This window comes from Eptesicus fuscus, chromosome 2 (genome assembly GCF_027574615.1).
Source record: "Eptesicus fuscus isolate TK198812 chromosome 2, DD_ASM_mEF_20220401, whole genome shotgun sequence".
Lineage (NCBI taxonomy): Eukaryota > Metazoa > Chordata > Mammalia > Chiroptera > Vespertilionidae > Eptesicus > Eptesicus fuscus.
The window spans coordinates 115,527,160-115,652,130 of NC_072474.1; the positions used below are offsets into that span (position 1 = coordinate 115,527,160).

At 65.7% G+C, this 124,971-nt stretch overlaps 3 protein-coding genes across 4 annotated transcripts; 2 read left to right on the forward strand and 1 right to left on the reverse strand.

Annotated features, from left to right (window-relative positions):
* Positions 1-17,749: 17,749 nt before the first annotated feature.
* On the forward strand, positions 17,750-43,262 carry HTRA3 (HtrA serine peptidase 3). The gene is made up of 9 exons (XM_008150955.3): positions 17,750-18,334; positions 28,598-28,697; positions 31,141-31,363; positions 32,027-32,221; positions 32,878-32,910; positions 34,029-34,143; positions 39,384-39,432; positions 41,219-41,314; positions 42,382-43,262. Exons 1-9 carry the CDS (start codon positions 17,950-17,952, stop codon positions 42,545-42,547), a joined length of 1,362 nt encoding a protein of 453 aa, XP_008149177.2. The 5' UTR covers positions 17,750-17,949; the 3' UTR covers positions 42,548-43,262.
* Positions 43,263-58,387: 15,125 nt separating this feature from the next.
* ACOX3 (acyl-CoA oxidase 3, pristanoyl) lies at positions 58,388-85,084 on the reverse strand. 2 transcript variants are annotated; one of them, XM_054708372.1, is made up of 18 exons: positions 84,975-85,084; positions 83,128-83,285; positions 82,455-82,685; positions 81,152-81,226; positions 79,917-80,006; positions 79,025-79,168; positions 76,833-76,921; positions 73,556-73,652; positions 72,645-72,827; positions 71,631-71,753; positions 71,117-71,237; positions 68,979-69,101; positions 67,763-67,876; positions 65,405-65,520; positions 64,594-64,768; positions 63,641-63,708; positions 61,564-61,650; positions 58,388-59,153 (listed from the first exon to the last, which is right to left on the reverse strand). In XM_054708372.1, exons 2-18 carry the CDS (start codon positions 83,269-83,271, stop codon positions 59,037-59,039), a joined length of 2,097 nt encoding a protein of 698 aa, XP_054564347.1. In that variant the 5' UTR covers positions 83,272-83,285; positions 84,975-85,084; the 3' UTR covers positions 58,388-59,036. The 2 variants fall into 2 exon arrangements, with proteins under 2 accessions (XP_054564347.1, XP_054564351.1); XM_054708376.1 differs by lacking the exon at positions 81,152-81,226.
* Positions 85,085-86,294: 1,210 nt separating this feature from the next.
* Positions 86,295-105,801, forward strand: TRMT44 (tRNA methyltransferase 44 homolog). Its single transcript, XM_054708386.1, is given in 13 exon segments — positions 86,295-86,931; positions 88,912-89,026; positions 89,828-90,047; positions 92,024-92,092; positions 92,744-92,851; positions 94,737-94,808; positions 96,020-96,126; positions 97,619-97,802; positions 99,402-99,497; positions 99,499-99,799; positions 101,674-101,790; positions 103,418-103,646; positions 105,722-105,801. Coding segments are annotated over 13 exon segments (2,271 nt in total). The 5' UTR covers positions 86,295-86,318; the 3' UTR covers positions 105,762-105,801.
* The last annotated feature ends 19,170 nt before the right edge of the window (positions 105,802-124,971 follow it).

Here is a 124,971-nt window from a genome sequence, read left to right on the forward strand (position 1 = left end):
GCTTTCCAGAACCCCGGCCAGGGTGAGGGCAGGGGCCCAGCAGAGCTGTGGACACACCTTCTAGGCTTGACCTCGATCTGCCCTCTCTGGGGCTGGCTGAACGCGGGGAGGAGGCCGCACAGTAACTGGAATCATGAAGCCCTGGGAAGCGCCCGTCACAACTGCCCAGACTCGGAGGCCGCCGGCCGCCAGCCAGCGCCCAGGCCGCCGCTGGGAGCACCCGTGTGGGACCCAGGCCATCGGCAAACAGCGGCCTCGGGCCATCAGGGCCTCGGGATCCGGGCCTCCCTGTCCTCCCACACTTTCATCCCCCGCCCACGGCGGGCACTGGCCCCCCGGGACCCCGTGGCTCTCGGCAGCAGACCTGGAGGTCCAGAGGGAGGCTCGGTCGTGCACCCGCTGGGCTCAGATTCAAGCCCCACCTCCAGGCTGTGGGGTTTGTGGGAAGAGTTTATTTCTGAGCCCTGGTTGGTGACGACACGAGCGGACAGACCCCGTATCGGGGTGAAGCGAGGGTCTGAGCAGCCGGCCAGCTCGGCTCCGGGCGGCCCTCGGCCTGTTTCCCATTAACGAAGCCGTTACTCTAGGACGAGCGCCAGCGCCACGGGCTGCCGACACCGAACCAAAGCGCCAGTCACTGGCCAAGCCACTTCACCACTGAGACCCTCGGTCTCTTCTTCACCTGTAACCAGAGGCAAACCACTCCCCCAGGCTCTGAGGATGAGGGAGACCGTGTGCCGGGCGCCGAGTGGGTGCGCAGAGCTGGGCCGCCGGCCTCTGCTGTGGCCGAGGCGAGGAGCAGGCCGGGAGGGGGGCCCCAGGCTCACAGCCTGGTCCCGCTTCTCCCTCCCGAGCCCAGGGCCACGGGCAGCAGCCCCGAGGCCCTTCTCCCAGCAGAGTGGGCACGAGATGGGCATGTGCCGGGCACAGGGTAGGCCTTCAGCCCTCTGCACCGGCGGGCACGCAGCCCGGAGCCCCGTGGCCCGGTTTTAGAAGGAGGCGCCGTGTCTCAGCGGGGTCCGTCCAGTCTCCTCCCCACACCCCTCCCTGTGCGCTGGCTGTGCGCAAACTCCATTAACGCTGCAGGGCTGGGCCGGCAGCTCCTGGAGGAGCCCTGGGGCTGGGAGGGAAGCACACTCGCTGCTGGGGTCCCTGGAGGCTCTCCCACCCACCGCCCCACAGAAGGGAAGCGCCCGCCCGCCCCCGTCACAGCCCCGCCTCCGGGCTGCCAGGTGCTGGGGGCCCACTCAGCCTGGCTGTCTCCCCACTCCGCTCTGGCTCCCCCGAGGAGCCAAGGCTGAGCCAGTCCTGGTTGGCCTCAGATTTGGGTAAGGAAACCGTAGCTCAGAGAGGGATTGCGACTATCCCAAGGCTGCACAGCACCTGTCATGGTGGCCCTCAGCCCCTCACCTCCAATGATGGTGTGAGTGCGGGAGGGGTGCCCGGGGAAGTGAGCGCTCTCCCGGGCAGACTTCTCGGACATGGGAGGTGAGAGACCCTCAGGAAGGAGTGAGCTCCCCATCTGCAGAGGGGTCCAAGCAGCCCACAGAGGGCCTCCGCGTGAACAGGTGTGCTTAGGCGACCCCGAGAGTGTGCTGGGCACTGGGGAGCCCCTCGGACTCCCTGCACCACCTGTGGTCCCAGCTGCATGGGGCAGCTGGGGAGCTGGCGCTGTGCTTTCCTGGCCTGGGGGGGGGGGGGGGGGGGCGGCTGCCGGCCACGGGCTGTGCAGGGGGGAACCCTGCCTACCACGGGGGGTGGGGGGGTCTGTGCAAGTCCAGGCTGGGCCACTGACGGGGTGACCTGAGCACCTGCAGGAGGCGCCCCTCCTGTGCCAGTGGCCTGCCCCCCCCCCCCGGGCGCCTCGGTTTTCTCATCTGTAAAAGGGGGCGATGGTCCTCGCAGACTGAAGATGCCCCCCTGGCACCCGCCGGGTCACTACACTCACCCAGGCGGAAGGCAGAGCTCTAACAGGCCCTTTAGCCCTGGCTGGTGGCTCAGTGGTCAGAGCGTTGGCCCTGTCCGCCCGCTGCTGAGCTCACCCGACCCTCACGGCCCAGCCGGAACCCAAGCCAGGATTTCACAAGCCCTGGCTCGGGCCGGCCCGCAGCGTCCTGGGGAGGAGGAACGCGGGGCCGGGGCGTCTCTGGGAAACAGGGGCGCCCCTCCCAGAAGACGGATGGGCTCACCGGCAGGGCAGGGAAGCCCTCTGGGGACCTGTGAGCGGGAGTGGGGGGCCATGAGGCTGGGCGCAGGGCGGGGTTTCCAGAGAAAGGGAGGGGGGGAGGGAGACGCGAGGCTCAGGCTCAGGAGCAGGCCCCGCCCGGGTGCGGGAGGCAGAGGTGGCAGTTGCCTCACCCGGACGGACGGGACATTCCTCTACGTCACCCCACCTGCCCCGGGGGCAGTCCTATGGCAGCCCCCTCTTCCCCCCCCGGAGCTGGCCCCGCCAGGGCTGGCGGGAGGCCCAGGAGCGGTGGTGACCCCCACAGCAGACACCCTATTCCCGGCCGGGCGGGGCCGCAGCGAGGGTGAGGTTGGCCGGCCTGACCTAGTCCCGCACAGCACGCCTGCTCCCCGGGACACACCGGGACACACTGGGACACACCGGGGCCGCCTAGGACAGGCGCCAAGGACGGGGGCCTCACCCCTCACCTCTCCAGGCTCTCTGTGCAGACCCACAGGCTGGGAGGAGGCCCGGGGCTGGGGCCCGCTGCTCACCTGGCTGCCTCATGGGCCCTCCCCCTTCGCCCCAGCTCCAGCCAGCACCTGGGCAGGGCACCCCGCCCCAGCCAGCTCGGGGACGCGGGAAAAGCTCCCCCCCACACCCCCCCTCCCACCCCCCACCCACCCCCGCGTTCTCCCGCCTGTATGAGGAATACTCTTGGCTTGAGGACAGCGCCTCAGCCTAAGGGTTTCCCACCCTATTGCCAGGGGCCTGAGAAGAGGTCAGCGTAAGGTCAAGCCTGCCAGCCTGATCACCCCCTAACCACTCCCCTGCCAGCCTGATTGACGCCTAACTGCTCCCCTGCCGGTCCGATTGCCCCCAACTGCCCTTCCCTGCCAGCCACCTTGTGGTGCCATCTTGTGACCACATGTGGTGGCCATCTTGTGACCACATGGGTTGGCCATCTTGTGTGAGAGAGTGATGGTCAATTTGCATATTACCTCTTTATTAGATCGGTTAAGAAGTTGCAAAGATAGTGCAGGGGGTCATGTGCATGCTTCACCCGGTTCCCCACAACCACGTCGTATGTAACAACTGCACACATGCCGTGCAAGAGGCCCCGTGTCGCTTATCCTGCGTGTAGATTCATGTGGCCACCAGTGCCATCAACACCCCGACTGCCCCCGAACCCAGCCTCTCCGGGTCACAGCCACCCCGGCGTCCATACTGCAGCCCCCGCCCCTCCCCGCCCCCAGCCTGTTCTGTCTGCGATGCAGGGGTCCCGAGTGGCTCTAGCAGAGGGTGGTACAGTCCGTGACATGGGAGAGCGACTTCGTAGTCAGGATGGTGCCTCGGAGACCCACGCAGGGGGCGGTATCAGGCACAGGGCCTCCGTGGACAGTTCTCTCCCTCAGGGGGCGCCAGGGCTGTCCTGTGCGCATGCTTGGGGCGGGGCTGCCAAATTGTCCAGAGTGGCCGTACCCATCACATGTCCCGGCACCATTTGGACCAATGCACAGGCCGAGAAGGAAATCCCCAAATGACCCTCATCTTTGGTGCAAATCAAGCCCAGTTCCTGGCCCTAATGTGTGTGATTCTGTATCTTCCCCAGGTTATGAGTAGACATGTATGTTTATGTATGTTTTGCAATAAGAAAATCACATTCTGCAAAAGTTATTTGATAAAATGAGAAAATTCTTATGAAATCATGTTTTTTAAAATGAAGATACTGCAGGATCTATCAGTCTAGTCTTAACTACATAATACACACACTCACACATCACACACTCACTCACACACACACAGACACACACACACATACACACATTCACTCACACTCACTCACACACACTCACACACTCACTCACACATACACACTCACATTCACATACTCTCACACACTCTCACGCTTTCAGACACACACCAATTACACTCACACTCACACACTCACATTCACTCACACGTAGACACTGCCATTCACATACTCTCACACACTCTCACACTTTCAGACTCACACTCACACACTCACACTCTCTCACACTTTCAGACACACACCAATTACACTCACACTCACACACTCACATTCACTCACACGTAGACACTGCCATTCACATACTCTCACACACTACACTCTCTCACACTTTCAGACACACACCAATTACACTCACACGGCGGGACTCAGACCGGAGGACAGAGCCCAGACGTCAGCGCGGCCCGCCCTGCCTGGGATGGGGCGGTCACTTCCTGTGGCTGCTGCAGAGATGACCACACACTTGGTGACTTCAAACAACAGAAATGTGTGCGCTCAGAGTCCCAGACGCCAGAGGCGGAGCTCAAGGCCGCAGGCCGCCCCTCGCAGGCTCCCGGGAGGGTCCCCTGCCTCTCCGCTCCCGGGGTCCTGCCACGCTGGGCTGGTGGCCGCCTCGCCCAGCCCCTGCCTCCGCCCTCACGTGAGCTCCTCCCCGTCCTCTGTGTGTCCTGAGGGGCCGGGACGGTCTCACGGCATCAGGACGGACCATCTCACTGCGTGACCAGGATGGCCCATCTCACTGCGTGACCGGGATGGCCCATCTCACCGCGTGACCAGGATGGACCATCTCACTGCGTGACCAGGATGGACCATCTCACTGGGTGACCAGGATGGACCATCTCACTGCGTGACCAGGATGGACCATCTCACTGGGTGACCAGGATGGCCCATCTCACCGGGTGACCAGGATGGACCATCTCACTGCGTGACCAGGATGGCCCATCTCACTGCGTGACCAGGATGGCCCATCTCACTGGGTGACCAGGATGGCCCATCTCACCGGGTGACCAGGATGGACCATCTCACTGGGTGACCAGGATGGCCCATCTCACCGGGTGACCAGGATGGACCATCTCACCGGGTGACCAGGATGGACCATCTCACCGGGTGACCAGGATGGACCATCTCACTGGGTGACCAGGATGGCCCATCTCACTGCGTGACCAGGATGGCCCATCTCACTGCGTGACCAGGATGGACCATCTCACTGCGTGACCAGGATGGACCATCTCACTGCGTGACCAGGATGGCCCATCTCACTGCGTGACCAGGATGGCCCATCTCACTGGGTGACCAGGATGGACCATCTCACTGGGTGACCAGGATGGACCATCTCACTGGGTGACCAGGATGGACCATCTCACTGGGTGACCAGGATGGCCCATCTCACTGCGTGACCAGGATGGACCATCTCACTGCGTGACCAGGATGGCCCATCTCACTGCGTGACCAGGATGGCCCATCTCACTGCGTGACCAGGATGGACCATCTCACTGGGTGACCAGGATGGCCCATCTCACTGCGTGACCAGGATGGACCATCTCACTGGGTGACCAGGATGGCCCATCTCACTGGGTGACCAGGATGGCCCATCTCACTGCGTGACCAGGATGGCCCATCTCACAGGGTGACCAGGATGGACCATCTCACTGGGTGACCAGGATGGACCATCTCACTGGGTGACCAGGATGGACCATCTCACTGCGTGACCAGGATGGACCATCTCACTGCGTGACCAGGATGGACCATCTCACTGCGTGACCCGGGTCCTGACGGGCTCGCCTCACGGCGCCTCTCCCGGGAGGCACATGCGCAGGCCTCTGGGCGTGAGGGTGTGGACAGGCCTTTTTCGGGGCCACCATGTAACCTACTATGGGGGGGCTTCTTTAAACATGTCTTTTAAGCTGACTTTAGAGAGGGAGAAAGGGAGAGGGAGAGAGAGAAACATCTATCGGTTGCCTCCCGCACACACCCTGCCTGGGGGTCAAACCCACAACACCCCCACCCCATGCACAGGACAATGCAACCAGCTGAGCCACACCGGCCAGAGTGGGGAGACTTTAAATATATATATATATTGATTTCAGAGAGGAAGGGAGAGGGGGAGAGAGATAGAAACATCAGTGATGAGAGAGAATCATTGATTGTCTGCCTCCTGCACGCCCCCCACTGGGGATTGAGCCCACAACCCGGGCCTGTGCCCCGACCGGGAATCGAACGCTGACCTCCTGGTTCCTAGGTCGATGCTCAACCACTGAGCCACCTGGCCGGGCATGGAGAGACTGTTTAAAACAAGGGTCCTCAAACTTTTTAAACAGGGGGCCAGCTCACTGTCCCTCAGACCGTTGGAGGGCCGGACTATAGTTTAAAAAAAAACTATGAACAAATTCCTATGCACACTGCACATATCTTATTTTGAAGTAAAAAAACAAAACGGCAAAAACACCCGCACGTGGCCCGCGGGCCGTAGTGTGAGGACGCCGGGTTTAAAGGTTGCCTGCATACCCTTTGCTGCTTTCTCCCTGCTATTGGTGATTGACGGTCCGTAATGATAGTCATGCTAATAATGAACAAGGTGTATAAAATAGTTCTTTCCCCAGCGTGACAGCCAGACACAGGCGGGGTGCGACAGCTTCACGGGGGTGACAGCGGTCCCTGGCCCCGGCCTGGGCAGCCGTGTCGCGTGTCAGGGCGACGTGGCCACACAGGCGTGTCCTGCGCCGGCCGGGCCCGTGGCTCGGGGAGGGCGGGGCGGGGCAGGCGATGCCTGACCTTGGGGAGCAGTGGACAGACGGCATGAGCGCTGTTAACTGAGCCCCTGCGGGGGCCCGCGCCCCTGCCCTGTGGTCACTCGGGTCCCCGGGTGAGGTAGGCGTCACCCCACTTGGAAGGCGAGGGCAGCGCTGGGCAGGCGGCCGCGGGACACGTGATGCCGGCCTTGCTGAGCGCCGACGGGGGCCTGCTCCTCGCCTGTCCGGCTGCATGCAGTGGAGCTCAATCAGTGCGCTGGGACCCGTCTCCTCCGGGCAGGGCTCGTGTCCGATGTGCGCCCGTGTGACCAGTGTCCACCCCGTGGGGGCGAGCCGTCAGGGCTGGTGACTGAAGGCAGGCGGGAGGGGGGTCTGTGCTGCCCACTGGTCTGCGGTTTGGGCACCTCATGCCTGCCCTGCCTCAGTTTCCCCAGCTGTGCAAGAGAAGCGGAGGGTCTCCCTGCTCCTCGGGGTGAACAGGAAAGGAAGTGGTCGCCCCAGGCCCGCGCCTGCCCCCCCCACCCCACTTCCTCCCGGAGAGAATCCCAGGCCGCAAGCCGGGGAATGGCTCGGGGACCAGGGCGTCCGGGGTGAGGCGGTGACAGCAGTCAGAGACAGACACACGCCAGGCAGCGCGACACCCCCACACATCACACAAATGCACACGTGTGCACATACCACATGCAATGCACACATGTACGCACACTGCACACACACGCACATCCATGAGAGCACACACGCACATGGCTCTGAAATCGCTATGGAAAGTTACCCCTCGAACGTGTTCTGGACGGGAGGGCGGTCCCTCTGAGTCGCCCCGCACCGCAGCCGGGCAGGCTGGGGAATGCCTCCAGGGGCTGGTAGAGGGGTGAGGGGTGAGCAGTCTTTCTAAGCATCAAACTGGCACCACCCGGCCCCCGGGGGTCACCTCTTTTCCGCTGACGGAGGCGCGGTGGCCCTTTCACGTGCAGGTGGCATCCTCTGCCACGCCCGGCACATGGCTCCCTCCGGCGCCCCCGTGTGGCTGCAAAGGCGCCGGGGTCGGTGTCGCCAGAGCCCTGCGGACGCCCCCACAGCAGCGAAAAGCCGAAAAGCTGTCGGTGGAAATCAGTCCCTCCTTCTTTCCTTCCTCCCTCCCTCCCTCCTTCCTTCCTCCCTCCCTCCCTTCCTCCCTTCCTTCTTCCTCCCTCCCTCCTTCCTTCCTTCCTCCCCCCTCCCTCCCCCCTCCCTCCCCCCTCCCTCCCTCCCTCCCTCCCTCCTTCCCTCCCTCCTTCCTTCTCTCCTTCCTTCCTTCCTTCCTTCCCTCCCTCCCTCCCTCCCTCCCTCCCTCCCTCCCTTCCTTCCTTCCTTCCTCCCTCCCTCCCTCTGGGTGGATCCCCGGGGGCCTCGGAGCAGCCAGCCGGGTCAGTCCCTGTCTGTAGCCTCCAGCCCCCCTCTGCGGCCCAGCACGGGGCGCTCCTGGCCCCCGTGGGAAGGGGGTCTGGAAACCGCCCTTGGTTTTGTACAAGTGACCGCACAACTCTCCCCCCAAGGTCCTGTGTGGCCACCGGACCACCCTGTGTGTGTGAGTGACTGTCCCCTGGCCGTCCCCAGGACCAGCAGGCAGGGCAGCGGCCAGGAGGGGAGCCCGGGCGCCGGGAAGTACGGGACAGGGAGCTGGGGAGCCCCGGGAAATAAGGGGGGAGGCCTGGGCGGCACCCTGGGCGGCCGCGAGCCCGGTCCACACACACACACACACACACACACACACACACACACACACACACACAGGCAGGAGCCTGGGGGCCACGGGGAGGAGTGGGGGTGCCGGAGGGCATGCCTCGGGGGTGAGGTCACCGGGTGGCTGCGGCCAGAGCAGCAGGGAAGTGCTGTGTCTGCACAAAGCCGCCTGGAAAGCCGGGTGATGGGGGGCGGGGGTGGGGGGTGTCCTGGCGCAGGGAGCCGCGGCGGCCGCGGGCCGAAGCTTCTGTCTGTCATGCAGGGAAATTACAGGGGCCGGGCCGCGGCTGGACGGGAACCCGGGCTCATTCATTCCCGCTCCGCTCTGTCATCCGGGCGGTCTCCTCCCCACATCACCGGGAGCATTGAGGGTCAGAGGTCATCAGTCTGCAGCTCAGAGTGCCACCAAAGGGCCGAGCCGGATGTGGGCACCACGGGACAAAGCCCTGGCCTCACCCTCCGCCACACAGTGGCCGAGCCACCCTTGAAGGCCAGAGCCCACTCCCCACCTTCAGGCTTGGCATCAAAGGCAAGTGGCTCCCCAGGCCGGCGCCGTGGCCCAGGTCACCCTCCAGCCACGCTGGCCCGGCGCGCCAGGCCTCCCCACCCCCGCTGTGGCCGGGCAGCCCCGAGGCCTGGGGATGGTCCTCGGCCATACCCTACGCTCCCTCCCAGAGCGCCAGGCTTGGCACGCCCAGGCCTCCTCTTCCCTGGCAGGTGCCACCCAGGGTGCCCGGTGGCCTCCCCAGTCCCAGGTGTCCAGTGTGGCCAGGCTCAGGGCTCCGGGCACAGGCAGTGCCTGGGGAGGGAAACGCACAGCTCGGAGTGAGTCAGAGCCAAGTTCAAATCTCAGCTGCGTGGTCCTGGGAGGGTCCCTTCGCCTCCCCTCGTCTCAGGTCCTCACGGGTCGAATGGGGACCTTGTCGTGTGGGCATGAAGGAGACAGTGCCCAGCACACAGTAGGCGCTCTATAAACGGCAGGTCATAACCCCTACCACTCCCAGCTGACTGCTGGTGAATCTGTTTATTGTCAGGGGCTGGCTGGCGTGGCCCAGGGAACCACAGGAAACCCAAATCAAGCTGATTCAGCGTTACCGAGGATTTGCTGGGTCCACCGACCGAGAGCTGAGAAATAACAGCTTCAGGAATAGCAGGATCCAGGCTCCAGACCAGCTGCTCTCTCTCCTCTCGGTGCCACTCAGGTGCCTCCAGATCCCTCAGGTCATCGGAGGGCTCCCAGCCACAGCTTCTCCTGTCCCCACATCCAGGGAAGGGGTCCCTCTGGGCAGAAGGAAACAGCTCCAGGAAAGATCTCATGTGGAACGGGCTCTCGTTAGTTAAAGGACTCACCCCTAAACCAATCACTGGGGGAAGGGGCGGGATAGGCAGATGGGCTTGGCCAATCAGGTTTCAGCCCCACCTGAGTTTCGTGATCCAGGAGAGGAAACCGGCCCGCTGGCTGGGGGAGTGGGGAGCAGTCCTGGAAAGGCCTGGGGCTCTGCCTCAGGGTGGGCGCTGGGGGTGTGCCCTGGTCCAGGCTGAGCGGAGAAACGCGGGTGAGAGCTCCCAGCAGACAGATGTTCAAGGAACGGAGCCGGAAGGCCTCCCCGGTGAGTGTGGGAGAGCGCCCATCCCTGAAGGCGTGCAGCATCTGAAGACACTCGGGGGGGCCATAGCCTTTCATGGGCTCCTTCTGGCTGGAACATCTCATCTTCGTGACCACATGACCCCCACCTTCGGTATTCCCACCCCACGCCACCCCACCAACCAGGGCCCGCTGTGTGACCTTGGGCAAGTCACTTCCCCTCTCTGAGCCTCAGCATTCTTCCCTGTAACGTGGGGACGGTAGGCTCTCCTCCACAGGAGCGTGGGGTCACACCGCAGCTGGGCACAGGCCCGGGGGTCACATCGCAGCTGGACACAGGCCCGGGGGTCACACCGCAGCTGGGCACAGGCCCGGGGGTCACACCGCAGCTGGGCACAGGCCTGGGGTCACACCGCACTTGGCACAGGCCCAGGGGTCACACCGCAGCTGGGCACAGGCCCAGGGGTCACACCACAGCTGGGCACAGGCCCGGGGGTCACACCGGGGTCACACCGCACTTGGGCACAGGCCCGGGGGTCACACCGCAGCTGGGCACAGGCCCGGGGTGGGGTCACACCGCACTTGGGCACAGGCCCGGGGGTCACAGGCCCGGGGTGCCCAGGGGGGTCACACCGCAGCTGGGCACAGGCCCGGGGGTCACACTGCAGCTGGGCACAGGCCCGGGGTGCAGCTGGGCACAGGCCCAGGGGTCACACCACAGCTGGGCACAGGCCCGGGGGTCACACCGCACTTGGGCACAGGCCCGGGGGTCACACCGCAGCTGGGCACAGGCCCGGGGGTCACACCGCAGCTGGGCTCAGGCCCAGGGGTCACACCAGGGGTGCCCAGGGAACTGCAGGTGTTGGGCGGTGGAGGGGGTGGGCCTAGCCCAGTGGTCGGCAAACTCCTTAGTCAGCAGAGCCAAATATCAACAGCACAACGATTGAAATTTCTTTGGAGAGCCACATTTTTTAAACTTAAACTTCTTCTAACGCCACTTCTTCAAAATAGACTCGTCCAGGCCGTGGTATTTTGTGGAAGAGCCACACTCAAGGGGCCAAAGAGCCGCATGTGGCTTGTGAGCCGCAGTTTGCCGACCACGGGCCTAGGGTGTCCCATTAACGGAGTTACAGCTTCGGGGGGAGCCCGGGAGGGCCAGAGGCGGCCTGCTCGCCCTCAGTCCTGAAGGGCTTCCTCCTGGCTGGCCTTCAGCCCAGCAGGCCCCTGGGGCCTGGGACACAGCTCAGGCCTCGCCCTGCAGACCCCGCCCATCACTCCTGCCAAGCCCGCCCGTTCCCAGCAGCCTGGGTGGCCAGACCGACTGTGGAGAGGACGGAGCGGGGCCTCAGGCTGCAAGACTGGTGACTCCCAGAGGGCGGATGGAGGCCAGAGGGCAGATGGAGGCCGGAGGGCGGATGGAGGCCGGAGGGCGGATGGAGGCCGGGCAGCTCCGGGAAGCAGGACTGCGGCCCAGTCAGCGGGTGGGCGGGGCTGTTTCGGGCGGGAGAGGAGAGGGCGCCTCCTCCCAGAGAGGAGAGCGGCTGGTCCAGGAGACGGTTCGGTCCAGCTCCTGGGCGGGGTGGGGGGGGCGGAGATGATTTCCAAGAAGGGCTTGGGCTGCCGTCACTCAGAGCTAAGTTCTGCTGGGCCTCTCTGCCTGGCTTTCCTCTCTGGGCAACAACTATGGATAGTGCCGCCTCCTCCGAGGGTGTGGTCACAATTAGCCTCGTATGGTGTTTGCCCGATACACACTAGACTCGATCAATGTGACCTACGGTTATCCCTCAGCCCGCCTCCCCTTCCGGGCCTCAGTTTCCCCTTCTGTAAAATGGGCATGGAGCAGAAGGATGGTGCTGGAGAAAGAGCATGAACTCTGGGGTCGGATAAGCTGTTCTCCAATCCTGGGTCCGCTCCCCATCAGCTCAGGGGCCTGGGAGCATCGCTTAACCGCCCCCCCCCCCCCAGTCCAGCGTCTGTGCCCTGAGGGGGCAGAGCCCCAGCCCTGGGTGCTGTCACCACATCCTAAGGAAATGCCAGGGCGCCAGGGCGGGGCCCAGCGGGGTGCCTCCCCTCCTCCAGGCGCTGAGCCCCGCAGCGCGGTCCCCGCCCCTCAGAGCTCTCCTCTCTGCGCACTCAGCCCTCACCCCCAAACTTGTTTTCTGTGGCTTCCAACAACACACCTACGGCCTCGGGGTTTCCCGGGCCAAGGCCAGCCCTGTCAGCGGGCCTGGGCCGGGGCTCAGGTGTTCGGCTTTGGCAGAATTCGCTGCCTCTGGCCCTAACTGGTTTGGCTCAGTGGACAGAGCATCGGCCTGTGGACTGAAGGGTCCCGGGTTCGATTCCGGTCAAGGGCATGTACCTTGGTCTTGGTTGCGGGCACATCCCCAGTAGGGGGTGTGCAGGAGGCAGCTGATCGATGCTTCTCTCTCATCCATGTTTCTAACTCTCTATCCCTCTCCCTTCCTCTCTGTAAAATAATCAATAAAATATATATTTTTAAAAAAAAGAATTCACTTCCTCTGGGTTGTAGGACTGAGGTCCCGCTTTCCCGCCAGCTGGGCGAGGGGGGGGGGGGGGCGCCCAGCTCCCAGCAGTCGCCCCCAGGGCCCGCGCACTTCCAAGCTCTCTACACTGAGCCAAGCCTTCAGGGAGGGCCAGCCCTGTGCTGTGGCCCGGCTGCCGCTCCACCTCCCTGTGCACCTCGCCTGCAAAATGGGGGTCTGATAGCACCCACTTCCCGGGGGTCCCGAGAGCTGCTGCTGCATTTGCCTCGCCTCTCCTGCAGCCCGGGCCAGGGCCAGGCGGGGTCCGTGTGGTGAGGGCCGAGGGGAGGCTGCAGACAGTGTCCCACGTCACCCCTCCCCACCCAACCCCGAGCAGGGCCCACCCTCTGAGTCACCCCCTCTTGTCCGATGATGCTTCTTCTCGCAGACCAAGGTGTGGCTGGGGATGGTCGTCCAGGTCCCAGAGTGAGGTAAGCTACGGCCTCATCCGGCACGAGCCGCGGGCCTACACAAGGGCCGGTCGAAGGGCAGAGCCTGCCCAGAGTTGGGGGAGCATGACCTGAGGACCGGGGTGCAGCCCTGCTGGCCAGCTCCACGCAGAGGTGGGGTCGCCTCTTCTAGAACCTTCTCGTCCTGCGGTGCTGTGTGCCACGAGCCCGTCCCTGTGGGAGGCTGATGGAGCTCTCTGACTGTGCGGATGTGTTTTGGGGGGACGGGTGTGCTGGCGCGGGGAGGGCATGCTCACAAGTGAGAGAGGCCGCTCCTCACCCACTTCAGTGTCACGGGCCCCGGATGCGCTTCCAGGTCATTCCGCCTGGACACTGCGCTCTCCGGTCACCGCTGGCCCGCGGAGCCCCTGCAGCGTCCCTGGGCTGTCTCCTCATCCCCCCAGAGGCGGGTCCCAGGGGAGCCCCTGCGACTCGGGAGGAGGGTGCTGTCAGGACCTTCCACGGCATCTCCCTCTGGCTCCCCGGGGACCCCCCCCCCCTCCACAGGGAGACTGGGCTGCTGCTTCCCCGGCCACGGGAGCCTCGGCGCTGACGGGCGGCGTCTCCGGACAAGAAGGTGACTTCCCCTCACCTCGGCTCCCGTCACGTTCCTACCACTGGACTCCCCTCCTCCTCCGTTGCATCTTGTTTGTAAGGAGCCTGCCAGGTGGCCCGGGGACCAGAATGGCGGGTGTAAACAAGGCAGCGACCCCGCGACCCCGCGTAGACCTGGAACGGCCTCCGAGCCTCTGCGGGAGAACGCACTGTGGGGACAGGACGCACCAGCAGGACCCGCCTTCCCTGGGCGCGCGCCAGGCTCCAAGGACCCCTCACCCGCGGGAAGCGGGGCTCTGGGCCAGACGCAGATCCCAGGGAAAGGGGGTCCCTGGCAGGAGGGGGAGCCCCTGAGGGTGTCCTGGTTTGCTGACCAGAGGCAGGAAGGAGCGGGAGCAGCAGGGGGCGCTGCTCCCTCTGTGTCCCCACAGCTGCCGATTCTGGAACCGATTCCCTTTGAGCGCACGGAGCGCCCTGGGCCTCCGCCAGCCCCGCTCTGCGGCCTCGGGCCCAGCCTCCGTGTCCGTGTCCGGAGAACAAAGGCGACTCCAGGGGACGGCAGGGAAGGTGGCTCTGTGTGTCCTTCCTCTCGGCCTCCGCTTCCCCGTCTGCACAAGCAATAAGTACCCCCTTTGCAAGGCGGCGGGAGAGGCCAGATCACTGACCGTGGGGCAGTGCGGTCTGGAGGGAAGCGCTTGGCCTTGACTGGCAGGAAGACCGGGTCTGAGTCCCCGCCTGCCGCGTGCAGGCTTCACCTTCCAGAGCCTTCTTCTGAGGGTCATACCCCGCACCCAGGGGCCGTGGATACGGAGTCAAGGAACACTGAGCACGGAGCAGCCTCGGGCCCGGGAAGCAGCGTGCTGCCATCCGAAACCGCAGAGGGCGTGCAAGCTTGCTCTCAGCAACGGCCGGCCTGGCCTCTCTGAGACTCGGTTTCCCTACCTGGGCGAGATAGGTTTAGAAGAAATGGAGCTCCTGACCCTTCCCAGGTCTCCTCTCTTCTGTGCAATGGGAGGGGGGGGGAGGGGAGGCCTGAGCGACAGGTGTCTTGCCACACCCTGTACTTCCCAAGGGGCCACTCTGGGCCACGAGTCCCCCGGGACGTCCTGGATTTGCGGGCCACTCGCTCTGCTCTAAGGCCCGGGCCTCCCCTCCGGGTCTGCACGCTGTCCTCTCCCCGATGGACGCCCAGCCCCGGGTCAGCACGCTGTCCTCTCCCCGATGGACGCCCAGCCCCGGGTCAGCACGCCTGGCCTCTCCCCGATGGACGCCCAGCCCCGGGTCAGCACGCCTGGCCTCTCCCCGATGGACGCCCAGCCCCGGGTCAGCACGCCCGTCCTCTCCCCGATGGACGCCCAGCCCCGGGTCTGCACGCTGTCCTCTCCCCGATGGACCCCCAGCCCCGGGTCTGCACGCTGTCCTCTCCCCAATGGACGCCCAGCCCCGGGTCAGCACGCTGTCCTCTCCCCGATGGACCCCCAGCCCCGGGTCAGCACGCTGTCCTCTCCCCGATGGACCCCCAGCCCCGGGTCTGCACGCTGTCCTCTCCCCGATGGACGCCCAGCCCCGGGTCTGCACGCTGTCCTCTCCCCGATGGACGCCCAGCCCCGGGTCTGCACGCTGTCCTCTCCCCGATGGACGCCCAGCCCCGGGTCTGCACGCTGTCCTCTCCCCGATGGACGCCCAGCCCCGGGTCTGCACGCTGTCCTCTCCCCGATGGACCCCCAGCCCCGGGTCAGCACGCTGTCCTCTCCCCGATGGATGCCCAGCCCCGGGTCAGCACGCCCGTCCTCTCCCCGATGGACGCCCAGCCCCGGGTCAGCACGCCCGGCCTCTCCCCGATGGACGCCCAGCCCCGGGTCTGCACGCTGTCCTCTCCCCGATGGACCTCCAGCCCCGGGTCAGCACGCCCGTCCTCTCCCTGATGGACCCCCAGCCCCGGGTCAGCACGCTGTCCTCTCCCCGATGGACGCCCAGCCCCGGGTCTGCACACTGTCCTCTCCCCGATGGACCTCCAGCCCCGGGTCTGCACGCCCGTCCTCTCCCCGATGGACGCCCAGCCCCGGGTCTGCACACTGTCCTCTCCCTGATGGACCCCCAGCCCCGGGTCTGCACACTGTCCTCTCCCCGATGGACCCCCAGCCCCGGGTCTGCACACTGTCCTCTCCCCGATGGACCCCCAGCCCCGGGTCTGCACGCTGTCCTCTCCCTGATGGACCCCCAGCCCCGGGTCTGCACACTGTCCTCTCCCCGATGGACCCCCAGCCCCGGGTCTGCACGCCCGTCCTCTCCCCGATGGACCCCCAGCCCCGGGTCAGCACGCCCGTCCTCTCCCTGATGGACCCCCAGCCCCGGGTCTGCACGCCCGGCCTCTCCCCGATGGACCCCCAGCCCCGGGTCTGCACACTGTCCTCTCCCCGATGGACCCCCAGCCCCGGGTCAGCACGCCCGTCCTCTCCCTGATGGACCCCCAGCCCCGGGTCTGCACGCTGTCCTCTCCCCGATGGACGCCCAGCCCCGGGTCTGCACACTGTCCTCTCCCCGATGGACCTCCAGCCCCGGGTCAGCACGCCCGTCCTCTCCCCGATGGACGCCCAGCCCCGGGTCTGCACACTGTCCTCTCCCCGATGGACGCCCAGCCCCGGGTCAGCACGCTGTCCTCTCCCCGATGGACGCCCAGCCCCGGGTCAGCACGCCCGTCCTCTCCCCGATGGACCCCCAGCCCCGGGTCTGCACACTGTCCTCTCCCCGATGGACGCCCAGCCCCGGTCTGCACGCTGTCCTCTCCCCGATGGACCCCCAGCCCCGGGTCTGCACGCTGTCCTCTCCCCGATGGACCCCCAGCCCCGGGTCAGCACGCCCGTCCTCTCCCCGATGGACCCCCAGCCCCGGGTCTGCACGCCCGGCCTCTCCCCGATGGACCCCCAGCCCCGGGTCTGCACGCTGTCCTCTCCCCGATGGACGCCCAGCCCCGGGTCTGCACGCTGTCCTCTCCCCGATGGACGCCCAGCCCCGGGTCTGCACGCTGTCCTCTCGCTGATGAATGAGTGCTCGCTCTGATTTGTTTTTGCGTCTGGAGCCTGTGAGCAGGTGGGGAGCAGGTGGTGGCCGGCTCTGGTTTGTCCTCCGCCAGCTCCCAGTCCCCTCACCGTATCCAAACCCCACTCACCTTCAAAGGGGGTTCTGCCCTCTCCTCTGACCCCGCAACCTCACCACAGTGGCTTCACTGCCTGTCCCCGGCTCGGAGCCCCTGGGGCGGGGACGGGGCCTGAAGCGCCCTCAGAGACCGCGGTTCATAAGGAGAAGGAACAGCTTCCAGTTCCTGCAGACGGTGTGCAAACATCGCACCCCACCGTCTGCTCTGCGGGGTTCCCCCAACACTCCTATGAGGTGCATGGAGACGGAAACCGAGGCAGAGCTTGGACCCTGGCGGACCTAGCCCAGGCCTGGGAGAGGCCACCCTCCAGGCTCTAACGACCTAGGCATGGCCAGCCGGGCGGCTCCGTGGTTGAGTGTCATCCTATGAACCAGGAGGTCACAGTCCGATTCCCAGTCAGGCACACGCCTGGTTTGTGGGCGCCATCCCCAGTAGGGGCGTGCAGGAGGCAGCCCGGCAATAATTCTCTCTCACCATGGATGTTCCTCTCGCTCCCTCTCCCTTCCTCTCTGAAATCCGTAAAAATATATTAAAAAGGAAAAAAGTCCCCGGCGTGAGGGTTTGTCCCTGATGGAGGTGGGGGCGGGGGCAGGGGGCAAGGAGGGACATCCATCCAACCACTCAACCACTGCTGCGCCCGGGGAGGTTGGGGGGAGGGGCAGGAGGAGAAGGGGGAGGGGCAGGAGACAGGCTGGGGAGGAGGGGGGCAGCTCAGGTCGCTAGGACCCTGGACAGGGACTGCAGGGGCGCCTGAGACCTGCTCCCTGGTGGCTCCGCCTCCCCATGGCTCCCCCCCCCCCCCCCCACCCCCGGGTCACCAGCTTGTCCATCGCGGGGTTCCCAGACCAGGCCCAGTCCCGCCGCCGCTGGGTGGGTCCAGGCCGGGAAGGCTGGGCGGGGGGCCAGATGGGGCGGGGCTGGCGGGAGGCCGGGCCGCCCCTTCCCGCGGGGGCGGGGCCGGGCTTCCCTTTAAATGCGCCGGGCCCTCCGCCCGGAGACCGCGAGCCCAGAGGAGCGAAGGGAGCGGCGCCTCTGCTGTCCTCGAGCCGCGGTCATGCCCCTGCGGTCCCGGCACCCGCCCGCCTGAGCCCCCGGCGCCTGTGGCCGCGCGCCCGTCCCTGGCTCCTCCGCAGGCGCCCGGCCTCCGGCCCCGGCGCGGCCCCCGTGTCCCCGCGGGTCCCCGGCCGGTCCCCCGCGCCGCCGGCCCCTTCGCCATGCCGGCGCTGGCGCTGCTCCTGGCCGCGCTGGCCGCGCTGGCGCAGGCCCGGGAGCCCCCGGCGGCGCCCTGCCCCGCGCGCTGCGACGTGTCGCGGTGCCCGAGCCCCCGCTGCCCCGGCGGCTACGTGCCCGACCTCTGCAACTGCTGCCTGGTGTGCGCCGCCGGCGAGGGCGAGCCGTGCGGCCGCCCCCTCGACGCGCCGTGCGGGGAGAGCCTGGAGTGCGCGCGCGGCGCGTGTCGCTGCCGCTGGGCGCACGCCGTGTGCGGCACCGACGGGCACACCTACGCCAACGTGTGCGCGCTGCAGGCGGCCAGCCGGCGGGCGCTGCAGCTCTCCGGGTCGCCCGTGCGCCAGCTGCAGAAGGGCGCCTGCCCCTTGGGTAAGTGCGCGGGCCGGGGAGGGCCGGTGGGGAAACTGAGGCCCAGAGGGGCTTCTCCTGGGGAAACTGAGGCTCAGCGCCAGGGCGGAGCCTCAAGGTCCGCCACCCCTGGGCACAGCTGGAAGGTGGCCATCAGCTAGCCAGCCCTCTGGTGGGGAAACTGAGGCCCAGAGGGGTAACCGCAGTCCCCAAGGTCCATTTCCGTGGCGGCGCACCCTGCTGTGTGTGATGGGGCGGGGGGAGTGTGAAAAGGCTCTCTCCTGGCCTCAAGCCCCCAGGCGGGGTGCCCGGAGCAACATTCAGTGTTTCCTTCCTGTTAGCTGCACTCAACACGCATGTCTGAGCTGTGGGGTCTGGGCCGTGGGGCTCCCCAGGGAGAGGCTGCCCTGGGACTTCTCAGTCCCCTGGAGCCCTGGAGCCCTGAAGCCTGACCTGGGGCTGGCCCTGGACTGCTGCTGCTGCTTTTATTTTATTTTTTTTAAATTCTCACCCAAGGATATTTTCCCATTGATTTTCGAAGAGAGGGAAAGACGGAAACATCGATGTGAGAGAAACACATCGATTGCTTGCCACATGCCCGCGCCCCAACCAGGGCCGGGCCAGGCAGCAGCCTGCAACCGGGGTCCGTGCCCTCGGCCGGAACCCAACCCGGTTCCCTCCGGTCCACAGGCCGACGCTCTCTCCACTGAGCCACACGGGTTGCCCCTCGGCATGGAAGAAAATGCTAGAAAACCCCACTGTCCCCGCTGGGGAAGGCAGGCTCCGGCGCTGGGTCATCGGGGCTTCACAGACCCTGCGTTGGGACCCAAGGTCATGGATCAGGCCCGTGTGGCCGCTGCCGGGGTGCTGGGAGCCTTCAGGGTTGGGGGACTTCTCATTGAGGGCGCCCTCCAGGCAGCCAGAGGGAGAGGCTGTCCGGGCGAGGGGTCCTGTGAACCAGCTCAGGGAGGCCGGCTGTGTGCGAGGAGGCCACAGAGCTCTGAGCCGCTGGTGCGTGGGGGATGTATGCGTACATGTGTGCACGTGTGCTGTGTGTGCCCATGGTGTGACCCAGGCTGGCAGGGATGGACGACCCGTGGCCACAGCATCGCGCGGGACTTCACCCTGTAGACGGGCTCTCGGGGCTGGTGTTCTGAGGGTTAGTGTCCGAGGCCCGGAAGTCTGGGAGCGGGAACACGTGCCTCTGTCAGAGGCTCTGAGAAAGCCTGCAGTAAGAGCGTGCACACACGCGTGCACATACACACACACACACATGTGCACACGCACAGGAATGACAACGCCCAGCGTTTCCCAGGAGAATTGCAACAGAGCCCTCTCCTTCCCGGGTGGGACATCCAGGCGCTCCGGGCACTCCGGGGTTCCGGGGAGCCCAGTCTGGGAAGCATCAGCTGGCCCTTACTGATGACTGGGGAGAGTCACTGTGGGGCCCTGAGGGAGGTGAGGGTGATGCGTCAGACTTGGGCTTAGACGGTGCCAGGTCAGGGCGAGCGCGTGGTGCCTGGGTGTCTGGAGATGCTGTCATTTAAGGGGTGACCGCTGACCCTCAGGGGCGTCTGCTCTGGGGCTGGGTACTGGCGGGCCCCCCGCAGGCTGCACTGCTGGGTCTGAGAGGTGGGGGACTCCGGGTGGGGTCTGCCCATGCAGCTTGGTTGTGTGCGTGGGGGCCCCCCGCCGCCCCCCTCCCCCGCCCCCGAGTGGACACTATTAGCTAAGACTCCAGGGCCGGCAGGCAGGCGGGAGCAGGCGGCCGGGCATTGTGAAAGTCTCACTCTTGACGGCTGGGTCTACCTGTGCGAAGTCCCTTCCCTGTGTGCGGCCGCCCGGGGCGGTGACGGGGCACCTCCATGAGGCACACCCCGGCTGTGCCCGGGAGAAACGGAGAGCGCGGGAAGACGCACGGCGCGTGGAGAGGGGACCGGCCCGGTGACCACGGACAGGCAGGGGCCTCCCGGGTGCCTGTCACTCAGTACCGGCCTCCGACCAGCTCCGGGGCCGCAGCTGCCTCGTCTGCAGCGAGGGTGAGGCAGCCCGTGGGGGGTTCCCGCGTCAGCGGGCCGCTGGTTATTTCACGCGTAGTGCTGCCCTCACAGCTGCTGCGCCCGCCCGCTGTTCCTCTGTAGTCGGGTGCCTCGTGCCGAGCCGTGGAGGTGAGTGGGCACCCCGATAAAGGGTGGGGAGGCCGAGAGGGACCGCAGCAACGCAGAGGCAGGCGGCGCGGCTGGGGCCGGAGGAGAGGGAGGCCAGGCCTCGCTGCGGGAGGGCGGCTCGCAGGTCTGGGGGCCGACAAGGTTCCCGCAGGGTCGCGCTCGCACCGCCGGGCCTGTGAGTGCTCGCCGCGGCGGGCCTCCGCCGGCGCTGTCTCATTAGCTCTGCGTCTGGCCCTGCCTGCACCACAGACGTGCCCAGGGAGGCAGGGCCAGGGCCAGCGCCTCGGCTGAGGTCAGTCGGCCAGGAAGTGCCCGAGCCAGGCCTGGCCTCTAGGCTGCCGGGCTTTGAAAGCCACAGGCTCCGGGGTCCCAGGCTTTCATCTGCGGGGGGTAGGGGGGGGGGCAGCGGGGTCCCCGAGGCCTGGAGTCAGGGTCAGGCCTGGGTCTGGGGCAGTGTCCCCTCTGCCCTCCGAGGGCCCAGCCAGAATGGGCAAGGCTGTGCCCGCCCCGAGCTTTTACACACAGAAGCCCTGCCAGGCTCTCCGAGGCCCGGATCCCGACGGCCTCTTCTGAGCTGAGCCCTGAGCCCGGCTGGCCGTGTCCTGGCCGCGAGGGCCCCCTGGGGAGTTTAGGTCAGAGCCTGTCACCTTTGACCCTCCGCTTCTCATTACTCAGCTCGCACCCACAGATGCGTCTTTAGCTCGACCTGGACGTGTCCCCCAGCTGGCATGGCTCCCACTCGCCCTGGCAACGCTGGCCTCCGCTGTCATCCTCACTCCCTCCTCCCGCTGAGGTGCACATGACCTTGATAAGTGTGCCCTGCCCATCCTCGGCGGGGTGCGCTCAACAGCTCCCTAACACTTACCCTGACCCACGGGTGCCCGTGCCGTCTGGCCCTCCCACCCCGAACGCCTTCTCATCCTCTGCTCCAGCCAGACGGCTCTTCCCGCCCCAGGCCCCTTGCACATGCGGGACCCGCTGCCCCAAATCCTGTTCCCTCCCCGTTGTGTGGCCTGGACAGCCCACCAGCCCTGAGCTGCCTTCCCTGACCACCTTGCCTCGGTAGCCCCCTTCCTTAGCCTCAGGAGCGCACCCTGGGGTCCCCCCTAGACCCTCACGCCGCCTTTAGACACCAGGCTCAGCCTCACAGGGCGGGGGCGTGGTCTGTTTCTTCCCTGGCGGGCGGGGCCCAGAGCCTGGCGCACAGTAGGTGCTTGAGTCACCACGTGGTGGGTGAGTCTCCTACGACCCTCCCTGTCCTTGCGTGCCCCCCGGGGCGGCGCTCACCACCTCTCTGGGAGGCAGTGCGGCTACTGGTGTGCGCACAGACCTCTCTAACGGGACCGTGAACTCAGGTGAGGGGTCCGCAGGGTCTGCCCAGAGCGGAGGCCTCCCATCCCCCCAGAGCCCAGCGAGGCTCGCGGCCTCTGCCCAGCTGCAGTCAGCAGCCTCTGAGCGCAGGAATTCAGAGTCCGGAGCCCCGGGCGGCGTACAACGTGGCATCTAATAATCAGCTTTTATGGTGCAACCCGAGCAGGCTCCTGCTCTGGCTCCCAGCGGAGTTCACGGAAGAGCTTTGTTGTCATTTGATTTTTAATCCTCTTAGCAAATCAGGCAAGATGAGGGCGCCCTCCCCCCCGCCATGACGCCTCCCCGCGCCCCCTCCCACGGACAGCAGAGCCGAGCTGCAGCGTCTGGCCCTTGCTGGGCGGCCGGCGCCAAGGCCATGGGAGCCAGGAGTGCAGCCAGCGGGGAGCGTGAGGCCCGGGGCTGGCAGCTGACTCCAGCCAGAGCTTGGCCTAAAGCACCCTCACCCTCCGCCTCCCTTTGGCACCACATGCCAGCCTGGAGGGCAGCTGGGGCCCCAAGGCACCCTCGGGCTCGGCCTCCGCACAAGGAGGCTCGGCTCTCCCCTTCCTCCTGAAAGCCCGCCGTCCATGGCTCCCACCGCCCTCGGAACCAAGCCGACTTCCGAGCGGCTGCAGGCGTGGTGCGGCCTGGCCTCCGCCTCCTGCCCACGGCACCACCACGGGCAGGGCCCCCGGGAATCCCCGGTCCCGTCTGTGCGGGTCAGGTGAGGACATGCAGACCCCAGCGAGGGGCAGATCAGGGAGGGCTTCTGGAGGAGGTGGCACCCACCCGGCGTGGAGGGGTGGGCACCAAGGGCCCGTGCAGAGGAGCATGGCAGGCAGTGCTGAGCGTAGGTGGATGCAGATGGAGCAGCCACAGGGCGGCCCATCTTTTGGGCGGGGTGGGGGCCGAGGACGGTTTATGGGTAACAGGCGTGTACAGGGGGCACAGGGACCCAGCCAGTGTCCTGGGTGCGGGAGCTGATGAGGCCCGGTGATAGCGGGGCGGGGGGGAGAGAGGGGAGGCCCCGGAGGCCGTAGGATGTCAGGGCTGATGGGAGTTGGAGGTTGGGGGCAGTGCCAGGGCAGGGGGATGGGGGACCCTGGGAGGAGCTGATTGGAGAGGCAAGATGATGAGTTCTGGTGAGGTTCTGGGGGGGCCCCGGCCCGGAGGGTGTCCGTGGGGGCTGGGCTCCGTGACGACAGCATGGCCAGCGTGTGGCTCTGTCTGTGGTCAGTGGCCACGCACTGTGTGTGTCATCCGGAGGGTATGGCTCATCCCCTCGCCAGCCTGGGGGACTCTCCGTGACCCGTGCCGCCCCGCCAGCCCCACCCCATCCACCCCGCCCAAAGCCAGGTCCCTGTCCTTGCCCCCAAGTTCATGTGTGAGGGGCCTGGAGGAGCCCCCAGCCCCTTGGGGATGAACAGAGCTGCCCGCCACGGCCACGCCGAGCATCACGTGGGTGAGCAGGAGCCGAGTGTGCCCAGCTCGACCCTGGAGCGAGCACCAGGCGCAGGGCAGGGGGGGCGGGTGGGGGAGCAGGGCCCACCTGCCCTCTGTATGCTTAGCGCCCGTGGCTCGCCGTGGGCAGGGCCAGCGCGGGACCCAGTGCTGTTCCCCGCGCCAGCTGCGCAGGGATGGGTCCCAGCTCCGCCACTTCCCAAGGCGAGACCCTGCCCGTCTCCTAAGCTCTCTCACCTCGGTTTTCCCATCTGTGAAATGGGGAGAGTGGTGGTCTCTGTACCTGGCCGGTTGGACAGGGAGTGAGATCAGCGTGAAGAGTGCTTTGTGTGGTGTGAAGGCTAATCGGCGTCCGTGGGACAAACCTACATGTTGGCAGATGGCGGTTCTGGCGGACACGGGTCTGTGAGCGGGAGGAGAGGCGGTCAGGCATGGAAGGAGCCAGGCGTGTCTGCGGGGCCGGGGCTGCCGTGTGCTCGAGGGTGTTCCACGGGCCTCACCCGGGGAGCAGGCAGGGAGGGCTTCCTGCGGGAGGAGGCTCGGGCGGACCCTCCTGGGCTTCGGTGGCTCGGGGACCTGTGGTGTCCGGGCGTCCTCCCTGGTCTGCAGGGCTGGCGGGCGGACGAACCTGGGTCAGGCTCAGACAGGCTGGTGGCAGGGCCGCCGCCTCCGCGGGGTTGGCTGCAGCCCCAGAGGAATTCAGAGCCGCAGGAGCCAGGCTGGCCCCACGCCCAGGACAGCGGGGTGAGCGCCCTGGGGCCGGGCAGGCAGTCACATTGGCCGAGGACTGGCACGGACGGGGCAGAGCCTGGGGCAGAGGGCAGGGGCCTGGCTGTGGGCCTGGGGGCCTCCCGTCTCCTGACCTCGCTGAGCCTTTTCCTCGCCTGAAGAGGAGCTGAGGACTCCCGCCTGGCAGAAACGCCGCCGTGAGAAGTCACTGCCGTGGTCAGGGCCCCAGCCCAGCGTGGTGGGCGTGGCCCGGGCGGGGTGGGGGGGACAGGAACTTGGGGCCCCCCTCTGGAGCTGCAGCTGCATGGGATCTGAGCCACTGTCCTTGGCGGGGAGAAGGCTCCTGGGGACGGGATGTTTGCAGGAGAAAGAAAAACACAGGACTGTCTGGGAACTCACCGGCCCGGGGGGCAGCTCCTGGGGCTTCAGAGCTGCCTTTCCAGGGGGCGGGGCCTGGGAGTGGGTGCTGGGGCCATGGAGGGGCCTGGGCCGCTCGCCTGTCCCTGGAGAACCCCTGTGCACCCCTGCTCCGTCACCGTCACTCGTTCTCTTGCTGCTCGCTGCTCACGGCTGTGGGTCGGGGCGCCCAGGCCGCGGGGCACAGACCCAGAGGAGAGAGAGGGTCCCTGAGCTGCTGAGTGAGGGCAGGCTCCCCGGAGGAGGTGTGTGGTCCTGGGCCTGGAGGGCTGAGGGGAGGGCAGAGGCAGGGGACACGTGGGAGCATGAGTGCCCAGGGACGCAGAGGCGGACAGCGCCGAGGGGCGGGAGGCACGGCTGCCACTCCGAATGGGGCCTGGACACGGGTGCAGGGGGCGCTGCAGCAGGTGCCGTCCGCTCCACGGGCCGTGGTCAGTTCTGCGGACAGGGGACAGCCCGGGCCTCCTGGTCGGCCCCTGCGGCCCCTGCGGCCCCGGACACAGCTGGCCACGGGGTGACGGGAGCCTCTGGTCGTCAGGAACAGGGCAGGGACCTCGACTGGCCCCTCGTGCTGGGGGCCAGCGTGCACTGCCAGGCGGCTGGGGTCCTCACCAGGGATGGTCCGGAGCCGGGCAGTGCACAGCCTGGGCCGCAGGGGGAGGTGGGCCTGCGGGCTGCCGGGCCTCCGTCTCCCCTTCTGCCCCGTGGCCATCCTGACGCCCGTGCAGCCCCGAGCCCCCGGGAGCGGCCGGGCAGGGACAGGCAGGTGGAGTCCGAGCCGCGCTCGCTCCCTCCCGGCTGCCCTTCCTCCCCCGGGAGGCACCTCAGGACACGGCCTGATGGCTTCTCTGGGTCAAGTTCCTCCAGACTGCACCGCCCAGGCCTGCGGATTCGTTTGTTTTTGAGGGAAGAAACGCTAACGCTGGGTCTGCTGGGCGGGCTGTTGACTGCAGAACGCTGGCTCGGCTCCGGGTGGGGGCGGGTTGTCCAGACCCCCAAATAAACAAGCAGTCTGCTCCCAGCCGGCCGCGCGCCCAGGGTTTTCATGTGGAAAGGGGCGGTGGGATCCCGGCCCTCCCTTCCCACTGATTCACGGGGTGACTCATCCCTGGGGGAGGGGGACCGGGAACCAGGCCCCGCCCCCCCAGCACTCCCCCACCATCGGCTTAAAGGGACAGGGCCTGGCAGAGCCCCTGCCACCAACCAGCTGACCGGGGAGCCCCGAGGAGGTCCTGGGCTCTGGGAGGGCTCAGGCGCCGAGGTCCCCACCCCCTCCAGCCGTCTCCACCTCCAGCCTCGGTTTCCCCAGATGGGCCGTGGGCCGTGCTGCTGCGCTCCCAGGCTGGTCCTGCAAGGCCTGCGTAGTGGGCTGACCGTGGTTCTGGTGGTGTTTGCAGCCCTACTGTGTGCCGGGTCAGAGGGGGTCAAGAGGAACATCCTTGTCCTCCCCTGCCCCTCCCTTCCCTCCCCTCTCCTTCCGTCCCGTCTTTCTGAAGTGTTTCCAGAGGCTTCCTTGGGCCCTGCCTGCGCTGGTTACTCGCTGGCCGTGGGGAGCACCAGGCTTGTCTCTGTCCAGAAGGAGCTTGTTGGTGACTCCCTGGAGCTCCTGGAGCCCCTCAGGGCCCGCCCGCCGGGGACAGGGTGCCCCAGGGCCCGCCCTGCCCGCCCGCCGGGGACAGGGTGTCACAGGGCCCGGCCCTGCCCGCCCGCCGGGGACAGGGTGTCACAGGGCCCGGCCCTGCCCGCCCGCCGGGGACAGGGTGCCCCAGGGCCCGGCCCTGCCCACCCGCCGGGGACAGGGTGCCCCAGGGCCCGCCCTGCCCGCCCGCCGGGGACAGGGTGCCACAGGGCCCGCCCTGCCCGCCCGCCGGGGACAGGGTGCCACAGGGCCCGGCCCTGCCCACCCGCCGGGGACAGGGTGCCCCAGGGCCCGCCCTGCCCGCCCGCCGGGGACAGGGTGCCACAGGGCCCGCCCTGCCCGCCCGCCGGGGACAGGGTGCCCCAGGGCCCGGCCCTGCCCACCCGCCGGGGACAGGGTGCCACAGGGCCCGCCCTGCCCGCCCGCCGGGGACAGGGTGCCACAGGGCCCGCCCTGCCCGCCCGCCGGGGACAGGGTGCCACAGGGCCCGGCCCTGCCCGCCCGCCGGGGACAGGGTGCCACAGGGCCCGGCCCGTTCTGTTTGCGCCCCAGCCCAGCCCCGGCCTCCACCAGGCCCTCCTCCCGCCTCCCCACCTGTGCAGAGACATCTGCATGTTTGCCCGGGTGGGTCACTGGGAAAGTCCATGAAAGACACGCTCCCTCGTGCCCACCTCCCCCGGATATCCACGCGCACGGCTGTGCTGTGCGGCCGCGGCCGCCTCCTCCGGGCCCTGCAGGGGGCAGTCTGTACGGCGTCGCCGTGGATGCACTGAGCGGCCTGTGAGGTGCTCTCTGCGGGGACCACGTGGGAAGAACGAGGCCGCGGCCGCCTGGTTCTCAGGGCACTGGGTCAGGACCTCAGCCGCCGGTACGGTACGGCGGGCGGACTCCCTGGACCCGAGGGACCTGGCGGGGGGTGGGGGGGGGACAGCCGTGCCTGAGGGGCTTCCAGCCGGGCATTGGAGCCGCTGAGCCCCAGGATCAGGCCACGTGACCGTGTGCCGCTGTTTGAGGAGACATTCATCGCCTTGTGCTGGTCACGTGGGGCCTGGCCTCTAGGCAGGGGCTCCCGGGCACCGTGGCCCCCGGCTGCCCGCCGTGGGGTCGGGGGGAGCCGGCAGTGGCTGGCAATGCGCCCGCCTCCTAGCCAGGCTCCAGCCACCGGACAGGCGGACTTGGGCTCAGGCCGACCGCAGCGGGCCGGACCCTCTGTGGCCAGTGCCCGCGGCGGCTGGAGGCAGACCTCGAGGGATGGGGTGGACATCGAGGGATGGGGGTGGGCCCTCCTCGCCACCCCGGGCCCCAGGACTGAGGCCAGCTCTCCTCCGGTCCAGGCTCTGCGTCCCAGATCAGACTTACGGGCAGTGGGGCCTCGGGGGCAGTGGGGCCTCGGGGACAGGGTGGGGCAGGCAGGGGACCCTGAGGAAGGGAGACTGGGTCCCCCCTCACTAGATGTGCGCCGTCCTCTCACGGAGCCCCAGTGTCCCCACTTGGAAAACGGGGGGCCGTCCCTGAGTCGGGATGTGGGGAGGGGCCGCGTTTCCCGCAGACGTAACGGCAGCACTGCAGGCCGTGCCTGCTCCCCGCTGCGCCCACATTGCCCCTCGCTGTCCTCTGCCTCCTGGTGCCCCGGCGCTCCCAGAGGTCATCAGGGCTGATGCCACGCTGGGCTCTGCGGGCCGGGCCCACTTTGCTCACCATCAGGGTGGCAGGGCGTGTGGCATGCCCCTTCCCCCCCCCCCCCCCCCCCAGGGAGGTAGGAGCGTCCCTCAGCCTAAGTCCCGGTCCCACAGGTGGGGGAGGGGTCTTCAATCTCATCTCCAGACCAGGAGTCAAGGCCCAGAGAGGGTAAGTGATTTGCCTGAAGCCACACAGCGGAACGTGGCGCCGCCTGGCCAAGCCGGGTGTGTGGAGCGCAAGGCCCAGTGCTCCTTCCGGGCCAGGACCACCCACCGAGAGCAGCGCTGGGCCGCTCGGGTTCCAGAGGGCGCCGGTCCTGGCAGAGCTGGGGCCGCGGCACATGCCTGAGCCGGGGGCGAGGGCCTGGGCCTGTGCCTCCAGAGTGGGCCCAGCAGGCAGCAGCCCCGCTCTGCTGACGGTGAAGGAATCTGAGCCGGGAGGGTCAGAGGAGTGTGAGCCTCCTGGCAAGTCCGGCTGCGGTGCGGCCAAGCGGACTGCAGATGGAGGCCCGGAGGGGCCCGGACGACCCACAGTGTGGTGGCCGGGGACAGCTCTGGGGGGACGACCCTCACCCAGTCAGGCTCTGCCGACGGGACAGCGCCAGCAAAGAGAGGGACGGTGTCCTTCTGCCAGGGCGTTGCTGTATATGGCAGAGCAGTGGCACCTCACGGCTGTGCAGCCCAGAGCAAGTGTCCTAACCTCTCTGAGCCTCCTGGCTGGCCTGCAGCACCTAGGGAGGCGATGTGAGGAAGCTCAGCATGAACACTTCCTGGGGTGAGCGAGTCCCCTCCCCGTGTGCGTGGGACTCACTAACGCACCGTGTTCTCCCTGCCAGTGCAGGTCTCCACCAGCTGACCAGCCCGCGGTACAAGTTCAACTTCATCGCCGACGTGGTGGAGCAGATCGCCCCGGCCGTGGTCCACATCGAGCTCTTCCTGAGGTGTGTGACCGCCCCCCCCCCCCCACACCCCTCCATCCGGGTCCCGAGCGAGGCTCCTGGGGGCAGTAGCAGCCTGAGTGGCTTGGGGTCAGGCGGCCCTCACCCCGACTCCCGGCTGCCGTGCGCCCTTCAGAGGGACGTCCCCTGGGACTCTGGTCCCCTCTCCCAGGGGAGCGGGCAGCACCCTCACCCCTCGCAGAGCTGCAGGCGCCAGGCCGGGCACAGTGCGCGGGGCTGCGGGTGCGGGTTTATCTCAGAGGAGCCGGTAGTAAAGCCTGGAGAGTGGGTCACCGCACCCCGGCCCGGCACAGGGACCGGCTGCAGGGCGCCAGGCTCGCCCAGGGGGAGGCCTGGTCCCTGGACTCACTGCCCGTCTCGGGCCAGCGGGCAAAGGCGGGAGCCCAGTGCCGTGGGAAGAGCGGTGCGGGCCCTCCTGTGGCTGCGCTTGCCCGCTCCTCTCGGCCAGCCCGGCGGCCCTGCCCCGATGAGCCCAGGCCCCTGCGGACTCCCCGAGAGCCTGCCCCAGGCCACCCTCCCTGCCTGCACCCAGGGCCCTTCCGCGCTCGCCCACGCGTCTTCCCACGACCCAGAGGTAGGCAGTCCCGCCCCGTTTCCTGCTGTGGGAGCAGAGCCCGGACACCCCGGGCTCCGAGCTGCTGTGCCCAGGCCGCTGTGACTCCGGTTCCGGCCCTCGGCAGCACTCTGACCCCTCGCTGCCCTCGCCCTGGGCCCCGGCCCCGAGACGCGTCATTGAGGAAATGACCGCTGGGCGCGCTCAGTGGCACTGGCGCCAGGTGCCCAGCCCTGCAGGGGGCTCGGGCGGGGGCCCAGGCGCTGAGCCAGCGCGGGGCTGACTGCACCCAGCCCGCAGGCGGCGAGGTCTCCTCCTCAGCCTCAGAGGCCGTTGGCCAGGGAGTGGACGGGGGAGGCCCAGGCGGACGAGATCCCAGACGCAGATGAGATGACCGCCCAGCAGGGGGCCCTGCCCTGTGACCTTGCCCGGGCGAGGAGGCCCTGGGCTGCCGCGAGCCCCTGCCACACCGCCGCCGAGTCCTGCCCGCACAGGGCACTGGGGCGGGGTGCACACGGCTGTGTCACTGAGAGCTGGGACCCAGGGCGCCGGCTCTGCCCTTGGCCTGCCTGACCCAGGCCAGCGTCCACGTGCCTGGGCCTCAGTTTCCCCGCCTGTGGACGGGAGACCTCCCCCCTTGTAGGGCACCTCCCAGGAGCATTCAGTGCCTCCGTCTCTGGCTCCGAGGGGTGTGTGGCAGCACAGCTTGGTCCTGGGTCCCGTCCACCCAGACACTCCCTCCCCTGAGAGGTCCCCACCGGCTTTACCGGGCGCGTTTCTCACTCGTTTCTGCCCCGCCTCCTCCTGGACCGAGGACCTCCCCCATGCTGCTCCAGCGGGGGCAGAGGGGGCCGCCTGGAGAGGCCTGAGCTTCGCCCCCATGTGGCCCCCCTCCCGTCCTGGGTGGGGCTGTGACCCCCACTCAGAGGGCTCTGGGGAGGCCGGGCACTGTCACCCACCCATGAACACTGACCTCAGACCCCACGCCAGCTGCACTGCCCGTTCCACCCCACACTACGGGGCTCTCACTGCGGCTAGGTATCGCCTTGGTCTCTGAGCCCCCCACCGCCCCTCCACGTCCCCCCCCACCGCCCCTCCACGTCCCCCCACACCGCCCCTCCACGTCCCCCCCACCGCCCCTCCACGTCCCCCCCCACCGCCCCTCCACGTCCCCCCCCACCGCCCCTCCACGTCCCCCCACACCGCCCCTCCACGTCCCCCCGGTCCCTGGAAGGTGGCGAGGCTGTGGAAAGCAGAGTGGAGCCTGCCGCCGCCTGTGGGGCTTCTGGGCAGCTGGCCGGGGGCGGGGGGCGGGGCCAGAGGCGGCGGGAGCAGGTCCCCACCTCAGTGCGCACCCTGCTCTGCGGTCAGAGGTCAGGCACCTGGCACTCCCGGGGTCCCCGCCGTGACCGTCCCAGCGGCTGGCACGTTGGTGCTCCTTCGCTCGGCCCCTAGCAGCCCTGCCTGAGGGGCCACCCGCCTCCAGGCGCTGCAGGCCCCAGGCCCACCGCTGGGCAGAACAGTGGTTACCCCGACTCCTGGCTGGGGGACCGGGGCTCAGAGCGGTTCAGCCACCCGCCCTCCGGCAGGGAGTGGGGCCTGGGCTGGAGGCTAGGATCCTGGTCTGTCCGGCGCACGCCTGTGGTCTAACACTAGGCCTCGTGTCTCACCCCGAACTGCAAGCCGGGGATGAGGGCCCCTCCTGTGGCTGTCACGTGGGTGAGACCGAGGCCCCTCCAAGGCCACGGCTAGTCAGTGGCAGCGCCAGGGTTTGCACGTGGGCGTGGGGGACCCCAAACTCAAGTTCTCTCCCCCCACGCTGGCTGGGCCGTCACCGGGGCCGAGCCCTGACCCCGCGTGTCTGCCCCGCAGACACCCGCTGTTCGGCCGCAACGTGCCCCTGTCCAGCGGCTCCGGCTTCCTCGTGTCCGAGGCCGGCCTGATCGTCACCAACGCGCACGTGGCGTCCAGCACCAACGCCGTGTCCGGCCGCCAGCAGCTCAAGGTGCAGCTGCAGAGCGGCGACACCTACGAGGCCACCATCCAAGACATCGACAAGAAGTCGGACATCGCCACCATCAAGATCCACCCCAAGGTGCGTGGGCGCGGGGCGGCGGCGGGGGTGTGGGGGGACCTACCCGCCTCCAGAGCAGGGAGACTCGGCAGCTGGCCTTCCCACGGACAGTCGGGGGGACGAGGCCCAAGGGACCAGCGGTTTGTCCCTTCACGGGTCAGATCAGACGAGAGCGAGGCCGCCTCCTGCTGGCCCGGAACTGGGCTGCCCAGCCACCGCCTCCCAGGCCCCTCCCAGGCCCCTCCCAGGCCCAGGGCACCTGTCCCGCCGGGCGCTGCAGGGATGCGGCTGTGGTGGGCGGGATGGGGGGCTTGGCTCCTCCGAAGCCCGAGGACTCCAGGACTGGGGTCGCAGGTCCTCGGCCGGGCCCGGGGCTCCCGCAGGTCTCCCCATCGTGGGCCTCAGTTTGTGGGGGGGGGGGCACTTTCGGGGGGTGGCGTCCATAGGCCCTAACAGATTTTCAGAGGGACCTGTGACCAACCAATGGGCTCGATGGCCTCTGTGCGTCCCCCTCACGTTGAGCCCCTGGGAGACCCGCGGTCCCGGGGGGCTGAGCCCCTGCTCCGTGGGCGCCCGCCTGGCCTTAGCCTGGCCTTGGTCTTCTCGCGGCTGCTGGGGGCCTGGCGGTGGTCCCGAGCAGGCGTGCACCGCTGAGCCTCCCCCGTGTCGTCCCCTCGCCCCCAGAAAAAGCTCCCGGCGCTGCAGCTGGGCCGCTCGGCAGACCTGCGCCCCGGCGAGTTCGTGGTGGCCATCGGCAGCCCCTTCGCCCTGCAGAACACGGTGACCACGGGCATCGTGAGCACGGCCCAGCGCGACGGCAAGGAGCTGGGCCTGCGGGACTCGGACATGGACTACGTCCAGACGGACGCCATCATCAACGTGAGCCCTCAGCGGCCTCCGCGGGCTCGCCCCCCCCCCGCCCCCGAGAGCCCACCCGCCCCTCACGTCCACTGGCCGGAAAGTCCCGGGGTGCAGGCCTGCCCCGGGGCCCGTGGCCATGCCCCGCCTGGGGACGCCCCTTCGGGACGGAGAGGCACAGCCACGCCCCTGAGTTACCTTTGCCCAAACTTCACTCCCGGTCAGCATGCCTTCATTCTTAGGGGCGTAAGGGTGGCACCTTTGCCCCGCGCCCAGCGCCGCCCCCTGGGTCTGCCGTGGTTCGGGCCACCTGCTGGAAACGTTAGTTTCTGTCGCGGCTCCTCGAGGTCCCAGGATGAGAACGCGTGTCCCGTCCCGTGGCCGCCCCGTGCTGCCCAGCCCCCGGGTGGCGGGGACACGGGAGCGAGCGTGGAGTGAGCCTGGGGGTTCGTGCGGAGAGCACTGCCCGGGCCAGCCCCGGTCCTCGGACGGCCGTCCGCTTGGCCTCTGTGGGCCTCAGCCTTCTTGTCTGTGAAATGGGGACGCGGGGAGGCCTCTCCAGCTGCGGGGGATAAACTGGCTCCGTCTGTGCTGTCCGTGTGAGAGCTGGACAGCAGAGCCTCGGGCGCTGGGTAGGGGCTCAGGGCTCGGCTAACGTTGCGTCTCCTCCCCTGCAGTACGGGAACTCCGGGGGACCCCTGGTGAACCTGGTGAGTGTCCCCCAGGGCGGGCCTCTGGGTCTCTGGGGCTCCGCTCACAGGAGGGGGCACGTCTCGAGACAGGGATGGAACGCAGCTGGGCGGGAGGCCGGGAGGGCGTGACCCGGAGCCCCTGCTGCCCCTCGCCCCTCGCCCCCAGGAATGCGGGTCCCCATCGGAGGAGGAAGGGTGGCCCGAGAGCAGCCCGGGCAGGGTGCCATCCGGGACCCGGGGCAGGACACAGGCCGGGGCGTCATCCAGTGCACCTCCCTGTCCTCGAGTTTCCGTGCAGGATGAGGGGGTCCTCATTCCCTCTCCCTCCTCCCGGCCCCCTCCCCCAGGTCTGTCCTGGGCCCCACAGTCAGGCTCATTCCCACCCCGGGTGAGGCTTCAGGATGAACCAGGACGCTCAGTCCATGGCTCCTGGGCCCTGGGCATTGTCGGGTGTCTCCCCCCGGGGGGCCCCCACTGGGGGCGGTTCACACATGGTCACACCCAAGTGCACGTGAGGGGCAGGGAGCGAGCTCTGGAGGGACGCCGGGCAGGGCGGGCTTCCCGGAGGAGGCAGCCCTGACCTGGCGGTGGGGGCTGAGGTCGGGGTGGATGGGGACATGCAGGAGAAAGGAATTCAGGGAGCGGCACAGCCCAGGCGGGGTGGGGTCCCAGCCTGTGGGGGTCAGGACGGGGTCAGGGTGGGAGGCTGGCTCCAAAGGGAGGGAGGAGGGAGTGGGGGTGCTACAGAGCTTCCCTGGCCCCCCCTGCTCCCTCCTGTTTCCAGAGGAAGGGGCCGAGGAGGACCCGGTCCCACAGTCCTCGTCACAGCCGTCTTTCGGCTCCAGCCCCTCAGGACCCTGCCTGGGGGTGTTCGGGGTCAGTGGACACGGCTTCTAAGGGGCACCAGCACGCTCCAGCGAGGGGGGAGGGCAGACATGGAGGACACGGTGGGAGGGTCGAGGGTCCCTGACCGGATGTGAGCCAAGGGCACCCTCCAGGACAGCTTCTGGGCCAGGGACTCCTCCGGCGGGTGGACGGCCAGGGTGGCCGTGGGGCCCGGACACGGTGCTTTGCCGTTGAGGGCAGCAGCTTCTTGGGCCCCCAGAGTGATCGCCCTCTGACCTCCCCACACCCAGGACGGTGAGGTCATCGGCATCAACACGCTCAAGGTCGCAGCTGGCATCTCCTTCGCCATCCCCTCGGACCGCATCGCGCGCTTCCTCACCGAGTTCCAGGACAAGCACGTCAAAGGTAGAGAGCACCCCAGGGCTGGCGAGGCCAGGACGCTGCGCCAGGGCTCGGCCCCACCGCCTCCAGGGGGCCAGCTGTCCTTCCGTGCGGGGTGCCCCTGCTCACTCCCGACCGCCCCCGAGGTCCTGAGCCTCAGCCTCTCTCAGACCTTCCTCCCCCTCCTCACTCCATGGCCATGTGCACTCCCCACCCCTCCAGACCAGCTGGAGAGCTCTGACCTCACCTCCCACCTCCAACGACTTGGGCTCCCCAGACGCCCTGTGTCTGAGCTGCTCCGTAACTGTCAGAACCTGATCCTTCCTTCCTTCCGTCCATCCATCCATCCATCCATTCCTTCCATCCATCCTTCCTTCCTTCCTTCCATCCACCCATCCACCCACCCATCCATCCATCCATCCATCCCATATCCATCCATCCATCCATCCACCCACCTATCCATCCATCCATCCATCCTATCCATCCATCCATCCATCCATCCATTCATCCCATCCATCCATCCATTCATCTATCCACCCACCCACCCCCACCATCACCCCATCCATCCATCCATCCATTCATCCACCCATCCACCCATCCATCCATCAATCCATCCATCCATCCATCCATCCATCCATCCTACCATCCACCCATCCATCCACCTATCCATCCACCCATCTATCCATCCATCCATTCATCCATCCATCCATCCATCCATCCATCCATCCATCCATCCATCCATCCATCCATCCATCCATCCTCCACCCATCCATCCATCCATCCATCCATCCTCTCCATCCATCCATCCATCCATCCATCTATCCATCCATCCATCTACCCATCCATCCGTCCATCCATCCATCCATCCATCCATCCTTCCATCCATCCATCCATCCATCCATTCATCCATCCATTCATCCATCCATTCACCCATCCATCCACTCTTCCTACCATCTATCTGCCCGTCCCTAAGTACTTCCTCTTTCTGCCCTTGGCCATGCAGACTGTCGGGTAGGGTAAGCTGTACTCCAGGAGAGTGGAGCCCAGGCCCCTGATGCTTGGAAGTCGCCCTCCTCCCAACCTCCATCTCCTCACCCCCATCCACATGAATGCCCAGCCCACCTGCCACTCAGTGGCCACGGGCATCCACCTGGGAGGCCTCGATAGGCACAGGGGACTCTCCCAGGGAGGGCATGCTGATCGCCTCCCTAAAGTCAGAGGGCACAGCCAGGGTCCCGAGGAGGGTCATCCGTCTGCTCTCAGACCTTTCCTGGTGGCCTCACCTTCCACCTTCCTTTCAGCCCAAGTACACGTCTCCCTCCCGCCACTTGGTCCCTATGCCCACTCCTGGCCAGCCTGGCCCACGCCGGTCCCAGCCCCGGTCCGCACACCTTCACGCTGCCTCCCTGTCTCCTCCCAGCACTCCCCAGCAGCTCACTGCGAGCACGGGGCTTCCGCGTGCTGCCCCTCCTCCACCACTTGGCCAGCCCCGCACCCAGAGCCGGTTCAGCCCAGGCCAGTGCCCTGCGGACTGGTCACGTGAGGAACTGCTGGCGAGGCCTCCTTTGGCTCTTCGGTGTCCTTTGGGTGGAGAGAGCCCGGAGGCAGGGCCGAGCCAGGAGCTGGAGGCTTCTACTGGTGACAGGGACCGACTAACCGCTCGAGCCCCTTTCCCCTGGGCTGCTCGGAAGCTCGGACCAGGACCCTCGTAGCCTCGGCTCTTCCTCTGCTGGTGGGCCTTTCCTGTGCGTTGTCTCCCGATCCAGCGGAGCCGTTGGCCTGGGCCACCTCCCTGGAAGCTGCACGTCGCAGAGGGAGCTGGGAGGCGACTTTCATTGAAAAAGGGGGGACAGCATCCTCTCTCCCCTTGCCTCTCCTCTCCTCTCTCAGACAAGAACCCCCAGGGTCCAGGGTTCACGCCTTTGGTACACAGGGCCTGTCCCTGTCAGCACGGACCTCCACCCAGACCCTAGAGACACCCCCCCCCCCCCGCCGGAGCCCAGCGCTGTCACCACCCAGGGCGCGAGGACGATCGAGAGCCCAGTGCATCTTAGCTGAGTGACCGGGCCTATCATTTAAAGTTCTCTGGTGTTGACTTCTGCTTTTTAAAAAAAAATATATATTTATATATATAAAAATATAAAATGGCTCAGTGGTTGAGCATCCACCTATGAACCAGGAGGTCACGGTTCGATTCTTGGTCAGGGCATGTGCAGGGTTGTGGGCTCGATCCCCAGTGTAGGGCGTGCAGGAGGCAGCCGATCCAGGATTCTCTCTCATCACTGATGTTTCTCTCTCTCTCTTCGTCTCTGAAACCAATAAAAATATACTTTAAAAAATAAGTCAAATTACCCAAACCCAGTTAATCCAAAGGTCTTTAAAACAAACCATCTCTTCAGTGAATCAAGGAGCCGTTAGTTAAGGTCCCTCCTGTTCCCGTCCAGGGTTGGGGTATAGAGTCTTGGGGGGCTTTCAGGGTTGGAGGGGCCGCCATGCTGGTTTGGGGGCTGTAGTGTTGCCTGGGGCTGGGGCCCCAGGAGGGTCTGGGGGTTCAGCCAGCTTAGGACTATAGTGCACCCCATGGGGGTGTTTGAGTTAAAGGAACTTGGCAGTTAGGGGTGTCTGCCCCTCCATGAACTGTGGTCACCTCTGGCCTGCGAGCTGAGCGCTGCAGGGAGGCAAGGGGGGCACCGGGCAGGAGGGATCTGGGGGCACATCCCGGGTCCCGAGGTCACAGGTGTCAGAGTCCCGGACCCTCCAGGCAGAGGTGGGCAGAGGGGGCGGGAGGGCTGGGGAGGCCCTCGCTCTGCAGCCCCGGGCCCGTGCTTGGGGCCGCTCGCCCTCCCGCTGTCCCTTCCTCGCGGTGTCAGAGGCTCGTGTCCTCGGACCCGGAGCGCAGTCTTGCTCCTTCCTAGCCCTGCACCTGTTACAGCTCAGATTTCTCGTCTGCAAACGGTGTAGGTTCAGGGGCCACAACAGCCGTGTCTGAGGGCCGGCCCGGTGCCGCAGGGCCCCGCCCCCCCCACCCCCAGTCTTCACCCTGAGCTTTAGGTCTAGACGGGGAGGGGCCACAGGGCGCAGATGTAGTATCCCCCCAGCAGCTCCGGAGGGGAGGCCGGGGCGGGAGGGAGGGCGCAGGTGAGCGTACCGGGCAGGTGGCCGCTGCACTGGCGGGTTCTGCCGAGGCCTCACGTGTGGGGGGGGGGGGCCTCAGAGGCTGCCCAGCGCCCTCCTGCCGCCTGGCACTGCTCCCCGGGAGCTCGGGCGCACAGTTTCTTCCCGGTTGGAAGCATGACCCGGGGAGAGCGGAGGGACCGTGGCCAGGCCCGGGGCGGGAGCGGGTGGCGGGCGGAGGCCTCTTCCGGGCCTCCCCCCTCTCCTCTGAGGACCTCACCCAGCGTCGTGGCCGTAAATGCCATCTGGACAGTGACTCCCCCCGCCTCACATTTAAGTCTCCAGCCGGGCATCTCCCCGCGCTCCAGCCGGAGGTGCCGCTGCCTGTGGACGGCTCCCCACTATGCCCCCCCCCCCCCCGCTTTCCAGTTACAGCTCCTCCTCCTCATCTCTCACCCCCCCCCCCCCCCGCCCAGAGCCCAGCCCTGTGGGCCTCACCAGGGGTCTGTCCGCCTGCCCCGCCCCCCCACCTCCTCTCCAGCCCCCAGGCTCACCTGTGACGCCTGCTCTCTGCTCCAAGCCCTCCCCCCGCAGCCCACCCCAGCCCAGCTCCTTTCACATCAAGGAGACGGCCCTGTCCCTGGGGGACACCCTCGGGCGCCCCCTCTCTGGGGGACATCAAAGCCCCCCTGACCTCACCTCCCACAGGGGCCGTCCGTAGTCTTCTCTGGCGAAATGCCTGCTTACAGATTTGTCCATGCACAGCCCTGGCTGGTGTGGCCCAGGGGATAGAGCGTCAGCCCCTGGACTGAAGGGTCCCGGGTTCGATTCCAGTCAAGGGCAGGTACCGTGGTTGCAGGCTCCATCCCTGGCCCTGGTTGGGCTTGTGCAGGAGGCAGCCAATCGGTGTTTCTCTCACATCGATGTTTCTCTCTGTGTGTCTCTTCTCCCTTCCACTCTCTCTAGAAATCAATAGAAAAATATCCTCGGGGAAGGATTAACAACAACAAAAAATGTATATATTCGTCCATTTACAGAACTCTTACGGAGTTCCGAGAGCGCGCCCACGTTCTGGGTCGGAGCCCTTGACCAGACACGCGTGTAAACGTGCTCTCGGCCCCGCGGCTCCTCTCCTCCCGTGTGTGTAAGGAGAAGTTTCCTGAACTCCGGTCCAGTCTCCTCCCGCGTTCCTTCCCGGGGCGCCTGGGGCTGCCTCTAGGAGCCCTCTGCTCACTGGCGGTCAGAGAGCTGTTCTGCATCTGCTCCAGCAGCTCACTCTCCGGGGCGGGAACTTTCGGACGAGGGTGAATTTTGACTTCATTTTAAAAACTGCCACGTGCGGAGCCACGGTCTTTGCTTTGCTTTGGGCGGTCAGTTGCTCCAGCCCACCTGACGGGGCGATTGTGTCCTCCCCCGGGCTGCCTTCCAGCTTCGTCCACAACGATGAGACACTCACACTCTGTCCCGGGCGTCCGTCGGTCCCTGCGCCAGCACCGCGCTGTCCTGGGGCTGTCACTTCCCGCCGAGTCCTCGGTGTCCTTCAGAGCCGCTCTGGCTCTGGGACCCTGTGATTCCCGTCTGGGTGTGAGGGTCGGCTCGTCCGTCCCAGCCCCAAACCCTGCTGGAGGTCTGACGGGTTCGTTGACTCTCTGGTCGGTGTGGGGAGAGCTGTCATTGTGACACTGCATCGCCCGCCCCATGACACAGACCGGCCCCCCTCCGATCCGTCTTCCGTGGCTTCTCTGGCCGTGGCCTCCCAGCTGTGGCCTCCCGCCGTGGTCTCCTAGCTGTGGCCTCCCGTCGTGGCCTCCCGCCGTGGTTTCCCCGCCGTGGTCTCTAGTTCACGTGCGGGCCTTACACAGCGTTCGTCAGCTTGAGTCCTAGATGCTTCCCGTGTTTGAGGCCCTCACCGATGGTATATTCTTTCACATTCCAATTTCTGATTGTGACCAGAACCCACAGATAAAACTGATGTCTGTGTGTGGACCGTAAGAGACCCGGCAGCCTTGCTGATTCGCTGATGTGGGTGGGTGGTGCCTGAGGTGCGGGGGCGCGAGGCCCCCAGACTGGGCCCGGCTGCTCCCGCGGGGGCTTCTGCCCGCCCCCTCCGCCCTCCTCACAAGGTTCTAACCGAGCCCCGTCCGTTTCAGACTGGAAGAAGCGCTTCATCGGCATCCGGATGAGGACCATCACTCCCAGGTGGGTGTCTCGGCGACGCTCCTCCCTGCGTCCCTCCGGCGCTGGGCGGTGCTCAGGCCAGGCCCTCTGCCTGCCGTGCCTTCTCCCTCGGGACTTCCTCGGGTGCCCCGCCTCCAGGAAGCCCCCGGGATTTCGGTTCCCGTGGCCGCCGGAGCAGATTCCCAGGCACCTGGCTAAAAACGGCAGGAAGTTCGTTTTCTCTCAGTTCCCGAAGCCGCATTCCACAACCAAGGTGTTGGCAGGTCCTGCTCCCTCCCGGCTCTCGTGGCTCTCGGCGTCCTTGGGTCGTGGCCGCGTCCCTTCGACCCCCGCCTCTGACGCCCCGTGGCTTCTCTCCCTGCGCGTCTGTGTCCAACACCCCCTTCCTTCCCCCACAACAACACCCGCTTTGGTTCGGCCCCCCGGCAAGAAGCCCTCCTCTGGAGGCCCTCAGCCATCGCGTCCACCGCAGTCCCCGGCAGATGGGGGGGTGCCCGTGGCCTCAGGGAGACACGCGCTCCCCCCACAGGCTGGAGGCGTGGGGCAGGTGCCTCCTCGCAGATGAGGGCGGGGCTTCCCTCCCAATGGCCTTGGTCCAGGGTGTTGGAATAGCCCATTTGTGCCCCCCCAAACCATGAGCTCCTTGGGACCGAGGGCTGTGTCCGCTCATCCCTCTGCTCCGCCCCAGGACCGGGTCTGCAGCCCAGCGGGTGCCTGGGGATCCCCAGTGAGTGAGAGGAAGGAGGGAGTGGGGCGAGGGGGAGACGGGAAGGAAGGGAGCCAGGGAGGGAGGAAGAGGGTTGGAGAAGAAAGGTCACCAAGGCGGGAGCTCTGGGAAGAGTGAAGGCCTGCTGCCGCCTGCACCCTCCCCCACAGCCCCTCTGCCCCCTGCCCCCTCCCCCACAGCCCCTCTGCCCCCTGCACCCTCTCCCACAGCCCCTCTGCCCCCTCCCCCACAGCCCGCAGGACTACGCTTCCTGCTTCCGCAGCTGTGCGTCCAGGGCCTAAATCCAAGGGCAATTCGTAGTCCAGGGCCTAAATCCGAGGGCAATTTGTAATGGAGACCAGTTTACCTCTGATGTGTGTTCCTCTCCTCTCATGCCCATCCATATCACACCACTCGTCTGTCTCTCCATGCCATGACCACATTCACCCTCCTCCCATCTGCCCTGCACGCTCCTCCCTCCTGCCTTCTGTTCACCTATCCTGCCATCTTTTTTTTTTTTAATAGATTTTTACTGATCTCAGAGAGGAAGGGAGAGGGAGAGAGAGAAACATCAATGATGGGAGAGAATCATTGACCGCTGCCTCCTGCACGCCCCCTCCTGGGGATCGAGCCCACAACCCAGGCATGCGCCCTGACTGGGAATCAAACCGTGACCTCCTGGTTCATAGGTCGATGCTCAACCCCTGAGCCACGCCAGCCGGGCTATCCGTCCATCTTTCATCCATCTATCCGTCCATCACACCACCTGCCTAGTCTTCTGTCTGTCTATTCCACCATTCACCCATTGTCCTTCCTTCCTTCCTTCCTTCCTTCCATCCATCCATCCATCCATCCTACCTCTCCTTCCTTTCTCTCCTCCCCCCCCCCCCTTCTATCCACCACCCTCCTCGCTCCACACCTCTAATCGCCCTCCTCCACTGGAGTCTCTTGAGGAGCCCGTGTGGAGTGGGGACACAGACAGAGCCAGTGGCCGTGCGGAGAGGCGGTGGCAGAGTGGGCGGTGTGGGGCCAGCGGAGTCCTGTCCGGCGGGTCGTGGGGGGCGACTCCGAGGGAGCCTGGCAGCGGGTCTGTCTTTGCAGTTTGGTGGAGGAGCTAAAGGCCAACAACCCCGACTTCCCGGAGGTCAGCAGCGGGATCTACGTGCAGGAGGTGGTTCCGAACTCCCCGTCTCAGAGGTAGGCTCCCCGGGAAAGTGGGGGGGCTGGCCGGGGGCAGCCAGATCTCCTGGGGGCCGTGGGCCCAGGCTGGCCCTGCTTCACCGGCCGGAGCTCCCTCGGAAGACACGATGGGGAAGGGCCGGTGGGGAGGGGGGTTGTCTGGCCTGGCCTGTGAGCCAGGGCAGGTGGAGAGGGCGCTTCCCTCAGCGCGCTGGCCATGCCCGTCCAGGGCCTGAGCGTCCCCTGGCCTCGGGGGACGGAGCGCCTCCCCGGGCCTGACTCTCATGCGCCGGCTGGCCCAGGTTTTCTGTCTTCCCATCTGCAAGGTGGGCGTGCTCCCGCCTCCTCTCCCGCCCCAGAGGCGCTGTCACATCCGGTACTAGAGGAAGGGTGACTGTTGCGACACCCTGAGCTGAGGCAGCTGCACCCTGGGCAGGCCCCGCCTCCCCGGGCGGAGGGCTCCGCGGGCACGTGGGCGGGCGGAGCGGCTGCTGGCCCCCAGCTGTCACCGGGAGCTGGAGACAGTCCACCCCGGCTCCGGGGCTGCTCGGGGGCTGCGTCACGAGCTGGGCGGTCCCTCCTCACGGCAGCCCGGGAGGTGCAGCAGACGGCGCCTGCCCGTTTCTCAGGTGGGGACACTGAGGCTTAGCGAAGTGGCCCCTGCACGGTCACACAGTCGGCACGTGTAGGTCTTGGCACTACAGGCCAGACGTCCGACCACGCCCCGCCCTGCCGCCCGCCCTCCGGTGGCAAAGGTCGCAGAGTCGGGGGCAGCAGGCAGGCCAGCCCGGCCAGCTCGGCCTCCAGGCCAGCGTCTCAGGAACGGTGACAGCGTCGGGCCCGCTCCCGGGACTCGCCCCTGCAGAGCGCGCTTCCCTGCAGGACGCGGATGGAGACCGAGGCGCGGCGGGCAGAGGCCTGGCCCGGGCCCGGGCCTCGGGGAGGAACAGACGTGTGCGTCCTGGGGTGTGAGCCTGGCGGCCGGCACGCACCTTCCCGGCGGAAACGGCTGCGCGGTCAGCGTCCCGTGCCCGGGCCGGCCCCGGGGAGGCACACTGACCACGCGCCTGTCTCTTCTGCGGCAGAGGGGGCATCCAGGATGGCGACCTCATCGTCAAGGTCAACGGGCGGCCCCTGGCGGACTCGAGCGAGCTGCAGGAGGCCGTGCTGACCGAGTCGCCGCTGCTGCTGGAGGTGCGGCGGGGCAACGACGACCTCCTCTTCAGCATCGCCCCCGAGGTGGTCCTGTGAGGCCGCCCCGCGGGGCAGGACGAAGGACCGGCCGGTCCTCAGCACAGCCGGCGCCACTCCGGCCGCCCAGCGACAGAGCCACGGGCCGGGCCGGGCCGGGCCGGGGCCCGAACCCCAGCCTCAGGGGGGCTCCTCCTGCTCCCGGTGCCACAGGGCGGCCGCTGCCCCTCGGACGAGCGCTCCCGAGGCCACCGTCCCCGTCCTCGGCGTGTGATCCGATGCTGGGCAGACGAGACGCCTTTAGCCCCCAGAGCCCCACCCCCCACCGCCCTGCCTGTGCACCTCGTACCTCTGTCTGAGCTGCCCCTCCCCCCACCACCCTCACCCACGCTCACCTCAGGGCTCAGCTCCCAAGCCCCCCGGCCCCCACGTCGAGTGACCAGGACTGCCTGCCCCGCCAGCCTGGCGCCCTTCAGGACGAGCCTGGCCCGGAGCGGGCCCCGCAGGACGTCCCTGGCTGCCCCGTGGGCCCTGTGGCTGGCGTGAGGCCCCCTCCCCTGGCGGGAGAGAGGCTGGCAGGGGGAGCCGGAACCTCGGGGGGGGGGGTGCTGCAGGAGGTGCCGCTGAGCTGTCCTGTGGTGCCACGGACCCCGATCCCCCGGAGCGGCAGGAGGCACGGCCCGTCAGCGGGGGCGCCGTCCGGGTGCCTGTGAGCTTTGCTGTCCAGTCGCCCGTCGCTTGCCTGTGTCTCTCTACTGTATGGAATTAAAGTTTACACGCACATGCCCTCTCCGTCTCTGCACCTCGGCCAGGTGCCCGGGGGCCGCGCCGCCTGAGAAGAAGGAGCCTGGGTGTGTGTGGGGGGCGGGGGGGGGTCCGGGCAAGGCGGGGTGGCCTGGCCCCGGGGGAGAGAGCGAGCTGGGGGCAGGGCGTGAACTGGCTGGGCTGGGCCTTGGAGAGGGGTCTGCAGTCCAAGAGCAAGATGGGGCCTCGGCTCCCGGCTCCCGGTTCCCTGCGGGCGAGCCGAGCCCCGGGGCTTCATATGGGCCAGCAGCCTCCTACGCGACCAGCCTCGTCCGACCGCTCACCCTCCCCAGGCCCGGCCCCACAGACCTTCCCCCTGGGCTGGGCTCAGCGTGTGGACTCGGGGTGGGTTGAGGGTGGGGGGCGGTAATTCAGTCCAGAGCTCCCAGGCGGGAGGAGGAAGAAGCCAGCGGGGGTGCGGCGGGGAGTGACGCCCAGACCTCGGAGGAGCTGAGAGCCGCTGAGAAGCACGCCGGCCGCGCTCCTGCTCTGGCTGCCCTGGTCCCCGGGGCTGAGAGCTCGGGCCGAGGGGAGAGGGACGCAGGCTCTGAGCCCAGAACCGCAGGGGACCTGGGGGTGGTGGGGCCGGCAGGGGGATCTTGGGGAGGAGGGTGGAGGTGTTGGGGAGCCCAGCGCCCGCCCAGTGAACACCAGTGGCCTCGTGCCTTTCCAGCGCCCAGGCGGCCCCCCGGCTCCCGACGAGGGGGGCTGCCGTGGTGGACATGGGCTCCGTGGGGTTCAAGGCCTGTCCCCCACCAGCCGCCAGCCCTGCCTGCATGGGGAGCGTGTCTCCAGCTGCTCCTCAGCTGTGCGCGGTGAAAAACAACTTTTCCAGAGCCGCCAGCTGCCACCATTGTGCAACCCTCCTGGCTTTTAACAGGACTCCTCCCCGCCCCCCCCCCCCCCCCAATGCCTGGGCTCACAGCCACCCGGCCTGCCTGTCCCAGAAGCTGACTAGGCAGCACCTGCAGGGAGAGGCACCCCTCTCAGCCTCGGGGCCCCTCCCTGGGCACCCGGAACCCCACAAGGACGGGCCCCGGACGGAGCGTCCCGGTCCCCATGTCCTAAAGCCCCATGGACAGAGGCGGAGACCGAGTCCAGAGAGGAGGACGGGTCACAAGTGAGCGAGGGGCCGGCCTCCAGGGGGCAGGGCGGGGCCGGGCAGACAGCTGTGGCCGCAGCTGCGCAGCACAAACATCCGCTGGGGTGGGCGTGGGGCCAGGACCTGCAGGGCCCCCGTCCTGGGAGCTCAGGCCGAGGGTCAGCGTCACCGTCCGGAGCCCGCCCAGCCCCCAGGATGAGTGCGTCCAGAGCAGAGTGGCGGAAGGTGGACATTCTGGGTGGGTCAGAGTTCAGGGAAGCTGGGCGCCTGGTCCCACCACCCTGGCCTTGAGCAGTGGGGGCCGGGGTGGGGCCACCTGCCAGCAGCTGCCTCAGCTGCGTGTCCACAGTGTCCTGCCCACAGGGACTCCCCCCCACACCCTGCGCGCAGCAGGGCGCTCAGACGAGCACCCCCACTCACAGCCCCCACGGCTGCCCTGCTCGGGTCCCGGTCGCCAGGCCCTCGGGGACCCACTGCTGCTCTCATTTCTCTCCTCCCTCCCCCTCCCAGCCCCCACCTTTGTGCAAGCCGCTCCCCCCACCTGGACCCTCTCCCAGGCTGCCCTGACCACACCCACTGACCACACCCTCTGTGGCGGGACTGAAAAGGGGCCCCACAGGGTCCATGTCGTAACCCCCAGGACCTAGGGCATTCGTTCCCCCACATGATCGAGGGGACCTGGCAGCCGTGGTCAGTGAAGGGTCCCCAGGTGGGCGGTCACCTGGATTCTCCGCATAATCCCCCGCTCCCCCCCCCCCGGGTGCAGCCCCAGGGTCTTCGTCAGCGGGAGGCAGGAGGTCGGGGAGGAGATGTGGCGGCGAAGGAACGGGCCGGGCGATGTGAGCAGCGGGCGGAGGGACTTCCAGAGGCGGAGAGGCCGCCGTCTCCCGAAGCTAGTTAACCACTTACATTGAGATACACAATCCAGCCCCGGCCCGTGTGGCTCAGTGGATAGAGCATCGGCCCACGGACTCTGGGCTCGACCCTGGTCAAGGACACGTACCTCGGTTGCAGGCGGGAGGCAACCAATCGACGTGTCTCTCTCTCTGTCTCCCCCTCCCTTCCACTCGCTCTAAAAGTCAGTGGAAAACTATCCTCAGGTGAGGATTAACAACAAAACAGATCGCCATCCGACGGGCACTGGCTTTGCGCAGGGCATGCGGATAGCTGATTGTCCCCTAAGCATTTATTCCAAAGGCAATTCTTCCCTCCTTTGTCAGAAACCAAGCTCCCGCCACCGGCATGTCTGTTCCCGATCCTTTCTGTCCTGTCTCTCCCTCTCCCTCTCCCTCTCCCTCTCCGTCTCTGCCCCAGTCCCACGCAGTCTTCACGGCTCAGCTTTGGGGAGCTTTGCTGCTCAGCACACGGGACCGTCCCCGGCACATGCTCCCCCCCCCCCCCGGGGTTCGCCTCTTCTCGACTCTGCGGTCCTGTGAAGGGCCATCGCGCTCCACCTCCTGTGAACGGGGCCGGTCGGCGCGGACGCTACAGCTGGGGGTTGAGAGAGGTGACCTACTTAGGATGTGCAGGCCACCAGCACCTGAACATGGGTATCCCCCACTTTTCTCAATTGCCATTCATTCCCCCAATAGTGTTGCCTAGTGTTTTGTGTGGATAGCTTATATGTGATCTTGTAAATAGTGTCCTTCACGTATTTTTTATTTTCTAACTATTGCTGGTGTTATTTCTTCCACATTTTTAAAGATTTCTCTAGACTGGTCTTCGACCTGGCAACCTAAAATTCCCTGGTGATCTAACAATGGGTCTGCGGATTCTTCTGGATTTTCTACATAATCAACCCCATCATTTTGAAAGGCATTGGGGGTCAGAGGAGTTTCAGCTGAAGGGAGTTAAAGACTTCCCCTTGTCTAAGGACCCCGTGCTATTTATTAACACAATTTGTCCTCAGGCAAGGTGGAGACATACACTTCAAAGGGTAGGGTTTACAGAAGCATTGTCAGTTTGGGGAATAGCCTACAGCTGGTCAGGTGTCTGGCCAACAGGAGGCAATGAATAGATAATGAATTTTGTTTCTCCCTGTCCAACCCGCATCCCTTCCTTTTGCTTTTTCTTGCCTTATTGCACTGGCGAGCACCTCTCAGCCGATGGCCTGTAGAATTAACAACAGCAGCCATCTTCGTCTTGGTCCTGAGCTCAGGAGGAAAGCTTTCAACTTCTCTTAAACAAAACATTTGCTGTCGGTTCTTGTCATTACCCTTCGTTAAGAACGTTCCCTTTTATTCTCAGTTTGCTAGGCATTTTTATTACACGTGATTACTGAGCTTTTTAAAAACACGTGTTTATTGGTTTTTAGAGAGAAAGAGAAACATTGACGTGAGAGAGACACATTGAAAGGTTGCCTCCTGTCCGTACCCCAGGACGGAACCTGCAGCCTCGGTAAGTGTCCTGACCCGGGTTCGAACCCGAGACCTTCCGGTGCACGAGCTCCACCCAGCAGAGCCACCCAGCCAGGGCGGAGTGTTGAATTTTAACAGAAGCCGTTTCTGCTTCTACTAAAAGGATTGAATGATTTCCTCCTTTGTTCTCTTCATGTGGTAAAACCCCTTGATATGAAAGTATTTTACCAACCGTGCATTACTGGACAAAGCCTCATTTTGTGCTGAGGTATCATCCTCTTTAAGTATTTTCGTTACTATTTTGCTTGGGACGTCGGTGTGCGTAAATGCAACAGGCCTGTAATTTCCCCTTTTCCTAATGTTTGCTCTGGCGTTGGCTCCCGGGTTATCCTGACCACATTTGTGACTCCGGCAGTGTTTACGCCTTTTCTGTTCTCCCGGAGAGTTTGTGCAAGACTGCCGTTATTTCTCTCATAACTGGGAAGGGGGAGGGGCGGGGGGAGGGGGAGAGGGACGGCGCTTGCCTGCCGGTCTGTCTGCATGCCCGCCCCCTGCAGCTGGGCCCAGTACGAAGTTGCCTTTTGACGAGATTTAGTGCTCCCCGCTCCTGGCACTTTCGCTGTATTTGGGTAGGAAGCTTCGATACATTGGGCCGAGCCAGGGCCGCCGAGGCCCGACCTGCTCCGTCCGCGGGAAGTCGCCGCCTCCGCCCCCGGTCCGTGGCACCCGCCGCTGGAGGCGTTTCTATTTTGGTGTCTCAGAGTGGGCCCGCTCTTGGATGGGGTCCAAGTTGGCCATTATCTTGACAACGTGTTTGCGTTTAGAGCTGAATTGGCTCTAAAAATAGTTCTGGGAGAGGTGGCTGCTGAGGCCGGTTTCTGCGTGGCCAGCGGCAGGTCTGGGGGCCCGGGATGGGCCGTTGAGGTGAGGGAGCACGTGCGAGACCGGCCTGTGGGGCTCCGAGGCCCACCCTGACCGCGCTCCCCTGACTCCCCAGGGCCAAATGCTCCCGCTCTGGGGAGTCTCCGAGACCTCTGGGCTGGGGGGCCTCCTAGCTCCTCCCGCTGTCAGATTACCTGCCTGTCTCCCAGGGGCCTGTGAGCTTGTCTCCTGCCGGGGTTCTTATCCCAGCCTTACAAAGGGTTCAGCATTCTGGAGAAAGGGGCTGATGCGTAGATGATTAAAGAGGAGTCCGGAGACGAAAGATCATTTTGAAAGGCATTGGGGGTCAGAGGAGTTTCAGCTGAAGGGAGTTAAAGACTACTTCTTGTCTAAGGACCCCGTGCTATTTATTAACACAAATTGTCCTAAGGCAAGGTGGAGACATACACTTCAAAGGGTAGAGTTTACAGAAGCATTGTCAGTTTGGGGAATAGCCTACAGCTGGTCAGGTGTCTGGCCAACAGGAGGCAATAAAATGCCCTGAGCTGTCTGGCAGCAGACAATCCTATTCAGGTTTGGGGGAAGTGCCGTTTAGCCGTTTCCAACAGGTAAACTACATATGTGGCTCACCCTTGTTGAGCTGCCCAACCTTTTGATGGAACTCTTGTAATTATTACATGTTGGAATTGGTTCCTGGCAGTCTCCCCAGGGACCTGTGAGCTCCCGGGACAGGGCTGGGAGGCTCAGCCATCTTTGCCTGCCGAGCGTTGGCCTATGTGCTGTGAAAACTCTGAGCTGGAGCCACCTGAGGTCTCAGCTTGCCTCTGCCACCCCAGCTGTGTGACCTCAGGCAAGTCGCCCTCCCTCCTGGGCCCTCATTGTCTGCACCTGGGAAGCAGAGCCGCAATCCCTCCTCACAGGGTGTTTGTGAGCCTCAGAATTGCCAGGCACTCCCCCCTCTGACACCCCCTCCCCACCCCTCCACCCCGCTTTTCTTGCTGCACTTGGACTATTGTGTCCACATGAGCAGCCCCTTCACCTGGGCATGGGACTCAATGCTGGGAGAAATAATGATGCATACACCAGAGGTCTCGTTAGGGTTGAATGGAATAATTCAGGTAAATGAGTGAGGATCCCCCAAATATTAGTAAACAAGAATCATGATCACCACCATCATCACTATCATCATCACCATCACCACCACCATCACCATCATCACCATCACCACCATCATCATCACCACCACCACCATCACCACCATCATCATCATCACCACCATCACCATCACCACCATCACCACCACCACCATCACCACCACCACCATCACCACCATCATCATCATCACCACCATCATCATCACCACCACCACCGTCATCACCACCATCATCATCATCACCACCATCACCACCACCACCATTACCACCACCATCACCATCACCACCATCATCACCATCACCACCATCACCATCACCACCATCACCACCACCATCACCATTATCACCACCACCACCACCATTACCACCATCATCACCACCACCATCACCACCATCACCACCACCATTACCACCATCATCACCATCAACATTGCCATCACCAACAGGCTCCGTGGGGCCCTCTCTCGGGGTGAGCTGGTCTCTCCAAGCCCCTCACTTGCTGGGGGTGCTGCACCCTCCCCTGCCCCCAGGGATGAGGACACCGTCCGGGCCAGCCGTCTCCTAAACTTCCTGCCTCCAGGCCCCGGTCGTGCTCACCAGAGTGAGCCACAGCGACGCAGTGCTGACCACGCACCAGCTGGGAGGCATCGCTCCGAGCACGTGGCGTCCAGGCTGTGCTGTCCTCTGATGACCCTTAACTGAGTTTGTGTCCCGCTTATGCAGATGAGGAGGTGTGTTCAGAGGGGTTAAGGTTGTGCCCAGGCCACACAGCCCACGGTGGCAGAGCTGAAATGTGGGCCTGGGCCTATCCGATTCCACAGCCACGCTGTGAGCCCAGGCACCCTGCCTGCAAAGTCCAATTTCCAAATCACTCCCACCGCTGCCCCACCCTCCCAGCCTGTGGGGATGTGGGTGGCTGTTGCCGGGCGGGGCCAGGTGAGGACACGGGACACTGAGGTGCAGCATTCTACAGGCGTCTGCCATCTGTTCGCAGGGCCGTGCAAGTGCAGGGCGGGCGTCCCTAAACGCCACGCCCGGTGCTGCTCTCTCCTCCCCTGGTCCCGCCCCGGGCTCGGCCTTGACCTTGGACTCTGGACCTCAGAAGATGGCAGACTCTGGGGTCGCCTCTCACCTCCTCCCCCACAGCTGGCAGGTCAGGCAGGTGAGGCCATTTCTGTGCCCGGCCCGGGTCTGTGCCTGTGTGATGGGGCCGAGCTGAGGTGGGCAGCGCCCTGCGGGAGCCAGGTGGGGGCCCCCAGGTGGCCTGCCCCGCCCCTTCCCACTGAGGACCGCAGCCCCAACCTGGGCAGCGGGAGACACAACCCCACTGGCCTCCCGCCCACGGGACCGAGGGACGCACTCCGGGTCCTGCCAGCAGACGGCGAGGGCCGTGGAAAGAGGCGGTCACGGGACGGGAGGTGCCGCTTGTTTACGGTGAAACACCCGAAGTCGGCGCTGCTGCGCGAAGGTCACACGCGGAAGGTCACACCCGGGGCGGTGACGGGCAGCCCTGGGCAGGGGGCAGCCCCACAGGCCCGGCCTGGGCGCAGGGAGGCCGCGGTCGTCGGGGGCGCGTCTGCAGAAGCTCTGGCGACAGGGATGTGGCGCTGGTCCCATGTGGCCACTGGGCGCTGCTCAGGCCTGGCCCCATGGCTCCAGGGAGCCTTCCAACTGGGGGCCCAGCCGTGCAGGGGAGACGCCTCCTGGAAACTTCGTGAAGGAGGTGGAGGGGGCAGAAGCCTGCCCCAACCCCCCCCCCCCAGGCTCCTCTGCACCGGGCCCAAGGAAGGGCGCCCCAAGGGCAGGACCTAACGGGAGCCGGGGCGGTGAGCCGGAGCGGTGAGCCAGGGCGGTGAGCCGGGGCGGGCAAGTGGATGAGCAGGCCTCTCCCCAGCGCCTGGCCGGTCCCCAGTGACCTAGACACCTCCGCCCATCAGCCACCTGCCCGTCCACTCACGGCCGCCCCCTCAACCTCCTCTGGGGCCCCGGGCTTTGGGGACAGGCTTTCCTCCCGGCAGGCCTTCCGGTCTCCAGTCTCCACTGCCCAGCCCGGCCTCCCCCAGCCCGGCCTCCCCACCCCCTTTCTGGAAGCGCAGCTTCCCTGGCCCGACCCTGGCGAGCTGGCGGGCTCGGTGCGCGGTGGTGGTCCCCAGGGGCTGGAGGAATGACGTTGCAACTGGAAGGGGCCGGGGCGGGGAGGCGACAAGCCCTAATGAGAACCAGAGGGAGCCGGCCGCCCTCCCTTCCTGGCGGGTCCCCACCTCCCAGAATGCCGAGCATCCGGCCCACCCATGCCCGCCCCGTGGCAGTTCTTCGGTGACCGTGAGGACCTACTGTGTGCTACCACGTCCTCATCCAACCTTATCTCGTTATTGATTTAATTCTCAAAATAGCCCTCTCCTCCTTTTACAGACGAGGAGACGGAGACCGGGGCCCAGGTTCCACACGAGAAGGCAGCCTCGCGATCTGAACCTTCCAACCCGTGTGGGATGGGGGACGGTCCCTCCCACGCAGACAGGAGGGCCGCCTGCAGCATCGGGGTCTCTGAGGCCTCCTGTGCCCCCACTGTGCCCCGAGCTGGGAGGAGGTGTGTGGAGACCTGGGAGGGGGCTGGTGCGGGGCACCTGGGCCAGGTGTGTGCTGGGACAGCCCCTTGCTCCGGGGTGGGCGGGAGGGTGCAGGCCCGTGCAGGGATGCAGCTCTGGAAGCGCCACCTGCTGTGGGCCCACTGTGTGCCAGGCACTGAGTCTGCACACATGGTGTTCTCACAGCACAGACCCAGCGGGCGCAAGGCTCCCAGCAAGAGCGGCCGCGTGGTCCCCACCCCCCTCCCCTCCCAGGGCCCCAGCGGCTCCGCTCAGAGGGGTCGGAGCGGAAAGCAGGCTCTTAGGCTGGTTATTCTGGGGCTCTGCCGGCCAGCTCGACGCGGACAAGACACCGAGTCTGGCATCGGATTAGAAATAAGCACATTTTTAAAAACAGGGCAGAGCGCTGATGACTGTGGGGAAAGATAAGGCAGGAAGAGCGGCCGCAGTGTCCGACTTGGCTCTGCTGCGTCCCATTAAGGGGTCACATGACTTAAGCCACACCCTCTCTGCGTGGTGAGGGGGGGTCGCTGGGAGGAGGGGTGGGGGGTGGGCAGCGCTGACAGTGCATAGCTCTTCTCCAGGAGGGAAGTCCGTGGGCGCTGACCACGTTGGAAAGCAAGACGCAGCAACACAAACATGCTATTTTGGAATACAGACATAAATACCAAAAACTCAGCTTCAAACAGACACAGGGAAAGAGGAAGTGGCTGCCCGGGGGAGGAGCGGTCGGAGTGGTGGGTGGAGGGCAGGGCGGCTGGTTTGCTTGAGGAGCCGGAGAATCATCAACTCCTTACACGGCGTGCACACACGACGCCATCCAAGAGACCACGTGTGCGTGTGTGTGTGTGTGTGTGTGTGCGTGTGTGTGCGTGGCCACCTTCCAGTCCACAGATGGGGGCACACTTGGCTGAGTGCCCTGAGATGGGGGGGTCCCAGCTGCAGAGGCTGGGGGGGGGGGCAGGACAGGGACATCTACACCTGGGTCTCACCTCCCCCAGGTCCTAACGGGGAGGCTGAGGGGGGCTGAGGGGGGCTGTGCGCAGCAGCCACCACCCCTGTCCCCGCCCGCCCTCTCTCCCCCCCCCCCCGCCACGCGGTCCTGGCCCTGTCCCGCCCCCGCCACCACTTGCAAAGCCAGCACTGATTTCTTCCCACTTGAAACACACGGACGCGAGAGCCAAGACTCATTTGTATTGTGAGAAAAATACGTTGTTCTGGCCCCCTGGCCCGTGTGGGAACAACGCCCTGATGTGGGGGCGGGCGAACTGGCTGGAGGCCCGGCTGCCGGGCTGTGAGCTCATCCTCCAGCCGCTGGCGGGCCGGCGGCTCTGACACAGCTGCGAGCACTCGCCTCCTCCCGGAGCCCAGCCCAGCGCAGGGTTTGGTTGGCTGATCCCCGAGTCTGCGCCAGCGCCTGTGGGGTGTCCCCGCAGTGGCGCGGGGCGAGGGCCGCGAGGGGCCGCCCGCTGGGTGCTGTGCCGGCATCGGACAGGCCCCGGCCCGGTCTGTCCGCAGCTGGCTCGGATGGCTCCCACCGCCCTCCACGCCAGCCCGGCCGCTGCCTGGGTCTCCACCCTCGAAGCTGCACTGTCCCACCTGCTCCCGTGGACAGCTGTCCACCGGCTGGGCCGTCCTCCTTCCTCCCCAGTGCCGCGTGCAATCCCCCAGCAGATCCAGAACCTTCTTACCACCTGGGATGCTCAGAACCACCGGCAGCTGCTGGGTCCGTGCGGGAGCCTCGCCCATCTCCCTGCCCAGCCTGACCTGGGCTCAGCTGTGCCCCAGCCTCACCTGCCCCAGCCTCCCCTGTCCAGCCTCCCCTTCTCAGCCTCCCCTGCCCAGCCTCCCCTGCCCCAGCCTCACCTTCTCAGCCTCCCCTGCCCAGCCTCCCCTGCCCAGCCTCCCCTGCCCCAGCCTCACCTTCTCAGCCTCCCCTGCCCACAGCACACGCCTCTGTCCTACCCACGGCTCCTCCTGTTCATCTCCTGGCCTGTCGGGGTGTCGGTGCCATGGCAGCACCCTGTCCGGGACGGCGCCAGGGCCGGGCCGGGCTGCCTGAGGGACCGCGGGGTCGGACCATCCGAGGGCTGTGCTGGGAAAGGGGCGAGGCCGGCCAGGGGGCCTGCGGAGGGAAGCAGGGAGGAGATGCTGCCCCGGGGCCAGGAGGGCTCCCTGGAAGGTGCGGCTTGGTCAGGTCGGCCTGGCTGAGCACCTGCGGGGTGCAGTACGGTGACCCCATCGGGGCTGTGTGGACGCCCCCCTCTCCCTGCTGACCGGGCGCAGCTTTAAAGCGGCACAGCAGAGGGCGGGGCCCTGGGCGCTCATCCTGTGCCCCAGGCCCCAGCCCATCGAGGCCTTCACCCGGCAGCTGCCGGCTGGACACCTGTCCCGTGCGTGCGCGGCTCCAGACCCAGAGGAGGCCGCCCAGCCTCGGCCCAGCCACGTCCGCCAGCGAGCAGTCCCCGGGACAGAAAGGCCGCCTGATCCCGGGGACGGGCGGGAGGCGGAGGGAGGGGGGTCAGGCACAGCCCCCGAAGGGGAGCCACTGGGAGGACAGGGCGGGGAACGGTGTTGGAGGCAAGGGAACAGCCTGTGCAGAGGCCCCGTGTCCTGAGGCCTAAGGATTCTGCTGGTCGCGTGGGGAGGGCGGCCCGCGAGGCTGGGGTCCGGCAGCGGCCTGGCAGGCGGGCCCTGAAATCCGCTCCGGGTTTTGGTTTTTCTTTTTAAGGAAAAACAGCTGCAAAGCCGAGAGAGAATAAAGGTTTTCAAGAAACTTCTGTTACTACAGGCGACCTTCAAACTCCGCGCCCGGTCCCCGCGGCCCTCCCGCGGGGCTGGCCGCAGGGATCCCGCACAGGCCGGGCTGAGCTGCTGTCCGGGGTCAGTACAGGTGACAGCTCAGGCCGCACGCCCTGGACCTCGTGTTCCCAGGACACGCTCCCTCCCTGCGGGCCGAGGGCCTCGCACGGCTCCCTCAGTGTGTCTCCCTCGGTGTCCCACTCGCACTCGGGAGCCCAGCTCTCCGGGCCGGCCCCGTGCCCCCGGCGCCCAGCACTGTCCTCTGTGCCGTGACCCTGCGCAGCGGCGACAGCACCAGCAGCAGGTCACCACGCACTGAGCCTCCGACCTGAGCCGGGCCCACTGTCTCCTAGAGTCTTCCCTGAGCAACATGGGTGATGTGTCCCATTTTACAGACGAGGAAACTGAGGCACCACACGTGGCAGCCCTTGCCTGGGCCGGGCGCTCTGACGTCAGCGTGTGAGTTCCTGCCTCTCCCAGAGACCTGGGTCCAGCTGGAAAGGGGGAGGCAGGGGGGTTTGGGGGAGGGTGCCGGCTGGGAGCCAAGGGGGGACCACAGGCTGGGCTGACGTCAGTGTGGCCTGGGAGGGCTGGGATGAAATGGCAGCCCCCCATTTTGCACCCCACCCCAGTGCAGGACGGCAGGGCTTCATGTGGTCCCTCCCTCAGAGTGAGGGGGGCCCTTGGGGGTCTGGGGGGGCAGCAGGAGGTCCAGTCTGAGGTGGCCAAGGGCACGGCCAGGGTGGCTGGTGCCAGGCAGGGGAGGGAGACACGGGGAGGGAGACACGGGGAGGGAGACATGGGGAGGGAGACAAGGGGAGACACGGGGAGGGAGACACGGGGAGACATGGGGAGGGAGACACGGGGAGGGAGACACGGGGAGGGAGACACGGGGAGGGAGACACGGGGACACACGGGGAGGGAGACACGGGGAGACATGGGGAGGGAGACACGGGGAGACACGGGGAGGGAGACACGGGGAGGGAGACACGGGGAGGGAGTCACGGGGAGACACGGGAAGGAGACACGGGGACACATGGGGAGGGAGACACGGGGAGGGAGACACGGGGAGGGAGACACGGGGAGACATGGGGAGGGAGACACGGGGAGGGAGACACGGGGAGGGCGACACGGGGAGGGAGACACGGGAGGGAGACACGGGAGGGAGACACGGGGAGACCCACAGAGAAGGGCCCTGAATGCCGTCCGAGGAGGGGGAGCACCGTGAGGCTGCACCTGGGCGGGGTGGTGGGTGCCCGCTCGGAGGGGCAGGAGAGGCTCCTGGGAGGGCAGCGCAGCCTGGGCAGGACCAGGCTCCAGGGTCGAGGTGTCTCCTGGGTGTCTGGCGGGGGCCCCCCGGCTGTGCCCTTCCCTGAGGTTCTGGGGGACCCGACAGCTGACCGGGCGGTGAGACGGGAACCAGAACCTGGACTCGGAGCTGCACCAGGCCCTGCGGTTTCCCGGCTTCTCATCCCTGCCATCCCGGTCTCAGAACAGGTGTCCACGCAGCGGGCAGGTGGGCAGCAGGCAGGCGGGGGCCTTCCAGGCAGCTGGTCACCCGTAAACCTTCCCAGAACCCCCGCCCCTGGATGCCTGCTTGCACCAGGGCCCTCGCCTCCCCACTTCCCGGTCTGCAGCCCGAGTCACAGCGATGCTGATGGGGTGCCAGCTATGTGGACGGTGCCCACCCCAGGGTGCCCCACCCGACCCCAGGGTGCCCCACCCCACCCCAGGGTGCCCACCCGCTGCGACTGCTCTGCTCAGAAAGCTGTGACACCGTCCAGCCAGGGGGACAGAGCCTTTGTGGGGACAGGAGGGGGGCAGGCACGGCGTCCGGACCGCGTTCGCTAGGCGTCACCCCGCAGCCCGCCCCCGGCGCCACGGTATCCCCGCCGTGGGACTCTCCACCCCTGCCCCCAGACCCGGGCGCTGTGCGGAGCAGCCGGTGAGGTCGCGGCCCCTGCCGTTTCTCAGCCTGACAGAGGCAGGCCCGGCCTCCCGCGTGCGGCAGCGGGCAGGGCTGCTCTGAGGGCGTCCCGGCCCCAGGGGAGCATCTTGGGACGCGAGGCCTCTGGCGGACTGACCCTCTCCTCTGGCGGGTTCCCCGCCCCCACCGGGTGGGTCCCTGCAGGTGCGGCCCGCGCTGTGTCCGGCGCTGGGCAGCCTGAGCCAGGTCTGTCTGTGAGCTGGCCCAGCACCAGTGTCGTCCTGGAAAATGGGGTGACCCAGCCTCTGGCATCAGGGATACGTTTCAAAGAGCCGGTCGGCTGCAAACGGCCAGAGGCAGCGCGCCCTTGGAGGTCGGGGCCTGAACGTGCAGCCCTGACCTCTCGGAGCTGCTTCCCTGCTCGGCCAGGCCCGGCCGGCGGGAGGAGGGAGCCAGGGACGCCGGCTGCGTGGCGCCCCCTGGACGCCGACCCCGGGCCAGCCTCGCGCTCACACCCTCCCCCTCCCTTTGAGCGTCCCACATCGGCCGCCCTGGGCCTCATCTCCCCTTAGTCCCTCCGTCTAGCCCCGCGGCGGTGGGACCGGGAGGCGAAACCTGCCCTCGCGGGAACAGTGTGCCCGAGCCACGTCCTGCCTCCGTCTCCTTATCTGAACGGGGTGGGATCACCGGCCCCTGGCTGGGCTCCGAGGTCACACAGGAGTGACTCCTTGTGCGTGAGCTGGCTGGGCTGCCACCCCCAGACGGGGCTTAACCATGAACGTCATCGCCCCCCCCCCCGCTGCCCCGTCCCAGAGGCTGGAGGTCCAGGACCGGGTGTGGGCAGGGTGGGCCTCCTGAGGCCTCTCCTTGACGTGTGGACGGCCGTCTGCTCCCTGTGTCCCCACAGGGCGGGCCCGTGCGTGTCTGTCCTAATCTCTCCGTGAGGCACCCGCCAGCGGGGTCAGGGCCACCCGTGGCCGCATTTCAGCCACATCCCCTCTAAGACCCCGCCTCCAAGGACAGCCGCACCCTGAGGTGCTGGGCTCAGGCTGGAACACGGGAACGTGGGGAGACGGCCCCCAGCACAGCCCAGCGCCCCTGGCTGGATTTGCGCTCAGAAGCGCCCCGTCCAACTCTGCGGCTCCGGAACAGCGTCCGCGGCTCCCATCTTTCTGGAGGCAGGACAGAGGATGCTAATGCACAAAACAGCCCCCAAAACACGAAGGTTTGTTTGAAACCAAGGAAACCGGCCGGCCAGGGGCACGCTCCGTCCAGGCAGATGGCTCCCAGGAGACACTAACACTGACGCTAGCGACCTGCGCTGCCTGCCGGCCCGAGGACACGCTGGGCCCGGAGTGTCGGGGTCCGTGCGCGGCTTCAGGTCAGCCTGGGTCCGGCCCAGCTTCCTGGCCGTCTTGTCTGGCCCACGGCAGCCATTTAGCCTCCCAGGGTCCGATTCCTCGTGGATAAAGCAGGCCTGACAACACAGCTCCCCTCACACAGCGGTCTGAGGGTCCGGCCTTGGAGGAGAGGAGGTTCCAGCGTCAGGAAGTGCTCATTACAGTAGCCACTCAGCCTGGCCGGGCAGTCCACTGGTTAGAGCGCCATCCCCACGCCAAGGCTGTGGGTTCGATCTCAGGTCAGGGCACACACAGGAATCAACCAAAGAGTGCATAAGTGGGACAACCCATCGATCTCTCTCCCTCCCTCCGTCTCCCCCGCCCCTGTTCCCCCGACTCTCTCTCCCTCTTTCTCCCTCAAATCAGCAGGTCGGTGTGTGCACACCCCTTTTCTAGGCGTGAAAACTGAGGCTTGAGAAGCCAAGTTACCCACCACGTGACTGCCGGAGCTGGAAGTCTGGTCTTCACAAACAGACGGTTAAAGTGAAAATGGAACAGGTTCTCGCCCACACCTGCCCGGGCTCGGGGCATCCGGGCCATTCTGTCTGCACCCCGTGGGCAGGGGCACCTGTGCCTGCCGGCTCCCCGGTGACAGGTCGGGAGGGCACTGGGGCTGCTGCTGATGACACCCCTGCCCTCCCGGGCTCATCGGAGGCCAAGGAGCACGACCCACCGGCCAAAGGAAACGCAGACCGGCGAGAGCGAGCACAGCCGCCAGCCCGCCACCCGGCCTCGCACACACGAGTGCGCGGCGGGGAGTGCTCCCCGCCTCCTCCATCGGCCTCACTGATCGGGACGGGCACGCACAGACCGGGGCTGCACCGAGGGCACGGGCACACATACATGCACAAGCACACGTATACACACGCACACATGTGAAAGGGTTTGCTGAGCAAAGCTCCACGGGGCCAAGTGGCCCGGGATCGTCCGGCTGGAGGAACGACCGAGGAGCCGCGCACAGCCCGGAGGCCGGGCTGGAACACCAGACACGCCGTGACCAGGAACTGTTTTCTTTGGGATCATGGCCTTGGGGGACACTGTCAGCTCCGCACCAGGAAGCAGCGAACCCATCTCCTTCCCTAGGAATCGGGAACAGTGCCGAGCCGGTGGTCCGCAGCTCAACAGTCCTCACCGCTTGGTCCCGTGGGGAGGCAACGCTGGAGCATCAGAGCGCAGCGCCCGGCTGGCGAGGCGGCGGGCAGGCCCCAGATGGCGCGGCCCCGCCGCCCGGAAAGCCCGGGGGAGCGGCGCCTCGCGTCCATGTAGGGAGACGGAGCGCGCCCGGTTCTCGTTGTCAAAAGTCCACGGCCCATCCGGGAGACGCGATCACACAGGCTGTTTGTTCACACAGCAAATGACCCCTGACCCCGGGGCTGCCCCTCCCCGTGAGACTCCGAGGGCCCAGCGGGGAGGGGCCAGGCCCTGTCGGTCAGGACCCCAGCCAGGCGGGTGAAGGGGTGCAGAGGCTTCGCGCTGGGCTCCATCGAGGGCGGCGTCTCCAGTGGCTGCACCGGCGGCGCCGGGCGTGCGCGGCGGCTACAGCTTGGAGCTCAGGCTCCCCGGGGCCGGCTTGTTGGAAAACTCCGGCCACCACGACGGCCGCTCCAGCACGCGGCGCTGCTGGAGGACGGCGCCCCAGAGGTTTCTGTAGAGCTGAGAGGAACACGCCCCCAGTAAAGCCTCCTCCGGTGCAGGGCAGCCCCCAAGGCGGCGCTTGGTCAGACCCCGCTACGCTCTCCTGTCGCTCTCCATGAACCTCGGGAGCTTATATGTAACTGACATACACCCTCTCCCGGAGCGGAGAGCAATGGGGAAACGCAACGCTAAGACACAGCACCCTAGCAGGAACTGCACCGGCCCTGTGCTTTGGTGGGGCTGAAGCGGGGGGCGGTCTGCGCTCCTGGTTCGCGCTGAGTCCGTCCCTGGCACCACGGGCGGCCGCTGGCGCGTGGAGGTGCAGCCGAGCGACAGAATGACGGCCGTGGGGCTGGCCTCGCCACGTGGTCCCAGCCCCCTGGGCGGGCAGGCCTGGCACTCACTGTCCCTCCGCCTGCCCAGCCGTCTCCTCCAGGACTTTCCAAACAAACAGCTCCCAGCAGAGTGGCCTCGTGGGAGAGAGCAGCCGGCAGCGCGGAGGGGGCCGCGGGAGCCACACGGGCTGAGGGCAGAGTCTTCCCGGCTCCAGCTCCGCGAGCGCCCAGGGCCGGAGCCGGGCAGACGAGCCCCCACTCCCTGAGCGGACAGGGGAGGGCCTGCTCTGTGTCTGACTGGCGTGGACCCACGTTACCTAAGAGCCCCTCCCGCACCTGCTGAATGCACAAAGCGATTCTCCAGCAGCGCCTGCTCGCTCCCAGGACCCAGACGCAGGCTTTTCCTGCGGTCACACGCCCCGGGGTCCCGCCTGCAGTGGGGAGCCTGGGCTCCGGGGAGGGAGCGTCTCAGATCGTCCCCCATGGCCGCGCTTGCTGGCTCGAAATGGGCTTCTTACCAGCAGCGCCTGGTTAAGGCGTCCGTCCCTGAAGCCGGAGGAATGAGCGTGGAGGGAACTGCCCTGCCTGCTGGCTGTGGGTCCGGGGGCCCAGCGTGGGGACTCCTTCCATCGCCCGCCCTGGACGGTGCCCTGCACAGCGGCCACGGCTCCGGGGCTCAGGTGCCCTGGACCCTCTCTCCGGCAGACACTCCTGTGCCCTCGGGGGTCCCCAGAAGGCGTCATTGCCGGGCACTCCCTGCCAGGCCACTGCTGCCTCTTCCTCAAATGCCCCCACCTGGCTGCCTGCTAAGTCCCCATCCCCCAGGCCAGCCCCTCTCCCCTGGGCCGCACAGCGCTGCCTCTGCAGCCTGGCCACCCCAGGGGGCCGGGGGGCTCTCCGGTCTCCTCCCCGGACAGCACTCCTCGCCCAGACCCTGGCTCTGCCCCTCTGGCTGGGCGGCCGCCTGCCTGGCTGGGTGTGGGTCTCCCCCCAGGGCAGCAATTCCACAGGGACTTCTCTGCCCGCCACCCCCAGGTGGTGGGCCACACGGAGGTCAGGGTGCCGGCCCCCGGACAAGGCTGTTTCGGTGCGTGCAGTGACCGTGAGAGCGCCCGCTCAGTGTCTCTGAGGACAGGGGGCGGCTCCTGACCCCTCACGACCCCTGGGAGCCTGAGCGGCAGCAGGTCTCAGCAGAGAGGACGGGCGTGGCCGGGTGGGGGCAAGTCCTGCTCCACGCTGACACCTGTGGGACCTCAGGCAGGTGCCCAGGCCACCCAGGGACAACGCCGTGGCGAGTGCGGCCTGGGAGGCGCTGAGCAGAGGAAAGTCACGTGGGGACACGTGGGGGTCAGAAAAGAGCACTTTGAGGGTCACACCGTAGGACAGAGTGGGTGGAGCCCGGGGCACTTCCCCAGAGGCCAGAGAAGAGCTCGCTGAGAGGCAGCAATTTGCTTTGTCCTGAATGGAGGGCAGTGCTCCAGGCAGCGGGGACAGCAGGTGCAAAGGTCCTGGGGTGGGATAGCCGGCAGGCCAGGCGAGCAGAGAGGCCCGCCAGCCGGAGGCCGGACGGCAGAGGAGCACGGCGCAGGGTGACCTTGGAGGACCAGCACGGCCGGGCTGCGGGGGGCGCGGGAGGGGAGCTGGGGGAGACTTCAGGGACAGGGGGCGCTGGGGGAGGGCTCAGTCAGACATGTGCTTTGTAAGAAATCATTGGGGCGGGGCCAGGGAGGAGATTAGGGAGCCACGCAGAGGCCACCGGGGAAGCAGGCTGCAGAGGTGAGGGGCCCGGCTGCTGGGGGAGCCGGCCCTGAGATGGGGGCGGAGCCAGGCCTGGAGGGGGCCATGGGCCAGTGTGAGGGAGGGAGGTATGCAGGGCCCGGACCACATCACAGCCCACGAGGGCACGTCCGCCCCATTTCTCAGAGGAAGGCTCTGGGGGTGAGACACCCCGACTCCTCCCGCACCGCTGCGAGTGTGACAACCTCCCGCAGGCGCCAGGAGACCCCGGGCAGGTGGTCACCGAGGCCCTGCAGTGACTGGCCGGCCCCCAGCGGCCCCGGACACACGGCGCCCCACGGCACAGGCGGCCTTACCTCGCCGTCGGCTCTGCCAATCGGGGAGTCCAGGACAAAGTCGGGAGGCGCGATCACGTCCACCAGGGCGACCGCGTCGTCCTTCAGCTGTCGGAAAACACAGGCACACGCTTGGCACGGCCCCCCGTCTCCATGGCGACGGAGGAACAGAGCCCGGGAGTTTGTTGCTCGACCACTAGCAACGGTAACCCTAGCGCGAGGCCGAATCCCGGGGGCCTCCTCGCCGCCGGCGGACGGCCAGCCTCTGAGTGCTTCCCCAGGCACGCTCCACCACGACTCAGCCTTGCGTGTCTTGTCACCGGGAGGGCCTGTCGTACAGGTGATGGCCGGAGCGCCTCTGGCCCCCGAACCCCGGGGCAGCGGCGGTTCAGGGCCGGGAGAGGCATTTCCGTGCACCTGTGGGCGCACTCGCAGGCCCACAGCGGCTGTGACCCCGTTCGGTCCGACACGTTAGTCTTCAGGATGGAATTCACAGAAGACGCCCAAGAATTTTCTTGAAATGCAAAAACACATTTTCCCCTTATAACCCCTGTGAGACGCCACAGCTGTGCTGAACAGCAGCTGGCGGGCACCCCGACTGTCTAGAGCCGTGGTCGGCAAACTGCGGCTCGCGAGCCACATGCGGCTCTTTGGCCCCTTAAGTGTGGCTCTTCCACAAAATACCACGGCCTGGGCGAGTCTATTTTGAAGAAGTGGCCTTAGAAGAAGTTTAAGTTTAAAAAGTCTGGCTCTCAAAAGAAATTTCAATCGTTGTGCTGTTGATGTTTGGCTCTGTTGACCAATGAGTTTGCCGACCACTGGCCTAGAGAAAGCAAGCAGCACACAGCCCAGGGCAGTCCCCACGGCGGACGCCAGCGCCCAGCACACACTCGCTGTCCCACGGCCCGCACACCCCACCTGCGGGTCACAGATGAAGCTGGACCCCGGGGGCGGGTGGGGAGGAGGCAGGGGCTGCGTTGTGATACCTGCAACCCACAGGCCTTCGCCACAGAGGGAGCGGCGGGGAGCCCCAGGGCACAACGGCGTGACGTGACAAACAGCAGCTCAAACATCAACCACAGGGGCGAGGCCTCGCGTCACTGTCTCCCTGTGGGAGGGCGCGGGGCGGGGGGCTGCCCCCCGCCTAGAGCAGGGAGCCGCAGGTGCTACGGAACCCACCCCGTCAGGCTCGGACCCGCCAGATGTCCGCGGGGGCTGGTCAACCCTGACCGCGCTGCCGGGAGAACGGGCCTGGCCCAGCCGCCGCGGGGCGTCCGACGACCCCACGTGGAGCCGGGACTCTGCGCCGGGCTGCTGCGTGGCCCTGTGTGGCGGCCACAGCCCGTGGTGGGGCGCTCTCGCTTTAAATGGATTGCAGGAAAGAAGATAAACGCAGACACTGGCCGCACTGCCACACCCCCCGCCGTCAGCGGTGACCGGGCGGGACTGAGGCTCCCGAGCACGCTGTCCCCGTGGGAACTCACTGGACAGAGCGCCACAGGACGCGGAGGGATCGGCACCTGAGTTCATGCCCTGAAATGAGCTCGGGCTGGAGGCTGTGCCTTGACGTGCCCGGGGAAGAAGTCACGACTCGTAAAAAGGGCTGAACGCCCCGATTCTGAGGCAGTCCCACAAAACCCTCTCCCTGGGGTTCGGAGGGAGCAGTTTCCGTAACTGCCCTGCTCGGCTGACGGCTGCGTGCCCGAGGTGGGAGCGCAGGAGCGAGGTGGGAGCTGAGAGCGTGGGTGCAGGGGGCGAGCGGGAGCACCCGTTACAGGTGACACGGGTGCAGGGGGACATGCAGGGGCACCCGTGACAGGTGACACGGGTGCAGGGGGCAGAGGGAGCACCCGTTACAGGTGACACGGGTGCAGGGGGCGGAGGGGCACCCGTGACAGGTGACACGGGTGCAGGGGGACACGCAGGGGCACCCGTGACAGGTGACACGGGTGCAGGGGGCGGAGGGGCACCCGTTACAGGTGACACGGGTGCAGGGGGGCGGAGGGGCACCCGTTACAGGTGACACGGGTGCAGGGGGCAGAGGGGCACCCGTTACAGGTGACACGGGTGCAGGGGGGCGGAGGGGCCTCCCACTCACCTGGGAACACAGCTCCAGGATGGCGTCCTCCAGCATCTTCCCGGCTCGCTCCCCAGAAAAATAGCCGCCTGTAAGCACGGCGCTGGTTACGGGCTGGGAGCCCCGTCCCCGGCCCCCACTCCTGCAGCTTCTCAGATCGGCCCTCTGTGAAGGCGTCACCGCCCGCTCCAGCCAGGCCAGAGCGGGGCTGCGGGAGGGAGCAGGGCCTCGAGGGGCAGGCAGAGCCGGGCCTGAGGCGGCGGGTGGTCTGCGGGTGCCCAGGGCGAGGGGCTCCCTCTGAGGCTGAGAGGAGATTCGGGGAGAGGGAAGCGTGGACGGTGCTGGGACAGGAGCGCGGGGCTGAGGGCTGTGGCCTGGGGCGAGGAGCCACCTGGGGCGGGATGCCGCCCCACCTCAACCTCGCCTCCGGCCCCAGCGGGTGGGAGGCGGCCTGTGCACTGGGACGGCACTGGCCGCCGCGCCTGCCTGCTTGGTTTCTGCCATGAAATCTGTGTGGCCCTGGAGTTACAGGCGTTTCTCAGAGAGAGGTCTCCACCCTGCGCCCGCACGCCCTCCAGCCCACCCCGCCCGCCGCGCCCCCTCACCGCCTCCCGGGGCATCCGCCGCCCGGGGCAGCAGGGGCTCTCGGCGAGGGGGGGAGCGTACACACACGGGCACCGCAGAGCCGCGGCGTGTGCAGCGGGAACGTGGGGCGATGAGGGGAAAGCTCCGTAGGACAATATTGGGGAACCACTGAGAAACGCAGGCCTCCCGTTCCCACCGTCCCCCTGCACCCCTCCTCCAGGAAGCCCGGGCCCCGCCCCGCCCTACGTACGCCCCGGCGCCAGCCCGAAGCTGCTCGGCCCTCGTGCTTCCCGCGGTGGCTCGGGGCTCTCAGCACGTGGGGTGTCCGTCACGCCACCGGGACAGCCGCCGCCGAGACACAGCGAGGGCGCCAGCCCCGCGGGCCTCACCTCGGTACAGCAGGGCCGTGTGCTGGCTCAGGGACCACAGGCCGTAGAGGGCGCTGAGCCGCCGGAGCACGGCCCGCAGCGGGGGCGGCACGCCGGGCTGGTGCGTGTGCTGGTGGAACCTGCGCACCACGGTGAGCTCCAGGAAGGCCAGCGCCAGGGAGCGGCAGCAGTACGCCTGCGGGCAGAGGCCCCGCGCAGGTGAGCCGGCTGGGACCCCTCGGTGACCCCGGCTGGGACCTCCCGGGCCCCTCAGTGAGCCCGGCTGAGACCCCTCGGTGACCCCGGCTGGGACCCCTCGGTGACCCCGGCTGGGACCTCCCGGGCCTGCCAGCCACGTCACAGCGGCCACCCTGGAGCTGGTTAGGAGAGGCCGTGCCCACGGCGAGGCCGCCCAGGGCAGAGCACAGCGCCTGCAGCCGGCTCCCAGGACGCGAGGACCCAAGACAGGCTGCCCAGCGTGCGGCCTGGACCGTGCCCCCGAGGCCTGGGGAGGGCGATAACGACTGAGCAGCGGTGCAGCCTCACCTGAGCCCCCACCGGCCGCTCCGTCGGGCGGGACCCGCCTGTGCCCCGGCCCCTCTGGGAGTCTGAGGTCCGTGCAGCCCCAGGGCCCCCTCCGGTAACCCCAGCTCAGGCCAATGGGGCGGGCACCACCGGGCACTCTAAACACGATGCCACAGTCTCTTCCGCAGCCCAGCAGGGGGCACCATCCCCCAGCAGACCCACGGCTGGAGCGCTGGCCCCTCCGTGGGGCCCGGCAGCTCGGGCTTTGGGGGAGTAAGAAGCGAAGCCGTTTCTCAGACACACACACCTGGGAGTTATTTCTCGCGTCAAAGTCACTGCTTCCGGCTCTCTTCTCCTGAGCTAGCTTCTGGTGACTCTCTCGGAGCAGGTAGCAGACCAGCCACTCGTACGCCGCCAGGGGGACTGGGGATGGAGACCGGGAAAGTGACCACAGAGCTCCCAGCAGGGTGAGCATCTGTGTGTATTGATGGGTGGGTGAGGGGGGTCCAGTTCACAGACAGGGAAACCGAGGCCCGGGGCGGGGACTGGGTGGTGGCGGGAGAGGTGAGGGTGTTTCCTGCTGAGAAGCCACCCTCCTGCCCCCCTCTCCTGGCAGCACCCTCTACGTGACCCTCACTGACGGCCACACGCCGGCCGGGGCTCAGTGCCCTCGGCATCCCCGGGCACTGGCCTGGGCATCAGGACAACTCTCCGGCACAGGGTGGGCTGGGGCTGACATGCCACCCGGCGCTTCCTACCGACCAGGAACGTTCCAGAACCCGGGACCCTCAGAGCACCTGCCCTCGAAACGTCCCCCCTCCGAGGAGGACCCGGCAGGAGGCGCCCCGCACGCCCGAGTCTTTGCAAATAGTTGAGGGCCACCTTCGGGCCACCTCCCCTGCCCCCAGCCTGCCCTTCTCCCTGCGCGGCTCTGCCTGGCGCCAGCTTCCTGCTGCCCTCCCGAGGCGGGCGGGCTCTGACCTAGGTGCGCCGTGGACAGCAAGGCCCGCCCGCCGGATGCAGGCCCCGCTCCCCGTCCCCCAGGTCCAGGAGCCACCTGTTCCCCACCGGTGCCCACACGCCCTTCACCCCGTGCTCCTGTGTGGCCCACACATGAGACCCAGCTCGTGACCCGCTGCCTGGGAAGCTGGGAAGTCACCGCAGAGCTCACCTGCACCTCTTGTCCCCGAGGGAGTCTCGGGACAGTGGCCCCCAAAGGTGGCCAGCACCCCCCTCCCACCAGGTGCAGCACGGACCCCCGCAGTCCCTCCCTGCCCACTACGAGGGACACCGAGGCACAGGGCGAGGTGCCCAGCCCGTCGCACTGCAGGGCACGTACACACGGTTGTCAGAGCAGCAAACACTCGGAGCTGCAGCCACTTAACGCTTTTGCAAAGAGCCAAGTACAGAAGTGGCCCGGCATCGCTGAGCGGGCGCAGGCCTCAGGGCGGGCCCTTTGGGAAGCCCAGCCCCCGGCACACGCGTGTGCGCCATCGGGGCCCGGACGGAGCCTGCCCCGCCCTCCCCATAACCGCCGGATTCCCCGAAGGAAGCCTCCTGCCCTGCCTGCTCCGCCATCGCTGCAGAGGCCTCGCCTCGGGCCGAGCTCCGGTCGTAAATCTCCGAGCAGCTCTCACTGGGCCAGCTGAGGCGAGGGCTGTGGGCTGATGACCGAATGCCCTGGGGACCGGGCTGGCCGCGGGCGCGCTCCCTTCTCTGCTCCGGGAGAAGGCCCGGGGCGGGCCGGGGCCAAGCCACTCTCGCCACGTAAACTTTAGTTGTGTTTTTTCCTCCAGAAAATGTTTTCACGTTGTTGGATCTTGCAAAAACTAGGGCACTCGGAGGAAAAACAGATGACGCTGCCCTGGGCCTGTGCGGGGGCCGGTCCAGACACTCCACCGCGTCCCGTGTCAGAGGGACGGCGCGAGGGGTGGTGTGTGCGGGCGCGGCGGGCACACGGAGGCCAGCCCAGGACCCAGCGGCGCCCAGGGGACACTCACCCTGGGTCCCCCACACCAGAGGCTCTGCGAGCCGCGGGCGGTGGGATCAGGGCACCTGGACGGGGAGGCTGTGCGTCTGCGACAGCCGCAGGTCGGGAGTGACCGCGTGGTGCGGAGCGCCGGGAAAGCCCGATGCGCCAGCAACCGCGGTTCCCCGGGCGCAGGGGGCACCGAGGCAGGAAGGGGAGGGGCGGGACCTGCCCGAGGCCCCATGGCTGGGGGCAGGTGGGGGGCGGGGGGCCGGGAGCCGAGCCGGCCCAGCCCGTGGGGGCCACCGCCTCAGACCTGCTCCTCCGGCCAGGCCTCGGGGTGCCGTGTGCGCCCGACCCCATGCCAACCACCCTGCGCCCCACAAGCTGCAGGGAGGAGCTCCACCCACGTCTGCAGGGAACACGGGAGCCCTCCCCAGAGGGACCCAGGCCGGCCGGCGGCCCCGCCTCTGGGACGAGGGCTGTGGACGGGGCTCAGGGAGACGCTGGGGGACAAGGGAGGCACAGGGAGACGCTGTGGGGACAAGGGAGGCACAGGGAGACGCTGTGGGCACAGGGAGACGCTGTGTGGGCACAGGGAGACGCCGGGGGACAAGGGAGGCACACCAACACCCAGGCTCTCCTGGCACTGCCGCTGCCGGCAGCCGGGCGCAGACGGGGGCGGGGGGTGCTTACCCGCGGAGTCCAGGCAGTCCTGCAGGCTGGCCACCGCGAACCGCCGGCCGAGCAGGGCGGGGTAGGCCGCCAGGAAGTCCACGCTCTTCAGCGGGCTCTCGCAGTGGGCGCCACCTAGGAGCACTTGGTCACTGGGGACGCCGGGGCCACGCACGGCCCCCCCGGGGAGGGTCCCCCCCACCCGCCTCAGCAGTGACCGGGGAGCGGGTCAGTCACTGTGGAATGACCCCTCCCTTCCTCAAACACGGCCATCTGGGGAGAAGAGCTAACTCTGGGGGCCGAGAACCCACGCCCGTGTGAGGTCAGGGCCACCGGAGCTCAGCGGAGCCTCACCTGGGCCCCCCCGCCCTGTGCCAGCAGCCCGGGCAGGTAATGCTCACCTGGGCCCCCCCGCGCCAGCAGCCCGAGCAGGTGATGCTCACCTGGGCCCCCCGCGCCAGCAGCCCGAGCAGGTGCTCACCTGGGCACCCCCGCGCCAGCAGCCCGAGCAGGTGCTCACCTGGGCCCCCCGCGCCAGCAGCCCGAGCAGGTGCTCACCTGGGCCCCCCGCGCCAGCAGCCCGAGCAGGTGCTCACCTGTCCCACCCCCCGCGCCAGCAGCCTGAGCAGGTGCTCACCTGTCCCACCCCCCGCGCCAGCAGCCTGAGCAGGTGCTCACCTGTCCCACCCCCCGCGCCAGCAGCCCGAGCAGGTGCTCACCTGGGCCCCCCCGTGCCAGCAGCCTGAGCAGGTGCTCACCTGGGCCCCCCCCGCCCTGTGCCAGCAGCCCGAGCAGGTGCTCACCTGGGCCCCCCGCGCCAGCAGCCCGAGCAGGTGATGCTCACCTGGGCCCCCCACGCCAGCAGCCCGAGCAGGTGCTCACCTGGGCCCCCCCGCGCCAGCAGCCCGAGCAGGTGCTCACCTGGGCCCCCCCGCGCCAGCAGCCCGAGCAGGTGATGCTCACCTGGGCCCCCCCCCCGCCCCGCGCCAGCAGCCCGAGCAGGTGCTCACCTGGGCCCCCCCCGCCCTGTGCCAGCAGCCCGAGCAGGGGCTCACCTGGGCGCCCCCCCCCCCCCCCGCCCCGCGCCAGCAGCCTGAGCAGGTGCTCACCTGGGCCCCCGCGCCAGCAGCCCGAGCAGGGGCTCACCTGGGCCCCCCCCCGCCCCGCGCCAGCAGCCCGAGCAGGTGCTCACCTGGGCCCCCCCCGCCCTGTGCCAGCAGCCCGAGCAGGTGCTCACCTGGGCCCCCCCGCGCCAGCAGCCCGAGCAGGTAGGTGCTGGTCTGCTGCAGCAGCACGTGGTTGTCGCCTTCGTACGTGCAGTTGGGGTCGTTGTCGTTCCTGAGGTCGCCCAGGCGGTTCACTGCAACGAGCCCCCAGGCCGTCACTCAGGTGCACGTGGGAGATGCCGTCGCCCCGGGAGCGCGAGGCCCGGCCAGGTGGGCCGGGGACGCAGCACCTGCTCCAGCCCCACCCCCGCCTGGCCCGCCGGCCTGCCCGCTGGGGGCAGTGGCTCGGCCGGAAGGACACGCAGCGCCGGCCCGGGGGGGGGGGGGGGTGTCGGCGGGAGCCCCCGAGAAACGGCACAGCGGGGCCGCCGTGAGCACGCAGCAGCGGGCAGGGGTCGCGCGGAGGGAAGAGGAGAGGGCTCCTGGGCATGGGATTGCGGGCGGAGGGGGAGGTGGGGTGGCGGAGGGCACGGAGGGATGGACGGTGGGGGAAGAATTAAATGAAAAGGTTCAAAAGCACGCCGTCCTCAGCGCCCGTCCTCGCGAGGCACCGGGCAGAAGCCGCCTGCCGCGTGGGGTCCTGAGTGAACCCCTCGTCTCACGCAGGGAGCCCACCACCTGACGGAAACTCCGTTTTCTTTTGTTGTCTCTCCTGCCAGTTAGTGACCCCGTTCTTTTACAGACTTTGTAAGGTGTGCCCTCTGGGGAGAATGTTCTGGGACCCGGGCTGGGGGAGGGGCCAGCAGGGAAAGTGGACTCGGCTCCTCAGGGTCACATGCTGCTGGGCTGTGGCCCCGTCACACCCGATTGATTGATTGATTGACTGATTGATTGATAGTTCCAGACTCACGGGCCGGACCGCTGCAGGGGAGGGCTGGGAGGCCGAGAGAAGGAATCTGCCGTTGAAGGTAAGCCTCGCTACGGGCCTGCCGCCCCCCTGCTGCGCTGCCGGGCCGAGCCCTGCATATGGGGCGTTTCTGTCGTCGGATGCTGCAGGGGTCAATGTCCTCATTCTAAACTAGTCCCAGCGTCTCCAGGAGCTACGACAACAAACAAAAACCACCAAGAGCATCTCGTGGGAGACGAAGCACGAAAGTGACCCGTGTGGAGCCGCGGTTTCCAGCTCGTCAGTCAGCGACGGGGAGAGGCGGAGCGTGGGGCGCCGAGGGCCACGCCGGCCGCCCTGCTCGAGAAGCAACCGGGACAGCCCGCGGGGAGGTGCACTTCTCCACCGCCTCCCAGGACGCCCCCACGCGGCCAGAGCCTGAGACGCTGTCGGAGGTTTGAACGGTCGGGGCTCTGCCAAGCCTGTTGCTCGGATGTGCACGTGGCCTTCTCAGAGGGCCCGGGAGCTCACCCAGCAGTGACTCGAGGTGGGGACGCGGGGAGCTGGGCAGGCCAGCTGCAAGTAATAGTGACCGTAATCACGATAATTCAAGTCACAACAGCCAATAGAAGCTACCAGGCACGTCCTGGACGCCCGGCACTGGCCAAACGCTTTGCGTGTGTTAATTCTTAATCGGTGCAAGAACCTCCCTGGTGGGGTAGTAGTCGTACCCCCGTTTCACAGAGGAGAATGCTGAGGCTCCGCGGAGGCAGGGGGCTTGCTCCCGGTGACAAGGCTGGAGTGGCAGAGCCAGGACGGGGTCCCACTCTTGGACCCACACGCCAGCTGCCCAACCACCAGCCGGGGCCACTACAAACTTACTTTTCCTGTTTAAGAGTTTTTCATCAGAACAACCGTTGATGTCGATGTACTGCCAAGTCATCAACCAGGAAGTTACGATTCAAATGAAGAGGTTATCTCCTCCCCTCTCTGGTGTTTAGGGGCTCCCTCGGGTCCTCCACACCCCCAGCACCCCGAGTTCCATGTTTCCAGGAATACCGGGCATCGGAACACGGGGACCGCCCAGGGCAGGGGGGCAGCAAACTTGCGGGAAGGGCCAGACGGCGACCGTTTCAGGCTCTGTCGGGACCACCGAGCCACAGCTGCAGTGTGAGCACGGCCGTGGGACATGCGGGAAGGGGTGGCCATGAAAGCCGGTGGTGGCCGGTTTGGCCCGGGAGGCCACAGTGTGCTGACCCCTGGTCTGGAGCCGAGTGGGAGGGGTAAGGACAGGAAATGGTCACTCGCTTCTCTAAAACCTACTGGCCAGGTAGCCGTGTCCCCCGCACGCCTCGCGGCACTCCTGGATCCCCCGCTGGGCCGTCCACGAGGCCAGGGGCTTGCCGGCCGACGCCAAGGCGTGGATCTCCCGTCCGAGCTCTGCCTGGAGGACGAATCCAAAGGGAACGGTGAGCAGAGGCTCTGACCCCGGAGGGGGCTCAGGTCAGCCGGAGCGGCAAAGGCACACGTCCCTCCAGTTCAATCCAACACACCCCTCCACAGGAGACAGCACCCCACTTTCAGCTTGAAAAAAGGGGGATTCCTCCCGGCTGGAGTGGCTCAGTGGCTGAGCGTCCACCTATGAACCAGGAGGTCAATGTTCGATTCCGGTCAGGGCACAGGCCCGGGTTGTGGGCTCGATCCCCAGTAGGGGGCGTGCAGGAGGCAGCCGATCCATGGTTCTCATCACTGATGTTTCTCTCTCTCCCTTCCTCTCTGAAATCAATAAACATATATATTTTTAAAAACGGGTCCGGAGAAAAGCGCGTCCTCTCACCTGCCTGGCGCTCTGGTCGTCCTTGTGGAGGCCTCGCTGCAGCGCCACCAGGTCCAGGAAGAGCGACTTGGAGAAGTGGTCCAAGGCGTAGGCGGCCGCCAGGTACGGGAGCAGGCGCCACTGCTGGAGTGAGCGGACGGGCGGGCGTGAGCCCCCTCCACCCCGTGCCCCGGGGGCGCTCGGAGGGTGCCCTGAGACAGGAGCTGTGGAAGCCAGCCCCCCGGCCCCCCGGAACGCGTCTCCCGTGTTTCCGAGACACTCGAGGAGGGCAGGTGCAGGAGGCAACCGACCAACGTGTTTCTCTCACATCAATATTTCTCTCTCCCTCCTTCCCTCGCCTCCAAAAGAAAAAGACTGACCCCGAGGAGTGGAGGCCGTGCACCGTGAAAACAGGCGTGTCCTCGCCCCAGGCGACCGGCGGCCGCCCGCTCTGCAGACCTGCAGGACGAGGTCCCTTCCGCCTCCCCGAGTACCGCCCGGCGGACGGCGTGCACACTGGGGGCCATTCCTGCAGGTGGATGGGTGGACGGGCCAGCGCCTGGGCGTGCCGGCCGCCTGCCGAAGCCTGAGGCTGCCCAGGGCGCGTGCACACCCGTCTCCCCGGAGCCGCCCAGGGCGCCCTCCTGCCTCCTTAGTGGGGGCGTCACACAGACTCCTTTCATTAAAGACCTTTGCCACCAGCCTCGCCTCCCTGCCTGCCGCCGGCCTCCCTCCCCGTGACCAGACGGCGCTGGGACCCGCCTCCCTCCCCGTGACCAGACGGCGCTGGGACCCGCCTCCCTCCCCGTGACCGGACGGCGCTGGGACCCGCCTCCCTCCCCGTGACCGGACGGCGCTGGGACCCGCCTCCCTCCCCGTGACCGGACGGCGCTGGGACCCGCCTCCCTCCCCGTGACCAGATGCTGGGACCTGCCGGACAGTTTGCTGGGCTCCCAGCAGCCAAAAGGCAGCTCCCCGGAAGCAGAGCTTGTCCGCGGGCGCGAAGGGAACAGTGACCCCGGGAGGGAGGCCGACCTGCAGCTGGTACTCGAGCACCGGGACCTCCTCCCCGTCCGCCGGTCCAAACTGGCGCCGCGTGGCCGAGAACCGCAGGGCGATGCACACGGCCAGCTTCAGGTTCGCCACGGACATGCCCACGATGCAGACGCGGCCCGCGGACAGGCCGCCCAGCGACGCGCCGAAGCGCTGCCTGCTGTCCTGCGGGGAGAGCGCGAGGCGGTCAGAGCCACGGCCACCCTGGGCCGTGTCCGCGACAGGCACGCCGACGGCTCCTTCCTCCGCTCAGCGCGGGCCGTGGCCACCGCGAGCCCCGCCCAGGTGCCCGCCAGACCTCCAGGCCGGGGGCCGGGCGCAGGGGCCCTGATGAACCCTCATGGGACGGGTGGGGAGGCCCCAGGGCGCTCAGCTCCACGAGGAAGGGGGTCCCGGCGAGGGAGTCTGCCGGCGCCCTCCAGGGGTGGGACCATGTGTCAGCTGAGACCAGATGTGCAGGTGGGGCGACCCCAGACGGACAGTCCTCGGCCGGAGCCCACGTTTCGCTTAAAGAACGCCTGCCTTTGACCCCAGGCCCCCCAATCCCTCCCTCCCCAAGCGACGCCATGTTAAAGGCGTGGTGCTCGTCCGCGTTCCTCTAAAGGGACACCCGCCTTGTGGGCGCCGCGATTCATCTTCGCTTTCAGCTCCGAGCGCCAGCACCGCGCCCTACAGAGCACGGGCACTGAGCCCTGACTCCAGGGAACACGCACCCCCATTTGTGGACCAAGCCACCTTCACCTCTGCACCTCCATGTCAGCCGGGGCTCCCCAATCACCCCGAGGGCTGGCGGGGGCGGCGGGGGGAGTGGAGGCAGCGGGCACTGCTGGTGGCACCGAAACCCAAACCTACGAGGTCTGCCACCCACCCCGGCTCCCGTGCCGACGCTGTACCTTGAAGCGGGTGACATAGGTGCCCTCGGGGGTGACGTCTCCGGTCCGGTTGAGGAGGTCCTGGCGAGGGATCCGGACCTTGTGGAACATGGCGAAGCTGCGGGGCAGGGACCAGGGTTACCAGCAGCACCTCCCGCTCGGCCGCTGCCCACCCCGCCCCGCCCCGCTGTGCCCCGTCTGCTCCCCATGCTCACCTCCACCCGTCCAGGGCCCTGGCCGCGGGTCTGCCCCGCTGGGTGCCACCCGCCCGCCTGCCTGCCCGCCCGCAGCACTGCCCTCGCTCCTGCAGGCCCACCCCAGCCTGTCCCGGCGCACAGCAGGGGCCCTGCCTGAGACCTTCGACCCTACAACCTGAACCCCCAAAATGGTGTGAGCCCTTGGAGGGACCCCGCTACTGCGCCAAGGGCCCGGCCTCCTCAAGGCCTGCAGCGGGTTGCCTGCTTGTGACCCTCAAACCAGCCCGGCTCCCCTCCTTCCAGGAAGCGACAAGGATGCCTGCGGCCAGGCCCCTGCGGGTGCCCAGGCCAGGGCCAGCCTCTGCGGGCGCCCCCGGGGGGGAGCGGAAGGTCAGCGGAGGAGCAGACCCTGGGCAGGCGCCCTGCCGGTGAGCCTCAGTGCCAGGGCCTTGTGGGGTGTTCCGACTGGCCGGGGGGAGGCCCCAGGCCCCGGAAGGCCCCTCGGGGCCTCTGATCTGATACCCGGTTTTCAAGGGCGGACTCGGCGCCCCCCGAGTGACGCCCGTCACCCGAAGCCGAGGAAGGCCTTTGCGGGCGGCCCTGTCGGCGCCCGTGCCCGTTGTCCTCGGGGACACGTCCCTCTCACACCCGAGACGGGACAAGCCTGGTGTGTCGGCACGCGCACAGGCTGGCTGTCCGCGGTTCACCGAGAGCATGCCTCCGCCCTCTGCGAGCACCTCACTCCACAAGGGCTGCGCGGGGCCAGCCTGCAGGCCGAGGCCCAGTGTCCCCGGAGGGCACAGGGGTGTGCGTGACACGGAGTGGCACGGGAGGGGCGTGTGCCGGGAGCTGCGGGTGGCAGGCTGGGCTCCCGGGACCACGCGCACCGGCCCCACAGGGACGTCCTCGGCCGCTTTCGAGGTGGGTCCCCGCGGCCCAGGACCCCGCACCTCCACGCCACCGGGTGAGAAGGTCTCCGCCATGCAGGGTCGGAGGCCAAACTCTCCGGCGAGGCGAGGGCCTTTATTTTCCTTTCAGTTACTCACTAGATGTACCCAGACCAGTTACGTTTGCCCCTAACTTCCAGTCATCCCACATCCTCGGGTATTCTCGTGAAATGGCCAAACCTAACCTATGTTTCCAAGATAAGGACCTCAGCCCAAAACCACAGTCACTCAGTTCTAACGTGCTGGCTGCTGGCTGAGGGCTCATGGCTGCTGGCAGAATGAGGCAGGCAAGCCAGGACACCCAGCCGTTTCCTGTCGCTGACACCCAGCGCCCTCTGCTGGGCGTACGCTCCACGGCCGGGAGGAGGAGAAATGAGCCCGGGACCCCGGACAGGTCACTGACCCTGCAAAGGCTGGGGCCGGGGACCAAGATGACCACTCCCAAGGATGCCCCCTGCTGGGCCTCCCCCCCAGCCCTGGAGTCCACGCTACGCCCCCCACACCACCACCTGGGTCAGTGCGGACACACGGGACTGTGTCTGGGGGAGGAGGCCCACCACAGCTCGGCCCTGCCCGGCTGAGGGTCCCCCCGCCCGGCTGCCGCTGTCTGGCCTGGGCCTGAGGGCAAGCTCACTGTTCAGCACTCGGGTCCCTTGTACCTCCCGGTGTTGGAATGGACACAGGGATGGCCCTCAGGACGTGGCTCTGAGTGTGCAGGTGAGGCGTGTCCCGCTGAGTTACATGGCCCCACGGGAGTGAGGAGGGCACGGGATAGGGCTGAGGGTCCCATGAGATCACAGGCACGAGCAGCCACGCGGCCTTGGGCCTGGCATGAATCTAACCCCTGTGGCCAGACCGTGGGGGAGAGTGCCTAGACCACCCGCAGAGGAGAGAGCTTAGACCACCCGCAGAGGAGAGAGCCTAGACCACCCGCAGAGGAGAGAGCCTAGACCACCCGCAGAGGAGAGAGCCTAGACCACCCGCAGAGGAGAGAGCCTAGACCACCCGCAGAGGAGAGAGCTTAGACCACCCACAGAGAAAGCTTAGACCACCCACAGAGGAGAGAGCCTAGACCACCCACAGAGGAGAGCCTAGACCACCCACAGAGGAGAGAGCTTAGACCACCCACAGAGGAGAGAGCTTAGACCACCCGCAGAGGAGAGAGCTTAGACCACCCGCAGAGGAGAGAGCTTAGACCACCCACAGAGGAGAGAGCCTAGACCACCCGCAGAGGAGAGCGCTTAGACCACCCGCAGAGGAGAGAGCTTAGACCACCTGCAGAGACAGCTTAGACCACCCGCAGAGGAGAGAGCCTAGACCACCCACAGAGGAGAGAGCCTAGACCACCCGCAGAGGAGAGAGCCTAGACCACCCGCAGAGAGAGCTTAGACCACCCGCAGAGGAGAGAGCCTAGACCACCCGCAGAGGAGAGAGCCTAGACCACCCGCAGAGGAGAGAGCCTAGACCACCCGCAGAGGAGAGAGCCTAGACCACCCGCAGAGGAGAGAGCCTAGACCACCCGCAGAGGAGAGAGCCTAGACCACCCGCAGAGGAGAGAGCCTAGACCACCCACAGAGGAGAGAGCCTAGACCACCCACAGAGGAGAGAGCCTAGACCACCCGCAGAGGAGAGAGCCTAGACCACCCACAGAGGAGAGAGCTTAGACCACCCACAGAGGAGAGAGCCTAGACCACCCACAGAGGAGAGAGCCTAGACCACCCGCAGAGGAGAGCGCCTAGACCACCCACAGAGGAGAGAGCCTAGACCACCCGCAGAGGAGAGAGCCTAGACCACCCGCAGAGGAGAGAGCCTAGACCACCCACAGAGAGAGCCTAGACCACCCGCAGAGGAGAGCGCTTAGACCACCCACAGAGGAGAGAGCTTAGACCACCCACAGAGGAGAGCGCTTAGACCACCCACAGGTGAGAGAGCCTAGACCACCCGCAGAGGAGAGAGCCTAGACCACCCGCAGAGGAGAGAGCCTAGACCACCCACAGAGAGAGCCTAGACCACCCGCAGAGGAGAGAGCCTAGACCACCCCCAGAGAGAGCCTAGACCACCCGCAGAGGAGAGAGCCTAGACCACCCGCAGAGGAGAGCGCTTAGACCACCCGCAGAGGACAGCACCGAGACCACGAGGCTGAGGTGCACTTACCCATTGTCCAGACCGTTCTGCCCGAGCTTCTCCCCTATGTCGCCCACCATCACGCCGGGCATGGGGAGGAGGGTCTTCGGGTCCCGAATCTGCACACACCACAGAACACAACACGCTGAGCACACAAAACCCAGAACCAACGCGTTCAAGCCCCAGAGGCCCGGCCCGGCTCCCTCAGGGCAGCTGGGGGGCGAACCGCGTCCTCTGGAACGGCGAGACGGGTCTTGGCAGATGCGACAGAGAGGAGGCTCCTGAGGTGAGATCACCCCGGATTACCCAGGCGGGCCCCAAATCCCAGGACAAGTGTCCCAGGCGAGCCAGAGAGGACAGGACGCGAGAGGAGACAGGCAGAGACCTGGGCTGCAGCCTGGGACCTGGGGCAGGAGCCAGAGCTGAACCAGGTGGGAGGGACCCTCCTCCCGGAGCCTCCAGCGGGAGCGGGCCCTGCCCACACCTGGCCTGGGCTCGGGCCTCCACACTGCGCGCCGTGGAGGATGCCCTCCTGCCTTCTGAGCCCGTCTGGGCGTTTGGCTTTGGTCCGGCGGCCACAGCAGAACTGGGCCAGGAGCTGGTTAGCGCACGCTGCCCGAGGGCTGGAGGGCCCCAGCTCCCGCCTGAGGCGCAGGCCTTCCTGGCGGTTTCAGTAAAATGACAGGGAGGCTACGCACATGTTCTGTGGGAGAGACGGCCTCACGTTGCTTTTTAAAATATGTATATACTAGTAGCCCTGCGCATGAATCCGTGCACCAGCAGCTCTCTGCAGGGCCTGGCCGCTCCGCGCCCGCTGCCCAGAGGCCCATCCACGGCCGGGGTAGAACGCTTGCCTCGTTGCCGCAGCGACAAAGCAAGCATTCCGCCAGGCCGCTCATGCTGCCCACTCTCAGCGGCTGCCCCCCAGGACTAGGGGACTCAGGCGGGGCTGAGAGGACTGGGCACCGCCATCTTTGTGATGGAGTGAGGGTTAATTTGCATATCACCCTTTTGTTACATAGGATTTTTTATTTCAGAGAGGAAAGGAGAGGGAGAGACTCACTGATTGGCTGCCTCCTGCACGCCCCCTACTGGGGATCAAGCCTGCAACCTGGGCATGTGCCCTGACCAGGAGTCGAACTGTGACCTCCTGGTTCATGGGTTGACGCTCATCCACTGAGCCACGCTGACCGGGCACCTAACATTGTTTCTGCGACTCTCTGCTCCCCGAGGAGCTTCCAATAAACAGACTGACCCAGGACAGGAGACGGGGCAGCAGGCAGCCCTCGCCCGGAGCCCTGTGCTCGGGACACGGAGCTTCATCCTGGGAACCTGGGGCCGAGGGGTGCCACCCGGGAGGGGTGCCCTAGAGGATGCGTTTAGGCTAGACGGGCGGGGCTGCGGGGGCCCCGAGGCACTAAGTGTCCCTGAACCGTTCACTTTAAAATGGCTAATTGCATGTGACATGAATTTTAGCTCCCCCTAACCCTAACCCTAACCCTAACCCCGTCAGGAAGGGCTTCAAGAACAAAAATGCCGGCCGAAACCGGTGTGGCTCAGTGGATAGAGCGTCGGTCTGTGGACTGAAAGGTCCCAGGTTCAATTCCGGTCAAGGGCATGTACCTTGGTTGCGGGCACATCCCCAGTAGGGGGTGTGCAGGAGGCAGCTGATGGATGTTTCTCTCTCATCGATGTTTCTAACTCTCTATCCCTCTCTCTTGCTCTCTGTAGAAAATCAATAAAATATATTTTTTTTAAAAAGTGCCGGAATGGGAGGGGGCACGGGGCTTTCCTGGGCATCAGCAGCCCCGGCGGGAAGGTCTGAAGGAGCTTCCGGAAGCCCCAGCTCCGGACCTGCAGCAGCCCCAGGTGGGGGAACCCCTGCCCGGCCCCCAGTCCCAAGCACCAGTCCTCGGGCAGTAACTTCCTGTTTGTGACCCAGAACTCCAGGGGACCCCAGACCTGGCCAGGCAGTCAGGACCTGTGCCGCGTGTCTGAGACGATGCCCGCGTGGCCGCTGGGACGGAGAGGTCCTCCACCCGTGACCCCGGGGCCCAGGGCTCCGCAGCGGCCGGTCCTCGGGGTGCACGGTCCTGTCTCAGTGACCCCCCCCCCCCCCCCGTGCTGTAGGATCTTAGCGGCATCCTTGTCTACACAAGAATGCCGGCAGCACCCGCCCGCCGGCGATGACCGTCTCCCACACCGTGCCGCGCGCAGCCCACCTGCACGAGGAAGGGGTGCAGGCCGTGGCACTGGCCCCCCGGCACGTACAGCTGGGCGAACACCACCGCGTGAGTCGCCGTCTTGCCCATGTTGCCGACCCAGAACTTGGCGGCCTCGAAATCGGGGGAGTGGATGACGAATTCCTGCGGGGGGAGAACGTTAGACCGCGGCTCGCCTGGAGGCAGGGCTCCCGTTCCCCCGGGAGTCTCTGTTCAATGCTCCGCGGCGAGAGGAAGAACCGACGGGAGGTCTCAGTGCCCGGAAGGCAGCGTGGCCTGCTTCACACGGAGCGGAGCGGATCCCGGGCCTGCGACCTCACGGACCTTCCTACGGAAAATGAGGCCGAAGCCCCGCCTGCGGCTCGGCTGATTGGCGCGTCGTCCTGTACGCAAAAGGTTGTGGGTTCGATTCCCGGTCGGGGCACATAGTTGGGTTGGGGGTTTGATCCCCAGCTGGGGCGCATATGGGAGGCAGCTGACGGATGTTTCTCTCCCACATCAGTGTTTCTCTCCCTGCCGTTCTCTCCAGAGATCAGTAAGAACATCCTCAGGTGAGCGTTAAAGCAAAAAAGAAAAGAAAACGGTGTCCGATATGTCAAACAACTTAACCCACGCAAAACCGCGCACTGGCCGCCGGGCGGTGTCCCCTCGCCAGTGAGGCCCTGAGCGCCCCGCTAGGCGTCGTCCCGCCAGCCCCGCTCCCTCCCGCCGGGTCCCTCGCTGACCGCCCATCAGGGAGTCCACCCCTGCGCTCCCGGGTCCGCGCGAGGGCCGCGTGTGGCCCCGGCACGCTCACGGGTGTGAAGGGGCCTCGGGGACGCACGGCGTCGCCCCTGACCGCGCCACGCTGCACGCGCCCGAAGCCCAGAGGTGGAGCGGGCGGAGCACCTACCTCGGCGGCCGGGTCGTAGTGGGCGGTGGTCCGCACGGCCTTGGTGTTGCTGCCGTGACTGAGTTCGGTCAGCGCAAAACAGCCGAAGATCTAACGGGCGGGCGGACACCGCGTCAGGCGGGCCGGCTCCGTCGCAGGTCCCGGAGGGGCCTGCCCACCTCCCCGTGAGGACTAAGAACCCCGTGATCACGATGAAAGCCCCATCTTCTCTCCATCTAACCGACCGGTGACCTCACCACGCCCCTCCGCTGTGCCGGCCGCCACGCCGCCCCGACGTGCCCACAGCGGCCCTGCTCAGTCGGCCCGGTGGCCAGAGCCGTGCCCGGGCAGCACAGAAAACGGGGCTTTGCTTTGATAAGAAAAAGCTCACTCTGCCCTGACCGGTGTGGCTCAGTGGATAGAGCGTCAGCCTGCGGACTCAAGGGTCCCAGGTTCGATTCCGGTCAAGGGCATGTACCTTGGTTGCGGGCACATCCCCAGTGGGGGGCGTGCAGGAGGCAGCAGCTGATCAATGTTTCTTTTTTTTTAAAAATATATTTTATTGATTTTTTACAGAGAGGAAGGGAGAGGGAGAGAGAGTTAAAGACATGGATGAGACAGAAACATCAATCGGCTGCCTCCTGCACACCCCCTACCAGGGATGTGCCCGTAACCAAGGTACATGCCCTTGACCGGAATCGAACCCGGGACCCTTGAGTCCGCAGGCCAACGCTCTATCCACTGAGCCAAACCAGTTACGGCTGATCGATGTTTCTAACTCTCTATCCCTCTTCCTTCCTCTCTGTAAAAAAACAATAAAGTATATTTTTTTTTAAAAAAAGAAAAAGCTCGCTCCAGCCAGTTCGGCTCAGTGGATGGAGCACTGGCCCTTGGACTGAAGGGTCCAGGGTTCGATTCTGGCCAAGGATGGGTGGCTGGGTTGCAGGCTCGATGGGGCGCATGCAGGAGGCAACCAATCGATGTTTCTCTCTCTGTCTCTCCCTATCCCTTCCACGCTCTCTAAAAATCAATGAAAAGCTATCCTCTGGTGAGGATTAACAAAAAAACAAGAAAAAGCTAAATTTACTCAGTGCTGGGACTTGGCAGACCCACGTCTGTCTAGAGCAGCGTTAACCGCTTGGGGAGAACAAGATCACCGTTCATTAAGGTGAGAGTCCCCGCCCCCTGCCCCCAGACCCCACCGGCAGCCCTTCCACAAACCTCAGAGAACAGGTGAGACCGCGCCCCAAACTTACCTCCATGTTGAAGATCTTCGGAATATATTTGAAATGCCTTTCAGAACCAGAGTTGTAAATCGCTGATCCAAACACCTGAAAATGTGGCATCACCCCACCCACAGGTGGAAGCTAGTGGGCACCGCGGTCCTGGCCGTCCCCACACCCGCCCGGCACCACCGCGCAGACCCACAGTCCCGCAGCCCTGAGCGCCCACTACCACCACGCCCGGCTCCCGGGGGGGGAGGCCTGGGCCCCACCCAAGCCGTTCATGTAGGTTCAACCGTCGCCTGGACTCACATGCCTGCAGGACACCCGAGGGACTTGATGGACAAGGGGCAGGACAGGAGGGGCGCGAGGAGGGTGCGTGAGGCCAAGCGGGTCCACTCTCCCTCCGACAGCAGTGGGCGGACCCCGACACACTCACACAGGCGGTGTTTGTTCACTTTGTTTTCGTGTTTCGGGCGGTTTGGTGGTGGCTGGTTTCTGTTTGTTTGGGGTGTGTGTGTGTGTGTGAGTGTGTGTGCGCGCGCATGTGTGTGTATGTGTATGTGTATGTGCATGTGTGTGTATGTGTGTGTGCGTGTGTATGTGTATGTGTGTGCGTGTGCATGTGTGTGTATGTGTGTGTGCATGCATGTGTGTATGTGTATGTGTGTGCATGTGTGTGTGCATGTGCACGTGTGTGTGTGTGTGTGTGTGTGTGTGTGAAGCCAAAAAGTCCCACAGCTGCTCTTCCCCTGGGGCAGTGGTCGGCAAACTCATTAGTCCACAGAGCCAAAGATCAACAGGACAACGATTGAAATTTCTTTTGAGAGCCAAATTTTTTAAACTTAAACTTCTTCTAACGCCACTTCTTCAACATAGACTCGCCCAGGCCGTGGTATTTTGTGGAAGAGCCACACTCAAGGGGCCAAAGAGCCGCATGTGGCTCGCGAGCCGCGGTTTGCCGACCACGGCCCTGGGGCTTTGGCCCCCGCGGCCCCGGGCGTCTAAGGGCTCCGTGCCGGTCCGCGTAAAGGGAAACATCGGACTTCCCACTAAGCACGGACATCTGCCCGCGCGTCCCCCGCCGCTGTGTCCCGCGTGCGTTTTAGAAATCTCTAAGCGCGATCCCCCCGAGTGCCCACGTCTCAGAAAACTTTAAACGCAAGTGAACACTGACAACCCAACCGCCCCGGCGAGCGTCTGCACCCCACACGCTGCAGCCCAGGTCCTGCGACGAGTGTCCCGCGTGGCCCTGGCCCCGGGCAACCTGGCGGGCCACCACGGGCCCCACGGGAGGCGTGGCAGCGGCCCGGCCTCTCCCCGCGCGCCTACTCACAAACGCGTGCAGGAAGGCCTTGGCGGCCAGGGACCAGTCGTACATGCCCAGGCAGGTGACCAGCGCCAGCAGCTGCAGCGGGCTCTGCAGCAGGGCGTCCATGCGCAGCAAGTCGAGCTGCAAGACGCGCCGGCAGCGCAGGAACGTCAGCTCCCGCAGCTGCTCCGTCGGGAGGCCGCGGCCCGGCCGGGCGAACAGGGGGTCGCTCTCCAGCGCCGAGAAGATGGATTTCTGGAAGGGAGGGCACAGGACACCGGCGATTTGGGGGCCCAGGATGCCATCCCACGGGGTTCTCCCTTCGGCGGCTGTCCTTGAGGCCGCGGGACACACAGTCCGGCCCAGAAACCCCGGACGGAGAGGACAGCCCTTCCCGGGGAGGGGAGGAGCCCCACAGTCGGCGTCCGGCCTGGCACCTCGGCCACGCCCGGAGGCCCCCAACCAGGAGTCAGGCCTGGGCTGCAGCCGAGACAGCACCCCTCACGGGGGGACATGAGGCCCAGGGAAGCCTCGTGGCTGAGAGGGCACCAAGCCCCATCTTTACCAATGACCGGGGACGCCGCCAATGCCCCCTGGTCAGCCCGGCCATCACCGCCTGATGCCCCATGGCCAGCCCGGCCATCGCCGCCCGATGCCCCGTGGCCAGCCCGGCCATCGCCCACGGCCGCAGCCTCACCTTCAGGCGCAGCATGTCCTCGCCTTCCCAGAACAGCGCCAGCTCCTTCCAGCTGAAGGAGGCGCGGGCGCGGTAGGCATGCAGGGGCCCTCTGGGGAGGTCGGGGAGCAGGGCCTCCTCGCTTCCTTCCACATTGGGTGCCATCGCCCGACGTCGGCCTGCACAGAAATCACAGCCTGAGTCAGGAGCCTGTCTCTCTGTTCACGCACCGCGAGCAACTGTGCGCGCCACGCGTTACAGCTGAGAGCAGGACTCCCAAGGCCCCCCGGGGAACGGCCACGCTGAGCGCTGACGTCCGTTTCCCCAGACAGAGGGGGAGGCAGATCTCCTCGGACAAAGGTGGCAAGGGGGCGGAGGGAGCAAAGGGCAGCCCTGGGGCTGGGCAGTGCCAAGGTCAACAGGCCGTGGTCCCCCTGCCAGAGGGCTCCCAAATGCACCCCCACTGGCAGCCTCCTGGCCGCCCTCCCTCTCCTGGAGGCCCGTGAACTCTGCGTGTCCAACGCCGAGCGCTCCTCAGCCCTGAGCAGCCTGTCCCGCAGGCCGATCCACAACCAGCTGCCGTCCGGAGCCCCCTCCTCCCCGTGCCCCGAAGCCCACCCTCCCCTGTAACGCCTTCTGAACCTTTCACGCCTCCCCGCTCCTCCTGAATCGAGCACAATAACCCCCGATCACTGGGCGATCCCTGACGCCGGTGGATGGGTGGATGTCTCAACGGTGAGGCAACACCAGGGACTAACTGTGCTCTCGTTTTTGACGAAACTGGAGCCTGTTGACGGTGAAAGCAGCCCTGGCCCATTTTGCTCGGTAGTCAGAGCACTGGCCTGCGCCATGAAGAAGGGTCCCGGGTTCGACTCCCGGTTGGGGGCCCGTACCTCAGCTGCAGGTTCCCCAGCCCTGGTGGGGACGTATGTGGGAGGCAAACAATCCATGTGTCTCCCATGATGCTTCTGTTTCAATGTTTCTCTCTCTATCCCCCACCCTCCCCTGTCCACTCTTTCTAGAAATAATTGTAAAAAATACCCTTGGTAGGGATGAAAACAGAGTGAAACCAGCTGTCCAAGGTCAGGCAGGTGTTATCAGGCACATCCTACCCCAAGTCCCATGACCTTAAGCAATCAGTACGCCCCGATGGCCTGTGCCCCCGAGGTCACCGACATTCCTGCTGCACGGAGGGGTTCCGCCCCACACTGCCTGGCCTCAGAGCGCACCAGTTGGGTGAAGTTGCTGGTTCAGTCGGCAAATCCCTGCCTCCCTGTGCCTCAGGCGGGGTGTGGGCACCCGGGCTGGTCTGGAGTCTAGTTCTCCGGGGTCCTCCGCTAACTCACTTCCCTCAGGCTGTCTCCTTAGGAGGTGGTCTGGATGCGCAGAAACAAACATAACTCTGGTTGACATTAGCCCGAGGTGCAACTGTTTCCTTGAACTTCCGCTAGCTTAAGGCGGAGCCTGTCCGGTCAGCCGGCGGTTAAGCTCGGACTCACTGTACTAGTTAGTTAGTTAGTTAGTTAGTGTCTGGGCTGCTGCCATTGGCAGGGGGCACTTGGCACCGTTCCCGGCAAGGACTGTGGCCTCCATAGCCTCGTCCAGCCGGCCTTCCTCTCTGCAGAGGAAGAGGTGACTCCAAAATGCAGATCTGACCTTTCCCCCTCTGGGTGACAGCTGTCCCGTGACCTAGGGGACTAGTCCGAATTCTTCAAAATGTCCCGCCGGCCCTGGCCTCCTGTGCGCCCCGCAATTCCGCGATGGCCGGGCGTGCACAGCAGCACCCCCCTCCCCTGCCCGGGTGCCCCCCGGACCTTTGCATATGCCGTCCCCACGCCCCCTCGCCCCCAGGCAGACGCGGACTCGACCTTCGGATCTCACGGATCACTCCCGTTCGCCGTGTCCGCGCACCGACCAGCGCACACAGCCCGCGCTCAATGCACGTCCTTGGGGCAGGAGGCGTCAGAGGGAGTGCCGAGCGCGCGCAGCTGCGGCCGGGCTGTCCGGAACTCCCCGCCTCGCGGCCACCGTCCGGCCCTGACGTCACCGCGCCGCACCGCCCACCCCCGTCGCCCAGGAAACGCTGAACGCGTCGGAGCACCCAGCCCACCGCGGCCGCCTGGGACGTGCGCGCCGGAGCGGAGCCTTCCCCGCGGGGCCGCTCCTGTTCCCAGAGCGTTGTTTGGATCAGGGTCTTTGCAGAAGGAGAGGCAGAAACACAAGGAAAGGCCACGCGACCACGGAGGCAGAGATCGGAGTTCTGTGGCCACAAGCCAAGGAAAGCTAGTGATGGTGGCGACCACGAGAAGCAGAGGGGCCAGGAGCCTTGGAGCCGGGAGAGAGTAACTCTCTGTTGTTACGGCAATTGATGGCAGCCCCAGAAAAGTCCGAGCGCGTGAAAGTCAACGACCTGGTCGAAGACTGGCAGGCCCGCCGAGGCGAGCAGGGGTGCCTGCCAGGTTCTATTGCTCGTGTGTCTTAGACTGAATTCCAGGCATTGATCTTCTCTCTGATAAATCACACGATTTGAGTTAGTTTTCACTTCTCTTTGCTTCCAACGAAGACCCTCTCGGGAATGGCAAAATCCCAGCCGAGGGACTAATGTTCAAAAGAGTGACGAGTCTTTGATGTTTTTGTTGTCACTAGATTCCGCTGACGGTGCGGGTGACGCCGACTTCACTGGCAGCGCCCACCCTTCCCTGTTCCTCCTGGGGACCCGGAGAGGACAGCTGACCGGAGACACACCCAGGGCTGTGCGGGGCGCAGGAACGCACCCCGTAGCTCTCCCACACCGGAAAGCCCCAGGAGGAAAACGGAGAGGGACGAGCTTCCGTAAGAGGCGTAACCTTGAACCTTCACAACCTGGGTTTCGTGACTTGGACCGGTCATCCCCACGGGAGTCAATCCGGGGCCGGACGCGGGCTGACCCTTATGATTTCCTAAGTACACCGCCTCCAGGACGCTCCGAACTCAGCTCCGACCTCGCTTCCCCGAGGCGCCAGCACGCCCGGAGCGGATCCCCACGGAGTGAAGCGCAGGTGGGAATCCGCAGGGGATTCCTGCCAGCGAATCAAAGCCGGGGAGCGCGCCGGTGTCCTCGCCCCGCCCACTACGCGTCCCGGCGCCCCGCCCCGTGACGTCAACACGCACACGCCGCGCCGCCCGTGCGTCATCGCCGCGCGCCGCTGCCAGGCTCGGGGCGCAGGCGGACCATGGCGGAGGTGGGCCGGGCCGCGGTGCGCGACCCCGGCGCGCTGCTCCCGGGCGGCTTCTGGGCGGCGGTGGCCGTGTGGCTGGAGAGGCCGCAGGTGGCCAACAAGCGGCTGTGCGGCGTCCGCCTGGAGGCCCGGCGGCGCGCTGCCCGGCCCGGGACCGAGGCCCGCGGCCCCCGGCCCAGCGCAGACCCCGGGCGGGAGGAGTCGGCCGCGGCGGGGTGCGGGTCCGAGCAGGGACCGGGACCCGGGCAGCGTTCCCCCGAGGGCGGCTCGAGCCCCAGGCCGGGCGTAGGCCCCGAGGAGTCCCCGGGCCGGCACCAGGGAGGGGAGAGCGAGAGGGAAGCAGCCGCAGCAGCGCCTCTGCTCGCAGGGGCCCCCGGGCAGCCCGGGGAGGGCGACGTCCCCGCCCCGGACCTGGGTTCTCTCTGGGACGATTTCTCCCGGAGCCTCGTCGGCGACCACCGGGAGATGCTGGCCTTCCTCACAGGCCCGGGGGCAGGGCTGCAGGCAGAGGCTCCGCACGAGCTCGACGTGGTGCTCAGGACCGTCATCCCCAAGAGGAGCCGGCACTGCCCGCTCGCTGCTCCGCGGAGGGAGATGGTCGCGCAGGGTAAGGGTGTTTCTGATGGCGGGAGGCGTCCAGATACACCAGCCGACGCTCAGGGGCCCAGGACAGACTTTAATTAGTTGCGTTCACAGTAGGGAGACAGTCCAGGTTGCTGCAACTCTTGGACTTGTGCCTGGGCGAGTTTAAGGGAGAAGAGGGGGCGGGGTTGATGCATGTGAAACCCATCTGGGTTTGTTAACTGGTGCAGGTGGAAGTTAGGTTCCTAAAGCCCGCCCCCCCCCACACACACACACACACACACACAGCGGCGGGAGGCCGGCCCCTTCAGGTGTGAGCTGGAAGAGTGGATTTTTGGGTCAGTCTTGAGCTTCCTCAGGCAGGCACTTTAAAGGGGCCTGGGGTCCCCCTAGGGATGCGGCGGGAGCTGTTGGAAGCCGTGCTGGCGTTTGTTCAGATGTTGGTGGGCCAGCGAGGGGGCCAGTGGAGAAGGGGCTGAGGAGCCTGCTGAGCTGGGTGAAGAGGAGAATCGTTGGACGCAGTTAGGTTGACAAGCACTGGCTGAACCTCAGGCGGGTGGCAGGCACACAAGGTTCCAGTTCCTTGCCCTGTGCTAGGGAGGTTGTAGGTTTGTTATTGCTCTTTGAGGGGCGCATAGGAATGTGTTTCCTTAGCCCAGAGGACGGGGTGTGGACTGGTGGTGTCGGGAGGCCTGGGGGCGCAGTGGACGTGGGCCCACAGGGGAGTGTAGCAGCGAAAGCGACGTAGGAAAGGCCGCTCCTGGAGGCGCTCGCAGAGCCGCCGCTGGCTCTGGCACACCGGCCTCGGGGCCCTGCTCACGCTGGGGATCTCTGCGTCCCCCTGCGGCACCGCTTCCGCCTCCAGCTGGAGGACCCGGGCCTCCGCTTTCAGGGCTCACCTGGCCAGACGGAGCCCCCCGTATCTCCCTCTCCTACAGCTGTAGCCTGAACCACGTCTGCCAAGCCCCTTCTTTGCCATGTGACACGTGTAGTCACAGGTTCTGGGCATGAGGGTGTAGACACCTGCGGGCGGTGGTTCTGTCTGCACCCAGCAATGCCGAGTGGCTGGTAGGTGCGTACCTCCCTCCCCCCCCACCCCCACCCCCCCGCCCCAATACTGTGCCTCTGCGCCCCTAAGACTTCCAGGTGACCCCTCCTCCAGGAGGCCCTCCCCAGCCGGGCCGGGCCGGGCCAGGCCAGGCTAGGAGGTCTTCCAGCTTTGATCAGCTGTGTGTGATCACCTTTTACATGTCACCTCTGCATCCTCAGGTCGGCCTCACTGAGGAGAGGCCGTGAGGCCAGCTAAACCCTCTCAGTGAGTGTGGGCCTGAGAAAGCAGACACCTGCTAAGAAGGGCTCAAATGAAAACACAAAAACAAACCGACCAAAACAGATCCTAGCAGCCATTTATGGGCGTGACTGTATTCTGACCAATCACAACAGTGCCTTTTGGACCAATCATATTGTGAAGATTTGGAGTCTTCATTTGCATGAGGAAGGGCCAATCAGGGACCAGGGGCGGGGACTCCTGTCCATATAAACCAGCTCCCCGTGGTGTGGAAAGCCACTTTCCCCTTCCACGGAGGACCTGTCCCCTGCCTGAGCAGACCCGGAATAGGCCAGCACGGCGTGAGGCAGCAGGTAGGCTGTCCAGTGAGGTGGGGCCTGACTTAGCGCTGCCTCACAGCTGGGCTGTATCACTGCTGAGCTGTTGTGCCCTGAATGTTTTCCTCCTCCATTGGACCCCAAAATGGGGATTGCTGTGGTGAAGGGTGCCAAGGACCACCCACCGTTGATTGCCATGGAGCTGGTGCCCCTGTGGACCGGCGGGGCGGGGAGGGGGGGTGAGGGCTGCTCCAGCCGAACGGGGTGGGCTCAGTGCAGCAGGCAGCAGGGCAGGGAGCCTGGGAGACAAAGCCCAACAGCTGGCTCGTTCCTATTGGTAATGCAGCTTCTGTTAGGGCGCTGAGCTGAGCGGCCGTGGTCTCTCATGTTTCTTTCCCAGATGTCCTCAGTGGAGCGGTCACATTCCTACCTTTGGAAGAAGATGACCAGGGCAATTGGAAGGTTCAGATGAGCAACGTGTATCAAGTTCGGCTCAGCCGCAGCGATGACGAATGGTAAGAGCTGGAGAACTGGCTCCTCTTTCAGTGTCTCCAGGCAGCTGCGCGATGCCGGACTGGGGGAGCTGGCTGAAGGGGCTCCTTGGGGTTAGGGCTTGTGCGAAGGTGCCTTCTGCTGGCGTTTCCCCACGCTTCTGTTCCAGCTGGGGCCTGGCCTGGTGTGTGGTCACGGCCTGGTGGGAGGGAGTCTTGAGTCCCTATGTCCCATGTAGCACTTAGTTTTAGCAATGAATTCAAGTAAACTCATCCCTTTGTTATTTTATTTCTTACAACTTGGTAATGGAGAGGAAGTACAGTTTTTTATTTCTTGCCGAGGCCTACGTGGTTTTAGATGTAGTGGGTCGTTAGTAAGCTAGTTAATGCCGTGACCTGGCCGCGTTCTGGTGCCGGGACACACTGTGGGCAGACGGGCCTGGGAATTGCGCGGGGCCTGCGTGCGTGCCGTTAGTGCCGCGCTCGCGACTTCAGGCCAGCAAATCGCTGCTGAGCCAGCGCACTCACGTGCGTTGCCGTGTGGGAGGAGTGAAGCCAGGCGCACCTGTGGGCGGTGGTGCAGTCACAGGCGGGAGCTGGTTGTCCGTGGCCTAGCCTCCGGCGTTTACCAGTGTTGGCGTGAGAAGGGGAACTTTCTCCTTAAATGTGTTTTTCTGTCAGAATAACATTCCGTAGCGGGTTCCCGGTGGGTGTGTTTGGGTGAAATGTTTTGTAATTGAGCTGTCTCCTCTCCTGTTGTTCAACAGGTAACTTAAAAAGAACTGAAACCAGCTCTGCTTATTCGTGTTTCTCTTATTTTTAAAGGTTCATATCTGTTTTGATTTTCTGTCCAGAAAGATGGCAGTCGGATGGGACTGTTTATCCCAAACCCGCCTGGCTTGGGCAAGAGCTGCCGGCCCGGCTGGCCCGGTGGTCTGTGGCGAGCGGGGGCAGCGGCTTCAAAAGCACCCTGTCCCTCCTCCCCCTCCTCAAGTACAGCCGCACGTACCAGGAGCTCAAAGATCGGTACCAGCACTTGGTCCAGGTAATGCCGGGAGAGCTCCCCTCGTGTGAACGCGGCCGTGTGCTCACGCTGCGCAGGTGGGACCGCTCCTGGGCGCCTTCCCGTCCCCCAGGTGCAGACTGTCAGGGCCCCCGGCCTGGCGCAGCTGTGCCCGGGCGTGCTTAGGGCTGCAGAGCACAAAAGCCCGCAGCTGTGTCGTGGGACGCACTGGATTGACTTGCTCTTTGGCACGTGACTAAGTTTTCCCCCAAGAAAACAAAGGGAAATACTCAACTTAAAATAATTGAACATGAAATACTTACTAAATCACCATAATCCTCTGGCTTGAACTTAAAGATATTTTAAGAAAATATGTGGAAGTTAAAGTACAAAAGCAGGTACTTACAGAAAGGAGATAACTTTTGTAACGTGTCCTTAACTTTCTAGCTAAGAAGTGGAAAGCAGGTACAGGTGTAGTCACTGGAGCTGAAGTACGGCTCGTTAGCCTAGTTGAGGCTGCTGCTTCCCCGTTCACATCTCCCTCCTCCTCGGAGTAGCTGCGATCTGTCATTTCCGTGTGTCTTGTGTTGTCAGTCACCTGTTGCTGTGTGACCCAGCCCCCAGCCTGGGCGGGCAGCACCCTTCCTGCTGAAACCTGGGCAGGGTCCGGAGCCCAGCCCGGAGTCCTGGGTGGTCATGGTAACTGCTCGGTGCCTTCTGGGGGCTTTCCTGCTCTCCCAGTTTTAGATGGTTCGTCCCGACCGAATGACCCACTCTGATTGGAACAGAAGTCAGACCCTGACCATCAGCCATTGGCTGTTCATCTTCTGCCAGATGCCTGCTGTGCATGGTTGGTTTTTTCTTGTTTTGTTTTAGAGCCAGAGGAAGGGAGAGGGAGGGAGAGGTAGAAACATTAATGATGAGAGAATCATCAGTCGGCTGCCTCCTGCACACCCCTCCTGGGGATGGAGCCAGCAGTCTAGGCAGGTGCCCTGACCAGGAATCGAACCAGTGACCTCTCAGTGCATGTGTTGATGCTCCACCACTGAGCCACACTGGCCAGGGCCGTTCCGCACATTGGGCCGCGCCAGGGGTGAACCGAGTTGGGGCGAGGAAAGGCTTAGAAAAGACAGACGAGGGAAGGAAAGCTGGGTCTCGGTGGGACGCTGCTTCCCATGGGGAGTCAGCAGCGCCACGGACCACGCGCCCCGTCTTTATTTTATAGCCGATGCCACGAGGCAAAGTAAGGGCTGGTCAAGATGTTTACAGCATTCTCGTGGGTTTCAATCCTACTCAATTACATGCACCTGATCCAGCTTTGTTTACCTGCAGCCTCTATCACTCAGGCACGTGGGCCACGTGTTCGGACCATCGGTTCAAGCTCACAACCACAGCTGTTGGCTATCGTGCTGGGAGGCTCCGCCCTCCAGGCTGGGCCTTGCACGTGGCCACGAGAGGACTGTGCCCTCTCATCAGTCCGAGGCTTGAACCTGTCCAAACACTGTAGCCGCGCCCCACAATTGTTCCTGTTAATAATGAGACCCCATGCTTGCACCCCCAGGGGTCATCCTGTGGGGTAGTTAGAGCTGTATTCCTGCTTTACAGACAGGGAGGCGGGGACAGAACAGCTGGGAGGGACAGCCGTCACTGCAGACCGAGCGCTGGGCCTGCGCCCGCTCCTTTGCTCCCGGCCACCTCCCTTCCTGCTGCTCGTCCTCCTCTGGTGAAGGGCCAGGCGCCAGCTGAGTGCCCTGAGGTGCCCGATCTGCGTCCGCGTCTTGACTGCGAGACCTGCCGGGGGTGGCCTCGCTCTGCGCCTGCCGTACACACAGGCACAGCTCTGGGCGCCGCACAGTCTCATCGCCAGAGCCTGTGGACTGCCGTGGGAACAAGTTGACTAGTATTTTCTAAATGTTACTGCGTCGGGAGTCCAGTGTGACTGACGCCTACGGCTGTCCTCGGTGTTGACATGTGGTGGAGGCGGGAGAATGACATGTGTCCTCGGGGACATTTTTCAGGAGTGGCCCGAAGTGACTGATCCTGAGAAGTTTGTGTACGAAGACGTGGCTATTGCTGCCTACCTCCTGGTAAGGACGCACCTGATACGCGGACGCGGCGTGGGGGCGGGGCCGCTGGAAGGGCTGCCAGACTCCCTTAGGGGGCTCGCCTCGGCCAGGCTGGTTGCACACGGAAAGTTCACTTTTATCTTGCCCGAGGGTCGCAGCCGGTGCACTGGGCAGCTGCCTAGGACTCGAGCGGAGCAGCACTTCCGCGGTAACAGGTGCTGGTGGCGCGCTGGGCGCCGGCTGAGGACGCGCCTTCCGCCCAGGCTCGGGGTCCTGGCTGTGGGGCGTGCCTCACCGGCTTCTCCCCACCTGTGTGTGGACGTGCCCTGCCTCACTGCTCTTGATTTGTTACCTACAAAGTGTTTAAACCAGGCATCTTCCAGTTTCATTCAACTGCCATTCTCAGTCTCTAGAAACAGCATGATTTTGTTTGATGATGATTGTGCACAAAATGTGAAAGAACAGAGCAGGAAGGAACTACTCTCCAGCTGCTGCCCAGGGACGGCCCCTTTAACGTGGACTGCTGGCAGGAGGGAGCCCACCCGCGCGGAAGCCCAGGGCCTCAGAGAGGCCTCCCACCCGCTCTGAGAGCACCAGTTAGTCCCACGTGGGGCTGTTGTCTGGATTTTTCCAGGTTAGAGTGAGTTACACACACTTGTTTTTTTCTATTAGGTTCTGTGGGAAGAAGAGCGAGCCGCGCAGGGCGTGACAGCTAAGCAGTCCTTTGTGGACCTGGGCTGCGGAAACGGCCTCCTGGCACACATCCTGAGCGGGGCGGGGGTAAGGCGGCCTCCTGGCGCACATCCTGAGCGGGGCGGGGGTAAGGGCCTGGCGCACATCCTGAGCGGGACGGGGGTAAGGCGGCCTGGCACATCCTGAGCGGGACGGGGGTAAGGGCCTGGCACACATCCTGAGCGGGGCGGGGGTAAGGCGGCCTCCTGGCACACATCCTGAGCGGGACGGGGGTTAGGCGGCCTGGCACACATCCTGAGCGGGGCGGGGGTAAGGGCCTGGCGCACATCCTGAGCGGGGCGGGGGTTAGGCGGCCTGGCACACATCCTGAATGGGACGGGGGTAAGGCGGCCTGGTGCACATCCTGAGCGGGACGGGGGTAAGAGGGCCTGGCACACATCCTGAGCGGGACGGGGGTAAGGCGGCCTGGCACACATCCTGAGCGGGGCGGGGGTAAGGGCCTGGCACACATCCTGAGCGGGGCGGGGGTAAGGGCCTGGCGCACATCCTGAGCGGGACGGGGGTAAGGCCTCCTGGCACATCCTGAGCGGGACGGGGGTAAGGCGGCCTGGCGCACATCCTGAGCGGGGCGGGGGTAAGGGCCTGGCGCACATCCTGAGCGGGGCGGGGGTAAGGCAGGCCTGGCGCACATCCTGAGTGGGGCGGGGGTAAGGCGGCCTGGCGCACATCCTGAGCGGGGCGGGGGTAAGGCAGGCCCGGGGCCTGGCAGCGCCTTTCCCAGAGCGTCTTCATGCCTGGCACAGGCTCGCTGAGCGCTTCCTGCTGGTGCCACCGAGGCAAGCGACCTGGCTGTGGGCACGGGCTGGTGGCCATGGCGCCTTGCCCAGCGGGCGGCTGTGCCCGGGAAGGGCAGTGTCGCTGGAGGAGGTGTTCGGGGGCGTGCGGGCCAGGACACGTCCGGCTTCCACAGCACATGTTGCTGTCAGTACTTCCTTCGGGAAACACTCTGTTGTCAGGCCCTGGGAGGGGAACGGCCGGGGGTTCCGCCTGGAGAAGCTGAAGTCCGGCTCAGGATGCCCGTCACTGCGCTGTGAGCCTGCGGGGCCCACTGGCAGCCGCTGTCTGCTCAGTGAGGCGCAGGCATGGCACTAGCACCCGCCCCGCTCCCGCCACCGTCTCAGCTGCCCGGCGAGTCCCGGGCGCTAGGACGGTCCCCTGGTCCCCTGGTCCCCTGGTCCCCTGGCCCCCTGGCGCAGCCGGCGGGCTCAGCCTCACACTCGCGGGGACAGCTGGGATTTGAAGCCCGTGGTGACCCCAGGCTGACTTTCCTTCCGGCCGTAGCCTCTGCCTTGCGGGTCAGACGTGTTTGTCCTCACGGGGCTTGGACGGGGCCGGTCACCGTGCACTCCCTGAGCTGCTGCTCAGAGGGACTGTGATACTGCAAACAGGCCGCTGCGTGTCCGCCCATTTGGTGGTGACCAGGAGGTGGTGGGTGGAGACGGGGGGCGGGGGCGTGAAATGCGGGTGCCTGTGAGGGCTCAAGTGTGGTTCCAGAGTGTGGTCCCCGTGTGCTGGTGCCAAGCCACCAGGAGGGTGGGCTTGGGGCAGGGGGTGGGGGGATGCGAGCTGGACGGGAGCCAACTACGGTCTGAACCCGATGGCCGAGGTGCCTCCCTTTCCAGCCAGAGCTGCTCCCTCACCCCCCACTCCTGTCCCCTTGCTGAAACCCACACAGCTGCTCCCTCACCCACCCCTGTCCCCTTGCTGAAACCCACAGTGGCTGCCAGCAGAGCTCAGGGGCTGCCGGTGCCTGGCAGGGGCGCGTCTGTACATTCTGAGAAACTGAGCTGTCGCGTCCAGGTTTGGCGCGGGTCCCTGTGCTTGCCGCTGATGGCCGTACTGCGGGCTGTAACTCGTCCTTGCTAATCTGTTTTGGTGACAGAACTTAACCTTCATTTTCTGAAACCCTCAGCATCCAGGCAGAGGGGTTGATGTCCGAAGAAGGAAGATCTGGGACGTGTATGGGCCGCAGACTCGCTTAGAGGTACTGGCTTGTGGTTCCCGCCTCCCCGTGGCCGTCCCCGCGTCACTGCTGTTTGCTGAGTGTGTGTCGGTGTGTAGCCCGGTCATGCCGCCCAGCCGCTCACACTACCTGGTTCACCTGAGGGCTAGGGAAAGGGGAACGTTTAGATTTTTCAAAGCCTCTCGTGCAGCTGGAGAGGATGCTGGCCTCGAGCTGGAGGCGTGTCCCTGCGTGGGGCCTGCCGTGGGGACCGCATCTTCCGTGGTGCTGGGAGCTGTCTGGGGCGCAGGCAGCTGGCGAGGGCCAGGCGAGGCGGTGAAGTGAACCTGGCTGGGCCCCGCGCTGCTGAGGGGCAGCCGTTTGCTCTCAGCCGGCTGGGAGCCGGGTCAGCCGTGACCATGGGCTGGAGTTCCCGGTCACTCCGTCCTCCGCCAAGGGCCGCTTGTGCTGGTGCCCACGCGAGAGCCCCATCTCCCGAGGGCGGAGGGACGGTCCCGGCAGCGCCCGCCCAGCTGAGCAGCACTCTGGTGTATGGTGTTCGCTCGTCAGTGACGTTGCCTAGCGACACGCTGCTCAGAACATGCTCAGTTGTAACCAAAGTCGGGGGACGGTGGCGAGCCGGACTCTCCCTGCTCTGCACGAGCGCTCGGCACACGCTGGCAGCCGTGCTTCCTCTGCCTCCCTTCCTTTTAGAAGCTGAGGCTGGCGCAGACACCGGTGCGTGTTGATGCTCAGCTCGTGTACCGGGTCGTTTGCGTGTGTAGTCCCACTTAGGACATTAAAACATGTTAACTCGGGTCTGAAGAGGTCCGAGTGACGCGGTAGAGTTCAAAATTCCCGTGTCCGCAGGCCCGGGGCAGACTCCTGCCTGGGGGGAGGGGCAGGGGGTCAGAAGGTACCGGCCGACGCGGGGGCTCAGGGCATTGGCACGTGCGCGGCTCCCGCGCGCCCGGTATGTTTGTGTGAGGCCGCGCGTCTTCAGTGATCACGGGAGGCTCGCCCGGGGAAGGTTGGTTTCTCTAGCGAGGCCCTGGGAGCTGCCAGTGTTCCGTGCCCTCGGGCCGGCCGCAGCAGGTCCTGCCGTTCTCACTCCTGCCCTGGTCTCTCACCTTCTACCGGAGCTCTGGGCGCTGAGCCCTGCCGGGCGGGGCGGGGCTTCTGCGGGGCCGCCGCCCCTGCCTCGACTTGGCATTCACTAACCTGCCAGTCTGGCCTCCGGGTCTTCCTTTCAGGAAGCTGCCATCACCCCGAGCGACGAGACCCTCTTCCCTGACGCCGATTGGCTAATCGGGAACCACTCCGATGAGCTGACCCCGTGGGTCCCTGTCATCGCGGCCAGGTGAGTGAGGAGCGCCGTCGGCAGGCGCCTGGGCTGCGGGGGCCTGAACCTCGCTGCGCAGCATCGCCAGTGCACGCGGCACTGGGGCATTGAGGTGCCGCTGGTTCCGCTTGTTGGAGTGAGATCTTGAGAACATCGGGTTAAGGTTCAGTTTACTACTTCCAACACGGGCGCCAGAGAGAACTCCGTTACATACGTGGCTCACGCTGTTTCTGTTGGACGGTGACGATCAGAACGTCCTTCTGTGATAACGCCTGTGTATCCGGTGGTGAAAGATGTGTCGTTCTCTGGAAGATCTTTTTGCTTTTTGCTTTGTTTTGATCAGAGGAGGGTTTATCTTCAAGGAAAACCTGTCGCTGTACAAACTTGGCAGCAGTCACGTCTGTCTCCAGCAGCGTCACGGTCTGTTGATGGCCTTCGCCTCTGTCAGAGGAGACCTTTAGGCGCCAGTTCCTGCTGCCCTGAAAGGTTTACCACGGGCCCTTTCTCAGCTCCAGGGAGCCGCAGGGCACGGAGCCAGGCGCCCGCGCTGTGCCCGCCTCCCATCCCTGCTGCCCTGAGACCTCGGAGCCCTGCACTCTGTGCGGGTGCGGCTGGCAGAGCAGCTGGAGTGGGAAATCCTTGTGTGGGAGCCCTCGCTGCGTGTCTCACTAGGACAGTGGTCGGCAAACTGCGGCTCGTGAGCCACATGCAGCTCGTGAGCCGCGGTTTGCCGCTCTGTTGACATGAGTTTGCCGACCACTGCGTAAGGCATTGCCCTTACCCAGAAGTTTTGACTTCAGGTTAAAGACATTAGTACATTATTAAAATGTTTTTTTAAGTGTTTTTCCCTAAGGCAGTGGTCGGCAAACTCATTAGTCAACAGAGTGGCAAACCACGGCTCGAGAGCTGCATGTGGCTCATGAGCCGCAGTTTGCCGACCACTGACCTAGGAGGTCTGCGGGGCTGCACTGTTTCCAGGATCTCACTGGGGAGGGCTGTGCTTCACTTCCTACATGAAACAAAACGCGTCAGCAGCAGGCATCTGTCTTCTGAGCCACGACTGCCACGTGGCCTTCAGCTGAGGCTTCTGGGGGGCAGGGCCCCGTGGCTCAGCTGAGGGTTTAATGAAGGGCCCCGTGGCTCAGCTGAGGCTTCTGTGGGGAAGGGCCCCGTGGCTCAGCTGAGGGTTTAGTGAAGGGCCCCGTGGCTCAGCGGAGGCTTCTGGGGGAAGGGCCCCGTGGCTCAGCTGCGGCTTCTGGGGGGAAGGGCCCCGTGGCTCAGCGGAGGCTTCTGGGGGAAGGGCCCCGTGGCTCAGCTGAGGCTTCTGGGGGGAAGGGCCCCGTGGCTCAGCTGAGGCTTCTGGGGGGAAGGGCCCCGTGGCTCAGCTGAGGCTTCTGGGGGGAAGGGCCCCGTGGCTCAGTGGAGGCTTCTGGGGGAAGGGCCCCGTGGCCGTGGCCATGGTTTTCTGTGATGGCCCGCCAGGACTGGCGTCTGTCCCTGTGTTCTGAAGGTCCTCCTACCGCTGCCGTTTCTTCGTGCTCCCCTGCTGCTTCTTCGACTTCGCGAGCAGGTACCGCCGGCGGCAGAGCGGGAAGACGCAGTACCGCGAGTACCTGGACTTCGTCCGGGAGGTGGGCTCGGCCTGCGGGTTCCACGTGGAGGAGGACTGCCTGCGGATCCCTTCCACCAAGCGCGTGCGTCCAGCCCCGGGGCCCGGGCGGCGGGGGCGCGGAGGGGGGGCTGGGCCAGGCCGGAGCCTCAGGGCACTGGTGCTGGGAGGAGGGTGTTCCCGAAGGCGCCTGTGCCGATCGATCGCATACGCCGTCGTCGCTGGGGCTCGGGGCTGCGCCCACCCTCCCTCCCGGGCAGGTGTCGGCCGGCCTGCGCGGAGACCTCTGGCCTGGGCAGTGTTGTCTGAGGCTCAGCACGCTCAGTCCGAGTCCGGGACTCGCGAGCCATTGGCTGGAGTTGGAGGCCGTCTTGGAAGCTCGGGGCTGTGAGGTTCTTGGCCAAAGCCTCCCTGCTTCAACTCGCCCGCAGTGGGACTGGTGGGCGCCCTCCTGGGACCCTGCCAGGCGCTCAGGGCCTGGTCTTCGAGGCGGTGCCCACCGGGTGGTGGGAGGGCCCGCGGCTCCGGTGCTCACTGCCCAGTCACCCTGGGTTTCCCGTAGGACTCGTCCTCTCACTTGCCCTCTCGTTGGGCAAGTCGGTGTCTTCTGAGGTTAGAGGTGCTGGAAACAGAGGTTTGGGTCGTGTGGGTGGGCACGAGGGTGCCACAGTTTGATTTTTTTTTTTAAGTATATTTTTTTATTGATTTTTTACAGAGAGGAAGGGAGAGAGAGGGATAGAGAGTTAGAAACATCGATGAGAGAGAAACATCGATCAGCTGCCTCTTGCACACCCCCTACTGGGGATGTGCCCGCAACCAAGGTACATGCCCTTGACCGGAATCGAACCTGGGACCCTTGAGTCCGCAGGCCGACGCTCTATACACTGAGCCAAACCGGTTTCGGCCACAGTTTGATTTTTTATTAGCTGTTCCCCTGCACTTGTGGGCACCTCAGACTGTTCCCCTCTTCCCTAATCTCTGAGCCTTGGTTCCTGTGACGGTGGTTTGGGATCAGATGCGGGAGTGGGTACGCACACAGCGGGCTGATCCTGCACAGGCGCCCGTTCCCCGCACAGGGAGGTCGCCTGCCCGCGTCACGTGCCGCGGGTGGCGGAGCTGGGCACTGGAGAGGCTCGGTCCTCACATTTGCTCTCTGGCCTCGCCTGTGGCCTGGCTTTGTAGTTGGTGCCCAAGGAGGAAGCACAGACGCTGTGTTGGGCAGCGTCCCTGGACAGCCTGGCGCCAGGGGCTCTGAAGGGCAGGTGGCCTTGGGGGGCAGGTGCGAAGGAGGGAGGGAGGAGCCAGGTGGAGCATCCGCGCTGGACCAGGCTCGTGGGCATCACGCCTTCCCTTGTTCTGGCCAGACCGATAGAAGGACAGCGCCTCCTGTCGCTCCCCGAAAGCTCTTAGGGTGACCTTCAGGGACGGGGCGGAGGGGGCTGACGTGGGCGCAGTGTCTCGGGGGGGTGCCCTCGGGCGCAGTGGCACGGCTGTCGGTCAGTACGCAGTCTGTCCGTCCCGCGCAGCTGTGAGCATGCGTGTCCTGGGCTTCGCTGCTGCTCACGGTCAGGTCGTCGGCGCCGCTGGTGCGTGAAGGACGCTTGCTCTCCCGATGGAGAGGGCTGTTGCGTGCTGTGCTCCGAGCAGGACCCGGGGGCGGAGAGGTGACTCCCTTCTCGCGCAGGTGTGCCTCCTGGGGAGATCCAGGACCTACCCGCCCGCCGCAGAAGCCCTCGCCGACCAGCACAGGACCCAGTACATCAGCAGCCGCGGGGGCTGCCCTGCCGGCCGCCCCGCCCCGGGGCCGCGCCCCCGCCCCGCCCCGGGCTGAGGCTGGCAGCGTGGACCGCTGCCCCCGCGGTCCTCCCGACGGTCCCGGAGCCCTGGAGGCTGGGGCCGAGGGACGCTGGCTGCCCGGCTTCCACCCCCGAGACAGAGCTGAGCGCGTGAGGAACTGCACCGCCCTCCCGAGGGAGTTCGTGGACCGGGTGGTTTTGCAAGTGGCAAACCTGTTGTTGGGCGGAGAGCAGCGAAGCCCAGGGAGTCCTCCCAGCGGGAGTCCGCAGACCTGGAGCCGAGGAGGTAACCACTGGCGGGGTCAGGCCGCGCCCCGCTCCCGTGTGCGGCCGGTGAACTAGTCGGTTAAGTTTGGGAGGGAGACTGCGACGGCAGGCAGGCTGCGGGCACGCTCAGGCCTGGTTTCCTGCAGGTCCCGCTGGCGGACGGAGAGGCGGGCAGGTCAGTCCTGACACTGGCCCTTGACGAGCCTTCCCGACCTCCGGGCTGGAGGCCTGTCCCAGCAGAACACGGGTTCCTGGGTGCCGGCGGGGCGGGACGGGACTCGGACCCGAGTGTGGTGGGTTTGGCGATTCTCTGAAGGCCCCAGACACAGGTCAGGCGTGAAGGGGGAGGGCGTGTGCCTGACTGTTCTCGCAGGAGGGTGCCCTGCTCCAACCAGTGGCATCCGAGGGTGTGGGGGTCCAAGTGTGAGCCCCAATTGTCTTCCTACGGTTGTTCCCGGGGTCCCAGGTCTCAGGTCCCGGGCTGCTGGGAAGGTTTCCCTGCTGCTCCTCTGCCCGCCCGGCAGGCATCTCGGCCAGCCACCAGGGGGCGCTGTGGAGCTGTCTGTCACCAGCCAGAGCCCTGCCTGAGGGTTAGGGTCACGAGAAAATCGAGGACCCCTCTCCCCCTCAGCCTGTCAGGACGGCCCCCCGGCTGGCCCTGCAGGTGGGACCGGCCCGGGAGGAGGATCCGTGGGCCCTTCAACCTCCTGCTCTTCCTCCGCCACGAGGTGGTCGCAGTCGAGTGTCCCGTCATTTCACCCCCTCCCGCCTCGTGTCCTTGTGACGCAGCGCCCCCGTCGAGCACGTCCCCTCTCCAGGAGTCACCGCCCTCCTGGCGTCTGATCAGGACCCCGGCAGCCCTCGCCGGTGCGGCCTGGCCCAGGTGGCTGCGTAGCTGCAGCGGCTCAGGGTGCCATGGGGTGTTCTGTGGGTTGGCACCCCACCTCCTAGGTGTACCCCACTGAGGGAGCCAGGGTAGAGGAAGGCAACGGGGTGGGGCCCAGGGCCCAGAGCCCCAGTGCATCTGAAGACGGGAGTTTGACCTTCGTTCCCAGGATGGCGCTTCCCTCGGGGGTCCTTTGGGAAACTGGGGGTGCCTCCTAGTGAGCAGGACGGGCCTTTCCCAGGCCCCGGTGGAGGGGGGCTCTAGTTATCATTCCTCAGCCCCCCCACCCCCCCCCACCGCCGCCCATGGAGATGTCTGGGAGCCGGGCGCCGTGCTCCCCAGGGCTGTCTGAGGCTTCAGCTCCTGTCGGCTGGGGAACATGTTCCCGGGAGGGGGAGGCGTGACCTTGGCCTCAGCCTCCAGCCCCGCCCACAGGCGGCCTTGCTCTCCTGGTCACTGGGTTAGTGACCGCCTCCCAGCCCGCCCCAGGCCTGGGCCCCTCCGTGCCTGCGCTCTGCGGGACTAAAGGACCTACCTGGTGCGGGCTGGCTGAGCGGCACGTGGGAGCTGCGGCAGGACCCGGTGGAAGGGGACTAGGGCGGAGCTGTGTGGCCGGGGCCGGGCTGCGTGTGAGGGTCAGCGCGGGGAGCTCGTGGGGCAGAGCCGGGAGGTGGGGCTTTCTGGGCCAGCGTTCATCCCCCCTAGCTTCCCGCGTTCCCAGGGCAGGTGGAGGCAGGTGAGAGGGGGGCTTTGCAGGTGTGGGTCATCGCAGCCGCTGACTTGCCGGAGGCTCGGCTCCTGGGCTCAGCGGCAGGGCAGGGCTGCGGGCAGCGCGGGGCGGGCCTGCCACTAGTTGGGCGGGGTGTAGACTATAGTGCGTTAGGTCTGAACGTCTGTGGTCCCTGCTGACCTGCGTGAAGGGTTTGGGTTCGCGGGAAGCTGGGTCTGTGCCCGTGGGCCGGGGTGTGATGGCCCTTTCCTGTCGTTGGGGGACCCCTTTTCAACAGCGAGCCTTTCCCTGGCGGAGGTCGCGGGCGAGCTGGACAGGGACACCCTGCGGAGGCTGAAGCGCGAGTGCGGCGGCCTGCAGACGCTGCTGCGGAACAACCACCAGGTGTTCGCAGGTGAGCAGCCGCCTCCGCGCTGGTTCCCAGGTGAACGCGCCCCTCCCGCTCCCGCAGGCTAACCCCGCCCCTCCCGCCAGGCTAACCCCGCCCCTCCCGCTCCCGCAGGCTAACCCCGCCCCTCCCGCCAGGCTAACCCCGCCCCTCCCGCCAGGATAGCCCCGCCCCTCCCACTCCCGCCAGGCTAACCCCGCCAATCCCGCCAGGATAGCCCCGCCCCTCCCGCCAGGATAGCCCCGCCCCTCCCGCCAGGATAGCCCCGCCCCTCCCACTCCCGCCAGGCTAACCCCGCCCCTCCCGCCAGGCTAACCCCGCCCCTCCCGCCCGGCTAACCCCGCCCCTCCCGCAGGCTAACCCCGCCCCTCCCGCCAGGCTAACCCCGCCCCTCCCGCCAGGCTAACCCCGCCCCTCCCGCTCCCGCCAGGCTAACCCCGCCCCTCCCGCTCCCGCCAGGCTAACCCCGCCCCTCCCGCAGGCTAACCCCGCCCCTCCCGCAGGCTAACCCCGCCCCTCCCGCTGGCTAACCCCGCCCTCCCCGTGGCTGTGGCCTGCCGCGGGTCTCGGTGGGGCTGTCTCCTCCCCAAAGCCACCTGCCCCACCCGGCCCTGCCTCCGGGGCCCCAGGTGCTCCTGTCACGTCCTCCTGCACACGTCACACCCCCACCCCAACGAGGCCATGAGCTCCCTGCAGGCTGTGGTGCCGCACGAGGAGGCCGAGTGTCCCGCAGGGGGCACACCCACCTGACCCCTCCTCCCGGGGTCTGGCCCACGAGGTACCGTCTCGGGGCAGGGCTGTCCCGTGTGTGCTGTGCTGGAGGCTGCAGGCCAGGGTGATGGCCTCTGTCCTGTCCCCAGGACCTGGCGGCGGAGGCTCCCACCTGGGGCGAGTCCCACAGCAGGACAGGCGCTGGGTCAGGGTCTGTGGGAAGGAGGTGACGGGCCTTTCCAGAGTGAGGGAGGCCGGGGTGGAGGTGGCCCAAGGGTGCTGCCCATGCCAGGCCCAGCTGGGTGCACGTGCTGGGCCTGAGGTCGTGGGCTCACTGTGGTACATGCTGCCCTCGGGCTGGGGGAGCCGGAGGAGGGCCCCTGAGCTGACCGTCCTGCCCTGCCGGGCTGGCGCTGCTGCCTGGGATCGCGGCGCCTGGGATCGCTCTGCGTCTCGCAGGCTCAGCCCGGGAGGCCCGCCGCAGCCCTCTGTGTCCCACACGGTCTTTGCTTGGTTCCGGGAGCGGCATCTTTGCTCTGTTACAAGCACGCGCGCGTCTGACTGCGTCCATGTGGTGTACGCAGGGGGTGCTTTTACTTTTGGAAGCGCTGCTGAGGAGGAGGCGGGTGGAGTGGGAGCAGGCAGCGTGCGTCATGCGAGAGCTATGCCTGAGCTGTCTGTGCTGGCTGCTGAGCTGTGCTCCCCCCATCACGTGTGCGGGTGGAGGCGGCGCCTCGGTGCCAGGTGCCAGGGCTGTGGCACGGAGGCTGTGGCAGGCGTGACGGTGGTGCCCACTCCTTCCCCTGAGCCCCCATGGCCGGTGCGCTGGTCAGCACACAGGACGCCGTGGCGGGAGCGTGGAGCTGGGGGTGTCGGCACGCGCGGCTGAGTCGCTGCGCTTGTGTCTCTGTTCCGACTGCAGTTCTGAACGGGCGAGTGCACTTTCGAGACTGGAGGGAAGAGAAACTGCAGGAGGAGAAGCTACCGGAAGCCAAGCGCAGGCTGCTCTCCACGGCCTTCAAAACCCGCCTCTGCTGGTTCTTCTCGCACCACCCCGACGGCTGCGCTCTGCCTGCCGACTGCTGCCCCTTTGCCCACGGGCCTGCGGAGCTGCGGCCGCCCCCGGCCTCCAAGAGGAAGAAGCGGCTTCTGTGAGCCTTGGGCTCGGGGGGCCCTGCCCCCTCCTCGGCCCTGCAGTTCCCGGGCTGGCAGTGCTCAAGCCACTTGCCTTCCGCCTGCCATCAGCGTTCCGGAGGGGGGGGGGGGGGCATCGCACCCCAGGGACAGAAGCTGGAGAAGCCGAAGGCCCCGAGCCGCCCCCCGCCCCCCCCAAGTCGGGCTCACGTTAAATGAGGGAGCTGACAGGCAGGGTCTCCAGCATTGGGGGTCAGGAGGCGGAGGAAGTGCTTGAGCCGGCTCTTCGGGCACCGCCCGGCCCAGTGCCCATGTGTGGAGGCAGGGTCACCCGAAGTGCCCGCTGCCCCGGAGGCCCGTGGGGACCAGCGGCCAGGGAGCCTCCCTCTCCTGCCCCGCCCCACCCCGCGGCGTCTTTCCAAGTACGGCCACTTGTTTTGACTCCAGGGAAAAGTCCACGTGTTCCTATTAAATTATTTTTGCAGTTTACACACAAGTCGCACAGACACTGTCGTGGCCCTTGGTTTTTCCGTGGCACGTAGTGCGGGCGTTCTCGGTGCGTTCGGAGTAACGGGGATAAACTGCCTCCTCCCCAAGAGGCCCAGCACCCCGCCCCGCCCAAAGGTCACGGCCAGCCGGCGTCTCACTGCCTGCTGCTTCAGCGCTGCCCGCACGTGGGTGTGCTCGGCCGGGTGGATGCTCACCTGCCGCCTGGCTGTGGCCCGTCCCCCGCGCTCGCCGGCCCTGACCCGCGGCTCCTGTGGAAGTGGGACCTGTGCGCTCCCTGCAGGGGTGGTGAGGGGCCTGAGCCGGGCACCCTTTGTCTTCTAGCTCTGAGGTCGCCATTCCGTTGTCTTGAGAGAGAGAGACACTGATGCGGTGTTCCACTTCCGCATTCATGGGTTGCTTCTTCCATGTTCTGACCGGAGACCTAGCCCTCGACCTTGGTGTGTCCGGATGATGCTCTAACAACTGCGCTGCCCGGCGGGGCCTGGAGCCTCCGTTGCTTCTTTTTTTTTTTTTTTTTTTAATATATTTTATTGATTTTTTACAGAGAGGAAGGAAGAGGGATAGAGAGCTAGAAACATCGATGAGAGAGAAACATCGACCAGCTGCCTCCTGCACACCCCCTACCGGGGATGTGCCCAAACCCAGGTACATGCCCTTGACCGGAATCGAACCTGGGACCTTTCAGTCCGCAGGCTGACGCTCTATCCACTGAGCCACACCGGTTTTGGCCCTCCGTTGCTTCTGATGAGGAGTCGGTCCTGGTTTTGTTGTTGTGCCGTCTGCACTGCATGCTCTTCCTCTGGCGGATTCTAAAACCTCTTTTCACCTTTTGTATTCAGTTTTTCTGTTGTTTTTTAAAAGCAATTTATTTTGTAATATGTTCTTACTGATTTCAGAGAGGAAGAGAGAGAGAGAAACATCAGTGAGAATCACCAATCAGCTGCCTCCCGCTGGGGATTGAGCCCACAACCCCAGGCATGTGCCCCTGACCAGAATCGAACCTGGGACCCTTCAGTCCGCAGACTGACACTCTATCCACTGAGCCACACCGGCTAGGGCTAGTATTCAGCAGTTTTGTGTAAGGGCATAAGTGTGATTTTTTTTTTTTTTTTACTTGCTTGGGGTTTGCTAAACCTTATAAGTCCCTGGGTTACTGTTTTTTGATCCAATTTGGAAAAATCAGCCAATATTCCATAAATGTTTTTTCCTGCTCCATTCTCTCCCTGCTCCCAGTTATATGTACACTAGAGGCCCGGTGCACGGTGGGGTCCCTAGGCCTGGCCTGCAGGCATCGGGCCCAAACCGGCTCTCCGACATCCCCTGAGGGGGTCCCGGATTGCGAGAGGGCGCAGGCCAGGCTGAGGGACCCCACCGGTGCACGATTGGGGCCGGGGAGGGACCGCGGGAGGGCCCAGGGCGTGTCCAGCCCGTCTCACCCAGTCTCGATCGCCAGTCTCTTGACGATGCATCTCATTTTCTTGTTTCTTCACGTGACTAGGTTTTGTTGTTGGTATATATTGGTGTCATGTGTGCTGGGAATTGTGGGCGACGTGCAGAGGTTTTCAATTCTCTTTCTGTGCAGGGAGCGGAGTTTCACTTGGTGCTCATTTACCTATCGGTGAGCCGCTGTGATCGGACGGAGGCTGGCAGTAGGCATTGATAGGCGGGTCCGTTTCTGTCCTGCCTGATTCCGATGGTGGTCCACGTCCCTGCAGTCCTGGGCCGGGTCCTAAGGTGGGCTTCCCGGGGTTTCGTGGGGACCAAGATGCTGCCCAGCCCCCTAACCTGGCAGGACTTGAATTCCAAACTGTCTCCCTGTGGCTGCAGGCTCTGCTCCAAAACACCGGAACATTGAGGGACGTCCTGGCGAGGCAGGACCCCGAGGCGGTGGGGGGGGGGGGCGCTACGAAGCCTGCGTGCGCACGCCCTTGGCTGCAGCCGTCCTTGGCACGGTCCGGCGTGCTGGCTGCTGCCACCGGGGACTGAAGGTTGAACCTCCTCTCACTAATTTAAACGCCAGTGGCACCTGTGGCTGGGGCCAACACCAGGGGTCCTGCCCCCCAAGGCATCGGCTGAGTTAACTAAATGTTGACCGTGTAGAGCAGGCTAATGTTTATGTTGTATTTTCCTTTATGTGGTCACAGATGAGGTAAATCTCCAAACGGCCCTGGGCTGGAAACGCTCTCCACCCGGGCTAACACGGGGCACAGAGGGCTCAGGTCATTGCCGCTCGGAGGGCTAACACGTGGCACAGAGGGCTCAGGTCATTGCCGCTCGGAGGGCTAACACGTGGCACAGAGGGCTCGGGTCATTGCCGCTCGGAGGGCTAACACGTGGCACAGAGGGCTCGGGTCATTGCCGCTCGGAGGGCTAACACGGGGCACAGAGGGCTCGGGTCATTGCCGCTCGGAGCATTAGCCGCCTCTGGGAGTTGGTTAGGAATTCAGAATCTCAGGGCCACCCATACCTGCCCATCACCATCACCAACGCAGGCTCCAGCAGGCCCAGCTTCCCTGGCCCTCAGGGGGGGTGGAGGCTGAGTGTCCACTGGCCCTCAGGGGGCGGTGGAGGCTGAGTGTCCGCTGGCCCTCAGGTGGGGGTGGAGGCTGAGTGTCCGCTGGCCCTCAGGTGGGGTGGAGGCTGAGTGTCCACTGGCCCTCAGGTGGGGTGGAGGCTGAGTGTCCGCTGGCCCTCAGGTGGGGGTGGAGGCTGAGCTTGAGAAAGGGCTGCTCCTGGGCCCTATGTACCTCCGAGCCTTTTCCTAGAGCCGTGGTCGGCAAACTGCGGCTCTTTGGCCCCTTGAGTGTGGCTCTTCCACAAAATACTACGGCCTGGGCGAGTCTCTTTTGAAGAAGTGGCGTTAGAAGAAGTTTAAGTTTAAAAAACGTGGCTCTCAAAAGAAATTTCAATCGTTGTGCTGTTGATATTTGGCTCTGCTGACTGAGTTTGCCCACCACTGGCCTAGGCCATTTCCTCTTCCGGAAAACTTCTCCCTCCTGCTTCCGGTTCTGCTCCTCGCCTGTGAGACAAGGGAGGGAGACCCCAAGGCTCGGTGGCCCTGGAGCGGCAGTGGGTGGTGGGCGGGCCGAGGTCTCGGGTGGAGTGGGGAGGAGGGGAGCAGGAAGCTCACCTGCCCTCAGTGCTGGGCTGTCGCCTCTCGTCCTCACGCCCAGAGGAGGGTGTCCTCTCCCTCCCTCCCTCTCTCCCTCTCTTTCCTGATGAGGAATCTGACACAGAGAGGTAAGGCACTTGCTCTAGGTCAGTGGTCGGCAAACTCCTTAGTCAACAGAGCCAAATGTCAACAGGACAACGATTGAAATTTCTCTTGAGAGCCACATTTTTTAAACTTCTAACCCCACTTCTTCAAAATAGACTCGCCCAGGCCGTGGTATTTTGTGGAAGAGCCACACTCAAGGGGCCAAAGAGCCGCAGTTTGCCGACCACGGGGCTAGGCCACACAGTGAAGGGCAGCACCTGAGCTGGCCCCCAGGGCGGGTGGCAGCGATGCCCGGGCCTGGGAGATGGGGCCCAGGGGGTGTCAGAGCTCGGACTGGGCGGCCCCGGGGTCTCCTAAGTCCAGGCACCCCAGGAGGAGACGTTGACCGGATCCTCAGGTCTGGAGCCTCTGTCCTGCTGACACGAACACAGAGCAGAGCCCCACGCCCGCCCCACCCCCACGAGGGGGAGCCAGGACCGTGCGGAGCCAGCGGCGTCAGCCAGGGCACCGCTCCACACAGCACGGCTTAACCTGACTTCACCTCTGGTCCTGCGCTCTGTGGTCCTGGGCCCCTCCCCCAGCCCGGGGTTCTCTGCCCAGGGCAGGGGGCCCAGCCGGGTTGCACTTCCCCGGGGCCCGCCTGCTGGGCCCCGTGGGTCCGGGGCGGGTTGGAGCCCCGGGCGCTGTTCTTGGCAGGAATAAACCAGCTCGGCTCCCTTTGCTCCAGAGGAAAACACTGCGTCGGGCTCGGGGGCCTGGCTGCCGCTGGGCTGGGCTGGGCGGGGGAGCTGGTCAGCAGAGCCTCTGCCTCAGGCCGGGCAGAGGTGCTGCCCTCAGAGCCCACCTGGCACCCGCTCAGCCTGGGGCTGGCAGGACTGGGCCTGTGACCACACCCACTTCCAGGCCCCATCCCCTCCCTCCTGCCTGTGGAGCTGCTTCCGGGGCACCGCCTGCTGCGGGCCCAGTGCTGGCCGCCCCTGCCCCTCGCCCAGCTCAGCAGCTGACCGCTCACTGCTGGGAGCGGGCCCCGGGCCAGGCCCAGCTCCCCGCAGGCTGGCCTCTGGCAGGTCTGCTCAGGATGGTCACGGGACCGCTCACCCGGCAGCACGGCCAGCGAGCAGGCGCCGAGGGGGCTGGCCTGGCTGCGTCCTGCCTCCGCCGCCCCCCACCCCCCACCCCCGGCTCTCCCTCCCTTCCGTTCTTGGCTGACGCTGGAGTTGGCTTCTGTTACTTGGATCCAGAACGTTTATCCACGGGGGTGAGGCCCCTTCCCACTCCGCCCACAGCCTGGAGGCAGGGCCAGGGCCGAGCCCCAGTGTCCACAGGCTCCTTCACCCCCTCCACCCCACACGGCCCCCAGGGATGGGTCCCCTAGGAGGCAGAGCCCTAAGCCCCAGAAATGCCTGCACCCCACTGCCCCTGGGAAGCTGGGGCATGGACTGGAACCCCAGGCTCTCGCTCAGGGACCTGCTGAGTCTGCGCGGGGCTGAGGCAGCTCTGGGCGGGTGAGGTGTCTCAGGGGCTGGGGCTGCCAGGCTGCAGGTGACCTCCGGGTGAGTGGCCACAGAGGCGAGGCCCCCAGCCACCCCGAGGGCCCGCCCGATGACCTGCGCAGGCTGGATGGAGGGAAGCCCGTCCCCGTGGCCGTGGCCGTGGCCGTGTGTGCGCTGACCCTGACCCTGGGCTTGCGGTGGTGTGGACAGCGGCTCTGACGTGCCTCGGGCCACGTGCCCAGAACGCAGTCCCATTTGCCAGCGGGTCCCAGCACTGCTGTCACCCGGGGCCGGGGCCTCCCCCCACCCCCACCCCAGCCTCGGTTTGCTGGCCTGTGTAGGGGAACAGGGAGTTCTGAGTCCTGGGCCCCCCATCTCTGGGGCCCGTTCCCTCCAGCCCAGCACTGCCCCGTCCCCCACGGCGCCGCCCGCTGCGCTGAAGGCCCGATGCTAGTGGACCCACGGGCCCAGCCAACCACCCTGAGATCAGAGGCAGCAGGGTTTCCATGGAAACTGGAAAGGGCGCTCCGGTAAATCGGATTTGTAATCAGAACTCTCCTGTGCAAGAGAAGCAACGAGCGTGCGCCCTAACACTCCCTTACACTTGGGTCTCTCCCCAGCCTGCCCCGCTCCCGGGAAGGAGCTGGGGGGGGGGGGCAGCTGGCAGCGAGCCTGTGCCCCTTGAGCGCCCCAGGTGACTGTTGGCAGCACAGCGAGGGCCGAGGCTGTGACCACGGGCCGCCCGGCCAGGCCACAGGAGCCGAGGGGCAGGCCTTGGCGGGGCCCGGTTACAGGCAGGCCCGGGACGGGGGTTCTGGCCACGGATGTAGAAGGTGCTCGGACAGGGCCCGGGGGCCCCTGGTGCCCCCTGAGGCCAAGGGGCCCTTGCTGCCGGCTGGGCTGGCTGGGGTGGGAGCGCCCCCCGGGAAGCTCTGACCAGCACAGCTCCCCTCTGCGGGCTCCTGTGAGCCAGCGGGGCAGGGGGTGGTGGCACCAGGGGCCTCTGGTCAGGACACAGGAACGTCCCGTGATGGGCAACCTGTTCCCACCTCACAGGGACCCGAGCGCGTCGCCAGGGCAGAGCGGCCCGCCCTGCTCCCCTCCTGCCGGCCAGCAGCCTCCCTGGGCGCCCCCCTCTGCTGCGCTCGCTGCCCGGTGCACACGCACCCCCGCCGGTTAGGGTCGAGGTGGCAAGCAGCTCTCGCCAGCAGCCGGCCCAGCCTGCAGCCTGTGGGGACCAGCTCAGCGCAGGCCCCGGCCTGTCTGGCCCCTGGGGCACAGCTGTGAGGAGAACACAGGACAGACATGACTCGGTTTCTCCACCAGGACACACGCCCAACCGTGAAGGACACTGCGAATCGGACACAGAACGAGGGATGTCAGTCCCTCAAAACCACCCTCAGGAGGAGCCCTGGTCGGGCCGCTCAGTGGTTAGAGCATCAGCCACGCCCCCCCGGGGTCACAGGTCGGTTCCCGGTCAAGGGCACATACCAGGTTGCAGGTTCAATCCCTGGCCCTGGTTTGGGGTGCCTGCGGGAGACAACCCATCGACGTCTCTCTCACTGATGTTTCTCTCTCACCCCTCCCCTCTCGAGGCAGCGGAAGAACTGCCCTCTGGGGAGGATTAACCAGGAGAAGGCCGGAGCTCTGAGCCGGGTCACTGACGCGGGTCACTGACGGTCTGAACCCGGACACGGGGGCCCAGCTTCCCCATCATCCAGGGTCCTCAAACTTTTTAAACGGGGGCCAGCTCACTGTCCCTCAGACCGTTGGAGGGCCGGACTATAGTTTAAAAAAAACTGAACAAATTCCTATGCACACTGCACATATCTTATTTTGAAGTAAAAAAACAAAACGGCAAAAACACCCACATGTGCCCCGCGGGCCGTAGTTTGAGGACGCCTGCCATCGGACCTTCCCGCTCGCCGCGGAGCCGGGGTCTGGGTGGCGTGGCGCACGCACAGCGGTGAAATCTGTAGAATGAGCGTGTGAGTGAGTGAGGGCGCCTGTGGCCGCGGCTCCCATCCTCCCGCTACCCATCTCCACGCCCCTCCCTCTCCCTCCAACGAGTTACTGACCAGGGCTGCGCGGTCCTGGGCGGGGTCCCTAGTGACACCTGCCGCCGTGTGACCTGTGACCTGTGACCGTCGCCTGCTCTGCCAGCAGCCGTTTCTCCAGAGGCCTCGCACCCCAGGCTGATCTTGAACGCGGGGCGGGTGCACGGCTGTCGCCAGTCCGTCACCTGGGGAGGGCGGGCCTAAGAACAGCTGCCCACGGTGCGCACTGGGCGCCCGGACGTCCACCTTAAACCTCTATAGCCAGCGGTGGCCCTGGGCGGCCCTGCCCCTCCCCCACGCGGGAGCAGGAAGAGGGGGCGGAGGAGAACCGGCACTTGGCGGGGGGTGCGGGTGTCCCGGGTTAGGAGCCTCTGAGCGGGCTGGGAGGCCGCCCTCGCTGGGCCTCGGGGCACACAGGCAGGTCCTAGGGTCCTTCAGCTCGGGGCTCCCAGGCCCCTGATGTCGACAGCCTATGGGGGTCCTAAACCTCAAGGAAGACTCAGCTCGGGAGGCGTGGCCGCCAGGGCGGGCGCGCAGGGGTCACACACAGGCCGTGCCTCGCACTCCTGAGTCGGATCAGGGTCTGCCCCCGGTGGGCGCCACGTGGGGCAGCACCTCCTGGCTTTGCGGGGAGGAGGCAGGGAGCGTGGCAGGGCTGCTGGGGGCCCTGGGCGGGGGCCCTGCGTGTCTGTTCCCCCCGGGGACAGTGACGGGGCCGTCTCCTCGGCTCCCTGGGCAGCGAGCCCCACAGACGTGCCTGCGGACCAGCCCCTCCGACGACGTGGCAGCAGGCTTCCTCCCTGCAGGGCCCTGGGGCGGCCCCACACTGCCCCGCGCTGACCCCGCTCCGGGCCGCGCCAGCAGCAGCCCGGGCTGGAGGCGGCCTCTCCAGCTTCCACGAGGCACGACTGCTGGCCGGGGAGGCAGGGCGTGCCTGCAGCTGCTTTCTGCTTGGCTGAGGGGAGAGGGACTTCCAAGAACCGAGCTGGATTCAGGAATCTCTGCCCTGAAAACGCTTCCGCCGGCCCTTGCCAAGGCCGCTTCCACCCGGGAGAGCGGGGAGCCGGGCTCCGTGGCACAGGCCCCACCAGCTCCTGGCAGCGGGTGCCCTCGGGCCATTTAACTTGAGCTCCCACCTGCAAAGGAGGGGAGACCCTCACCTCGTAGGGCACAGGGGAGCCTGGGTGCAGGCGCACGTGCTCACACCCGCCTCGTCCCACGGCCTGGACAGGGCTTCTGGGACCTCGGCCGCCTACCTGTCCCTGGGAGGCCGTGGAGGGGACGGCTGCTTTCTGCCTGGCCCTGAGCGCGGGGGGGCTCTGCCCTGCTCTCTTGCTTTTTGCCCCTGAACCCCGTTTTCCGTCTGCTGCGCTCCCAGGGGTCCGGGTGCCCTCACCGGGAGATGGAAGGCGAAGGCGGGGGACAGCGTGAGGGATGAGCCCCGGGAGGAGACAGGAGCCGTCGCTGGGCCCCGCGCGGCACCGCACCTGCCCGTGTCAGGGCCAGCCCACCTGTGGGTGCGGTGAGCGCCTGGCTGCCCCGGTGACCTGGCTGGACCTTGTCCTCAGAGCCAGGCCCTCGAGAGCCAGCCGGACGGTGCAGCGACGCCCCAGAGAACAGTGGCTGGTGTGGTCACCCTGCGGAGTCGCCAGCAGTGCAGCGACCCTGGGGGACCCCTTTCCTCGGGGCCTCAGTTTCTCCACCTGTGGAGCATCCTCGCGCCCTCCTGCAGGGAGGAGACAGGCCGGGCACAGGGGCGAGAGCTCCAGGGCGCACGAGGGCAGGTGAGGCCGCCGCTGCAGGCGGGGCAGTGAGGTGTCGTGGAAATACCCGAGTGGGACTCCAGGAACGCTCCCCTGAGGGGGACAGACAGCAGGTGCTCGCCTCCGTGGGGCCCTGCTCTCCCTTCTTGGCTGGGAGGCAGCTGAGCTTGCTGGAGCTCCAGCAGCCACACCGTGACCCTGAAGACAGACCCCGCGCACTGAGGATGGTGAAGCCGAAAGGGAGGTCTGGTCCCCGCCGGCCTCACCCCTCCTGCCTGCCCACCTGCTGGCATCCACCTGAGAGCGTGGCCGTGGTCTGGCCCAGCCTCCTGGTTCTGTTTCCTGCTGTTTGCAGCCGTCCCCGCTCCCACGTGGCTCTCATCCTTGGGGCCCCGCCGGACGCAGGCCCCGGTGGAGGGGACGGGAGGAAGGAGGCCGGGAGTGCCTGCTGGAGAAGCTGACTCGGCATGTCTGGGGAAAGGGTTTCCCGTTGGTGAGCGATCCTGTCACACAGAGCCTGCCAACATTACCAATATCGGGAGGGGGGGAGGCGTCACTGCGGATTCCACAGACGTGAGAAGGAGAGGAGGAAGCAGCGTGGGCAACCTCATGCCAGCGGGTCCCATAGCCTGGCTGTAACGGACACATTCCTTGGACACCCAGGCTCACTGGAGAGGAGAAAAGTAATCTGAACAGCCTTGCATCTGCTGGAGAAATTGAATTACTAGGTGAAAACCTCCCCATAAAGAAAATTAGGTCCAGGTGGTGGAACTGGAAAATTTTACCAAAAATTCTGCCAGTTGCACCCAAACTCCTCTGGAAAATAGAAGAGGAAGAAATAATTCTCAGCTCATTCTGTAAGGCCCGAATTACCCTAAGCCCAAACCCAACAGCATTACTAGAAAAAACTACAGACCAATCTCTCGTATGAACAGAAGTACAAAACTTTTAAGTAAAATTTTAGCAAATTGAAACCAATAATGTGTAAATATGATCATATCTATTGAGAAGCCAGAGTTATCTCGGAATGCAAGGTTGGTTTAACATCCAAGGAACAATCAGTGTAATTTGCCACATTAAGAAGCTAAAAATCTAAAATCACATGATCATCTCAGAGGCAAAAAAAATAAATAAAACCCACGAAAATACTTTGACACAATCCAACGTCCATTTTTTATAAAAGCTCTCAGCACACCAGGACCGAAGGACTTCCTGCCGCTGATGAAGGCACCTACGAGGCCCCCTGCTCACGTCACACTTGGCGGAGGAAGGATAATGCCTCAAACAGGGCCCGGCCAGGACATGCTCCCACCCGGGTCCATTCAGCTGGAGGCTCAGCAGGGCAGGAGGCGGGAAGAGGGAGTCGACGGCCTGCAGCCGGAGAGGAAGTAAGGCTGTCTTCATTCACACCCCCCGGCCGGCTCGCAGGGAACCTGACGGGGTCTGCAGGAAGCGGCTGGAACTGAGGCCCCTAGTAAGGTGCCCCCAGCCCTGGCTGCATGGAGGGGGGGTAGCATGCACTTTCCCCACCAGTGTCCTCACGGGGGGTTTTCCTAACCCCCTCCCCACCTCCCGGGCTCTGGCCTCAGGCCCACGGGCCTTCTTCCCCCGGGCAGCGAGCTGTGGGTGCGGGTGTCGCTCTCCGCCCTCGTCCACGCCCACGCGCAGTGTGGTCGCTCCTCCCCGCGGCCGGACCTCGGAGCAGCCCTGCGGGGCGGCTGCAGGGTCGCAGCTGCGTGGCCGGCGGTGGCCTCACCCTGGTGGCCGGCATTAGGGACCGTCATTGCCGCACGTCTGAGCCGTGTTCCTCCGAGTCCAGCCTCTTAGGTGAATGAAGCTGATTCTCGGTTTCCGCTGCCTCTGCCTGACTCCTTTGTCTGCTGGCTCCGGCCGCGGGCAGGCAAAGGGGATGCGTGAAAACGCCCTCATCCCTCAGTGGCCCACCCAGGTCGGTGGGGCGGTGCTGTCAGGTCCTCCCTTAGCAGACGAGGAAACTGAGGCACAGAGATGGACGAGTGAGTGAGTGGACACACGAATGGCTGGAAGGACAGTACCCCAAAGCCCGGCCCTTCGGATGAGCTACCCGGCCTTTCGCATGAGGAGTGGGGGTGCCCCGCGGGAGGTGGTGGGGCAGTGCCGGGGGGAGGGCAGGGGCCAGGTCTCTGTCCCCTCGCACCCTGTCCCATCACAGGCTGCACCCTGAAAGGGCACGGGAGTCTTTCTATTTTTCCACTCATTTTCCTGGTTTTTTTACAGAAAGCGGAAGGGAGGGAAAGAAGGAGCGGAGAGAGAGCAACATCGATGTGAGGGAGACACATTGACCGGTTGCCTCCTGCACACACCCCGACCTGGGCCGAGGTCAGGCCTGCAAGGTACATGCCCTTGACCGGGAATTGAACCCAGACCCTTCTGACCCCAAGTCGACGCTCTAACCACTGAGCCACCGGCCAGGGCAAAGGAGTCTTGTTGAGGGTCTGGCGGGCTTTGAACATGTCATCTCTCCCGGTGAGGCCTTTAGTGCAGGAGAGGAAGTCGGGGACCTGGGCCCCCATCTGAGCCTGCTCCCTGTGTCCCCTGTGGGCGACCCACAGTCCCCAGCCACCCCTGCCCAGCAGCCCAGCCTCTGGCCGGCTCAGGGCTGCCACGCGGCTGGAGAGCGCGGGCGGCCGGAGAGCAGCGTGGTGCCCGCCGTCTGGAGAAGTCCTCCTGGCTGGCTTCCCCGCAGACAGGTGCTCGGGGAGGGACGGTGGCCACGCGGCCTGGAGCCCGTTCCGGCCACGTCCCGGCTGCTGGCTCTCCCGGCACATCCTCCCCTTCCCCGAGGCCCCGCTGTGAGGCTCCGCTCCGCTCAGCAGGCACCGACACCCCATGGGCAGACTCGGCTTCTGCCCCAGGGATCGCTCGGTCAGTGTGTGGGGGGGTGGGGGGCAGACAGGAAAGAGATGGTTGTAAGGACCCACTCTCAGTCCTTCTGAAGCACAGGAAGCGTGTAAAGGTCACCTGTGTGACACTTGCTTTAAAGACCAGGAAACAATTAGGCAGGTTTAGGGAATTGCCCCAGGTCCCGCAGCTGAAAGAGAAGCGGGTTTAACCCTGGATGCCTGACCCCCACCTGTCGGCTTGCGTTTCCGTGTGCTCTCTCTGTGACGGGAGCCACCACCCCGGCCTGGCCCAGAGGAGCCTGCCCGGAGCAGGGAGCACCCAGCCGGTGTTGGGGGGTGAACAGGAGCTGCCAGGGGAGTCCCAAGTCAGGCCGCGGGTCTTGGCTTCCTTTGCGAGTCCGTGTGGGAAGGGCAGGAGCCCTGACCCGCGGCCTGGACCGGCTGCTTCCGTGCGGCCCGAGAAAACGCCAGAGCCCCGCTTACCCCGGGCCCACACTGGCCTCCGGGCCAGAGACCTGAGCCGTGAGCCCCCAAATGTGGGGTGTCCAGGAGGCTGTTCTCCTGGTCTCGGGTCAGAGAGGGGTTCCTGGACCAACCACAAGGGAAGACATCTACCCTCCACGGGCCGCACGCCGAAAGCCAGCTCAGGAGGGTCGCGGTGCGTTGGCCGGAAGGAAGGACGCGCCGGGACACGGAGCACCGAGCCAGTGAGCTGCGGACCTCATGCTCACCCGCGAACCTCTGCTCCTCCGGCCGCTCCCATTAGCGCCACGTTTGGGGCCTTCTGGGCGCCAGGAGACGGGCTGCCTGGGACCTGGCCCCTCACTCCAGGGCTCCTCCTGGGGTCCTGGACGCTCCAGAGCTGAGCGGCGCCCGGGGGTGCCTGGGGGTCCCTGAAGTGCTTCTCACGAGCCCACGGCAAGCGCAGAAACCGAGAGCACGAGTCTGGAGACCTTTGTAGCATTTCTCAGGCACCTGGACACACCGGCTCACGTGACACGGGGCGCACACGGTCCCACACGGCAGGACCACGTTTCGGCCTGAGGTGGATGGTTCTTCGCCAAAGACAGTTTGACAAGTGCTGAGGGAAGTAACCCCGCCCCAGGGGGTGGGGGTAGTCAGGGGGGCTTCCTGGGGGAGGCGTCCCCGAGGTGACATGAGCTTCAGACTATCTCCATGGAGGCCCGGGGGGGTCAGAGGCAGAGAACGCGGGCCTCGCGGTGAGCCAGGGCGTCTGGCCCCTGGAGCGCGGAGCCGTCGGCCAGAGGAAGAGGCCTGCGAGCGGCTCAGGAATGTGCTGCTCAGCAAACGTTCCTGGGAGAGGTCAGCGGGCGCCTGTGGAATCTCAAACGGCCCAGCTGCAGAGGGTTGTGCTCCCGCCTGTGAGGCTGGAGGCCCATTCCCCGGGCGGGGCACTGGCTCCAGGGCAGAGGTCAGCAGCAGAGCGGGAGGGGAGGGGAGGGGAGGGGAGGGGAGGGGAGGGGTGCACATGAGGAGGGGGCTGCAGCCAGGCTCACGGCAGAGCACATGGGGCGTCCTGGCTCTGCCCCTCCCTCCCCGTGGCTGCCCCTGCGGGGCGGGGGGGTGGGGGTGGAGGGGAGGGCTGCAGTCCTGAACCCCCAACACCCAGGAGGCGCCCTGAAACCCAGGAGGCGCCCTGCAGGGGTCCGCTGCCTGGACGATAAGCCACATCCCCTCGATTCAGCGTCCCCTCGAGATGAAGGGTCGATCTAAAAATATGTTTATTTTCAGAGAGGAAGCGGGAGGGGGAGAGAAGCATCGATCAGCCGCCTCCTGCTCACCCCTCACTGGGGATCGAGCCCACAACCCAGGCTCTGCCCTGACTGGGAATCGAACCCTGACCCACGGAGCCACGCCGGCTTCCACCGTTTCTTAATCCGGGTCCCTGATGTCTTTCCTCAGAATGCAGGTTTAGAAAATGTTTTGTTCTTACTGTTGATGTATGTTATTGTTTCAGTGGTCACACTGGCCACTCGCCTTTTGGCGTCCAGTGTTGTGAGCTCCAACACGCGTGTAGATGTGTGTAAGCGCACCGCGCCGGGCCGTCCAGAGCAGCCCAGCCACCAGGGCGCCCCTCTCGCTCCGGGGCCCCTCTCCAGCCTTGACCCCTGGCGACCGGCCCTGCTCTGCGTGCCAGGGTTTTGCTTTTCCAGAAGGTCGTCTAAATGAAGGACAACATGGGAGCTCTCTGACGCAGGCGGGGAAGGAACCGCTGGGACGTCGCAGGAAGGAGGTGGGCACTGGAGCGCGGCATCGCCGGGTGGCACTCTGTCACGTGGTCACACGGATGTAGCCCATTCGTTCGTCTGTTCACCAGTGGAGGACATCGGGATTGTTTCATGTTACGTCTTTGGCCAAATTTGGGGCGTGTGCAGCCATTGCCTCTCCCTGTGTGCTTTGTTCTGCACCGCCCTCCACTCCCGGCCTCCGGAGCCCAATGACACGAACATGGGGCCTGTTCTGATTTCCCCGCGGGTCTAGGAAGCGGCGTCCGTGTCTTCGTTACTTTCGGAGTCGCGCTGTTTGTGGAGCTATAATCCACGTTCCACCGAAGGTCCAGAGAAAAGTGCGGGCCAGTGGCTCAGCATGCTCACGTGTGCGGCATCGCCGTGTGCCGTTCCCGAGCACTTTCGTCACCCCACAGGGAAGCCCACACCTGCCGGGCCCGCCCCCCGCCCCTGGCAGCCTGCCGCCGGCCTCGGCCTCTGTCCGTTCGCCTGTGATGGACGGTTCATCTCAGTGAAATCACGTGGCCTGCACTCTGTGTCTGAGTTCGCGCAGCGTCATGTTCTCACGGCCTGCCCACGCAGTGGCAGGAGTCAGTGTGCCCTCGTGTCCGTGGCTGAGGAATGTTCCGGGGATGCACACACCACCTAGAACCCACTCATTAGCTGATGGATGTCTGGGTTGCTTCCCCTTTGGGGCTGTTATTAACTGCTGCTACGAACATTTGTATACACGTTTTCGTGTGACATGTGTTTTCAAGTCTCTTATACTAAACTAGAGGCCCGGTGCATGAAATCTGTGCACGGGGCGTGGGGAGTGTCCCTCAGCCCAGCCTGCACCCTCTCCAATCTGGGATCCCTCAGGGGATGTCCGACTGCCAGTTCAGGGATCGGGCCTAAACCGGCAGTCAGACATCCCTCTCACAATGCGGGACTGCTGGCTCCCAACTGCTCGCCTGCCTGCCTTCCTGATTGCCCCTAACCGCTTCTGCCTGCCAGCCTGATCACCCCTAACCACTCCCCTGCAGGCCTGGTCGACGTCTAACTGCTCCCCTGCAGGCCCCATCGCCCCCAACTACCCTCCCCTGCTGGCCTGGTTGCCCACAACTGCCCTTCACTGTAGGCTTGGTCGCCCCTAACTGCCCTCCCCTGCAGGCCTGGTCACTCCCAACTGCCCTCCCCTGCCATCCATCTTGTGACAGCCATCTTGTGATGACATGGGGCGGCCATCTTGTGCGAGGGGCGTGATGGTCAATTTGCATCGTCCCTCTTTGTTAGACAGGATTATGCCCCAGGAGTGAGGTTTCTGGGTCATATGGGAACGCTATGTTATTCTCTTAGGAATCTCCATACCGTTTCCATAGCGGCTGCGCCGTTCGCGTTCCCACCGGCAGGGCCCGCGGTGCCTCTTCTCCACCCGCTCGCCAGCGCAGGCAGTGTTCTGTGTTTGGCTGCAGCCGTCCCAGCGGGTGAGGAGTGGTCTCTCCTGTGGTTTGGTTTGCAGTTCCCTGGTGGTTAGTGATGCTGAGCGTCTTTTCATGGACCTGTTCACCATCTGACCATCGTCTTTGGAAAATGCCTCTCAGCCAAAACCGGTTTGGCTCAGTGGATAGAGCGTCGGTCTGCGGACTGAAAGGTCCCGGGTTCGATTCCACTCAAGGGCATGTACCTTGGTTGCGGGCACATCCCCAGTGGGAGGTGTGCAGGAGACAGCTGGTCGATGTTTCTCTCTCATCGATGTTTCTAACTCTCTATCCCTCTCTCTTCCTCTCTGTAAAAAATCAATAAAATATATTTAAAAAAAAAAAAAAGAAAATGCCTCTCAGGTCCTTTGTTCATTTTTAGTTGGATTATTTATCCTTTTATTTTTATGCTGGAGGCCCAATGCCCGAATTCGTGCACGGGTGGGGTCCGGCCTGTAGGGAGGAGGAGACGGCAGGAGGTTGGCCAGCCGGCCCGCCCCCGATTGGGGTGGAGGGGTCGATTGGGGGTGTGGTCGGCCATGGGGAAGGGCTGCAGGAGGTTGGCTGCTGGCCCCCCCCTCATCGGTTGGCTCCTGGCCGCAGTGGGCATCATAGAGACCAGTCATTCCGGTCGTTATGGCGTTCCATTCACTGGATTTTTATATATATGGATTCTGGACACTATGCCCTCATCAGGTTTATGATTTGCAAATATTTCCTCTCATTCTGAGTGTTTCTTTTCACTTTCCTGAGCATGTTCATTGCAACAAACGTATTTAATTTGGATGAAGTCCTATTCGTTTTTCCTTTTATTGCTTATGCTTTTGATTTCATATGTGAGCAACTGCTGCCAAGTCTAAGTTCACAAAACCTTGCACCTGTGTTTCCTTCTGGGAGTTTTATAGCTTTAGCCCTTACACGGAGGTAGGCCTTTGAGTTCGTGTGGGGTTAGTTTTGTATATGGTGTGAGGTAGGGATCCACATTACTTGTTTTCTGCATGTGGATAGCCAATATCCATGCTCTGTTTGTTCAACAGACCGGTCCCCATGGACAGCCTTTGTCCTTGTAGAAAACCAATTGGCCATAACAGTGTCGGTGTACTTCTGAGTTCTCAGCTCTTCTCCATCGATCCACGTTTCTCCTCACGGCAGAACCACCCCGTCTTGCTGACTTCAGCTTCGTGGTAAGCTCTGAAACCAGGAAGTGTCCGTTCCCCAACTTTGTTCTTCTTTTTCAAGGTGGTCTTGGCTGTTTGGGCTCCCTTTCCACCAGGTCAGTGCTTCCATTTCTGCCGAACGGGCCACGGGGATCCTGACAGGGACTGCATGGGCGCTGCAGATCGCCTGGGCGGTTTTGCCATCCTGACGAAGTGTTAGGTCTCGCAGTCCCTGAACCCAAGATGCCTTTCCACTTTATTTGGGGATTTACTTTCTTTCAACATTGTTTTGTAGCATACATGTCTTGCATGTCTTTGGTTAAATTTATTCTTCAGGATTTTTTGTTTGTTCTGATGCTATTGTGGAATTTTCTTAATTCTACCTTAGGATTGTCTGTGGCTAGTGTATGACCTTGGGATTGCCTGTAGCTAGTGTATGACCTTGGGACTGTCTGTGGCTAGTGTATGACCTTGGGGTTGCCTGTAGCTAGTGTATGACCTTGGGACTGTCTGTGGCTAGTGTTTGACCTTGGGATTGTCCCTGGCTAGTGTATGACCTTGGGACTGTCTGTGGCTAGTGTATGACCTTGGGGTTGCCTGTAGCTAGTGTATGACCTTGGGACTGTCTGTGGCTAGTGTATGACCTTGGGATTGCCTGTGGCTAGTGTATGACCTTGGGATTGCCTGTGGCTAGTGTATGACCTTGGGACTGTCTGGGGCTAGTGTATGACCTTGGGACTGCCTGTGGCTAGTGTATGACCTTGGGACTGTCTGGGGCTACTGTATGACCTTGGGACTGTCTGTGGCTAGTGAATGAGAATACGGCTCAGTTTGGGTGTGGATCCTGTATCCCACCTCTTTGCCCAGCTTGTTTATCAGCTCTAGATCGTGCCATGACCGCTGAGTTTGGTTTGTGTCTTCCTTTCCCATATGGATCAGTCCCCGGCCCTGAGCTGGGGGTGGGGAAGGGAACTACCCAGCCTGAAAGATCTTTCTCTCTTTAGCCTCCTCTGCTCGCCCTGCACGGCTCCCCGCCCCCCACAAACCGCTGGGGATCACCCCAGTGTGGTACCAGCACAAGGGAGGGCGAGGCGCAAGGTGAGAGGCGACGCCTCCCAGGGGCAGACCCGCCCGCTAGAGTCTCAGCCGCGCAGGAGGCAACGCCTGACGCGCCCGCGGAGGGGTGACCATTGCAGGGACCGACCTGGTTCAGGACATTGGGGCGCCCTCCCGCCACTCCACGAGGGGGGAGAGGCTACTGCAAAGAGACCTCGGTGCACCTGCACCCCGCGCCCTCCCACCTGGTCAGCCCGGGCAGCTCTGCGCCTGCGCGGGGCAGCGAGCGCCTTCAGCACCGGGGACAGCGCCGCGGGCGGTGCGGAGCGCGGCCTCTGCGCTCCTCGCCTGGCGGCTCCCAGCCCCGCAGCGCAGGGCGCCGACCCGGGCGCCTGGCACCCTGTGCTCCCCGCTCCGCGCCGCTCCCGACTCCGCCCCGGCTCCCGGCTCGGAGACTCCCCGGGCGCTTCCCCTGCCCGCTCCGGAGCCGAGCCGTGGGCGAGGGCCCGCTGCCACCGGCCCGCGGGCACCCGGAGAGCCGCTGGCGCCGCGGGCGGCCGTCGTGCTGGTCCGGGTCGCCGCTGTCCAACGCGCCGGTGCTGCCCTGCTGGCGCGGCCCGGAGTCCTCCTGACGAACCTGCCGCCGGCCCTGCTCCGGGCGGGACACCCTTCACCGGCGCCGGGTGCTGCAGGCCGCGCCGTCGGGGCCTAGGGCGGTCAGCGTCGGCGGACCGGACCCCTCCTGGCGTCCTCCGCGAGCCAGGCGGCCGGCGGCCGGCGGCGGGTTCCGGTTGCGCTGTGGCCGCGCTGGTGGCCACGGCAGTGCTCCTCCCCCGGTTACTGCGCGGAGACTGTCGTGGCCCTCGGTTTGCCGGTTTGCCGGGGCCGCCTGCTCGGGTCTTGGCACGCCTTCCCGTCCTGCCCTGTGCCCGCCTTCCCCGCCTCCCCGCCTTCCCCGCCACACCCGGCCGCGCTTCTGCCTGCGGATTCCGAGCTCCGTTCCCCCTCCTTCCAGCTGCCGCGGGTGGCGCAGGGGCGATGTCACCTGCAGGGGCTCGCAGGGCCGCAGGGGAGCTCCGGGGCACCGTGCGCCCAGGCGGAGGCAGGCGGTGGGCTTGCCCTGCACGCTGCCCCCCGGTCCCACGTTGGCCCGTTGGGACACTCCGTGCCTCGGCTCCCCGGAGGGCATTTCACTGGGGGTCATGTGCCCGGCACCCAGGGAGGGTCTGCCCAGCCGTGAGGTCTGTGCCACCGCCCAGCTGTGTGGGCAGCCAGCCGCCCCCTCCTGGGGCAGGTGGGCGTGGGTCTGAACGCTCCTGCGGACCGCATGGTCTCCCGTCTCGGGGAGGTTTCCCCGGTCCCGTCTGCTCACTACTTGGCGTGCCTTTGCCCACAGACTCCCCGGCGGGCGTCGCTGCTGGCGGTGCTGAGGGGCCTGGGGGGGGGGGGCCGGCCCTCTGTGCTGCCCCCACACCTTACTTCACGTTTGCAGAAGAAAGCCACCTGCTGTGTGGCTCCTCCTCTCCTGCCGGTCCCTCTGTATCCCTCGGCTCTCCAGCTGGACATCCCGACCCTGCCGGTCCGGCTCCGGCTCTGGGCTCGGCTCCCCTGCCCTTCGGGCCCCCGGCTGCTGCCCTCTCCTCCCTCCCACAGCGAGTGGCAGCGCTGCCTCCGTGAGCAGGGGCCGCGGCTCCACGGGCCGCCACCAAGACCAGCATCTTCACCGGCTCCTTCGTCCTCTCTCTGCCCCGTACGCGACCGGCTGGGCAGGCCTCTGAGGTCCCTGGTTCCAGGCGGCCCCCTCGATGGGCTCTTGGTTCTGACGGCAGGAGACGCGGGTCAACGAGAACAGGCAGGTGGGAGGGCATCAGGGATTGGTGGGGGCGGCATGACTGTGTCTCACCCTCCGGGCCCACCCGCTCCTTCCCCAGACCGCCTCGGGGAGGGGGGCCCTATTTCCTGGCCGCGGTCCGTGTGTTCCACACCCGGGGCTGAACTCACACCGGTGCCTGAGTCGATAGAACCCACGGGAGGCCCCCGAGAAGCAGGGAGAACCCGGCGGCCCCAGCCCTTCCCTTCCTCACGCACCGCGGGCTCCAGCCCTCTGCGGCGCTGCTTCCTCTCTGGGCGAACCCACCTCCAGGCTGTGCAGACGGAGGAGGCGGCCCAGGGGTGCAAACCGTTCCGGGGGGAAGGTCCTGAACTCTCCCAGCAAACAGGGTGCATCCGATTTGGTTCCGATTCGGTTCCGATTCGGTTCCGATTCTGTTCCTCCCCCGCCCCCCAGTGGGCCCTGTGCTGCCCAGCTCCACCCGCCACTCTCCCTCCTGCGCTGCCCCCGAGCGGCTCTGCCCGGACCGGCCGGTGGTGTGTGGGCTCTGGACTTGGTGCAGGAAAGACGTCACAGCCCGAGTGCAGTGCTGTGAGGGACGGATGTACAGGGACAGCGAGACCAGGAGGGCCCGGGACAGGAGCGGCAGGAGGGGTTTAGAAACATTACGGGGAAGCGGTGGCCCCACTGGGCTGCGCGGATTCCCTGAGAAGGAAGAGGCACGGACGGTGAGCCTGGGCGGCTGCTGTCAGCTCCCAGGGAAGTCAGAGAAAAGGGGGGTGGCGGCAGGTTGGGGTGAGCCGGGACGAGCTGCCACTGCCCACTGCGCCCTGGTTCAGGTCCCGTGGGGAGCCTTGGAGTTTAGAGAAAGCACAGATCCAGGTGAGCGGCCATGAGGCCTGTGTCTGGAGGCGTTATCGCCTTGGCGGCCGGAAGCCGGGGGCGGTCCCCGGGGAGGGCCCAGCAGGCTGTCCCCCAGCCCTCGGTGAGTCCTCCGTGTGGCACCCATCGCAGCGGGGTGGAGGGGCGGGTACTTTCTGGCCAGTTCCTTTGTGAAGAACATTATTGAGAGGGACCGGGACCCAGGCGGCCTGCCCGGACGGTCTGGAATGGAAACCGTTCGCTCCCCGTGTCCTGGGTGAGGGGAGATAGCACCTGGGCCTCACTAGCTGGCCGAAAGCTGCCCTGATTGTTTGGGTTAATTATGTCTCAGTTTCCTTATTCCACCTGCCCAGGACTCTCCGGCTCCTCCCCGTCCTGGCTCAGCCTGACGTCCCGCCTGAGGCTCAGAGACCCTGCAGGGAGCGCTCAGCCAGCACGTGGCATGGCGGCCGTTCGCACCTGTCTGCGGTGTGAGGGCCTTCCAACCCTCTAGAGCACGGGCGTGCGTGTGTGCGTGTGCGCATGTGTATGTGTGTGCGCACGTGTATGTGTGTGCACGTGTGTGTGCATGTGTGTGTGTGTATGTGTGCACATGTGCTTGCTGCTGCTGAACCAACCCCTGCTCCTCCAGCAGCTCACCAGGTCCTGGCTGGCCTGGCCGACCGGCCACTGAGGACACATGTGTCCACGTCTGTTCACTGCGGCTCGGGGCTGGGCTCCCTGGCGCCTGCACCCGCCGCCTCGTCCTGGTTCCCGGGGAGAACCCAGCCTTTCCTGGAGAAGAC

Coding starts and splice junctions, on each gene's coding strand:
- HTRA3 (XM_008150955.3), top strand. CDS start 17,950: ATGCCGGCGCTGGCGCTGCTCCTGGCCGCGCTGGCCGCGCTGGCGCAG. Junction 31,364..32,026: donor CCATCAAGATCCACCCCAAG/GTGCGTGGGCGC, acceptor CCTCGCCCCCAG/AAAAAGCTCCCGGCGCTGCA. Junction 41,315..42,381: donor CCGAACTCCCCGTCTCAGAG/GTAGGCTCCCCG, acceptor CTTCTGCGGCAG/AGGGGGCATCCAGGATGGCG.
- ACOX3 (XM_054708372.1), bottom strand. CDS start 83,271: ATGGCACCCAATGTGGAAGGAAGCGAGGAGGCCCTGCTCCCCGACCTC. Junction 71,238..71,630: donor ACGACCAGAGCGCCAGGCAG/GTGAGAGGACGC, acceptor TTCGTCCTCCAG/GCAGAGCTCGGACGGGAGAT. Junction 67,877..68,978: donor GCTGGCGCGGGGGGGCCCAG/GTGAGCACCTGC, acceptor AAGTGCTCCTAG/GTGGCGCCCACTGCGAGAGC.